The sequence below is a fragment of the Tachypleus tridentatus genome, chromosome 13, assembly GCF_004210375.1.
Source record: "Tachypleus tridentatus isolate NWPU-2018 chromosome 13, ASM421037v1, whole genome shotgun sequence".
NCBI classification, from domain to species: Eukaryota; Metazoa; Arthropoda; class Merostomata; order Xiphosura; family Limulidae; genus Tachypleus; species Tachypleus tridentatus.
In genome coordinates, this window is record NC_134837.1 from 35,269,370 (window position 1) to 35,413,548 (window position 144,179).

At 33.5% G+C, this 144,179-nt stretch overlaps 1 protein-coding gene across 3 annotated transcripts; it reads right to left on the reverse strand.

The window, feature by feature from the left end:
• Positions 1-45,217: 45,217 nt before the first annotated feature.
• On the reverse strand, positions 45,218-115,648 carry LOC143239408 (lachesin-like). 3 transcript variants are annotated; one of them, XM_076480435.1, is made up of 9 exons: positions 115,546-115,648; positions 105,149-105,356; positions 72,674-72,844; positions 62,120-62,248; positions 59,810-60,097; positions 57,856-57,912; positions 52,193-52,270; positions 47,106-47,186; positions 45,218-46,030 (listed from the first exon to the last, which is right to left on the reverse strand). In XM_076480435.1, the coding sequence occupies exons 1-9, from the start codon at positions 115,627-115,629 to the stop codon at positions 45,918-45,920; spliced, it is 1,209 nt and encodes a 402-aa protein (XP_076336550.1). In that variant the 5' UTR covers positions 115,630-115,648; the 3' UTR covers positions 45,218-45,917. The 3 variants fall into 3 exon arrangements, with proteins under 3 accessions (XP_076336550.1, XP_076336552.1, XP_076336551.1); XM_076480437.1 differs by lacking the exon at positions 72,674-72,844; XM_076480436.1 differs by lacking the exon at positions 52,193-52,270.
• Between the last annotated feature and the right edge of the window lie 28,531 nt (positions 115,649-144,179).

The window sequence follows — 144,179 nt, forward strand, 5'->3', positions numbered from 1 at the left end:
AAAACATAAATATATCGTTTTTTAGCTACACGAAAAATTGCTTTTATGTGAAATTATTGTGGATCATGCGCATACTGTTTCATGATTACGTAATAACAGTCAGAAACAGTGTTGTGTACGGGTTTGATTATCGATTATTTACGAATGGTTCAATGAATTATTTGATAACCTACGTGAGCTGTGCTACTTACTAATAATACTATTTATAGACACACGTACTTGAAAGACAATTTGACGTAATGCCATACACTCGTGTACCAGCTCAGTAGTGGATAAACCTTCAAAGCTCTTGTTACTACCGAAATAAAAGAAGTCTGAAATGCACGATGATTATTATAAATTCACAATTGTTTTTACTGATGTGTGTGTACCTGTGTAAAACGAACTCCAATTCTCCCTGCAGGCTTTTTTAAAACGTCCAATGTGCGATCACAGAGATTTCCGAATGTCTTATGTAGATGTGATCTGTGTTTCTTTTCAAGTGGAAATGCGTCTTGATAATGTTGTGTATTGTTGTCATGGAAATTTGGAAAGCTTTTATGACTAATCTTCTTGTTGGAAGATTATCATCTGTTGCAAGACGTTACACTTTCCTTATATTGGCAGGGGCATGACTTGTTACAGGTCTTCTTTTAGGATGGTCCTGTTTCCTTATGTGATCCACATTTCGTCGATTTAAAAGATATATTATCATCTTGAAAGTTCCAAATTTCTAATCTGAATATGTATTTATGATCTAAAAGTATAAATGTTTTGCGTCAAAAAGGGGTGTTACATATCGTTCCCCAAAGCAGTCTGTTTTGAATTATATCACACTACCTAAGTAGGGCCAAACAATATCACAATGTAGTTCTGATATATGCCGTTCAACCAAGGCTTTAGAGCGGTTGTAGTTGTCACGCACCTTATTAATTAATGTATTCAAAATCGTTTTAACATAACGTACTCAATCTTTTGTTCATGTCATTCTAAATTTACCTATTTTTATTTTGTAACAAAAACTACTTTTCCTGTGTCTAAAACTAAAACTCGTGCATTACAAACGTGGATTCGCGAAGTAAGCCTACCGTATTTTTGCTTTTAGTAAAAACAACACGTAAAATACGAGAAATCATTTATTTCAGTATTAATATATTACGCAATTTACTTGTTTCGTAATACTTGGATAGATCTCCAATAATGTGTGATTATACTAATTTCCTACACACACACTCACGAGCTGGGTCATCATCTAACATCTTGATTATGTATGAGACATGGATAGACGACCTATGGAATTTGATGACGCGTTTTATCCTTTTAAACAAGATCGTGTAACACGCTATTAAGTCTCAGCAACTTATCAATCTTTCACGCTAATGTATTCTTCCAAGTTTCCCATTTGCTTGTAGCTAAGCAAGGCTAATTTAACGGATATTCAAGGAATGTTCTAGAACTCTATTTTTTCTAGCTTCTTACTTCAAACTAATGAGGCGGATGAGAATACTTAAATAGTCTATGAAACAACAAGACTTTAAAGTACGTTTTAAAGTTGCTGTAGACCAATTATTTTAACCTTTCGTATACACTGTCTATTTTACTGAAATAAAATACACTGATTCGTGTATTTATTCCAAAATTGCAAAAATAAACAACAAGTCTGACTTATGGTATATAAAATGCAGTCGAATAAACAATCTAACACATCATTCACTTGATTTTCTCGCGGGTTCGAACCCTCGTCACACCAAACATGCTTGCCCTTTCAGCCGTGGGGACGTTATAAAGTGAGGGTCAATCCCACTATTAGTTGGTAAGAGTAGCCCAAGAGTTGGCGGTGAGTGGTGATGACTAGCTACCTTCCCACTAGTCTTGCACTGCTAAATTAGGGACGGCTATCTGCCCTAGCCGTTACTAATTTAGCAGTGTTTTTTTGTGTATTTGCTGATGTTATTCACGAAAGAAACGTTTATTTTATCATTTCGATATGTGTGAACTACTAAAAGAATTTTTTTAAAAAAGCCTGGTTTTATATTGAACATTTTGCAGTAAAACGTGCTGGTGAAAACATACAGCAGTATTTTTTCTTACCTACCTCTCCTAACCTTAACGACATCGAAATTTATGTCTCGTTTGAATTCCGCGCAAAGTTACACAAAGGTTTTTGCGGTAGCTACCCCTAATTTAGCAGCATAAAACTAGAGGAAAGATCATCACATTATAACGTTCTCACGGCTGAAAGGGCGAGCACGTTTGGTGTGACGGGAATTCGAACCCGCGACCATCAAATTATGAGTCGAGAGCCTTTACCCCTGACCTTGCCGGGACTGAAATGTAAGTATCTTTATTATCTTTACTATTAACTGCTTTATGGCGGAATGTTGAAACGTCATACATTTTACGTTACCAACACATTCTGATTGTCTTTTCGTTTTCATTGGCCTATCGAACTTTGTTCACTAGGCAGGTGACATTCAGAAGTTGTAGGCTTGTTCTACACGTGAGAATGCAAAACATTCGACCGTTTTCCTGACTGATGTAACTTAAAAGTGTAATTATGTTAACATTTGTTTGAGCCGGTTTTATAAAGTTGGTTTATATAAGTCCTGATATAAGCCATTAAATTCCATAAAACCCGACTATACAGTAGCTCCATATAGTACTTTTGTTTGAAGTTTACTTCACTCATTTTACTTCTAGATACTTCAACTTCAACGGAAGCTAGCTTTGAGTACTGACACTACAAACAACTTGCGTAGTCACTTTTAAATCGTTAACGGGAAACATGTTACAGAACTCAACAAATAGACCATTTCTCTTTTGTTTTCTTGTGTGACTTTTGTTTTTTTTGCCTGTTTACTTACGTTATTATTTTTACATCACCCTGGTTTTTTGCTTACCTGCTATTCACCTGCCGGCTAAATCATTCGACATTACTAGTATTATGGTGAAAAACCGAATATCACGAAAACGTTGGCTGAATGGTAATATATTTCTTTAAACAAGCTGTTAGGGTTATTAGTTAGGCCTCTCTTTTTAATATTTATTTGTTGATACCCGAAAATACTGCTTGCATATACTCTTGAAATTGAAGCCCGGCATGGCGAGGTGTGATAAGGCGTTCGACTCGTAATCTGAGAGTCGCGGGTTCGAATCCCTCTCACACCAAATACGCTCGCCCTTTCAGCCGTAGTGGCGTTATAATGTGAAGGTCAATCCTACTATTCGTTAGTAAAAGAGAGGCCCAAGAGTCGGTGGTGGGTGGTGATGACTAGTTGCCATTCCTCTAGTCTTACACTACTAAATTAGGGACGATTAGCGCAAATGGCCCTCGAGTAGCTTTGCGCGAAATTCAAAACGAAACAAACACTTTTAAAATTAAACTAATTTAGCGTGTAAAGTTATTAAACGTAAGGAGTAAGACGTTAAAAATGGTATAAATTTAATAAAAATCAATTTTACTAAAGCCTAATTTTATATGTTTCTTCTTACTAAAGTTTTACTCGTTAGCATAACCAATTGTCTTTCGTTTAGACTTTTAATAAACATATGACTGCTTTTTAAACGTCGCTTCTGTTATGCTTATTATTATATTCTGAGATATTTCATGGCGGTATTTGGAACATGTAACATGAGAGGGAGTAACATGTTTCCAAGGTAACCATTACCATAAAATATTAGCAGTCATCGATATTTTAGTAATGTATAAAAAAACAGTATTTAGAACAAGTAAGATTTTACGAACTATTTTATTTAAAACTGAAATTACTTCTGGAAGCATGCTTTGTAGTCTAGTACCAACTGTGTGCGAAATAAACCCCACTATACTACATGGTTCCTTTAATCGTGAAGCATTACTGGCTGGTGAATGATCTTGTTGAAATGAGGTTCTCGAAATACTAAGTATATTTTTATTTACAAAGCTGCTGGATTATCTAGATTTTAGTTCATTTCGTTCACTTAGACCGAGTTTTCACACCCGTAATTATATACGTTTCTACTCTTCCATCACTTTAGCATAAAATTGTCGTACCTAAATGTATAGTGTACATTGATGACAAAGATAACACATATTCTAATAAACGAAAATGATAAAACACGAACGCGATAACTGAAAGAATTTATTAAACGTTTCAGAATTCTCACAATTGCCCCTCAGTGGCAACTGCCTACTGATACTGCTACAAACTGGGTTTCGATAACCGAAGTGAGCAGAGCACACATGTAACTTTGTGCTTAATTCCAAACAAACAAAAAATAAACTTAATAATTCTATCGTCCGTAATTTAGAGACAAAAAACAGACATTTTTTTTGTAATTAGAATAGAAATATATACATAATTAGTAAACAATTTGAAATACAAATATGAAAACCAAAACGTGGCACAATTATACTGGTTGGTTTTGCGTTTTATGGTGCAAAGCAACTAGGCTATGTAAACTTATTTTAACTATTTCTATTGTGTCACACTTTCGTTTTCTTGGCTTGTGTATGTATATTCAAATTGCACTGCACAACATTTTTTTTGAAAAGTTTTGCTTACTGAAAAGTTTTTGCTGATTGTGATAGGTACCTGGTGGGTATGCACAAATATAGTTTTGGTTTTGCTTTATCACATAGGAACTCTGAGAAATAGACAGTTAACTGTTTACCGCAAGTAACGTATTTAATTGCGTTTATGTTTCTAATACACTATTAAGTTCAACATGATTAAAAGTGTTTTGCTCCTGATTTTCGTTTATATTCAATGTCCGGTACATCACGTTGCAGTGTCCAACAGTAGTCAGCAAGCATTAACGGATTCCAGTTGCCCTGATATCGTTTTCCCATTGCAGCAATGTCCTGGTGAAACGTTTCACTGTTTTCGTCACTGACAAAACTGAAATTTGCGGGAAAGAAGTCCAAGTGTGAATGGAGAAAATTAAGCTTGAGTGACATGTTGCACTTCATTGTTTTGTATGCTTTGAGAAGTTTATCTACCAGCTGAATGTAATGTGGGGCTCTGTAATTGCCAAGAAAATTGTCAACAACGTCTTTGAAGGCTTTCCAGGCAATCTTTTCGGGCCCAACTAACAGATTTTTGAACAGCTATCCACTCATAACATGTCTGATCTGAGGGCCAACAAAAATGCTCTCTTTGAACTTGGCCTCAGTTATTCTTGGAAACATCTGTCTAATATAACGAAAACCTTCGCCTTCTGCGTCCATTGCTTTCAATTCTTCATAAGTTCCAATTTTATGTGAAGAGGAAGCAAAAAAAAATCTTTGCCGCGTCGACAAGCGGTTCATGCGCCACATTTTTCTGTCCTGGAACTAACCTTTTACGGAGTGGCGAGCTCTGTCTAGAATAATGTGACTCTTTGGCACGACTGTCCCCATTCACAGATGAAACAGCAGTACTTTATATAGCTGAGCTGCAGTCCCAGTAACAGAGCAACGACTTTCAGATCTCCACAGATATTCCAGTTGTACTTGTTATACTGGATGTGCTTCAGCAACATTTCCATGTTCTCGTAGGTTTCTTTCATGTGTGCTGCATAGCCAACATGTATTGAAGGGTGAACGTTGTATTGTGTAACAGAACAGCTTTGAGACTTAACATTGATGAATCAATAAAGAGACGCCACTCTTGCGGGTCATGATCACAACCCAAAGCAAAGAACAATCCTTCGATGTCAACACAAAAACAAAGACTGTCAACTTGTGCAAAGAATTTGATTATATCATCTTGGCGGTTTCAAAAAACAGAAATTTTTGCACCTGATAACAGCAAATACCATTCCTGCAGTCTAGAATCCAGCAATTCGACTTTTGCTTTTGACAGGCCCAAATATCTGACCAGATTGTTTAATTCTGACTGTGTTATGAAATGTGGATTGCCTGAGGAGCACGATTCAAAATCCGGATCAATGTCACTGCTACTTCCCTGCATTGCAGTTTCTTTATCTGGTTCGTCTGAGGTCCATTCCTCTAGTGGTTTCGGAATTGGAAGACTGTCTTCATGTGGCACGGGTATTATTTCTGAAGGCAGATTAGGATATTCAAGTGACTTCTTGTTTATGTAAGAGAAACCAGAAACATTAGTCAAACAGAAGTAACAGTCCGTCACACGATCTTTCTGTTCTCGCTATATCATCGGGACATCACACAGCATTGTCTTTCGAGTGCCTCTGAGTCAAGCTCTCAGACAAACACCACATGTCGCACAACAAATGTAAAGCGCCCATTCCTGGTCTTGATCACCAATTTTACAGCCGAAGTACAGATGATATGCTTTCTACACAAGAGCAGTCATTGAGCGTCTCTGATGAACAAACATATACTCGTCACAAATATAGCAGAATTCATCGCAACTGTTACAACATTGACGAGACATATTGACCGACACCAATCGTCCTGTAAAACGTCTATAACATCTAACTTACTTGTTACAGTGCTACTGAGGCGATGCTATATTCTGAAACAATACGTACACACTATAAGGTCTATATTAATCCAATGAGCAGCATCTGTGTATGCAAGCCACTTTTATAACCTACTGAGACAGTGTCAAGCTGGCTCTGGCCTACCCAGGCATGTCCGGGCTGCATACTTCCACAGAACAGCTTTCAACCTGGCCTGATTTCATGCCTGGACATGCCTAGACTGCACAAAACATTGTTCATAAATCTCTTACAGAAACGAAAATTTTTGGACACAAATATAAGAAAAAACGTGACAAAACTGAAGATTTCGATAAAACGGTACGTGATGGGCAAATTTGAATGTGATTTTCGTAATCAACAGCCAAAAATCTATAAGGAACACCCAACAGTGTTCAAGAAGCAAAAACTTTGTTGTGCAGTGTTGTTTACTCTCGTGTATATATTTCTGTTTTAAACACAAATACTGTTTGTTTGTTTTGAACCTCTAGACATCTGATCACAGAATTGTAAGGATCCCAAAACGTTTAATAAATGTTTCCTATCATTACGTATTATTGGTGGTCCGGCATGGCCAGGTGGGTTACAGCGTTCGACTCGTAATCTGAGGGTCGCGAGTTCGAATCCCCGTCACACCAAACATGCTCGCCCTTTCAGCCGTGGGAACGTTATAATCCCACTATTCGTTGGTAAAAGAGTAGCCCAAGAGTTAGCGGTGGGTGGTGATGACTAGCTGTCTTCACTCTAGTCTTACACTGCTAAATTATGGACGGCTAGCACTGATAGCCCTCGAGTAGCTTTATGCGAAATTCAAAAAAAATTTTTTGTAAACTTTTAAAACTGGCCATATATCACGAAAACATAAAAGCTAGGATTTCTGGGGTGATTAATCTCCACCTCCACCGAAGGATATCCAGGGATACAATATTCTCTCCATCCACGTATTCACAGCTGAAATTGCGAAATGTGTTTAAGTAGATCCAAGTCTCGAACCCGAGATTCCTCATTTGATTTGTTAAACATTGTGTCACAGTCAAGACAACTTGAAAGAGTTTCTGTTTTCAAAGTTTGATCGAATGGTACATATGAAGAAACTAACTTGGGCAAAGTAGCCTATAGAAATTATAGTTCTAAACACGTGACTGAGAAAAAAAAGTGTACATATCAGAGATCAGATGAATTCTTTGTTGACCTGTTTCATATTTCGTTGACATTCTAAACTGTTTACAGTGCTCAAATTAAACACAATTGAATAGATGCACTGTGTCTAAATATAGTATATTCAAGTGTGTATTATCAAAAAGGCGTTTTCATTGCGACCAGTTCGTACTTCTAAATTTTCTGATTAAAAATACGTAACGTAATCGTTTAGTGCAACACGAAATAAGGATTTTGATTGAAATGGCGTTAGCGTTGTTTGTTTTTTAGCTTGTGCGTGTAAGTTTGTCTTAATATATGTGTTTATTTGTGTGTGTCATAATATGTGTTTATTTGTGTGTGTCATAATATATGTGTTTATTTGTGTGTGTCATAATATATGTGTTTATTTGTGTGTATCATAATATGTGTTTATTTGTGTGTGCCATAATATATGTTTATTTGTGTGTGTCATAATATATGTGTTTATTTGTGTGTATCATAATATATGTGTTTATTTGTGTGTGTCATAATATGTGTTTATTTGTGTGTGTCATAATATATGTGTTTATTTGTGTGTGTCATAATATATGTGTTTATTTGTGTGTGTCATAATATGTGTGTTTATTTGTGTGTGTCATAATATATGTGTTTATTTGTGTGTATCATAATATGTGTTTATTTGTGTGTGCCATAATATATGTTTATTTGTGTGTGTCATAATATATGTGTTTATTTGTGTGTATCATAATATATGTGTTTATTTGTGTGTGTCATAATATGTGTTTATTTGTGTGTGTCATAATATATGTGTTTATTTGTGTGTGTCATAATATGTGTGTTTATTTGTGTGTGTCATAATATATGTGTTTATTTGTGTGTGTCATAATATATGTGTTTATTTGTGTGGTCATAATATATATGTTTATTTGCTTACGTTCACACATACACACATATATATATGTTTATTTGCTTACGTTCACACATACACACATATATATATGTATATTTGTATTGTTAAAATTACCAACGCAGACTTTTACTTATTTAATCTGATTTGTGCAACCAATTTACATAATGACTTAAAGAAGCCTCATTCGGAGTATTTGGAAGTATAAAGTGTCAATTAGGCCACTAACAGTTGTCACATGAAGAAATGTAAACGACTCCTATGTATTATCATTTAATGAAGGTGTTGAGACTATCTTACATTGTTAGTAGAGTCTTTAATTTCCTCACTCTTACGCTAAGTTAAATCTTGTTTTTCTCAATAAGAAATTGACTTGCAAATGAAGCCATGAATTCAGCCGTTAGCGTTGTACACCAAAGACAGTTTGAACTAGCGAAGTTCGTAAATAGGTCTAGGCGGCGTCGTTAATGACTACACTAATCAACTCCAATTTGAAGTTTCAAGTGGTATAAAAATTCAGGTCTTATGGTGTTTCCATTAAGTTCATTATTTGAAAATGAGATAGATTTTTGTTTTTTTTTAAGCTGGTGTGTATGTATATATATTCTAATCTTGTAATGATTGAAAGAAATAAAACTGAAAATATTTTACGTTAAAATAATCATTGCAAATTAAAAGAAATAAAGAGTGTATAGAAATAAATGTACACATCATAATATTTATTATAATATATGTTAAAAATTAGTGTATTTTTCCTCACTACTGATGTTTCTTTCTCTGCAGTTCTGAATGTATAAAACCTTAAATTTATTGTTCATTAATTATGCTACAAACATGTGAACAATAATAAATATAATTAGAAATAAAATTATTTACGTGTCATACAATACATTGTTCATTAAAATCTTGATGTGTTACATTTTAATTTATTTTTAATTACTAATTAAGTACATATTCATTCTTCATCTAATAAAACAATATTATTTACCTATCTAGTGAGATATAAGTCCATAGACTAAAGGAAATGTGTATTCTACATTTGTTAATTTGACAAGTGTTATTAAAGAATATTGAATTGTTTTCAAAATTGAATAGTCTATAATAAATAATGGATTTGAATTTGAAAGATTTGAACGACTAACATTATGTGAGTAATAGTTGTAATTAAGTCTCCCTTGTGGATCATAAGTATGTTTATGTAGTTATAAGGCTAAAATTCACAGTTCAGTCTCCCGAAGTGTACAGCGTGCAGGTTGCGTGCACTGTGACATCGACAATATAAGTGCAAATATGTTTTGTTTCTGAGAAAATGTATTCGCTCCAGTTATTGAAATAAAATATATTTATTTAACGTATGCCAAATATTTTCTTCACAGTTTTAATTCTTAAAAGATAAATATATTTATAGATTTTTTTGTAGGGGGGGGGGAAGGTAGCTCCTTCACAATCAAACCCAACTTCCATATATCAAGATACACAGTAGTGTGTCTTACGGCCAAAAACAACAACCTACTGCGGAACGCACTGGATGTTATTAACAGTTAGTGATAGTTTAGCGATTTTCCATCATCTGTATCTCGAACTCTGTTAATCTAAATTGTCATATAATTTCAGTGGATGTGCTTAACTGGATTCTTACTTAACATGTCAAATATCAAGGCAGTCCACTAAAATAATACATAAGATATACTATCTCCATTTTTTTAGCTTCTTCCTAGTTATTTTTCTTTACACCAAAAGTGTAGATTTTTTTTCACAGATACAACGTTTACAGATTTTTTTTTCAACTTTAGTACTATTAGGAGTTTCATTTGGTGTACATATAGGCCACATGTGTACAGTTATTCAACAAAAACCGCTCAAATACAACGAAACCTTTTTTGCGTATGCCTACGCAAAACGTCTCACGAGATATCCGTCTAAAATTTCTACTACGGTTTCGCCTAAGAATAAAAGTGTTCCGATTTCAGTTTTTATTCAAATTGAAGAGAAGCAGTAAACCTATAACGTGTAAGGACGAACACATACATAAGTATTCGTTAAGCTAAGCAAACTGGATTAGCAATTTCTGGTTCAAGTTTTCAAAATAATTATACGTTTAGACGGTTATTATTGATTATTCACTGTCAACTTTTAAGCACAGATTTATTAAGTTTCGTGAATTAAAGAGCTTTTAGCGTCAGGTGTTATTAGCTTAAGCAATTAACATAAATACTGATGTTTGATACAGCAGTACTGATTGCATGGAGGTGATGACAAGAAACTGTTAATCTAAATTTCATGGCGTTACTATAAAGAAAATGAAGTTATTGATGCAGTTTTAAAGAGAAAAACTACCATCATATATTTAAAGAATGTAGTTGGTGCCGTTAAGTACAGGTTTGTTCTGTGTAATAGGGTTACGATCCTAAAGTTAATGTTGGTTACTGTTGAGTGTCACTTCCTTATATGATGCGGTCTGTTGGTATGAATTGCCAAAACGTCACAATATTTAACGAAAAACAAAAAGATGCGGCCAAAAAGTGATTGATGTTCTGAATTAAAAGAATAAAATCAAAAATGATAGCTACACTTATCACACTGATAAAAATGTTACAACAAATATTCATTCGTCAGTTAGACTGGCCATGTGTTTTATTTTAACCCACCACCACGCCCAGAGTTAAACATAAAATGCGGTTTGGCTAACTAATGAATAAATATTTACTGTAAAATTATTATCAACGTTATGTCTGTAGCTACCAGTCTGGCCGCCATTTTGATTTCAATTGAAATTCAAATGAATACTGTTTTAGGCCGCACTTTTATTCCACACCTGAAGAATGTTTTTTTATTAGATTTAGCTTGTATGAAATATAAACTATACAGAGCAAACTCCGGATATTGTAAACGATAATATATTGATATCCGTATGGAATCAACAATTAGAAATACTACTTTTGTTTTTCGTTTTTGAATGCAGATTGTATTAGTTTGTTCTAAACATTTTGGTTAAATTCACAAAATAGTTTTTCTTAGTTTTGAACTGTATAGCACGTGTCTGTTCGAATAGTTCAAAGTTATAAGTTATAAGCTGTAGAGTTTTCTCTACAGTTCTCTGTAACATTAATTTTTTGCGATGTATTAATTTCTCGTATCCTAACGATGAACACCAACATAAACGTTTTTACCTAGCATCTTAATAATTACATCTTCTCTCTTAATGAATCGTGTATGCGTAACAGCGAGAGTTCTAATTTATAATTTCAATGGAATTTGTAGCACCTTTTCGGCCAGTTTAACACGATTTAAAGCAACAGCCCATAAGAGAAACTGCACATATGACGTAAGAACGTAAAATACATATGAAATGTATGTTATCTGTCTACCTTCTTATCTGTATTCATATGATTCTGAACGATATGAGCTAATTGTACAAATGGTGTAGATTTCAATAAACTGGATAACTCTAGTTTTAAGTTGACAAAACATGGTTCTAAAATAAAAACAGTGTTTGTGGCTAACACGACTCCAACATTTAAAAACATAAAAGTCGTTCTAGATAATGGTGTATTAAGTTTCTCCTGGCCATAATGTCATTCCCTTTGACTTGTACGATTATTTTGAAGATCTGCACCGATACGTTTGAACCTCACGCATCTCGAGTTTGGAAACACGCTCATCCATCATATTCTATTTCCGTTCTGGTCGATGTTTCGATCGATTCGGCTGGGAGTTAGCAAGTGTTTTGATATGACATTGAAAAACTTACAAACTTATCATTTGTCATGTTGAAGTGCCATATTTACTCGTTATTAATCGACGATAAACAGTTTTGCGAGATGCTTCGTTAGATTTGTCTACTATTTTTTATCGCATTTGTTTTGTGAATACCTTGAGCGGCGAGCATACGTCGCGTGGGCAATTTTATGAACTGAATGCTAGTAGTGTTTTAGATGGTTAAAGAAATGCCATCTGGTGTTTTGTGAATGATGTTACAGTAGTTTCGATTGTACAATGTCCCAACAGCTTAAAATGGTTTTATTCATCTGGGTCGACGCTGTTTCATACTTCGAAATAAACGTGTATTTATTTATGTGCATCAGACGTCATAAATACGTTTTTCATTTTCACAGTTACGTTATTTTTCGTGTAATTTACACTTCTTTTATCTGTTCTTTGGCCCGACATGGCCAGGCGGTTAAGATGCTGAGCTCCTACTCTGATGGTTGCGGGTTCGAATTCACCTCCTACCAAACACGCTCGCCTCTCAAGCGTGGGGGCATTATAACTTTCGGTCAATCCCACTATTCGTTGGTAAAAGAGTAGTACAAGAGTTGGCGGTGGGTGGTGATGACTAGCTGCAATCCTTTTTGGTCTAACACTGCTAAATTAGGGACGGTTAGCGCAGTAAGCCCTCGTTTAGCTTTACACAAAATTCAAAAAACAAACAAAGCTACCAACTACAATGTGTACAAATAACTTCTCCAGATCGTTTTCGACTCACACTTTGAGGGTCTAGGGTTCGAATACACTTCACACCAAATCTACTCGCTCTTTCATCCACGGGGACATTCTCACGTGAGGTCAATCCCACTATTCGTTGGTAAAGTCTGAAAAAGGGACGACTAGAGCAGAATAAAACCCTCGTGTAGCTTTGCGCGAAATTCAAAAACAAACAAACATATTTTTTTTAAGAATTGCAGTAGTTGACGAAAAAGCAACTAACTTTACAGAAATACTCGGGATTCTACGAAATGAAGAAAGTGTCTCATGTGCAAAACCTCAGTCGTTTTCTTCAAACGCTAATCAATGGCGCAACGGTAAGTCTGAAGGCGTATAACACTAAAAATCAAGTTTTACATACTCGCCTTAGGTAAAGAACAGAGAGCCCAGTGTTTGGCTTTACGCCTGACAGCAACAAGATCGTTCTTCTTAAAACTTTCACAGTTTTCTGTACCATCTGTAAGAACATGATTTATCAGCTAGTTTTCCTCGCTAGCTAGAGAAGTGTAAAGGAAGGGAAATGTTTTATATTCAGGGTTATCGAAATACTGAAAAGCAATCCAAAGTAAACAGCATTTAACTATACAAAATAAAAAACATCGTAAAATTAAGCTGTGCATAAAATATGTAAATAATGCAAGTTTCTAATTGTTCAATAAAAAATAATAATATTTCAGTAATGATTACTGAATGACACTCAAGACTATGATCATAAAACGGTTTATTTATTCGTATGTGTAGAAATTTTCTCGTAAAGTTACGCAAGGCTTACTAGGCCCGGCAAAGCTAGGTGAGTTGAGGCGTGCGACTCGTAATCTGATGGTCGCGTGTTTGAATCCCCGTGGCAATAAACATGCTCACCCTTTCAGACGTGAGGACGTTATAACGTGACGGTCGATCCCACTTTTCGTTGGTAAACGAGTAGCCCAAGAGTTGGCGGTGGGTGGTGATGACTAGCTGCCTTCCCTCTTGTCTCACACTGCTAAAATAGGGACGGCTAGCGCAGATAGCCCTCGAATAGCTTTGCGTAAAATTCAAAAATAAACAAACAAACAGACTCCGAGGACTTATAATGCTAAAAACATGAAAGAAATTTTTAGCCTGCACAAAGTTCTGATGTGAATAATAATAGGGCTGTATGGACTTATATCAAACCTAAAGTCAAGGATCAACCAGAAACCTTGACTGTTTTTTGTTTTTTAATTTCGCGCAAAGCTACACGAGAGCTATCTGCGCTAGCAGTCTCCAATTTAGCGGTATAAGATTAGAGGGAAGGTGAGCTAGTCATCACCACCCACGCCAACTCTTGGACTACTGTTTTACCAAAGAATAGTGGGATTGACCGTAATATTATAACGCCCTCATGGTTGAAAAGGCGAGCATGTTTTGCGTGACGAGGATTCGAACTTGCAATCCTCAGATTACGAGTCGAGTGCCTTAACCACCTGACCATGCGGACCCAACTTGGCTGACTTAAGAAAAGTAACACCATTGAATTAATCATATTTCAAGTTTTCTTTGTTTCTTTGACATTTTAAATGTTAGGTAATAATCGTAACTGATCGTACAAAACGTTCCTACATACGATTTTGTGCAAGGCTGAAACAATTCTCTTTCCTAGTTGTACGGGCAATGTTCAGTGACCTCGGTCCCACCAATGTGTAACGAGAATGAGTAGTCACGTGGTAGTTCAGTGGTGCACAGTAATTCGATATTTTGGTTTAAATAGAAACTTTAATTTAGTTAGTCTTATTCTGAGTCTAATGCGAGATTGATCTGATCTTGAAAATGAAGAGGCGGCAAAACCAAACAAGCGCACATATTTTGTTATTGTCTTTTCACTATTTTTATTGTTATTGTCTTAATATTTCACTATAGTACACATTGTGTTCAGTCCACTTAAACCTAGACATAAACCAAGCTGGTGTACATTAAGTACTGTTCTCCAATACCTCATCTGGTCGAATCTCCTGTTAACGGACCTATCATTAAAAGCTCAGATTTATAGTTCCGCAACAAGAAACTTTGGTGCCGTGAGTAGGATATTTGCCCGGCGTGGCCAAGTAGTTAAAGCGCTCGACTCGTAATTTCAGGGCCGCGGGTTCGAACCTCTGTCACATCAAACATGCTCGCCCTTTCAGCCGTAGGGGTGTTATAACGTGAGGGTCAATCCCACTATTTGCTGATAAAGTAATAGCCCAAGAGTTGACGGTGGGTGGTGATGATTAGCTGCCTTCCCTTTTGTCTTACACTACTAAATTAAGAACGGCTAACGCAGATAACCCTCGTGTAGCTTTGCGCGAAATTTGAAACAAACCAAACCTTTATATTACCAAGAATCAAGGCGGTTCTGGCTGTCAGTTTTGACCAATGAGACAATAGGTTTCGAAAACATACAAAAATGAATGAATATTGGCTCTCTAATGATGAAGAACTATACGAGTCCATGCCGCATCTGGAATGGGGGAGACTAAAATATAAAATTTGTGCCAAACGCTGTGATGATAATCAGTCTGAATTTTTTTTAATGCGAGGTGGATCTTGGTGTAAGCCTCTTAGCTCACAATTATTGGAATTTCTGATAAATACAGGGACTGCTGAAATACTGGAAGATTATGTGGTATATCAGGTACTCTGATCGTAACCATTACATGTGGAAATTGACAGTAACTTTGTTTTCGAAAATGTAGAGAAGCTGAAGTTTGACATGAATGAATAAAGAGTTCCCAGTCGGACTATATCTAGGGACTCACTCAGATAATCAAGGTAGTTGTTAATAACCACTATATCTAGAAACTCACTCAGATAATCAAGGTAGTTGTTAACCACAATTCCTAAACTGTCATTTTTAAAATGGATGTACCGATAGCTCAACAGACAGTTTTGTATCTGCAACACGTGAATTGAAGTTCTTTGGTCAGAACAACCAATGCTGGTCAAAAGGACTTAAGGAGCAATGAACAGCACAAGTGTATGTGGGAGAAGAAATCACAGCACCCTCCATGTACATAATGGGTGCTTCATGGTTCACTGGAGACAATGTTTAAAGTGTCTAAATTAATGACTGATGTGTTAGAAGAACACGGAATAGCGTAGTTTAGAACATATGAGGAATATTACATCCCAAACAAGTTTCCGATATATTATGTTACGTATGTTGCTTATTGCGATTTCAAATAGCCGGAAATATTAAGTTAGAAGTTAAATGAGTGCTAATATATGTCAAATTTAGGATATTTGCCAACAAAATTGGTAAACAAAATTTTCTTTCTCAACACAAATATAAAAGCGGTTATTACAGATAGTTATAACAAATAATGATTTATATATAACAGTTTTACAAACTTACAAACAATATTGAGTCCATCATGTTTGGAACTGAACAATTTTTTTAGCAATTCCAGAGTGTGTATATGTGTGTGTGTGTGTTTTTTTATAGCAAAGCCCCATCGGGCTATCTTCTGAGTGCAGACGATGAGCAAATTAATTCTGAGTTAATAAGCCATCTAGTGCTCTATTCTTGGCTGGCTCCACGCCGTTTATCATCTGACTTTTTTCTGACGAACATATCTTATGTCATCATAGAAATACTAACATCTAAAGTTAATTCTCTAAATTTAATGGTTTATAACGTTTGAAATCTATAAATGTTCCTGTTCAAATATTTGTAGTTTCAACCTGGCATAGCCATCTTGTTAGGGTGGTCTACTAGTAATTTAAGGGTTGTGGGTTCGAATCTCTGTCACGTCAAATATGCTTGCTCTTTCAGTCATGGGGCGTTATAAAGTGACGAGTTAATTCAACTATTTATCGGTAAAGAGTATCACCTGAAGATAAAAGTTAGGTTTTCGAAAAACAATGTCCAAATAGCTTTATAACTTTCCAAGTTATTGAGTAATTTTTTTAGAAAGTGAAATGTGTACTGTTTAGCAAGAATCTCTCACCTAATCTAGCTGAGTAGCAAGAACTCTATGGAGAATGTCTCTACATTCTTTGACAGATTCCTTATGTCTGCGTTTTTCCCTGAAGTCATTTATGAGTGTTGTATAACGTAAATGATTCAATTACATGATAAACACAGTTAAGTTACTTGATCCTGTTGTTAAAACATAAAGTTATGAAGTTATCTGTGAAACATAACTTGTACAGTATTATTTGAAGATACATATGTTATTTTTATTAATACCCGAGAGACAATGTTTCAATTTTGATGCTAATATATTCCGAAGAGAGGTAAGTAACAGTGAGAATTACGTTACATTTCAGAGAAAATGCAATTTCACCCGTTGTGTTTCAAGCAGTGCAACAGTAGTGTCTGATGGAAGACACAATTTTTAGCTTTTTTTCCAATAAGACTAGCGTATGGTATTTCACTTGCTTAGAATCAAACTATTTGAATAAATGAGCTTATCAATAGTACACGAAAGTCACAAACGGTGGGTTAAATGAAATAACAAACATACAATTGGTGTACTCAGTATTTTATTTTGTTCTGATAAAATATTTTCAGTCATACAGAATGCATTATTAAAAAAAAAAAACATTACTCCTATGAATAGTTTGTTAATATTGTTTCTGCACCAGGGGAAACCATGATTCGAGAAAATGCACGTTATAAGAGTCATAATGGCAAATGAAACTTCGAAAAATTACGCCAGTGTTAGTATAAAAGTTGTAATTAAGATAAGACCCTTAAAAAAGTACAATGAAGTGGTTGTTGGTTCTAACGTCCAAAAGAAAAAAATTAGTTTTATCTTATTTGGGCAAATGTGTGTGTGTGTGTGGGACCCAGTTATCTGAGAGTTTGATGCTCTGTATGATGGGAAATAAATACTTGCATCACAATAAGTTGAATTATAGTAAAATAAAAACATAAAAGTAGGCACTTGGGGATAAATGCATCAAGAGTGTCATATGTAAACGTCAGAGAAGTGTCGCTTGGCCAAATATTCTAAAGGGTTACTCTTCCTTTGAAGGGATTTTTATGGATGAGTAGTGGTCATCACCAACTAGTATAAAAGTTGTAATTAAGATAAGATCCTTACAAAAGACAATGAAGAGGTTGTTGTTTCTAATGTCCAAAAGAAACAAAATTAGTTTTATCTTATTTGGGCAAATGTGTGTGTGTGTAGAACCCAGTTATCTGAGAGTGTGATTTCTCTGTTATGGGAATACCAGTATTTGCACCATAATAAGTTAAATTATGGTCAAATGAGGACACAAAAGTAGGCACTTTGGAATAAATGCACAAAGAGTGTCATATATAAACGTCATAAAAGAGTCGCTTGACCAAATAATCTCTAGAATTACTCCTCTTCTGAAATTTTTTTTTTTTTTTATGGTTGAGTGGTGGTCATCACCACCCAGTTATGGATCAGTCAACCTACACATCTTACTGACTCCTTAACCAAATGGAATTAATTGACCCTACATTTTGAGCTTGCATCTTTATGACATATCAAATTCTGGATATTTCTGGTGACATAGATTTAATTATCCAGTGGTTTATGCTCCTTTTCCAAAATCTTCAGTGGTCATCGAAAGTTGTATCCTGACTGTAAAGTGATGACTAAGAGTTCTAACAACTAAGTGAATTACATCAAACTCAACTATGACTGAAGAGCAGTCATAGAGAAGGAACTATAAATCCAAAAAAACCTCAAAAATGCAAACTTTTCTTGTGGTCATGTTGGTAAGCTACTAAGTGTCATTATTATTATGGTAGCTTCCTAGAAATAAAACTAGACTGAAGAACATGCTCGGTTATTTTTCATACTTCTGTTGGTGTTGCTTGTTATTAAGCACAAATTTACACAAATGTCTATCTGTGCTGTGTCCATCACGAGTATTGAAAGCCAGTTTCTTGCAGTATAATTCCATGGATATATCACAGTCCCACATGGGAGGAGAGATTCTTATTCTTAAAACCAAAAGTAAAAAAAGGAAAAAATTACCATTCTTGATTTATAATATTATTGTACAGCTTTGGGTATATAGTATCGATTGTGAAAGATATTCCCAACCACTAATCGTAATTTTAAGTCGCATAAATTAAATTTATGTCTGAAATTTTAAATGTGGGTATTAAAGGGTTTCTTCTTAACACAAATATATAGGAGGGCTAATACTAAAAGGTTTGATAAAATCTTTACCTATGGATGTTTCGATATATGTATATTGAGTCTTATTTATATATAATTTTATTTTGTAACAAAGGATTTAGTCAATCTCATATCTTTATTTTTGTTAAAAGAGAACTTGTTTGGTTTTGTATTATTTTATTTCTAGAAGTTACACTGTTTCACTTTTATATGAAATTTATATCTGTGTATTTTGTTTCGTTTTTTGTTCTGCCATATTAAGCTACTTCCTTCTAGAGAAGTATCCTCATTCGCACAGAAATATATCTGTGGATATATTATATCTGCGGATATATCGTTAGAAACCGTGTTAAGTGTCAAAGACTGACTTTGTTATTTTCATTGTTAAAATATATTTTGTATTCGGGCATGTACTTGAATTTATGTTAGAGGCTCATTTTTGTTTAGTGTATATATTATTTCCATATTAAAAGGCTTTTTTTAATTATGTATTATTCTTTGTGCAATGCTATATTTTCAAGCTTTTTGTTATATATTGTTTCAGAAAGTTTTTTATTTTACAATGTATTAAGATATGTTGTTAAATCAAGACAACCGATTCGTTACGCAATGTGTTTTTTAGTTAAAAGTTTTATAAGTTTACGTATGTATTCAGTGCTTGAGAATATTCATATATTTCATTGGTTGAGGACTGTGATGTCTGCCAGGCGTACAAATATTTGCAAGCTCCAAATGGCTAAAATAATTCTTGTTCGGCACAGTTTAAAACTTTATTAGTTTTAAAATTCAAATTAATTATCAGCTTGAGACCAGTCAGCTGAGGAAGCTGAAAAATGTCATATAAGAATGTTAAAAAGGTTTCTTCTTTCTATAGAATGAACATTAACTCCCAAATTTATTATTCATTGTCAATATATGTGCAGATTTTGCGTATAACACGCGGTCAAGAAAATTGCTAGCTTGATTTTGTTTGAAGTTTTGTTTTTTTTTCATTCGAAAAGTCGGGTGATCCCTGTAACTGCTTGCCGAGAGCATTGCAACATGTAAAATTGTGTAAGATTACGTTTTACAGGTACTATATAGAGATAATGGCTCACACCAATATGGGATGAGAATGATCAGTGACGTGGTTGCGCAGTCACGTTAAGTAAATACGGGATTTTATTTTAGATTAGGAGTATCATCTGAGATTCAAAGTAAGAAAAAAGTAGGCAACTGAGCACGGTGTAGTTTTGTCTTATAAAATTTTAATAACAATTGTTGTTCGTATTGTATTGTATCACAAGGCTCCTGTTCAGTGGGCCTAACAATTGAAACTAAAATCTATACTCAGTGTATCTGAATATACCACAAAAATGAAAACACAATACTAGTGGATCGGGCAATTTATGTGATTTTATTTTCTCTTTTGTGCTAATGAAAAATTGATGCTCATTGTTTGTGATTTTGTGTGCATCACCTATACCTTTCTATAATTTTTACAATACTGTATAAACGTGTAAAATACTGTACATCAATAAAAATCCACTCAATCATTATTATGTATTTAAAACTCAAAATACAATGAGTCTCCTTCAGTGTAAGTACTTCAGAAACGTGCAGTGTGTGAAGGCACAAGAAATGCATGTAAATCAAAATTAGAACGTTTATAACTGAAGGCAGTGAGAAATACACCCTTCAGACCTTTGGAGATACTTAGTTGGAACTGAGCTACACACAAAAAGCTTCTTTTTTTACCTTGGTTATCATTGTTTTTCTTAGTCAAGATATCGCCCTCCCCCCGATTCACACACAAAATTCTGAGGTCTGGGCTCTTTAGAAGCTATATTATATAACGGTTCGAACTGCTTCTTTTAAATTATTATACTTTTTAGGGTATTTACTGTATGTTTTACATCGCTATCATTCTGGAATAGGAATTTCTCTCTTTAAGAAATGTCCGGGAGAAACAGCATGGTGAATGGATATTTGTTTATAGCTTGAAAAACCACCAAATTCTTTTGCAATTAAGTAATTCTTACTTTAACCTGTTGACACTCAACTATTTTAGCTGCTACAATACAACTCTAATGCTTCTTTATTTTGCAACTTTTTTCGTGACGCCATTTTGGATCGAAAGTGAAACAATTTGTAAGTAGGCCAAATGCATGTGTGGTTCTGACATCTAGCGTTGAAGTTATGTATTATTGAGAACAAATTAACTCGTCCGTGGCACTGTGTTACCGATCGGCTTGGACGAGTTATCTCGTCTACGGCACTGAATAGGTTAATGCTGTCTACACAAATCTAAGGATGTAGACAGGTTTTCTTAGATCTTTCACCACTCCTACGACGAACGTACTGGTGTTTACTGGTTTCAAAAATCTCAAACTTTGGCTTATCAGCTCAAAATATTGTTCTTAGCATATATTTTATCAAATTTTATGTTTGTTTGTTTTTGTAAATTTAATATATATTGTCTTTTTTGTTACTTTCTGCAACGAAAGTTTAATTGCTACAACTCTTTTTTTTTTAAGCCCTTATTGACGTTTCCGCATTGTGACAACTAAACTTCTACACCAGGGTATTCTTGAAATTATGCAGAAAGACATTTGCCAGATTTACTTCTCTAAAAATATATATATACATATATATAGAGAAAGACTACTAAGTTTCTTTGCGTTACAGTTTATGTAGCCACATCCAGTCATGTTTTACCTGACGACCGTGTGTTTTGCTAGTTGTCTTGCAGCATAATTTCCACTGTAAAAAAGCTCCATCTTTAAAGTTAGCCTATTGGTTATGGCAATCGACATGCAATCTGCTGGTAACGAGATCGAAACATGCTTGTTCTTCAGTTGTGAAGGTTGTATTATGTTACGGTCAATCCCATTTTATACATTAGCTTTTACAGACGAAGATCCTTCGTGATGATATTGGTTAATGTTGCCTGGAGTACATGAACGAGTTTTACCACTGATATTTGCAACCTTGGATTCTTTCCTATTGAATTTCCAGAATTCCGTAATTCTGATTTTCGCATTCGTGGATTATCCATCTTACAGAATTCCGTAGTTTTCTTATTACAGCTAGCATATCTCTTTCAGGATGGTCTTCATACCTTAAGATTATTCATATTACGTTATTTTCCAAGATTACTGAGTGTCAGAGATATCCCTTCTTAGAAATTCTGAACTTATCTTTATGATTTGAGTATATGAATACTTTGAGTCGAAAAAGGATTATTATAGACCCTTCACAAAGGTAATTATCTTTCTGTGGCACTACTCTACCGCGAAACGCCAAAGAATGTTTAAAAGTAGTTCTTATACATAGCGCGCCACCTTTATACCTGCAGTGGTTTCCAGACTTTTCATATCTCTTTAGTTAAAATCTTTTAATATAGCTTATTAAACCCGCAGTAAATGCTATATAATCCAGTTGTTGGAAACATAAACTGAAGACAAAAGACGGAAGACTTTCGAAACGACGTTGTGTCTCCACAACAGGCAGTTGCCGTCCATTCTACAAAGTTTCATCATGAATACGCTGCCTAATCAATCTATCAAAAAATAAACAGTTTTAGTTATTATATTCTTACATCTACTTTTTAGAACGGTTTGGTTGGTATTTAGATAAATTTAGATAATCTTTATTAGTATATCATTCTACAAACCTTTAGCACGGAAGAAAATAACGTTTTTGTTTTGTTGTTGCTTGTGTTCGTTTGTTTATTGTTTGCAAAGTTGATCTGTTGTTAATGAACCCAGAGTTGCCGAACTGCCTCTGAAACCCAGACTATCATAGATACTAATAAGTTAGTGTAAACAGCTCATCCAGTCTGGTCTCCATGTTCTGGTTTTGTATTCTATTACAACGCCTCCGATTCTGTACTTTGTAGTGGATTCTCTTGGGGACAAAATGCGTCCAGGTCTCTCAAAACACAGCTCTTAATGGACTCTCAATCCGCGCTCGCAATAATTCTCCTCCTCTCAAAAACCAGATCTCAACGATAGCCAATCAAATACTTTCTTTTCTTTCTCTCGTACCTAACGCCGGGTCTCTGAACAAATTATGGCCATAAAATCCTGTAAGATGTCTGTAGATAAACTGTTTTTAGTTGTTTTTCTTTTGTTTTTCAAATAAGGAAAACACGCTGAGTTAAAACGAAAAAATGTTGTAGAACAGACGACGGAAGAACCAATAGAAATACCCCATTAGTTTTCTTTAAATTATTTATCAATACAGTTGATGTTGTTTAGTACCTGAAGTCCAAATACGTAGACACTTCATTTCATAACATAAAGAGAATTTGGTGTTAAAGCTTTCATTCCACACGTATGTAATGTGTTACAGTATTAATATAGTAACAATGCAAGTATGCTTCATTATTTACGTAAAATCTCGAAAAATTGATTATTTTCTTCGTAAATACCCACACAATGAGTTTTGTGCACTCTGTCTACCTTAGAAAATCTAACCCCGGATTTTAACTTTGTAGGTCCGTAAACTTATCCCTGTCTTATCGAAAGACTTAAGATTTGGATTGTTTTTTTAAACTTATCGAAACTTTTATTATGATCCAGAATATAACATTTCATTATACCAAAATCTTCAAGTAGCCTCATTTTTCGTGCAATTTCACTTTGCAAGATACAACACTTAATTTAAATAAGTTTTAAAATTATTTAATTAATAAAAGTTCAATATTTGTCTGCAGAGTAAATTAAACAGTTTATTGTAAACTTTTAAAAAATTAATTAATGCTTCAGATTTATTAATTGATTAATACTTGTAAGTGTTTGTTGGCGAGGTGTAACCAATTTCTTAACGTGTTCGGTTTGTGAATTCGAGGGTTCACGATTCATGTCTTATTAATGTAAGAAATGGTCAAGCGTATTAAGGCGAAAGTAATCCGAGGGTGGCGTGTTCGAATCCCGGTCGCACCAAATATGCTCGCCCTTTCAGCCGTGGAGGCGTTATAATGTGACAGTCAATCCCACTATTCGTTGGTAAAAGAGTAACCCAAGAGTTCGCGGTGGATGATCATGACTAGCTGCTTTCCCTTTAGTCTTACACTGCTAAATTAGGGACGGCTAGCGCAAATAGCCCTCTGGTAGCTTTGCGCGAAACTCAAAACAAACAAACCAACAATGTAAGAAAATGGCCCTACACTTTGGGGATATATGAGTGGCAATCATATGTCATTTTAGGTTAGATAAAAGTAATTTAATAGATGAATATGGATGTTTTGATTAGCTATTTTTCTATTAGTTTATCAAGTAGAAATTAAGATCAGCTATGCGCAGATAGTTCGTGTGAAGATTTGCTTAAACAGTTAAACCTAAACTAAGTCCAACGCTGTTTTCACGTTGTTTCTATATATCTTCTTCTTATGTTCTAACTACATTCGGATCTTTTTTGTTCCTACTCAAAACATCTTTAGGTCTGTATAAAAACATTTATAAATAAAATGGTGTGTATGCAACTTTTAGAAATTACTATCATATCAGTAAAGTAGCAACGAGCTAATAATTATTATGAAGGTATTAGTTTAAGTTTAACTGCTTGAACATCGAAATAAAGAACAATTAGATACTTATAACTGATGACTAAACAGACGAAGTTTTGGAAATTTATTAAGGTCCAGTTATAGCATATTTTCCAAAACTTTATTCTGTATTATTAAAGCTATTGTTTTCTTCTTAAAACTTGTGTGACGAAGTATTTCGTATTCTCTCATCCAATAATTTCAGCAAAATCAAATTATACATGTGTATATATATATATATATACATATATATTTTAGTGAAATAAAATTATTTATATCTAAATGAAGTTAAATAAATAAACAAAATCATGAGTAAGGATTGCGTTGAAAACAGCAAATCCTAACCTCTGATTAACTATACCTTAACCATAAAATATTAAAACTATAAACCAAAACACATTAACATGAATTTGTAATTGAAAAAAATTAAATACACTACACATTTATTTTTTTTTAATACGCTGCACCTAGGATACATTTTACAATCCCACGTTGTAGCTTGTACCCTAGGATCCTTTTATTTATGTGCAGCATATTTATTTTTTTTAATTTAAAAAAATTCATGTTATTGTGTTTTGGTGCATGGCTTGAATATTTTATTGTTATAATATGTACATATATGTTATGCTGAAAACAGTATTTTTCTTCAGCTAGTATTTTTATATTATAGCTGTGTAGGTTTAAAAGAGACACTTTAACCACTTTACCCTTGATCCTGTCGACATTTTTGACTCCTTGTCACCAAGTTCGGAACATGCTGTTCTTTGATAAAGAATCGAGTGCAAGAGATCGTGTTTGTGACATAAAACAAGAGCTCGTAATGAACAGTATGTGGACACCAAAGCTACGCTATAGTATCGCCTCTGTCTCAAAGCTATGGATTATCTGCTTGGATAATTTGTAGGCTTCAAAACACGTGCCAGCAAGAGAACGTTTATACTTTATTAAACTGTTCCCTGAAACCATTTTTGCCTTGGTAGCGACTTAAGACGTAAGGCTAAAGCATAGTCTACACACAAAGGCGGTCAAGCGTTGCCTGATTTATGAGTAGTGTGGGTTTGCGAGGTTGCGATATAACACAGTTTCTACAGAAAATGTAGTCAGTTTTGTATCCAGAACAAACTAACAAGGATAATCCGAAACATATCATTTTTCTCATATCTAGCTGCAGTAATAATACGTACTTAATGTATTTAATACATCTTACGTTTTTGTATATTAATAATAGTATGTGTTTCATAAGCTGTAAACAATTTATTTTTTTCAATGCCCAGTAGAATGTAAACTATATTTTAAATTGGAATGTTATTATGGATTTAAATTGAATAGAAATTAATTGTATGATCGAAAAAAAATTTCACTGAGATTTCATATTTGTGTACACTGATGTTTCATATTCCAAGTAACACTAGATGGTTCACAATCTTATTTTAAGGTATTAAGTTTCATTGAAATAGAGTGCTTTACCATCCAACATATTTTGCGTGAGTCTTTCCAGAAATAAACATGTGTTTGAACTCCATAAAAGTTTCTAAAGTTAAAGTAAATGATCGAATAATGTTAAATTTATCTTTAGAAACATTATGAACTTAAAGTTCTTATACACTGTTTATGGATGTTCCTCTATAAATCGTTACATTATGTTGAAACTGTTATATATTTTATCCTCTGAAATATGTTTGTTTCATGTAACACCTTGATTTGTTATGTAGTACACTCCGTTCATTTGTATGTCTTGTTTTAGACGACGTTCCAAGCAGAGGTTGAAATTGTCTTTTCTAACAACAAATTCACATACGTCCATTATCGAATACTGGAAGAACTTCTGTAAAAACGTCATTTTGCAGTATTACAACTTGCAATCGCGAATAGAGGGCGCTTTCTTGTTATTTAATTCAGACATAAAAATTTAAATATTTGAATACAGTGTTAACTATCGGGTATTACTTATTCCTACATCTTCAAAAATATAATATATATATATATATTTGCATGCAGCAAACATATGTGGAAAAGTTGTTTTATAAAAATATTTATTGTGAAAGTTTTGTTTTTCACGTAATAAAATAATTTTAAAAAGACATATGAAATTTGGTCAGATTGTATAAAGTTTAAAGAAGCAGGCTAAAGACATTCAGTAGAATTAGATAATTAAACTAGTGTAAACAATATCACATAAAGAAAAATATATAAAAAGAGCATATTTTAACTTGGTTTTAAGGAAATATTTTAAAATGTCATCTTTATATTACATTACAGGATTTAATTTATATTACATTACATTATAGGAATTAAATTCCCCCAAATAAATGTTTAGTGTTTTGACGCTGAATTAAACGTTTTCAACCATTAGCTTACGTAATAAGATTGAGTACAAATCTAAATTCTTAAGCAACGAATGTTTAAAGAAATAAATAACAACTCATACAAATAATTTATCTTCGCTGATGTATTAGCATGTTGCCGCAATAGACGAACATGGTGTCTTAGTTCTTTTCGAGAAAGAATATTTGTAGATTGAAAATCTTAGTGATATTAAGTCACAAAATGCAACACCTCGAATCAGGAAAACTTCAATACAGTATGTATTATATTCTCTGCGGAATCGGGAAGGTCTCGCAAGTCAAAGTGTGTCGAACAACAAAGGGTTCCGAAACCATCCCCCCCAAAACAATCCAAATCAACGCTTTTATTCGCAAAATGAAGTCTGTGGCTTCGAAAGAAAACGCTCTAGTTCAAACAACCGCTGAGATGAAGCTGGCTGCATCTCCTGGTACCGTTAATAAGATAATAAACAAGGACGGGAAGTTCAATAAGGCTTTCTTCGAAATCAACGGCTGTTTTCATGAGAGAGACAACAAAGAAATTGGAATTTTAGAAATCACATTCGATTAAGTACCTGTCGTATCTGCTGAGGCAACTCCACTGGAGATTTTGTTTTCATTGGTTCACTTAAACTTGACCTTTAAAACTGACGTCCTATTAAAGTTTAGGGCCTGTATAAAGTTTATCAGGGAATGCCGTTTAAGATTAATAGATTTGTTTGGGATTGTGGTATCTGGCAATATCTGTAGCCCCAGATATCGTATTAACAAAGAACGATGCGTTAGAAAGCAGTTTCAAAGGGTTTGTTTGCTTGTGTTGAATAATGCGCAAAGATACACGAGGGCTATCTGCACTCATACCCCTAATTTAATACCGAAGGACTAAAGAGAAGACAGCTAGTCATCACCACCCATCGCCAACTTTCCATGAATATTTTAAGCCCTGGTAATAAGTTATACGGTTGATTTATTTGGTATAGGTACGTTCTCGTCAAAACATAAAAAGGCCCAATTTGTGAAATTAACTATCAGTTCATATTTCACTATTTCAAGATGTTTGGCATTATATAAAATGTCTGTAGCTGAATGTAAGTCACAATGTCTTGATTGGCTTATATTACTAAGCATACTGGTGACGTTTTAAAAACATGACAATCAGTCGCTGTGTCCACGTTCATACTGACTCTTTAAAACTGGGAACATATGGTTTGTAAGTGATTGTCCTTTTTTCTGTTTTGTTAAGACAAATACAAGTTACCAAAATTATTAATAAGTTGCAAAATATTTACGTCTAACGAAGACTGAAATCACCATGTATGTATAGTGTTTTGGAAAGAGAACAGATTCGGTAGTTGATAACCATAATAATGTTAAAATATCGTAGTTTGATAGAAGTTGTAAATAGGGAGATTTATATAACGGTTGATAGCTATACCAATGTTAAATATGGTAGCTTTACAGTAGTTTTAAATAGGGTGATTGATTTAATGATTGAAGCCATGCCAATGTTAAAATGTCGTAGTTTGATGAAGGTTTTAAGTAGCTACAACAATTTCATGATTCGTTACCATACCAATGTCAAAACATATTTGGCTATGACTTATCTCATAGAACAGCTTAGAATCTTCTCCAAAGTATAAAATTTCTTTCCTCAGTGGATAACTGGAAAGTCTGTATGCTCATAATGCTAAAAACTGGGTTTTGATTTCCAGAGTTGGCACAGCTGTTGTGTAGTTTTGCGCTTAATAACAAACTAAGACTTCACACCAAATAAAATCCAGTTAGAGGACGTCTTGTTCTACGTTTCACCTGAAACGACATTTTTATATATACATTTCAATCGAATATATTTGAGAGTTAATGGGGGAAAAACAACCTCTGATGTGTGTTATAATATTTATAAAGATTCTATGTTAATGAAGAAATTCTACAGATTAATGAGGTATGCTGGCTCATTAAGCCTCTCTGTTACTTTAGAAATATTTAAGTCTACCTTCTTAAGTCATAGATGTCCTGTTGGACAAGGAATCACGTGTTTTCTACATCTTTGTTTATTTTTTTATTTCTGTCTTTTTGCAGGTGTAAGTATCTATACTATAAAGAAAGGCGTCAAAAGAATGGATATTCAACACGTAGGAATAAATATGGAGCCTTGAAATAGCTTAGATTACTTCTCACTTCCTTAGGTTTACATTTAATGTTCAGTGACTTAAAGCTAATTATCATATAATTATTATCAATAATAATAATAAAAACATAATAACAAAACAAGAGATTGGAAAAATTAGCAAAGGAGAAGGAAAATTAAAAATTTTAAACACTTTTCAAAGGAGAAGAATAAACATACAAGTCTTAGTGTGACATGATATTTACATGTAAAGGTAAGTATAGAAGTCTTAGTGTGCTATGATATTTAAATGTAAAGATAACTATAGAAGTCTTAGTGTGACATGATATTTACATGTAAAAGTAACTATAGAAGTCTTAGTGTGACATGATATTTACATGTAAAGATAACTATAGAAGTCTTAGTGTGCTATGATATTTACATGTAAAGATAACTATAGAAGTCTTAGTGTGCTATGATATTTACATGTAAAGATAACTATAGAAGTCTTAGTGTGCTATGATATTTACATGTAAAGATAACTATAGAAGTCTTAGTGTGCTATGATATTTACCTGTAAAGATAACTATAGAAGTCTTAGTGTGACATGATATTTACATGTAAAGGTAACTATAGAAGTCTTAGTGTGACATGATATTTACATGTAAGGTAACTATAGAAGTCTTAGTGTGACATGATATTTACATGTAAAGGTAACTATAGAAGTCTTAGTGTGACATGAAATTTGCATGTAAAGGTAACTATAGAAGTCTTAGTGTGACATGATATTTACATGTAAAGGTAACTATAGAAGTCTTAGTGTGACATGAAATTTGCATGTAAAGGTAACTATAGAAGTCTTAGTGTGACATGATATTTACATGTAAAGAGTAACTACACAAGTATTAGTGTGACACGGTATTTACATGTAAACAGTAACTACAAAGATATTAGCGTGACACGGTATTTACATGTAAACATTAACTTCAAAGATATTAGCGTGACATGGTATTTACATGTAAACATTAACTACAAAAGTATTAGTGTAACACGGTATTTACATGTAAAGAGTAACTAGATAAGTATTAGCGTGACATGGTATTTACATGTAAAGAGTAACTACACAAGTATTAATATGACATGGTATTTACACATGAAGAGTGATCATACAAATCTTGGCGTGAATTAGTTTTAGCGTGTTTGGCATCATATTAAAAAATCCAGGGATTGAGCCGTGATATGCCTGTTAAAATGCACCAATCTTTCGGCTACATGAGAATTATGACGGTGACATTAAACCCTTGTATTCAGTTGAAATCAGTCTTATAGGTAGCGAGTGCTGTTATCTGATTGTTCTCTCTCTGGTTAACAATTCTAAATCAGGAAAAAATGCTATGTATGAATCTTAGTCTGAACTGACGTAACAGGATGAACAGTGAATACTAAGTTAGCACGTTTTCTTCACCAACCCATTTTGATACATTCATATTAAAACTTCTCTTTGCTTGGTTTGTTTTGTAAAATAACCATAAATTAATTGGTTGGTTTCTATAAGATTAAATCATTTGCTTAACACGTAAGGCTACTAATGCTTTAAATAACAACCTGTTTTATATTTCTTATTTATTTTTTGTCATGAGTGAAAACCTTGAGTGCACAAAATGAAATATACTTTCCAATAGAATGTTTGTCTGCCTTCAACCGGTAACCGTGAGGTGTTAAACTTTCAGTAGTCTTACATAATGAACTATGTCACTTGCATAGCATTTACCAAATTAACCTCGCTTGCACGTGCTTATTGTTGCTAAACAAGTATGTATATATTGTGATAACTAATACACATATCTCAACACTGGCAAGCAATCAGTTCACGCTAATCAGCAGACAAGTGCTCGTGGATATAAAGGGCAACCTTTCTTCTCCGTTACCATGACAACACAATGAAAGCAACCGTATAACATGATTTAATACGTGTTCTAATATTAAATTATATCGAACTTGTAAGAGAGAATACTTTATTTCAGCATTGCACCATTACAGTGGCCTAACGACCCTGCTCATTAAACAATGAATAACAACAGGGTAGTAATCTCAGTACCACTAATTACTCAATGATGTTTCTTGGAGGTCATTATTAGAAAATCTTAACTGTTCTTTCCATTTTACATTATTACTACGTATCGTTATTAATGTTTAAAATACTTCAATAATGATACTTCTTCCTCTTCTATAGAATATTCTATTTAATGAACGAGGCCATTTGAAAGGATTCTTGAACAGTAACAAATGGTTTCCAAGAAACTTCATTTCTTGACAGACTTAATTCGTGTAAATTCATAGATTTGCTTAACAAAACCAAGAAGATTTATATATCCAACGTTGAAAATTGCATACTTGACAAGAATGTCTCAATCAGAAATTATACATAACAAAAGACATGTGTGAAGATAAATCAAGTAGACAGTGGTAACAACTTCCTTATTCTCAGCACAATTAATTTAAGCTGATTTATAGGAGTTTTTGTGCGTATGTATATTTGTTTGTTGTTGTTGTTTTCAAATTGGACACGAAAATCAGTTTATAAAGACGAATTTCGATAGTCTCATTTTAAACCCCTGATCATTTTATGCTAATATGTTGAAAAAGACGAGAGCAGTGCCGTCCACGGACATTTTGATTTTTCTTCAACGAATTAACTTTGACATATGAGTCCCACGGAAACCAGTACTAGGTGAGGCGTCAGCTTTACTATCTGAAGTCCTTGCATTTTAACTGAGTTTTAGTGAAGTAGAATCACTCAGGAGTGGATAACTAACCCACTATATCCTGTTTTCACGAGGCTATACCGCTGAAACACCTTATACAACTAACTACAGATCAATAGACATTTGTGAAGTTAACATGCTAACACGGCAAAGAGAGACCAAATTCTTAAAACATAATTAAATTTCCGAACCAGCACAATGGGAAAGTGCTCCAGGGTGTGATGGTCGTTAGCCTGTTTCGACTCCAAATCCTTTCTTTAGTGAAAAGAAAGGGAAGAAGAAAAAACGATAGATATTTCCTAGTTTTAATATCTCTAACGGTATTTACGATGCCAACATTTTTCCAAATAAAAATGTTTTTGAACGCTAATGTTTAACTTCAATAGAGTTGTTTGAGGAAAGAAAATGTTTTTCAACGCTAATGTTTGACTTCAATAGAGATGTTTAAGGAAAGAAAATGTTTTTAAACACTAATGTTTGACTTCAATAGAGATGTTTAAGGAAAGAAAATGTTTTTAAACGCTAATGTTTGACTTCAATAGAGTTGTTTAAGGAAAGAAAATGTAAGTAGTTTAACAATTCTCTTTATTTAAGACAAGTGGTATACTAACAGAAATGCTAACATAAATCTTATGTTTGTTTATTTTTGACATTAGAGAATTTGTCTTGTTATTTGTATTGCGTTAGTGTTTTTGTTTTTACTTAATGCAAAGCTACCAAATGGGTTTTATTGACCGTTCATCTTCAGGAAGTGAATCCTGGATTTAAGCGTTTTACTACTGACCCACCTGGAGACATTGTGTTATTAAAACAATTTATATTGCAATATATCTTAGCTATGTTTATTTATTGTTAATCACAAAACTACTCGATGGATTGTCTGTGTTGTGACAGTAACATATATTGAAACCCACGTATTTAGCAGTGTAAGCCTTCATACTTACTGCTGAAGCACTGGGAGCTTATTATGTTGGGAACTTACTTTTTAGTGATATGTATAGTAATATAGATATAGAGGTCTATTAGTCTAAAGATTCTTCTACAGAAGATATTTGTGACTGGCTGGCAATAAATTCGACAATAAACGAACAATACGTACTGCAATTGGTTTTATAACAATATATATATATTCAAAACAAGTTAATGCTTAACACTATGGAGATCATAGTTGTATCTTAAACATTATACAATTATCTTCTTCTTGTCAAAAATCCACTTAGGCCATTTCAATTGTTTTAGAAATAAAGTTCGTTTCTTTGTTGCTGTTTTTTAAATTTTACTCTGACCTAACTTCTCTTTTACGTGACTTTACTTTTATTCTATCTCCACTCGTCTCGCAGCAACTATTTATACGTCTTTCACTTTTTAGAAATCTCTATAACCTCGACATCGATGGATTACAAACACAAAGTAAATAAATTAATAATACTACCTGCGCTAAACATTATTTTCTATTCGAAATTCTACATTAACCTGTTTTAATTTTATCTTTACAAATGTTACTAATTACCTGCTTGCGTCTAATTGATTTGTTTCCTTTGTTTTCTTTATCAAATCCTAACTTTCTTGTCTTGGTATTTTTAATATGCAATAATCACCACAATAGATGTTTTCGTTTTGAAGAAAAAATTTAAAGTTTCTGAGTATTAATTTTTCTCTGAAATTTCATAGTAAGCTATTCATTTTCCACATGATTTAATTAAGTCAGAACTGCATTTAAAATTTTGCTACAACATTTTTATTCGGCAACTTCTAAACAGCAATTCTAAATAAGTAAACGCACACATACGTACACCGTTGTGTATAATGCATTGTTAACTATCGTGCTTCGTGTTATTGAATACGAGGAATACTGCTATATCAATAATCAAATTATATTTACACTTCTCTCACGTACACTCAAGTGGCCGAGATATTTCGGTCAAATAAGATTTGTTTGCCAAGTTCGTGTTCTGATCCGGTAATTCAGAGTGATCTACAAAGTTAGTATTGGCTGATTGCACATCGTGTACTTATTCACACTGCCAATAGAATAATATTTTTCTAGTTGTCTGTGAATTACATAATACTATTTTACTGACGTAAATCCATCGTAGATTATGGTGCATCTATAACAAAACTACTAGTTTAGTCATTTATATCCTTAACAGTTACGTCCTAGTGTTCTATTGATCAAATTTGTAGCTCCGAATCTCTTTGTACTTCGAGATTTCCAGAAACTTTCTCTGTTATTTTCAGAGGAGTTATTGTATCCCATTTCCCCTCTTCCCTAAAACAAATGGCTTAGTAGAACTCGTCGTTTGAAGAAGAGAATAAAAGACTTGAAATACGCAACAATAAATAGACCATAGAACTTAGCGTGCCGTTTTCTTGAAGTTGAACTGTAAGAAAGATGCCAAGAATTTTCAGAGATTTGGGTAAAATAAATGGTTTTGGCAGCAATCTTGATACTTCCTTAAAAGGAAATGTGCAACCGTTAACTTACTCGTGATTTCAGACTTTTTGTTTGTTTTGTTGTTTCTACACTAAATTCTGAGTCAGAACAATGCCAATGGTTTTTATTTAATGTTTTTTATTTTTACTAGCACAGTAATGGAAAGCCAAAGGTACTGCTATGTCAATAGGTCACTGCAAAATACAGCTTCAATTCTGTTAGATCTTCTGAGAGGTATTGCTCTGGTGACATTCCTTTAGAGACAGTATGGTGAGTGTGTATTAGCATAATGCTACTGAGCTTGTCATACGGAAGAAAGCTGATCCTTCCAAATGGTACACTAGTTTAGAAAAATATTATTGTTCAGTAAGTCCAAAATTATTTCTAGTTAATGGATAATATTTTCTTATTTCTTTGTGAGTTTGAAGAGATGTTTACTTCTTTTCGGTAATTATGTGAGGGCCTGGCATGGCCAAGCGCGTAAGGCGTGCGACTCGTAATCCGAGGGTCGCGGGTTCGCGCCCGCGTCGCGCTAAACATGCTCGCCCTCCCAGCCGTGGGGGGTGTATAATGTTACGGTCAATCCCACTATTCGTTGGTAAAAGAGTAGCCCAAGAGTTGGCGGTGGGTGGTGATGACTAGCTGCCTTCCCTCTTGTCTTACACTGCTAAATTAGGGACGGCTAGCACAGATAGCCCTCGAGTATCTTCCAAAACAAACCAACAAACAAACAATTACGTGAGTTAAACCGTACTTTCCATACAGAACAGTACCTAATGGTAAAAAATGCATTAAGTTACACCCACATATATATATATATATATATATATTTCAAACAATATGATGAAAAAAAATGAGTCGTTCACATTTTGAATAGACTAATCTCAAAAAGGCGTATTATTGTTTTCTGAAGGGGTTTGAGAGCATATTCAGAAATCTATGCAATTATTTATTACTTTCACGCAGAAACATAAACTAGTTTAACGGGGGTAAGGATTGTAATTTTACTTATTTTTTTCATACTTCCGATACTATTTTTACTATTTCTTTAGGTTATTCAATAGTTGGGAGGCGCTAGAGAAATGTAAGGGGCTTATGTCACTTTTCTTTTCAAAGGAGGTAATAGAAGTTGTCCCAGTATTTATAGGCCTGTTAGTCTTACATCAGTTGTGGGCAAAGTTCTAGAAAGTCAGATAAAAAATGCTTTACAAAGTTTAACATAGAGTATAATTTCATTGGATAGTCAACATGGTTTCACTAAGGTAAACCTTTGCCTTATAAATATTTAACATTCTTTGAGAATGTTACTGCTTATTTAGATTAGAGTAAGAGTGTAGATTTGGTATATCTGAATTATAATAAAGCACTTATTAGGTACTATGCAAAAGGCTTGCAAAAAGTTATCTTTATTTGTATGGGGAGACAAGTAAGCTCATTTGATAACAGAGTGGCTGAATAGAAGAAAACAGTGGTTTGTTATACATGGAGCTTAGTCAAATTGGATTATTTCACAAGTGAGGAACCTTAGGGCTCAGTCTTATGACCTTCGATCTTTTTTTATTTGCATCAATAACATAGGCTGATGGTCAATAAATTACTCAAGTTTGCTTAAGATATTAAGGTCTTGTGCTGCTGATTGTGAGGATACTGCTGCTGATTTACACAAGGATTTAGATCATTTAGTGAGTTGGGCAAATAAATAGCAGATGTGTTTTAATTATAATAAATGCAAGATAATGCATGTGGTTTATCATAATTTGAATGATAAGTATGATTTGGATGAATATCCTTAACAGTGTTATGAACGAAGGGTATCTTGATGCAACGGTTGATCATTCTCTTAAGTCATAAGCAATGTGCTGTTCCTAGTGGTAGGGCAAATAGGATTTTAGATTGTATCTACAAAAGTATTGAATACAAGAGATTATAATTTCACTTTATAGGTGACTGGTTAATTCACATATGTAGCATCGTGTTCAGTTTTGAAGTCCTTACTTTAGAAAATATATTGACTGGTACTTGTGGTGGAGAGGTTGTTATACAAGGAGAGATTAAGATATCTGAAACTTTCTCTTGAAGAAAAAAAGAGTTAAAGTATATGGTTGAAGTGCTTAACATTTTGTTAAGGGAACTGATAATGTTGATGCATCATGTTTTTTGTACTTAATGGTGAGAATGGTTAAGACAGTTTTATTTTTCTAGCAGGATGTTTTGCCTTTGGAAAGGGTTGCCTTCATATGTTCTGGAGATAGAAAATTTAAATGAATTTAAGAAAAAAGCTTAATAACTATGTGAGATATAAGAGCTGGCCTTAAGTGTTTCTGTTTATTTTATTTTTTATTTTAGAGGACGGAACAGCCTAGATGGCACAATAGGTACCTCGTTTTCCTTAAACGTTGTTATGTTAATATTAAACCCACATTTAATCTATATATCAATATACGAAAAGTTTCAAATTCACGCGTATTTAAAATCCATAAACTATATGGAACTGAAGACCCCTTACACTTGAGAATTGTTATTCATGTTAATTGCCAAAGTCTCTTTACTCCTCAAACAGTCGATCAGTAAATAAAGTGTCACATTCCAGGTTAACACATGATAAGAGAAATTGGAATTTCATCTTCGTAGCCATATTCTGTTTCTCGATCCGAGCAGAAGTCATCTTTATAGATGATTTAACAAATCACAATGGATCTAGACGTGATCGAAGTATTAGTATTCCCGGACTGTGAATTTGCGAATCCAAGGTTTGAGTTTTGTTAAGAAAACAAATGCGACCTGTGGGTTATTGCACTATTGGATCAAACAAATATTGACAAGCTGCCTTTCTTATATGTCCATCATCTCAAAATGAGAGTTAGTTATGCGCAAATAATCTTTGTGTGGCTTCGCGTGAAACTCAAATAATCGATTCTAAGGAGGAAAAGCGTATTAATGAAATGCTGGCTCTAATTTTACTTCATCCTTTATTATGTAAGCGACAAGTTCATAAAGTTACAACGGTAAAATCAGACCCTTGATTTAACGTGTTGGGCTGAGCCCAACACTAATAGCCCATTACATAGTTTGAGCTGAAACAACATAAACACTTGCTCAAATTACTCCAATTGCTCAAAAATAGAATTAATTAATTTTTGTATTCTTGGCTTCAGATTCACTTATTCAAAAAGAAATGTATCGGGAAATTATACTACATTGATTCTTTTCTCTGTAATTAGAAATGCTGATGAATTATAACTTTTATTAAATTTTAGGGAAATGTGGAATTCATTACAAATATACGACAAAATTTTATGTACTATGTATTTCTGAAAAAAAAATACAAAACGCACTATCTTAAAGTAATGTTTTACTAATGAAATTTATATAAAGTAAAAATTTTTGTTTTTCTTCATTTTCCAAAACCTCTCCCACTGATGATACCCCAGAGGCGCAGCGGTATATCTGCGGTCTTACAAGCTAGATATTTGTGATGGGCACATCACAGATAGCCCAACATGTAAGTTTGATAAATTTTCAGGTAAAATGTTTATTGCTAACAAGATTCCTTGTTCTTTCGATAATGATAGTTGAAAGATCAACTGTTAATGGACTGAGTAACTAGGAGCGAACTTTAACAAACCTGCTTTTATACTACTAATTAACCAAACAGTAAATTTAAGAATGTTTAGAAAGTCATCTGTACAGAAATCGCATCGTTTCTAGCCTTAAAAGTATGATTCTTTTTCTCTGTTTCGATTTTCTATCTTTTACTCTTTAAATTTAATTTTTTTAATAAATATTTGTTAATATCCTAAATGACTATATACGTTTTTGTAATTAAATCGAGGAAAAATGCAATTTGAATTGTTTTAAATAACTGTTAGTCCAAATATTATGTAAAGAGAACTAGCATTTTTTAAATTTTCTCTGAAGTTCAAAGTGTCACCTAATAGAATTCGCTAAACACATTTTTAAATTAATGTTCGAAGAAACTTTATTGACGTCTGCATTTATTCCCAACTTTTCTACACGCGGTACATTAACGTATCAGTCAAAATGTTTTCTAAATCTTTTAACTGAAAAGGTAAACTATTTTATTGTCATTAGTTAAATCGTGTGGCAGAAGGTTACAACAACAGAATTTGTTTGTTTGGTTTTGAATTTCGCGCAAAGATACACGCGAGCTATCTGCTCTACCCGTCCCTAATTTAGAAGTGTAAGACTAGAAGGAAGTCAGCTAGTCATCACCACCCACCGCCAACTCTTGGGCTACTCTTTTACCAACGAATAGTGGGATTGACCGTCACATTATAACGCCCCCTTGGCTGAAAAGGAGAACATGTTTGGTGCGACGGGGATGCGAACCCGTAACCCTCAGATTACGAGTCATGCGCCTTAACCAACTTAACCATGACGGGCCTAACAACAGAGCTAAATGATATAAAGGTTAGACACTAAAACGTAACACCAAAATGTTTTCCTTAGAAAATTCCATGTTAGAATCCAACGGTTTTTCTGTATATTTTTTATCGGCTCCTAAGACATACTATTGCGCTTCTGTTCAATTTTTTTAAGATTATAAATGATTGTTTAGTATTCCGCTTGAATCTCTATTTAAAGCGCAGAACGGTTTTTTCTCCTTTGCTCAAAGAAACGTCTTCAAGTAACAAAAAATGTTTCAATTAATGTTTAAAAGAAGAAAGGAAACGAAAATAGTTTTGAAGTAACCAACAAATTCTGGCTTTTGAGTCAGCTACCATTTTAACGTGAAATATATCGAAAAAGAAGTATTATCCGGTAATATTTAAGTTTATATAACCACTACGGGGCTCAACGGTTAGTCTTAAGGCTTCTAACTAAAACAATCGGATTACGATATCCGCCAAGGACAGAGCAAAGATATCCCATTGTGTAGCTTAGCACCTTAAAAACTTGTTTGTTCGTTTGTTTGTTTTTGAATCTCGCGCAAAGCTACTCGAGAGCTATCTGCGTAGCCGTCCGTAATTTAGCCGTGAGGGCTAAATAAATCACTTTATTTAGTTTTCTCCCCGTCGCGCCAAACATGCTCGCCCTATAAGCCGTGGGGGCGTTATAAAATAAAGGTAAATCCCACTATTCGTTGGTAAAAGAGTAGCCCAAGAGTTGGCGGTGGGTGATGATGACTAGCTGCCTTCCCTCTAGTCTTACACTGCTAAATTAGGGACGGCTAGCACAGATAGCCCTTGAGTAGCTTTGTGCGAAATTCAAAACAAAGAAACAAAGGAACAAACCATTGGCAAAAAGTTTGTCGGTACGTGTAATCTATCGTCAACCTCACAAAAAATCTTGTTGCGTTGGAAACTGATGTGTCTGTCTGTATATGTAACCCTGGCCATCAGACTAAACACGCTTAACAACAGAGAAAAACTGAATATTGTTCTTAACAAGTAAAAATAATATCTTTAATTTTTCCATTTTATACAATGTAATAAAACCTAACGTTAAACACCCGCGGTACTGCAACTAAAGAATGTTCTTTGAAAAGTTAAAACATATTCGTTAACATAACCTCTAAAATATGTTGTAATTCGAAAATAACCTTCCATCCGGAAATTCAGTAAATAAATAGTTTTTTTTTCTCTAAAGTACCAAGGTCATTCAATAAACATGGAGGCGCGGCATGGCCAGGTGGGTTAAGGTGTTCGACTCATAATCTGAGGGTCGCAGGTTCGAATACCGGTCGCACCAAACATGCTCGCTCTTTTAGCCGTGGGAGCGTTATAATGTGACGGTCAATCCCACTACTCGTTGATAAAAGAGAAGCTCGAGAGTTGGCGGTGGGTGGTGATGACTAGCTGCCTTCCCTCTAGTCTTACACTACTAAATTTGGGACAACAAGGGCAGATAACCCTCGAGTAGCTTTGCGCGAAATTAAAAACAACAACAACAAACAAACAATAAATATGGCATTATGACAAAAGCAAAGATAAATTAATGAGTTGCGATATTTCGAAACTAAGAGCTCATAGAATGAATTTGAGTTACAACCAATAAAGGGATTTTAATTTAAATTATACAAAACTTCAAAGTGATTACACGGCTAGATATATCTAATTTTAAATGTTTTATTAGATTTCCCCTGTTCAGAGCTACTAACAATAACCGTGAGAAATATATGAAAGTACATACAAGTAATCGATTAAAGAAACTCAAAGAGGTGGAATACTGTACATATATAGAACAATATATGTCAGAAAAGCATTTTATTGACTTGTTATATCAAGTATTTGACATCAGATTTGATACAGTCGATTGCTTGTTTGCTATGTTACTAAACGCAAAACTATACAATCGGCTATCTGCTTTGTCCGTCACGCGTATCGAATCCCGGTTTTTAACGTTATAGGCCTTCAGACTAGCAGCTGACTCACTGCTGAGTACTATGGTAAATGTATAAACAACCATTGTTTATTTATGGGATGGAAAGTTTATTACACAGTTAAGTTTGTTATAGAAACACTCACATCTGCGAAAATCGTTCGCTCTAGTTTAACAGCAATAACGTTTGAATTTTAACTTTATGAGTAACTGTAGGATATTTTGGAACATTTCTGTTAATGATTTTATATGTGTCGACCATAGAAATTTATGGAACAGTTTGAAGTTAAAAATTACAAAAAGTGAATACGATTTTTGGATTAGCTCAAGTGGTACTGGGCGTACATTAGTTACAAGTCAGAGGTCCCTGGATCAGATATTACACAAGGACTATCGTACCACCCTTCATAATAAAACTACGTAATGAGGTATAAAATTATACCAATAATACCATGTCGTCTCATGTTAAGAATTAATCCAAGATTGACATCGGACAGAAAATCGAATGTCTGGAAAAGGTTAAAATATAATTAACATAGCGCTTACACAATGGGCTATCTTTGCTCTGCCTACGAGACGTATTGGAACCCGATTCCTCGCGGTGCTAGTCCGCAGACATGCCGCTGTGCCAATGTGGGCGACGTTTTTAATCGTAACAAAAGAATGTAAATTATTAGGATCAGCGACGAGAAGGATCGAAAGTCTTAAAGTTTGTAAATTATAGAATCCAGGAAATGCTCCTTACGTGCGTGTTAAAACACTTGGTCGTGGAAACGCAGCGGCAGGAGACGTCTAGTTGTGAATACATTGCAGAAGGCATAACACCACCAGCAAATATGAAAGTATAATAAACTAGCTGCATCCATAATGAGACCGTCATTATGTAATAACGTATTAATGGAGTAACAATATACAGATATATATATAACAAGGCCTGCTAATACGTTTGGGTCATGGTGGTGCTACAGATGTCCGAATGAACTTGTTATTCAAAAGCCGATTTACATTTCCCCGTTAAACGGTATCAGAAGCTTATGCTGTTGTTATGCCTCGTGCATTTGCTTAATACTGTTTTAATGGCTTATCACTTATCATTTGTTAAAACACATCGTCAGCAATAAATGGGGACAGCTTATAAGATTATTACATCTAGATCAGACATTTACTCTTGCATTTCTAGTCGCCACTGGAGAAAATCAGTTCCAACAGAGACACAGTAATCAATGTTTCGGCTCATAATACCTGTTTCGAACTAACTAAACAATATTCTTTATCTCTTACCGAACGTGAGAAAGGAGTTAAAGTACTTAGCGGGTACACTTCTTATGGACTACTTGAAATACGTGAGAGAAATGACCGTATAAAGAAATGTGCTATGTTATAGTATACACTTTCTTGTAACTTTGACGTATTTAGAAATTTCTGAATACAGTGTGGCCTATCTCTTTCTGAAGTTCACACAAAGCAATACAAAGGTTATCTGCGCTAGTCCACCCTAATTTAACAGCGATAGACTTGCGGAAAGACAGCAAGCTAACACTACCCACAGCCAGCTCTTTGACACGCTTTTAACAACGAGTAGTAAGATTGGTCGCCACATTACAACATCCCCACAGCTGAAAAGGGGCGGGCATGTTCGTCAATAGGAATCGAACCCGCAACTCTCAGATTACTAGTCGAGTGCTCTAACCATTTGGCCATGCCGAACCCAACAAAGTATGTCACTGAAATAGATCTTACTAAAACATAACACAACATATCAAAATAAATACTGTATAACAGGTCAAAAGTACGGGACTAGTAGTTCAGATCGTTGATTCGCAAACATGTTTGCTCTTTCAGCCGTGAAGGCGTTCCAGTGTTACGGTCAATCCCATTATTCGTTGGAAAAAGAGTAGCTCATGAATTGACGATAGGTTGTGATGACTAGCTGCCTTCTCTCTGATCTTTCACTGCTAAATTAGGGACGGCTAGTACAGATAGCTCTCATGTAGGTTTGCGCGAAATTCAAACAACGCCAAACCAAACCAATCTTTTAACTTTGCGCAGAATGCTTTTTTGTATGATTAATGATAATTAGAATTCATCTTTTAAAAGTTTAAGGTAAAGACATACTTTCAGGAAGTTAATGAGCTCATACAATATAGCAACTAACTATATAAACATTAGACAGTTTCTTTTAACAGTGATTAAAATATAAATTTCTTCTTCCATTATTTACTAAAATGTTCACCTTAGAATTAGGTAAAACAAGTAAATTTTTCTGAACTCGAAAATTAAGACATATGTTTGTATATTATACCACGTTGAAATCCATGTGTAACTTTTTAATGACTCGGGTGTCCCCGTAAGTACATCGGTATGTGTACGGATTTACAACGCTAAAATCAGGGGTTTGATTTGCTTCGGCGAGCTCAGCAGGTCGCCCGATGTGGCTTTGCTATAAGAAAACACAAACACAATAACTTAGGCCTTCAGCAAAGTTATAATTACTTATATTTGTAAATAATGTAGCTTCGATAACCAAGCCATTGTCGACTGGTAAAGTCATTGTTATCTTGCTTCAATTTTCACTTTTTATTTACTCTAACGTAAATTGTAACAAAATGCATATAACGGAAATTGTTTTCTCAGTTCAACCGGGGTAGCTTAACATATTTTCGCTCATAAAGACATTATTGGTAGTGCTTCACATAATGTTTGTTAGTAAAGACATTTATTAATACTGCAACACACACTAAAATAAAATTAGTAATAATGGAAAATGAAATAGATATAATGTGTAAGATCAATAAACACTTTATTTATTTATTATTGTTATTTTGAGAAGTTGTGTCGTATATGGTGTGTCGTTATCCCCCACTTTGCATTGTTACCGATTCCAATTCTCATGGATTCTGTGTGACTTTACTATTGGTAATACTGTAATAAATGTTGCTTAGGATACCTTTTCTCTTTTAAATAAAATCCCGGATAGATTATCTAGCTGTCATGAAAAAAATTACTTTTCTGTGGACTTTTAGACATTTCAAACATTGTCTTCTATGCCTGCTTTCACCAACTAGTTGCACATAGGGTGAAAAGCGTGTACGTTAATTATGTACTTGAGCTGGCCTGCGAATGCTTGCGTTTCTTTGAACTCGTGCTTCGCATTTCTAGTCAGTGGCTGTGAAGTAAAAGTGATTGTCAAATCTCATTATTCAATTAAAGTCGCTCAAGAGGTGACGGCGGATGGTGTTCACTAGCTACCTTCCCTCCGAACTAGCAGCTCAGAATTAGAAACATCTAGCTCAATTAGTCTTTACGTGGCTCTGTGCAGAACTTCCCGAACAAACAGACAACGGAGGTACTACGTTTTTAAATAAATGATAATTAAATACAGTTAGCCTTACCTGGCAAGAGAATACGTTTCATCTCTGGATGTTATGCACACGTGTCATGAAAACATGGCTGACAAATACTCATCCTGTGCCCCTTGGAGTTTCCTAATAAAAAACTTAAAAAAAGGTGTCAGCCTCAACTGACACAGCACAAGGACCGGCATGACCAGGTGGGTTAAGGCGTTCGGCTCGTAATCTAAGGGTCGCGAGTTCGAATCCCCGTTGCACCAAACATGCTCGCCCTTTCAGCCGTGGGTACGTTATAATGTTAAGGTCAGTCCCACTATTCGTTGGTAAAAGAGTAGCCCAAGAATTGGCAGTGAGTGGTGATGATTACCTACCTTTCCGCTTGTCTTGCACTGCTAAATTAGGGACGGCTAGCGCAGATAGCCCTCGAGTAGCTTTGCGCGAAATTCTAAACAAACAAAAACATAGTACAAAAGAACAAGGTTGTTGCAAGACGTATTTTTTACCACATCTTTCTGAAGCCAGTAGTATAAGTCTTGCAGTTTCTTAGCCCGTGGTTTGAAGATAACATAAAAAAACAAACTAATTCCAGTGAATTTAACTAGCCGAAATATGAAAGCATGTATAGAAAACGTTAAGCGGCCATTGTGGGGGAGTAAATTAAATCTCACGTGCGCACATCTCTCGGGAAATTATGTCAATGAAACCCGTCATGCCGTTTATACAGAAATTTGCTTTAAACTTATGTCCATCTGTGATAAACATATTTACCAGTTGAGCGAGTTTAAAATATTCAATTATCATGTTTAAACCAAGAAACAGAAGTGTATTTAAAACCTATATAAACCTTATTATCTAAACTGAAGAAATTAATTGTTTTGCTACATTTGTTTATATGATAATCATCGAAACGGGTTTAAGACATTATGCTCTTGACTCTACTGCACTAACAAAATAGAAATAAAAAATGTGCACTTTCTATAGCTTCTGTACGCTTAGCCTGCCCCCTTTTAAAATATATATATTTGAATAATAACTAAATAATTGTAAATATTCATTTACTCTCATGCTGCCCTCTTAACTTTATCGAAGATAACGTTGGCCTTTGTGTTTTTAAACTTTAACCTAAAAGTCCACAGATTTTGAAACCACTACTTACAACTTCTGAATGCTCTCATTTGTTCCTTTTTAGGAGACATCTAAGAGAAGAATGTCATTATAAAAATGTTTATGTTTGTTTTATTTGTTTGTTACAGAAGAGAATATCTCAAAGAGGTAAAAATGAAGCAGGCAACCCGTTTTAAACCATGAAGACAATACAACTCACTGAGCACTATATAACTTCAGACTTTAATGACAACAACTGGCAATTACATCATACATTCTTCAATTGAACATTAAATTATGATAATATTTTACATTAGCAGTGGTTAATGGCATATAATACAAACAAACAATACATCTCAATATCCAAATTACACCCTACTACCTATAAGCTAAAGGTTCGGGGCTTATGTCATTCATGACTTCTAACCCAAATGTATTAACATTTAACTTTCATGTACAATATACGCTTCAATACGACTGATTACCGAGTTTTTTACTCCATGATAATCGTTTCAGAAAGCGTTTTCCTTCACCATATAATTCAATTTATTGTTTTTCTTACAAGCGAAGAAGTGTTATTCTAATAAACAGTTTCAGTAATAGAGTACGTTTCATTAAACAACTTTCCAAAAAAGTCTGAATTTGTAGCAGTGATATCCAAGCGCTTTGCTATTGTTACCCAACGAATATTACCATGAGAATTAACAACTGTCTTTATAAGCTTCAAAAATCGTTCACTTTTCAGACTAAATATAATACGTAGACTGTTTATATTCCCACGACAAGAAACACTACAAGTTTTATTTATTTATTATATTTGGCTCGGATCCACGTATCTCCATATTTAAAGATCAGAGTTCTGAGATCATAAAGGCTACTTTGCCTATAACCAGTTGACACGAGCACCAACAGATTCTTGCCACCCGTCATCTTTTAGTGGGAAGAAACAGTAGACGTTTTATCATAAAGCAGAGCGCGAACCCATAAACGAAGTAACAGGTAAAATCCAGCTTGGGCCTCGGAGAACTGCTCTGTTTATCTGGGACATAAAAAAAAATCAGATGTCATTTATACAAAGGGGGAACGAGGACAATGCGAAACATTTTAAAAGCATTATTTACTGAAACAAATTAATTTGTTAGCATGAGCTATTTAATATTTTATTATTTTGATATCACTCATGATATTCAGAGAAGTGTGAATAAAGCTGAGAATCTGATTATTATGATAACATCTTAAATTAAAATAAAACATAAACTGAGTTAATTTATCATTGTAATTAATATATTTTACTCATATGTTTTCTTCCGAATGCTTCGACTCTCCGGAGAACCTCTTGTACACCAGTTTTTCCAGCCTGATTATTTGACTAGTCAGAAAATCTATTTTACACCAGTGCTTTTTTTTTGATTGTTTGACTCTTCAGAGAACCTGTTTCACACTAGTGCTTTCTTTCTGATTATTTGACTCTTCAGAAAACCTGTTTAACGCTATTGTTTTTTATTCAGATTATTTGACTCTTCAGAGAACCTGTTTTACACTAGTGTTTTCTTTCAGATGATTTGACTCTTCAGAGAACCTGTTTTACTCTATTTTTATTCTGATTATTTGACTCTTCAGAGAACCTGTTTTACATTAGTGCTTTCTTTCTGATTATTTGACTCTTCAGAGAACCTGTTTTACGCTATTGTGTTTTTATTCTGATGAACTGACTCTTCACATATTTCATACACCAGCATATTCCATCATATGGTTTAAACTTTCATATAATCTGTTGTACAGCAGTGTTTTACTACCCGATGGTCTGACTCTTCAGAAAATCTGTTGAACACAAGATATTTTCATCCGTACTGTTTATGGAGACTTTACTGTACACCTGTTTTCCATCCTGGTGGATGACTCTTCGAATAGTCTGTTGTTGTGTTAATCTGGCGGTTTGACTTTTCACACAGTTTGGTGTATATTATTGTTTTCGTACTATCCATTTGACTCATTAGAGTATATGTTGTACACGTGTGATGTTTTTAATAAACTAACTGATACTTACAACATATTTTTGGAACTTTTTTATAGTCATTCCTACCCTGTTGGACAGAAATAGCAATAAAACATACCAGGAAAATTCTGACCAGGAGAACCAGCAAAGGATCCCTGTTCTCTTGTTTCTGATACGTTCGGTGAGTTGAATTTCACACCTAAAATTATATTTAAAAAATCTCATCAATCGATTTTCTTTTTCTTTACATTAGTTTAATGTGGTTTTTTTTTTTACGTTACGTTGTCGTGTTTTCAATAAAATAAGACAAAACTGTTCCAACTGGTCGATATTTTTATTTTTCTTTGCTTTCTACTTTCTGATAACGACCAGTTAACGACTCCCCACCCCAAGAAAAAAAGAAAAAACAGTGAAATAACGAAACTTCTGCAAGTTAAAGATAACTTTTCTTGAAAAAACTGGTTTCACATTAATTAAGCACAGCCCACGAACCATTAAAGATTTTAACATGAAATATTATATAATAAGAACTTGGTAACAAACAGTAAAATTGAAACTAGAATACAATTATTTTCGCTTACAGCAGAGTACCACAGCTTAACCTACGTAACATTTTCGTAAATAAGGAGTAAAAACATTTAGCAAGTAGCCAAGGATACAGTTAGTTTACAAAATAGTTCAGAATCATTACACATAATAAAAAACAAAATTCAATGTTTCGATTCAATTCGAATCCCTGTCCCATTAAACATGCTCGCCATTTCAGCCATAGGGAGGTTATAAATAACGGTCTATCCCACTATTCGTTGGTAAAAGAGTAGCCCAAGAGTTAGCTGTGGGTGGTGATGACTAGCTGCCTTTCCTCTAGTCTAACACTGCTAAATTAAGAACGGCTAGCGCAGATAGCCCTCAAGTAACTTTGCCCGAAATTCAAACCAAACCAATTTATCAAGTAAAAATAATTCACTGAGATGGGTCCTGCAAGGCCAAGCGTGTTAAGGCGTGCGACTCGTAATCTGAGGGTCGCGGGTTCGTATCCCCGTCGCGCCAAACATACTCGCCCTTTCAGGCATGGGGGCGTTATTATGTTACGGCCAATCCCACTATTCGTTGGTAAAAGAGTAGCCCAAGAGTTGGCGGTGGGTGGTGATGACTAGCTGCCTTCACTCTAGTCTTACACTGCTAAATTAGGGACGGGAAGCACAGATAGCCCTCGAGTAGCTTTGTGCGAAATTCCAAAAACAAACAAACAAATTCACTGAGATTTCTCAATCTGGTTTCAAATAATCCTACTTACGAAGGGTGATATAACTGTACCGAGCAGAATTAAAATCGAAAGGATTATTTATTATGTAGATTTGATTTATCGAAATTTTTCCATATAAATTGTCTTAGTCATTACATTTGAATACAACGGTTGCTGTGGGAGGATTATTTTAGTAACTCATGGAAAATAATGTGACATTTTATATCAAAACCTCATTGTTTTACCAGCTTCAATAAACACCAGTTGGGAAACTATAATAATTTACGTGATAAATTAAAACTGATTCAATATTCGAGTGATAAAGAAACAAGTTACTGCCCCAGTTAAACTTTCTCCGTCGTGTATAATAAACTTTTGATATCATTTAGAGACTGATCTTTGTAAAATTGAAATTCCAAGTTAAACTACTGACCTGGAGATGATTACCTGAACAGAAAGATTGTTTGTTTGTTCGTTCACCTGTACGATACTTTATGTACGGAATAAGTTAAATGGTCAGATCAGAGAATCCCATGTTTTAGATACAACTGTCACTAATTTAGAACTGGGAATCGAAGACAATTAAACAGTTGGCAACTGTCGCTGTTGTCTAAAGCGTTTACTCTTAACGAAAGCGCAGGACTGCCTGTCACTCTTGATCAGTGGTACCCAACCTTTTTTATGTCCCGCTCCCCTAAAAAATGTTAATATGTTCTCGCACCACTCACAGTAATTATTTATTGAAGAATAAAGGTGAAGGTGGCCAAAACAAATGTTATCTCGCACCCCTTAGGGTACGAGCACCCCTGTTTGGGAACCACTGCTCTTGATCGTAACAATTGAAAGCGGAAAGCGTGTTTAGTAGCATCGTGTTTCGAACCGAAATCCTTGGATCGTCAGCCCAATACGCTAACCACTGGTCCACGTTTTCGCCGTATAGAAATAGACTACAGGCTCCTGAAGTAAAAATACTGAAGGTGTATCTGTCCCATTGTATCGCATCACGTGTTCTGAAGTGTATATAGTGCACGGTATTGCATAATCTGTAAGAAAAATGCCAAAGCGCATAAATAGTTTAAAAAAGTCATCTTTTATCGTAGTTTATGTTTTTATTTGTTTCTACTTCTTGGAGTAAAAATCTCATTTATCTTATGCGTTTTCATTGCTATCGACAGAGCTTGATTCTGAATTCCATATTCGTTTCCGTAAGCCTCGTTTGAATGGCACGAAGTCGCGAGACCTCAGCTGCTGTGAGGATAGTGACATGTTTTAAATTGCAGATCACGTGCCAAGTGTGAATCTGATCCCAGCGAAATCTGAAACGTTTACGAAAGGATAACTCTGGTCTCGTTACATGGCTACTTTCAACACGGGAGGAACACATTGAGCGCCACAAGGGTGGAGTTACAAAAACATTTGGTTGAAAACGACAGCCAGAATAACAATAATGTTTCTTTCTCATTAATGCAGTAAAGTTTATCATGACACAAGGCATGTCTTATAGTCAGGAGGATATATTACGCCTTCTAAGACATTTATTACCAACGCTCAAGATATTTCTTTTACTGTAAAAATAAAATAAAAATACTGTAAAACAGCAACATATTACATGTCTGATAAATGTCTATAATTATGGGAAGACATTGTTTCTGTGTGTAATAGGGAGTTTGTAATCCCAAAATAATAAAGCGTATTTATTAAAATATCATTTTATAATACAAAATAAGTCTTAAGTAAATGGTCTCGAAAAACCTTTTATTATTAAACCTCAACACGGGTAGGAAATTATTTATTGATTAATGTGCGGACTTCGAATCAGGAGGACCAAGGTTCGAGCCCGCGATATACCACGGAACACGTTCCACATTTTCAGATGTCGGGGAGTTATAAAGTAGACAGTTAGTTAAGACTAATCATGTAAGTAATTGGTGTTGCTTGACTGGTTTCCCTCTCTTTCTGGTCAGCAGTTCGAAGTTGAGGACGGATATGGTTTTATATTTAAGTCACTGAATTCATTTAATTCTTGTATTACGTAAGGTACTGTCCAGTCTGAGTGTAGCAACACTAGATCTAAAGCACAAACATGAAGTATCAAAACTTCACAGCAAATGATGGATTTATTTATTTAATTTTACTTCTTATTTCAGAAGGACAACAAACCATGTCTTTGACGTTATACGAGCGGAGACCCGAAAAACATTTGCAGTAAATTAGTATCTTTAATAAAACAGTACTTTTTTTAATTACAGAATTTCTAGAATCATACGAAATAATTATAATCGCAGACACCGAAATAGGAAAGTTCACTTATCCTAAGCCTGAATAAAAACCCCATAACCAGAGCGCTTTCGAAAGATGGACCTTTCTTCTTCAGGCGCAAATTAGCAAGAAGAAGAAAGATCCACGTTTTGAAAGCGCTTTAATCATAGGATTTCTATTCATTTCTGTCAAGACTTCTTGAACCTATGTATTTTTCTAACTTTATGAATTATTCCAAGCTTAATATTAGTTAAATCTCTATTAAGTACGGCCTATATTCGATAAGTTGTGTTTTTTGTGTTTTTTTTTTTGCTTTAGATTATTTAGGGTTAAACTTTAATGTACTTAACGCCATGAATAGATAAACATATAATGTTATTCTTCGACCTAACGTTAGACCTTTTTTAAAAGTTTCGATCCGGTTTTAATACGTTGTTGTACAAAACGTATACTAAACTATATTTACATATACCTTTTCTTCACATCCGTTGCAAAGTTCACGCGCATGTGCATTTAAATAGAAAGTAATAGGTACATTTTCAGAATAGGCAGAAACTGAGTATTATTATAATATATTCGATTTTTCTTTAAATATTCTTCGAGTTGTCTTATGTATAGAACACAATCTCTTCGTTTCATCACTTGAGTCAAGGGTTAGAATTTAGATGTGTAATTTATATGCTAACTTCTTCAGTATCTATGGTACTATCCTAGAAAAATTATCCGTCATCCCCTAATTTACATGTATGTGTTTGTGTGTGGGTATAAAAATAAAAGTTGCCTACATAATGTGTAGTTTAAAATATTCAAAATATAGTTTCAGAGAAATATTGATTTGTAATTTTCACTTTACCATGAGCGCTTGCCATACTATATTCGTAATTAATTAGATCCATAATATTTACAATATGAATCAAGTGTTACATTAGTGTCAGCTTTATTACACGATACATTACTAGAGTAAGTTTTACCTTATTATCAATATCTTCCTAGCTTGTGATGAGTACAACTTAAGCTTTAGATCTGCTATAAAGAGATTATGCCATAAAAAAAAAATAGAAAGCGAATAATTAATAGATGATTCTAACATTCATGGTTGAATTTTTCGTAAGTGTAATTAAATGTACAAAAATATTAAAAGTAAAGAAATGGTTGTTGTTGTTGTTTTTGAATTAAGCACAAAGCTACACAATGGGCTATCTGTGCTCTGCCCATCACGGGTATCGAAACCCGATTTTTAGAGTTGTAAGTCCACAGACATGTAGCTGTACCACTAGGGGGCGTTAAGAAATGGAACAGTTTAATTCTCACTATGTACCATGACAACAGTAATAACTAAAGATAGAATTGTATTTATCTGTTTAAATAATATTACGTAACACTGTTTAGGGTGGATCAACATATCGCAAGTTCCAGTTCTGCTACCCACTCCCCCAAAAAAAAAATCACTCTGAACTTTGGAGCCGTGTTACTTCATAAGGGTATCGGCCAATTCCATCATCCCGGTCAGACAAGATCAGCCCAAGAGTTGGCGATAGTTGCTGTTGACCAGTAAATTCCCCCTCCCCTAGTCTCGTTACCAGTTCAAAATTACAAACGGCTCGCGCAGACTGTCCTTGTGTAGTTTTGCTCTAATACCCTAAAGAACAAATAAAAAACATCGTTCAGCAAATTGTTTGTTTTTTTTGTTATTCTTTTACCTTGCATTCGCCTTGCCGTTTCCTGAGTGTTGATATCTAGTTTTCTGTCTGCTTGCTTCTTCGACTGTTCTTCGACACCTAGTGAAACAGTGCGATCATTTTAAATGTAAACCCCCAAGCTAAACAGCTATCACATTATTTTAACGTCACACCTGCAAACCTACAAGCTAAACAGTCATACGTGAGTGGACTTAAGTTTTCTGTTTTAACTCCTGAACACGAAGATATAATAAATTTAAGCTTTGGTTTCCACGTAACATTTATATAGCTACGTAAAGATCGAGGTAGTTAGTTTATTCAGATTAGAATATCGCTGTCGCATAGTAGCGCATTTCTTGAAGAGAACACGTGTAAATCAAAGGTTTAATAATCCTGTAACTTGGATGTTATATAATCAGTTTGTTATATAACAAAAGAGAATGATTGAAATACACTAGAATCAGTGAGAATCTTTTAAATAACAGAATGTTTAGTTTTTTGAAAAGAAAAAGTTCTAACAAACCAAATATAAACTTTTTCCACTTTTATGCTTTACGCTCTTATAGTCAGTAAGATCTGAAGGCTTATAACGCTAAAAACCAAGTTTCGATACCCTTGGTAAGAATATTACAAGTGAGACATTGTGCAGCTATGTGGTCAACAACCTCACTTTTAAACAATGCTTGATCATTCATCTGATAACCTTGCTGGGTTCTATGGGTAAAGAAAATCGCTATATACGACTAGTTAAGTTCCATTTGTGCTTGTTTTTGCAACTCCTTGCTGTAAATATAAGTACCATATTACGTTAAGGTACAGACACAAAATCATTGACTTTAAAACTTCCTGCTATAAGTATAATTACCAAGTTGTAGAAGTGTATTGTTTCTATTTATGGAGTGTGTTTTTTTAATACATCTAATGTTAACTTTCACGATATGACAATATTCCTCTTTTGTGATTTATTTAATATATGTATAAAATAATTGCAATGCGATGTCTTAAGGTTGTATGGTGATCCTTCTCTTATGGGGAAATCTTATAGGTTAACAATGACTAAGCTCTGTCAGTAAGTCTCCCTGTGGGTGAGCGATAAGTATCTGGAATTACAATGCTAAAACCCAAATGGTCTACTCTGTAGCTTTGCGTTAAGAAGCAACAACAAGTTATTGGTAAATGAACTATTCTTATCAGGTAAATAATTTTCCAAAATGAATTATACCCATTTTAACATACCGTGATTTACCATTCCAAACGGCTCCATAATTAGAACTTTAAATCGCAACTTCAAAATCGGAGGATTGAAACATGGTACCAGATATGCTCGCCCTTTCAGGAGTGGATTGTTATTGTGTGACGGTAAGTCTCACTATCCGTTGGCAAAATAGCAATTCAAAAGTTGTCAGCGAACAACACTGGTCAATGGCCCCACCATTTTGTCAAAAACAACACACAAAAAAATTGTTACGATTGTGTGACAATTCAAAAGTTGTCAAACAATACTGGTCAATGGTCGCACCAGTTTGTCACAAACAACACAAAAAAAATTGTATCCGTCGGCAAAATAGCAATTCAAAAAAAGTTGTCAGCGAACAATACTGGTCAATGGCCGCACCAGTTTGTCACAAACAACACAAAAAAAAATTGTGTGACGGTAAATATCACTATTTGTTATTGTGTGACGGTAACAAACAACACAAAAAAAAAAAACAATTGTTATTGTGTGACGGTCACTATCCGTCGGCAAAATAGCAATTTAAAAGTTGTCAGCGAACAATACTGGTCAATGGCCGCACCAGTTTGTCACAAACAACACAAAAAAAAAGCGAACAATACTGGTCAATGGCCGCACCAGTTTGTCACAAACAACACAAAAAAAATTGTTATTGTGTGACGGTAAATATCACTATCCGTTGGCAAAATAGCAATTCAAAAGTTGTCAGCGAACAATACTGGTCAATGGCCGCACCACCATTTTGTCAAAAACAACAAAAGTTGTCAGCGAACAATACTGGTCAATGGCCGCACCAAAAAAAAAAAAAATGTTATTGTGTGACGGTAAATCTCACTATCCGTCGGCAAAATAGCAATTCAAAAGTTGTCAGCGAACAATACTGGTCAATGGCCCCACCAGTTTGTCACAAACAACACAAAAAAAAACAATTGTTATTGTGTGACGGTAAATCTCACTATCCGTCGGCAAAATAGCAATTCAAAAGTTGTCAGCGAACAATACTGGTCAATGGCCGCACCAGTTTGTCACAAACAACACAAAAAAAACAACAATTGTTATTGTGTGACGGTAAATCTCACTATCCGTCGGCAAAATAGCAATTCAAAAGTTGTCAGCGAACAATACTGGTCAATGGCCGCACCAGTTTGTCACAAACAACACAAAAAAAAAAAAATTGTTATTGTGTGACGGTAAATCTCACTATCCGTCGGCAAAATAGCAATTCAAAAGTTGTCAGCGAACAATACTGGTCAATGGCCGCACCAGTTTGTCACAAACAACACAAAAAAAAACAATCTTTGCAAATCATATTTCAATTCATTCTAATGCACTTAACTGTAGTAACTTTGCCTAAGCGATACAAACAAATAAGACTTGCAAGTCATTTTTTTTTAAATCAGTGTAATACTGACTGCCTTAATAGTTTGGTAACAAAGAATATAAAGAAACAAGATTTGCAAAAATGGTGTAATGCAGATAGCCTTAGCAGCTTTGTCATAAACAATATAAACAAACAGGATTTGGAAATCATTTTCTTAATTGATGTAATGCAGATAGCCTTAGCAGCTTTGTCATAAACAATATAAACAAACAATATTTGCAAGTCAATTTTAAGTTCGTGTAATGCAGATAGTCTTAGTAGCTTTATTATTAACAATACAAGCAAATATGTTTTACATGTTATGTTTTAAATCAGTGTAATGCAGATAGCCTTAACACCTTTGTTATAAGTGTTATAAAAGTTTTACAAATTCCTTTTTTCAAGTTTAGATGTCGTGAAACAAAACTAATTCACACTATCCGAAAAGAGAAAGAATATTTGAATATCTACAAGCTCAATTTTAGCATGTTATTTTTATTCATTTATCCGTTTATTTATTTATTTTGTCTTTTACAAATATGTTCCACATCAGTCGTGAAAACGAAGGGTAAATAGGCAAGAAAGAAAACTACGGAAACACAGCTTCGAAGCTGTCATCATCTTGCTGTTTTGACCTGCGGCACTCCCTATAACTAACAACATTCTTCCAAAACAATGTTCGGAAAACGCTATAACAAGTTAGAGAAGCATGATAAACCTCGGGAACTGGTTTTCTAGCCAAGCATATCTGAGTTGAAAGATCGATAATATCTGGGTTTGAGACTATTCGTATGAGCTTCCATCTCTGTTGCCACGACTACAAGATATTTTCTTTTCACAATCCATTAGAAAGCAGTAGTGATCTTATAGATTACTCATGACTAGCTTATTAACCAAAACTAAACCACCGATCACTGAACATAAGTTGTTTTTGTTTGTTTGCTTTTGGCTTTTAAAAAGAGTCACCCAAAACTGACGTTAGTAGTTTTCAACAAAGGGCGTTTATAATTTTAATTATTCTTTCCGTTTAAAGACATTAGACGATTTCCATTTATCAGTGTAAAAAACATTGATTGTTGTGGTTATGCATAAACTAACGAAACAGAAAGCACATAATTTAGCGTTTTCGACAGGGCGACTGTTTAAATTTAGCAACAGAATTTCGAAATTAATTTTCTTAACATTGGTGAAACAGCCAAGAATATATTAGTTTTAGTATTTCTATACAGAAATATAAGTAAAATAAAAATATTTGGTGTAATTATAGCCATATATATATATATATATTCATATTTATCTTATCCTTCTGAATTAATTTTCTGCTTTTATAAAAACAAATAATTAAGGTACCGTTTATGAAAGCTAGTATGCCGGAAACCAGACTAGTCCATTTCAGTGCTTAAGCTGAGGTTTTATTTTTGTTTATAGGTCCTTTAATTTTCAAAACCAAAAACAATTAGCATCGTAATCAGATTCATTTCGATTCTTTTTTTCCTTGACATAGGTCTGTTAGTAATTGCTAGTAATTACATCGAGAGCACTTTAGCTCATTATAGTTTAATAAAACTTTTTTTTTTACTCTTACATTGCTCAAACCTTCTTCCTAAAGTTTTGTGATTAGGTGTGCTTACAAAACAACAACAAATTAACTTTCAATGCGATTAAGGGATTCAGCAATGATTAATGTTTCTGTAATGAGAAATTTTCTATCTTTATTAAAGCTAACTAGTTTCCCTCGAATTATAGATCACAAAATGTCTGCTATGTTTCGAAACACTAAGTATAGATTTTCTCTGGTTATTCAGTTTGGCTTCCTGATAGTGTAGAGTGCTTCTAAACATATGTTATTGACTTTAATACAGACTCTCTGGTGTATAGTTTTAACTGATTAAACTAAGATGTTATTTTCAGGTGAGGTATTGCAATATACATTGCAAGGTACCAAATATAGCTTGTTGGTTTCAATGTACGTTCCTTGGCTTATACAGCATTGTATTTAACATGACACGCATACTTTAACATGTTAAACAAGTATAAGTCCTGCAATGAACAGTAAATTTGCGGGCTTACATCGCTCAAAGCCAGGTATTTCGATTCCTCGTTATTGAAACAGCTGATAGCTAATGTAGCTTTTCTCTTATGCAAACAAACAAACAGTTCTTCAGTAGAAGTAATATTATAATGTATTAATTAGGACTGACTGGTCTAAGTACAGGTCTTGTTATGAATATCATGACGTGTTAGATACTTATGACTGACTTCAAAATAGGTCCTCTAGAATATTATATGGCCGGTACAACATTTTAATCTGGTTTCCAGTATGAAGCTATAAGTTTTTCATATTGTTCCAGTTAGGCATGCATTTTATATCTTAACCATAGCTAGCTGTGTTATTTCGTTAGCTTCAATCAGCAAATTTATAGTAGTGTTTTAATCTACAGAAGTTAATTTTTCAACATTTTTACAACATGCTGTTTCATAGCCAGATGTTTAGGGCTCTCAACTCATAATCTGAAGGTCGAGAGTTCGAATCCCCGTCACACTAAACATGCTAGCACTTTCAGCCATAGAGGCATTATAACGTGACGGTCAATCCCACTATTCGTTGGGAAAAGAGTAGCCCAAGAGTTAGTGGTGGGTGATGATGACTAGCTGCCTTCCCTCTAGTCTTTTACTGCGACAGATAGCCCTCGCATAGCTTTGGGCGAAAATCCAGAAACAAACAAATAATGTAGTTTTGACTGCAGTAAACCTAGCTTTTTATGCTTAGTCTTACTCTAACGACCTCGTGCATTAACTTTAAAATTTTGTAACGTAAACATATATAACATTGGTTGTTATCTAATAATTATACTTAACAATGATTGTACTTTTAGCAATACGTCTTTGGTTTAATTACTTCTGTAAGTATGGACGGCTCAGATATACAGGACCTTTAGGTATTGTAACAGGTAACGCCAAACAATATTCTCTCATGACGTCTGTAATCCAACTATTTCATCACATACATGGAATTTTGGATTTAAACTTTCAAATACTTATTCAAACAATCATATAATCGCTCTGATGGTTACTCTAATGGTTACTTACCTCCCACACTTTGTATTCTTGCTGTTGACGCATGTTGAGATGGTGGAAGATGAATTTCTGGAATGAAATAAGAACACATTCTTTTTTTTACAGTTTGAAAACAAAAACGAAATATCTTACTTAGCGTAGTAATTGATACAACGTTTGCAATTAACAAGACGAAAGTAGGAAAAGCATACTGCTCGTCAGAGTTTATCTTTTCTCGCCACATTGTTTGATAAATTATTCAATATGTTCAATTATTACTTTTTGCCACAATATACTTATATTCTTATTAATAGTTATTGTGTTACTGATAAAACTTTAAATCTAAATTACATAGGAGGCATTGCAAAACCTATATTTTACTAACATATTGTTTAAATAGTATGAAAACTTCCAAAACATTTGCTGACACAGTTCATATGTATATATACACGAATGTCTATCAGATTCCACATTTTCAGACCGACACAGTTTATATATATATATGTATGTATCAGATTTTATAAATTATAAAAAGAGTAATTTCATTAAGCGCTGATTTCGTGCGTGTTTACCTTATAGAAAAGCCACAAAGGGCTATCTGCTCAGCCCACCGAGGGGAATCGAACCCCTGATTTTGGCGTTGTATATCCGGAAACATACCGCTGTACTAGCGGGAGCTAAAAACGCTGATTTATAAATTATTTACCAGATTTTTAATTAGGCTTAAGACCCTAGAGAGGAAACAAAAATAATTAAAGTGTTATTACTTTTATTTAAAACAATGGCAAAAAAAATTCAGTGGACATGTACAAAATCTGAAACTATTCTAGATTTTCAGCAGTATTTTAAAATGAAGAGAAATAACAATAAGGGACTTATAAAACCGTTTTGGAGAAGACGGTGAATGTTTGTCCCATTATTACATTCACAGCTAATTTGTGAAATACGGATTAGGCTGGAAGCATCACTCAACTACAGAATTGTTATGAGTTTGAATGTGTTGAATTTCAAACAAAACTTAACACTCGATAAGTTGCAGAAGAAGAGCTAACTAAAATGCTAGATATTCGATATAAATGGATTGTAAAACAAAAATTCCTGGCTTACTCACCAATTCAATACTGAATCGCTATGTGTTCATAATTTTGTAGTCATGCGCATTGAACACATGTGTAAACTAATATACACACTGTTGAATTATTTTTATGGACGATACTCTGCAACACCATAGTCATTTATTTTAAAAAATAAACCGTAGCAAGTATATTTTATTGGGAAATCACCCTCAGCTGATAAGGAGTAGACTTCTTATCTGTTAAACTAGAAACTTAAGAACAAGTTGACACTAGAGCCAGCTGTGTCGTGTTTTAGTCCGAGTCCTTTTATTGGTTTCAGAGAGGTTTTAGAATGACGTTCAAATATCGATCTTGCTACTTCAGCATTTTTAAACAAACAAGCTCTAAATACCACACTTTAGACAAACTATATGAGTTGAGCATTACATTTTTATTCGTTCGAAGTGCTTGGGGACTCTAATATAAATAACAGCTGTAACATTTTATTATGATGAAAATCGTTCAATTATGTAAAGGAAAATGTGGCATTTACCCTACAGTGTAGAGGAAAGGGGGCGCTTTAAGTGTAGATCTCTGACCCAGATAATTTCAACAAAATAGCCATAACTTAAGACTGCCACCTGGTTTCTTAATACCCTTTTATTAAACACTTTTTGGATTCGAGGTGTACTTTGACATCTCCTTTAGGCTTTCATTTGAACAGGAAAGAAAAATTGACTACGCCATAACTGAATATTTATTAAAAATCCAGAGAAAAGCGTTCGATATACAACGTGAAAAACTACATTTCCAGACAGCAAATGTTCATGAATCGACATTAAATAAATGTAACATGCTGAATTTTGTCGAGTTCTTTTAAAAGATGAATGTTTAAAACTTAAACTGAAATAAAAATGTCATAAATACACTACCATACAGCCGAATTAAACCTTGTGTCGAGCCCAGCGAGTTTTTGGCGAAACATCGGAATGCTCCGAAGTCTTCTGATTCTATGGTGTTTATAATCAATATCATGTGAACTTTGTAAGTTTCTTCTTCCTTTTGGACAGTATATTTCTTACTGTCCACTATCATCTCTCCCTCTTGTTTCGTCCAGTAGTTAATGGAGGCTGGATAGGCTTCGGTGTGGCAGTCCATCTTAACGCTGCCCCCTATTGGAGATCCAACTAACTGGTTGGGAATCCAGATCATTGGAGGAACTAAAAATACACATAAATATGAATACTAAATAGATCAATGGAAACAAAAAGGTTCTGATATATCACTGAATTGGTGATAGTTTATTACTTACAAATTAGCCACCGATACAGAAAGACAAGCATACGAAATTAATATTAAGTACACAAAACAAAATATAACCCTCGCCAGCTCTTTGTTCTCTGTAAACGAGACTGAAATTCCTGACAGATTTGTTTTGGTTTTTTTTTTTGACAATTCATATTTAACTTTTTCAGAGTAAAAAACGTAAAGAATGTACGATTTAAAAGATTTTAATGTTTTACAGACTTCTCTATACTATACTAAAACCTGGATAACGATATAAATTTTTTGCTATAACTGTTAGATTATAATAAAGGTTTCCTTTATTCTCACAACTTAAATGTGAAACACCTTATCTACAGTTTTGGAAATTATTATTGAAGGGGTGGGGAAAGGATAAAGGTAAAGATTAGGGGTCATGTCAGTACTTTATTGTATAAAAATAAACTACAGAAACATACAGTCACATGCTGATAACATAAATATTACTGGCTATAATCTAACGATTAAATTCTAACCAATCAGAAAGTTCTACACCTGCGTTAAGCCTATAAAACTATAGGTGGTCTACGCCCAGTAGTGGTGATGTTATCGTTATGGCTCCAGGCGGTGTACGTCTAAGCATGACTCTGTATTAACATGTCACATTTTTCTTGATATATTTGCAAAAGACTGGTGCAATATTCCATGTTTCAGTAGAAGATTTATGTAAATATATAAAGGGTTTAGGTTAAACAGGTTCTGCTAACTCTACAAATGATCAGGATAGAAAACAAAACCTCCGAAAAAAAGATTTTAAGGATATTATCAAATTAATACTACTGTGTTTTTATGCATTCAGGTTGATGTTTGTCAATTACGATTTTAGTGACAGGTGTGTAACAGAGCCACAAAGCCTTATAAGTGTAGTGAGTGTTGATGTGATTTAAATAAATTAATAAATAAGCCTAAAGTGAAAACATAATGTGAGATAACGTAGTCTCGAGTCAAAGGCTTAAAATTTATCCTGAGAGTAAAACTATCATTTCAATTTTAAGTTTAAATTAAGGTTATATTGCCAATATTTTTAATAAAAACAAATCTCTTTAATCAACCGAGACTCTAAGTTAAGAGATCAACAAATATTTTTCCCGTTTTACTATTTAAAACTTTCATTTTATACTTTCAGAATATAGATTAGCAACAATATTAGGTTATACATTAATTAAAAGCTATTGTTTGAACGCATTATTAACCAAAACCCACAGGCTTTTCTATATATTTTGTATTTTGTTTGTAGTTAAACATAAAGCTACACAACGGGCTATCTGTGCTTTGCCCACTAGGGGTATCGAGTGTGTGTGTGTTGTGTTTTCTTATAGCAAAGCCACATCAAGCTATTTGCCTAGTTTACCGAGGGGAATCGAACCCCTGGTTTTAGCGTTAAAAATCCATAGACTTACTGCTTTACCAGCGAGGGACCCATGGGTATCGAAACTCGGTTTTTAGCGTTGTAAGTCCTCAAACATACCGCTGTACCACTGGGGGCTTTTATATATTATAAGTTGTTAACACAACTGATATATTACAGGGTATACTATGGGATGCGCATGCGCAACGCTCATTGATTAGATAAGTTATAATAATACCCAAGTGCACATCCTCAGGGTTCATTTATTATGGATGCAAAATTTTATGTTTCTATGTTCGTTCCTCTTGGAGCTATTTTGGTAGCACACAGACTTGCCCTTCTATTTTTTATATATTTTATGTAATAATGACTTTTACCTTTAATAAATTCACTATCTAGTTGCTAATACCCTTTGTTTTTTGTTTGTTTTTGTGTTTTTTTTTACTTTTGTATAAGTGCTACTTGTTTCAATAAAGATTCCTATTCATTTATATTTATTAGAAAAATAGTATATTTTTATCATTCTGAACTTGGTGTTTTGGATATTTAGAAAATTAGACTATTTTCTTACAGTGAACTTGCAGAAGGATACGCTTGCTTATCGATGGTTGCACTCCGTTGGAAGCGACACACAAGTAGGCCCCCATGTGAAGTCGACTCACTTTGGTAATAGTCAGGTCCATCCCTTCATATGTCTTTTCTGAAAGAAACGTTAACAAAATGATAGTTTTTAATGAAACGTTCTGTTCGGCAAATACACGGTGTTCCTTTTTCTCCCTTAGTTTCTACAATAACTTACTGTTCAACAACAACAATAAAAAGTTTATTACTATTGCGAAAACCAAAATGTCGTTTTCTAACACAATATTGTTTCAATAATGTGTGACGAATGTCTGTTTCACTTTAAAAAATAAACTCAATTTTCGTTATCGCGTGTTTCTTCCTTAAAAAATTCATATATTCATGACATTTGAAAAGTAAGACGAACAATTGTCACACTGAAGAATGAACAAGGAAGAAAGGATATAAATTATAAAGGGAAAATTACATTAAAATACGGTTGAATTTTTATAAAAAAGTGATGGAAAATTAAAACAGAGGAAAAACATCTATAAATAAAAATGGTTGTATGTTGTTCTGAGCAAAACACCTTTAACTGTGGCTATTTATTAATACTGTATTTTTTTTAATTTCCATACCTTCAATTTTTCCGTTTCTAAATGTTTGTTCTTCGAAGTTTATTTTCTCTCATTTTTCATGTATTCAGTTTAGTAATAACTACATTTATATCGTGAAATTCTTTCCAATAACCTTTATTCAGCATCGTTTCAAGAAAGCGATTTTTATGAAACTGTTGACTCATGTAATTACATATCTGTTATGTACTTACAGAACTAGCAACGTCTCTGTAATGAGGACCGGCATGACCCAGTGTGTTAAAGCGTTCGACTCGTAATCCGAAGGTCGCGATTTCGAATCCCCATCACACCAAACATGCTCACCATTTCAGCCGTGGAGGCGTTATAAAGTTACGGTCAATCCCACTATTCGTTGGTAAAAGAGTAGCCCAAGAGTTGGCGGTGGGTGGTCATAACTAGCTGCCTTCCCTCTAGTCTTACACTACTAAATTAGAGACGGCTAGTTCAGATAGCCCTCGAGTAGCTTTACGCGAAATTTAAAAACAACAACATACGTCTCTGTAATTTCTCCTGTAATTTAAGACCAACGCTGAAAGTTTACAACGTATATTTAAGGCTGATAATTTTAGTAATGTTTAAACTACAAGTTCCACCTTTAGAAAGACTGAAGTAGAAGTCCTGAGGTAGGTATTAATTAAAATAAAAAATAAACTAGATATATAGGATTAATCTCGTTAATCACAGTTAAAATGGAAATACTTTACAGTTAACACGTTAAATACTATCATTAAACCCCATGATTCAATGTTATTATTCTCAAGTCAAATCGAAGGACATTTTAACTCAGTATTTTCAAATAGTTAATCATTGTGCACGTAATATTTTTCGACTTGCCATTATTATTATTATTATACAAAAAAATTCTGCGTTTGATTAATTAATGCATGTAAGTTTTATCTTTACCAGCTTTTAATATACGTGACATTTCAATCATCTTATAGTTATTATATTTAAACAACTTTAACTACGCAAAATGGCCATTAAATGTATCTTTCCGATTGTTTTCTTCATTATAATGCTTAAAATCGACTAAGTAATTACTAAGTAACGAATGCACTATTAATAGATACACCATTTCCGCTTGAACTTCCCATTTCCAATCATCATTTAACGTGCAGCTTCCGCTTTCAATTCGTCATTGTAAGCAGACAATTCCACTTTAATCAGTATAACATCAAACTAAACATCAAATCATATTATGAACTAATATTCTCTCGTATGTTAGCTGTCAGTATATTGAAATTCATGGACCATTGTTTAGTAGTTACGTACTTGAACGTATAGGTTGAATTAGTAACACATGTAATTAAATATAAAATCAAAAACATAATAAGTTAATAAAATTACGTTAAAAAAGAGAATTTAATTTTATAGAATTTATCATGATGTACAAAATAATTACATTATTTTATATTTATATACAAACATTCCGTATTAGAGCATTATATTATATTCTCTAATCTTTGCTTTTTATGTGTACATATAACGCTGTTATATCAGTACAAGGCAATACTGAAAAATTTGAAAAACATATATGATCCTTAGAAGTCCGAAAAACCCTCTTTATTGTATAACATTAAACTATCCGTCTTATTCAATCATATCCGCCAACAGATTCCTTGGTATTTTTATTTTATGGTTTAACATTGTTTAGTTTTTGATAGCTTTGTACAATATACAACAATATGGTATTTAACACATATATAGTAATTTATGCTTGTTTTGTTGACCTTTGTGACTTCACAAGAACTGTAACAACTGACAGAAAATACCCATTGAATATCCACTGCATTTAAAACATTTTATTTGTCTTATAATATTAAAAACAAATGAAAACAGACGTTGAAATATATTAAATTATTAAACGATTGTTTTTAATTTTGAAATATTCTTGAAATGATGATAAAGAATTATCCTGTCAAAAGTACTGAAAAATGTTCCATCTTAGAACCTGCTAGAAACTTCTGAAAAAGTACTAGCTATTAACTTGGACAATCGCTTTGGAAGAAGGCACTCATGTTTCACAAGGTACGTTTTACTTTCAAAATTCAGTAGAAGTGATATGATTTATCATTCTAACTATCTTATTTTACTTTATAAAATGGAAAACCAAAAAAAATCTATCATAAAAGCTGGTTGATGAATACACAAAAAACCAGGATATTTTAGCTTTGGTAGAGTTTATATCTTACATTAAGAGGATCAAGTCGGAACAGATACATACTGCTCGAGATACTAGATCTAGCAAATACATACTGATGCCATTACTGGGTGTCACCATATTACTTCTTTCAAGGGCAGAGGAAAGAAACCTGTCTGGGATACTTCGTCTCACTTGAATTTTAAGATCTTCCCCATCAAATAAGAATAGTTCTGGCATAATGCGTGACTTTTAAAAAGCTCCGTCATTTTAATTTATAACAGAACTAGTGATCATGTTACAACGGATCGCGTCCAGAAATCTGTTTTCACACGGACAGGACAGTCAACTAATTTAACTCCTTCTACAAAAACAGTAATAGTGTTTCAAGCTGGGTGTAATTGGGGCCAGTCTTTAATAATATGATGTGTTCGCACAGTTGAAACTATAAAATGATAGATAAACAGACTTAGAAACCGTTATGGCCATTGAACCGAAAAGTAGCCATATCTCGTCTCGAGAGTCTGAAATATGGATGCAAAGTAGAAAACGGATCTAGCAGAAGTTGTAATGCTGAAATGTGGTATACCACATTATGTAAATATTGTGATTAAGAAAATTAAAAAGTACAATTTTCAGATATGATTTTAAATTGGAAAAGGTCTATGATTTCATTAAATATTGTTTTTTTATTAAATAAATTTAAGTGACTATTTTTAAATGAACATTACGAATATTTACAAATAATTATCATAATTATTATACCATATGTAATAAACATCATACTACGAAACTTAGAGTTCAGAGTTGTTATTCTTACCGGTTTCATCACCCCATAGTTACAATAAATTAAAAAATGTATGTAATACCAGATTTATATAAAGGGTCTAAAAATAAATAAAGAATATTGAAATGTTTAATTAATTAACTTAAAACAATATACAATATGTATACATATTGAACAAAATCGGAATGCCTTCTGAAAAGATTTATTCGAGTGAAATACAGTACCACTACAACTTGCGCTTTCTAAGATCTAAAACTATATAAACCAATCCTCTAATTAAATGCTTTAAACGCATGTATAGCATGTCACACTACCAATAGAATGTGTTATTATAGCTGTGTAAATCCGTCTTGTATATTTAAAAATTCATCTGAAGGATATCAACGTGACGATAACGTGTATTATTATATTTATAACAAATCGTTTTACTCCGAAAGTACTTAAACATATCTGGAAAATATTAGCCAGAGAAAGGCTTTAATATACAAACAATATACGAATCTGCCAAAAACACGATCTCATGGATAGGAAGGTTTGAGTAGTGGCAGAAAAACTGTTGTTTTGATTTATAATGGCATTTTTTTTTTTTTTTAGATTTTATACAGCTATGCTCAGTTTAGCAGTGTAGAGAGATTTATTTCAGGCAGCACTTCTTTAATAATAACTAAATGATCTCTCTTACTAACAGCCCATATAGAAAACGAAATATACGAACTTTCTTTCGTAATTTTATTCCAAAAAAGAACACAGAAACGACCACTTATCTTTTCTGAAACGACGTAAAAGGCACTTGCTCTGACTAATCAGAATAGGCCATGACAGAAGAGTTATCTGTTTCAGGCAATATTTATACGATGACATATAATATTTGTGGTAGTAAGAAGAACTGAAGAAACTCCTACGAGGTGTGTGTGATATAAATAAAATAGTTCGTCTTATTCGGGATTGAGTACGCTATATTTAAGCGATTTTAAATTTCCAAATTAACAGATCATGTGAAAACTATAACCGATATAAAGTCACTGTCGAACGACATGTACCAGTCGTACGTTTTGATATTATTTGACGTTTATTGGGCAGTGTACTGACACCGTAAATTGATTGTTTTTGGTAAGAGAATGTAACAACCTTTCCAGTGTAGTATATTTATACACTCAGATCTTAAATATATATTCAGACGGGGAGTTTAGAATTTTCAAGCCTGAAATAGCCCTTGTTATTAATGGCATTGACAAACGAAAGAATGTGGATGATCATCATGGGGTACCTGGACCATCAAAAAGAAAACAGCTTAAAATTCATTAGCAAAAGCCATATGTGTGACCGACACAACAAAGAACAACATAAGCAAGAATATTTTTTTTCTGGAAACAAAATCAACAAAACATAGGCTAAGGAAGTTATGACTTCCGGCCATATCCTCTGTTCAAAAGTAACATATTCTAAAGAATCTAGAGAATGAAAGGGGCATTCATTTTATTCTATACAAAGACATACGCAGTGTTTGTTGATTTTAGAGCACTAGGAAACTGTCATTCTTAAACACTAGATGGACTATGGCAGGGCTGTAGAGAGTAATAGTTTACTTTGTACGTGAAAATCTTTCCACGTAATGTTTTGCAGTGGAAACTCTTTTGCAGGACTATTTTCAAGAGCATGATCATTAAATACAGCATGACCGGACGTAGCGACACGGACTTCAATGACGTGGTGAGACGTCAAAATAATTTATATTATATTGTACTCAATCTTTTATAAGCTGTTTTATCATTATTGCTTTTCCAAAAACAGTAACAAGACGAGTGTTACATACCTCATTAAGCTGAAAAATAGAGAGCTTTATGTTGCTCGCGAGTTCTGTCAGAACCTATAAAGCGAAATAAAGTGTAAGGTATAGGGGGTGTATTTTAGGCAAAGACTAAGCCAAAATTCGGCGAAAAGGCTGTAGCCAAAAGCAAAATGAAAAATTAATTGTTTTCTCTGTGTTCGATTCTTAGAGGACACTAATAAAGAAAGCAGAGGAAAACCTCCAGTACTACAAAATACAAGATTGTACTTGTGAGCCTTGAATAACAATTATCGCAGGTTAAACAACAAATAATAGCATGTTGTATTGTAATTTTACTATTAAATTCTGTTTAATTACAATTGCGTATTGTTGTATTTTCCAAAATTAGACGTGCTGAGTGTTATTCATTAATTTAATGTGTTCATTATTGTTCAACAGCAATAGGTCACAAAATAGGGACAGAATACAATTTTAGCAACAGGGTATGAGACCTCAAGTTCCAAAATCACATTTTTTAACTTTTTTGTTACATCTAAGTATGAAAAAAAAATCCACTACTCATTAATCTTAAATTTCGATGCTTAAATTAACAGAATAACTTTTGTTTTCCATGCACTTGAAGGAAAATTAGGATAAGTTGATTTAATTAATAATTTTTATTTTTAGGCTTTTGTGACATTTTGTCTGGGTATATTTCTCTTTAAAATGTCAAGTAAATATTGTTATTGAAAAAAAAAACTTATTATCGGCCTCCATTGGTTCAACAATAAGTCTCTGTGCTTACAATACTAAAATTCAGGTTTCGTGGTAAGCACAGTGCAAATAGTCAATTGTGTTGTTTGTCGTTTATCGACATCTTACTTGCTAATTAAGACGAGGAATTGTGTTAGTGATCAGAGAATGAAGTTTACGAGTAGTATAAGAACACAGCAACTTGCTGTTTGTTACACATGTGTCAGAAGCTGATTTATGGAGAACACATCTTAACGACTCTTTGCTTGAAGAAAAATAGATTAGAAACAACATAGCAATACTTAAAATTTATTGAGGATCTAATAAAACTATATATTTGTAAGTTTTTGGAATAATTAAGTTGTAAGTTTTTTATATATATGTTTATAATTTTATGAGCACTGGCGACTGTTCTTAAGGAATAAGCTTCCTTATGGTTTGGTATGGCTTACTTTGAATTTCACGCAATGCTACTCAATGGCTATCTACGCTAGTTGTACCTAATTTAGAAGTGTGAGACTAGAGGGAATGCAACTAGTCATCACCACCCACCGCCAACTTTTGGGCTATTCTTTTACCAACAAATAGTGAGATTGACCGTCACATTATAACGTCCTCACGGCTGAAAGGGCGAGCATATTCGATGTGACGGGGATTCGAACCCGTAACCTCAGATTACGAGTCCAGTGCCTTAACCACCTGGCCATGTCGGGCCCTTCCTTGTGGAACGTAATATAAAATAGAAAATTTAATATTTATATATAATATACATCTTAGTAAGGTCCCCTCTTCAAGGGTACAGCGTTAAATTCACGGTCTTATGACGCTACAAATTTGGTTTCAATACCCTTTACGATCAGGGCACATGTAGTCTATAGTGTAGCTTGGTGCTTTAACAGAAAACACATAAGCTGAAATCTTTAAAGTCTATGCTGCCATCTGTATTTTATTTTATATTTTATATTTCATTACATCAAGTTGAAAACATAAACTTTCATACTTATCGTTTTATTTTACTGAATTATTTAAGGAAAAACAATAACACAATAAAAACGCGTGTTTTAGGTTTTACGTTTAGGAACGATGTGGTATATTACACAACGTTGGTTATAGCGGTATGCACGTGATTAATTATCCTAAGATTTTCATTTTTATTGTATAAGTATTCTGTGTATGTCACTATGTGAGATGTTTGGTTTATATTGTACAAGTCTTCTGTGTAGGCCAGTATGTGAGATGTTTGGTTTATATTGTACAAGTCTTCTGTGTATGTCACTATTTGAGATGCGTGGTTTATATTGTACAAGTCTTCTGTGTATGTCACTATGTGAAATGCGTGGTTTATATTGTACAAGTCTTTTGTGTAGGCCAGTATGTGAGATGTTTGGTTTATATTGTACAAGTCTTCTGTGTATGTCACTATGTGAGATGCGTGGATTATATTGTACAAGTCTTCTGTGTATGTCACTATGTGAGATGCGTGGTTTATATTGTACAAGTCTTCTGTGTATGTCACTATGTGAGATGTTTGGTTTATATTGTACAAGTCTTCTGTGTAGGCCAGTATGTGAGATGTTTGGTTTATATTGTACAAGTCTTCTGTGTATGTCACTATGTGAGATGCGTGGTTTCACCGAAAGGCATAACCTTGTTTACTAATTAACTGTTATTTAATTCAAAGATAAGTTTGCGCAACAAAACCTTTAGTGTTTTTTTTCCCCTAAACGCGCCTCGTTATTATTACCTCTGTAAGAAAAAATTATACATTCGAAAAAATATATAAGAGCTAGACTTCCATATTGATATTTATGCAAACTTGTAAATAATAAAAAGATTTTTGTATTGATTTCATATAAGCATATGAGAATAAGAGTTTCAAAGAACTTGCAGAAATAGGCGTGTCGACAAAACAGTGCCGACAGTATTCGTACGTGATACCTAACACACAAAGCTTTCAGGACTAATATGATAGGCAATAGAGAGTGAAGTATTGAAGTTTTGGAAGCCTGATTTCCTTCTCTGCATCTGGTGAAGAACTGATGAAGTAACACAAGAAAAACCCATCTGGCTGTACTTTAAGAACAAATACTGGCGTGTGACCGACCACTAACAGCATGTAACTATTTCTAAACGCATAATCGTTCATCTCAAAATGAGAGAACAATATAATAATAACGATTACAATGACTTATCTAAGGTAATAAAGAAACTTCAAAAAGACACGCTTCAACTTAGCCTTTGTAATTACGCCACAAAATTTTATTTCACATTTCTTGTGTTTTATCGATTTCTATTAGGGTTAAAGTAGTCTACTAAGTACATTTTAAATAAGTTGATTATTTCTTTTATAATAGATGTATTTCTTTTTCATATTTCCTGCTATATAAAGCAAAGATATCGAGCACGCTATAGACAAAGTCTGAGAAAAAATATTTCAGTTGTTTGTAACCAAATTTTCACGTTCATAGCATTCCTAAAGTTATTTAAGTTTGCATCCAAAACGACGTCAAGATATTGAAAAATACACATGTCGAGATTTCAATAGTTTAAAATGACATAAAAGGATATAGAAATCCTCTAAAATAATGTGTTTCGCGAATGCTTCGCGAAAGATGAATGAAACGTGAATTATTTCGTTATCTTATTTCTCAGCCGCTATATCATACTCTACATGAGTAACTGTGACGTCAAGGACACAACGTGGACACTGATATTATATTGTTTGTTTTTTTATCTATTAGTCGTGAGACGTCAAAATCAAATGGGGATTTTCAGAACTTTTCTTTTTCAACCACTGTGTTGTATTATACACTGTGAATTCAAGGACACTATGTGAGCTCTAGTTATCTTGTAAGGCAAAATTACCCTATTTTGATAAAGATTTATATAAAAGCTACGTAGATCAGATTTTGATAAAATTTAAAGAAGCTGCATCGACCAGATTTTGATAAAGGTTTAAAAAAGCTACATCCAACCTATTTTGATAAAGGTTTAGAGAAGCTATATCGATCAGTTTTAGATAAAGGTTTATATGGAAACTACATCGATCAGATTTTTACAAAGATTTATATAGAAGCTACATCACCAAATTTTGATAAAGGTTTATAGTTTAGCCTTTACTTTATTGCGAATAATCCCTTTCATATAATAAAATGTAAAAACAGCCTTTACAATACATAATATGTAGGTAAATAAGTGTTATTATTTATAATTATTGTTAAACAAACAAATACAATACCTTACTCTTAGCAAGAACAAGAAAGAAAGAGGCAATATAACAAGAAATAATTTGTTGCTACCCTGGTGAGAAAATGCAACATAAGAATGAGGCACAATTTACATGTCCGGTGACTTATAAAAAATGTATAACTCATTTACAGATGCTAAATTTAGATTAATTATTGGTCTTAGCTTCTCTGTATTCCATTTGTTTAATGTTATATCGTTTTACTGACCACCAAACTTTAATTCAAACATTGATTTTTTTTATTATTGTTTCAACGAGATTAATTTATTCGACTATTAAAGCCATTTAGTTTACAAAAAAATATAAAATTATGTCTTTAACTCATTTTATAATTACTTTATAAGTGACTCTTTTACATTTCTTCATGAGAAACATTCTTTCTTATTAATTTAATGGAAATTGAGCATAAAAAGTTTGCAAAGGTAATTAGATTACATTTCAGCTCCTTCTGCCTAATTACCAAATGTGTCATTTAGTTAGCGTGGATTTGGTTTAACTTTTACCAGTTGGTGTGCTGTTCTCTTGTCGAAATAAAGCCATCAGGCGTTTATATAATGAACATTATAAAACAAGTTTGCGAAACATCCCTAAATAAATACTTTATATAAAAATTGTATATTTTCTACGATAATTACCTATAGCGCACCATATATTTCTCAAATTTTCAGTTCAAGGATTGGTTTGTTAGTTTTAAATGTTAATATTAGTTATTTTGCAAAATTTCGAGTTTATCAATGCGCGAACTCGAGGGCTATCTGCGCTAGCCGTCCCTAAGTTAGCAGTGTAAGACTAGTGGGAAGGCAGCTAGTCATCACCACCCACCGCCAACTCTTGGGCTACTCTTTTACCAACGAATAGTGGGATTGCTTATAACATTATAACGCCTCTATGGCTGAAAGGGCGAGCATGTTTGGTATGACGGGGATTCGAACACGCGATCCTCAGCTTACCAGTCGAATGCCTTAACCCTCTGGCCATGTCAGGCCGGGATGAAAGGAAACGTATATATTTATAATTCTTTACTATATATATATGTATAACATGAACCATAAATGTTGGAATAATTCTTGTATTTAATTAGAAGTTAACAGTTTTATATTTACATTGATCACTAGATTAGTAAAAACTATATTTTAGTAGAAAATACTTATTCTGAACGAATATCAAAATTCAGGATAAAAAAATTGATAATTCTAAAATCAAACGATGATAGAGGTTTGTTTTAACTTACTCTGTTTCTTCTTATTTTGCCAGTTTCCAGCGGCAATTGGTTGTCCGTCCTCTCTCCTCCACGTAACTGTTGGAGTAGGGTAGCCTTTAGCTCGGCATGATAAGGTAATGTTAAACCCTTCTCTAACCAGCTCGTCTGAACTACTCTCGCCATCAACAATTACCGGTGGGACTAGAAAAAAAAGAAGAAGAAAATTGCGTTGTCAGCACGAGAGTAATGTTGAGCTGAATAAGCAGTGCCATAGACTTAATTACTTGATACCGAGAGTAATCGTTATCTACAAATGTGAAGTTACATTTAGGGTTAGTGTTCCACTTAGAATCTCACAACACAAGTCTACTAAAGCGAGAAGCGCGTTTCTGTTTCGACAGTGGTCAGCAAACCTTGAATCCTCGGATTCACAGCTCGAGCAAATTAATCGAATGTGAAGTGTGAATATGGACAAGGTAAACCTGATGGACAAATCTAACTATACAGTATTAAAACAAGTGTGAAATGTCTCAAAACTAAATTCACTCCAAAGCTAAAAATACATCAGATTTTTTCTCCTAACCCCCATCCGCTATAAAACAATCAACAAGTGTTGCAGAGAGAAATATACTACGTCTGTTTGTCTGCTTTGAATTTCACGCAAAACTACACGAGGGATAACTGCGTTAGTCGTTCCTAGTTTGACATTGTAAGTCTAGAGCAGTGGTTTCCAACCAGAGGTGCTCGCATCCCTTGGAGTGCGAGATAACATTTTTTTTGTAGGCCATGTGGGGTTTATTCAACTTTTAGATTGTTGCAATATTTTTCTTTTCCAAATGTTTCGTTTTTGTTTATATATCATTAAAAACTAATTATAAAAATTTGTTTTGGCCACCTTTACCTTTATTCTTAAATAAATAATTACTGTGAGGGGTGCGAGAACATATTCAAATTTTTTAGGGGTGCGGGGCATAAAAAAGGTTGGGAACCACTGGTCTAGAGCGAAGGCAGCTAGTCATCACCACCCACCGACAACTCTTGGGCTATTCGTTTTTCCCAATGAATAGTGAAATTGAACGTAATATAATGACGCTCACATGGTTGAAAGGATGAGCATTTTTGGTGTGACGGAAATTCGAATCCGCGACCCTTAAATTACGAGTCGAACTCCCTAATCATCTCGCCATGCCGGACCAGAATTGAACTAATCAAAGCAAAAAACAGTGGGCTGATAGCAGTATTACAGCCCATATTCTAAACAGTTTGAAGATACAATCGATAGATTTTTTTTTTCACTTGTTTAGTGTGCTATAATCCTTGATTTGGCAAATATCCAACCAGAATAAAGGAATAAGAAGTTAAAAATATAGTTTAATATCGTTTTCTGTTTACAACTGTGGAAAATAAGAAAAGTAATGGAAGTATTGTTAATATATTTTCCGAGATACATGATAGGATTTACTGATTAAATACATTTGAAAAAACCATCATTCACCCAGAATTTGCAGTAAGAGCTTTTATCATCTATTTTCCAGCTCTGGACAGGATAGTCATTCAAGACAAAAAAAGAAAAGAGAAACATCTCGTAAAATGGGCTTGCATTAGATCCTAATATCTTATCGTTACAAGTAAAATAACTGATAAAATAGGATCTTGATATATTATCGTCACGTTAAATAATTGAGGAAATAGGATCCTGGTATCTTATTGTCACACGTAAAATAAGTGTTTATTTGTTTATTGTTAAATTTCGTGCTAATGTACACGAGGGCTATTTGCATTAGCCGTCTTTAATTTAGCAGTGTAAGACGAGGGAAGGTAACTAGACATCACTACCCACCGTCAACTCTTGGATTACTCTTTTACCAACGAATAATGGGATTGACTGTAACATTATAACGTCCCGACGACTGAAAGGGCGAGCATGTTTGGTGTGATGGGGATTCAAACACGCAACACTCAGGTTACGAGTCGAGCACCTTAACCACCTGGCTACGCCTAGCTAAAATATGTGAGAAAATATGAATAGTTCGATGAAAGACACAACAAATGAAGGTTGATGGCAAAATTAATATAAGCACTGAAAATTTATTATTTACAATAGTATTGAAATAAAGGGCGTTGTTATTATTAAACATAGACATCTGAGTAATTTGAAAATATTAGGTATTTCAATATAAACCATTTGAAACAAGTTGGCAGAAAATGCTACTTTATTTATGTTAGTTCCCATTGTTCGTTTTGTTTTGATAATCTTCTGCCTTAGAGAGATTTTTTAAAACATTACAATGTCTTCTCGAGTCTATCTCTCTTCAGTCATGTGACTATAAATTCATGGATAGGAGGAGGATGTCATCTTTAAATATCAATACACAAGGTTAGCTAACACCATTGTCTGAGACGGTGGTGCAAAATTTCAGCTGTCAAATATGGCACTCATTTCTACTGTCCGATTAAGTGTATTCGGTGGGTGTAGTTGACAGATATTATCCTCTGTAGTCAGTAATTCTAAATCAGAGACAGCTATTCCTGAACTATGGAGTCATGAACCTTAACAGTTTGGTGCACATATCGTTTAAGGTTGAAAATACCAAATTTCACTACATACCATAAAAATAAACAACTTATATTCTAATGAAGATGTTTCCATTCAAATGTATCACATTGTTAATTACACGATAGGTCCGGCATGGCCAGGTGGTTAACGCGATCGACTTTTAATCCGAGGGTCGCGATTTCGAATCCCCATCACACCAAACATGCTCACCATTTCAGCCGTAAGGGCGTTATAATGTGACGGTAAATCCCACTATTCGTTGATAAAAGAGTAGCCCAAGAGTTGGCGGTGGGTGGTGACGACTAGCTGCCTTCCCTCTAGTCTTACGCAGCAAAATTAGGGATGGCTAGCGCAGATAGCCTTCGTGTATCTTTGCTCAAAATTCCAAAACCAACGTACTGGAAGCTGACCCTGATAGTAACGTTAAAAGGTTAACATGCTCGGAAACAGTAATTCTAACCCACAGGTTGCAAGTCGAGCACTCTAACCACCAGCCCAGACACAGTATAAAGTTAAACTATCGCTCTCCTTAAAGCTTCTTGGATTTTCAACACTTCTGTTAGATTTTGATTTACTGTTGCTTGAAAGGAAAACATCAATATAGTTTCTGTGCCTTAAACCCTAAGATTTACAGGTCAATTTCTGACAGTTCACGACCTCTCATTCTATGAACTCAGGAACCATTAATTCCAGCCACCGAGTTTACACTCAACTTTGTAACTGCAAACCATAGGACATATTTACAAAACTATTGAATTAATCTATTGTCTTTACCTAATTTATACTCATTTCATATTCCTTATATCTCCAAGTTTTAATTAGGGGAGATAAATTATTATCAAGTGTTTAATTGTGTTCCTTACATGCAAGATGTTGACTCTGGTGGCTAATTGCTCCGAAAATTGAATTATGACTTTCTTAATAATAAATTCATATTTTCAACTGTTGCACTCGTGCCAATATCTTTTGATTACAAACATGTAAAGGTGTTTCACACTAGATTTACTACAACTTCATGTTTTACCATTCTTACTACTGTTGTCAGTTAATTGCCATGAAACCTTCACTTTGGTGTCTATTGCTAACTAAGTCTCCCGAGGTCTTAATAAGATATTACTACTGCCTAAAAGAACGAGAAGTTATTCGTTCTACTTCTAGAGAAGATGTCAGGTTTTATTACAGCTGTAATAATCTCATTTAGAATTGTATAAGTATCAAGTAAATTCTCCTAAATGTTCAGACTGTATATAAGAAAACAGCTGAGGATAAGTAAGTAGAAAACTGTTCTGGTGATGAAAGTGATCCGAATAAATCTTTACCTTTTTTTATTATTTTAGTGGTAGTCTTTATTGATTACAAAGTAAGATATATTAAATATATTATTAATAAAGATAAATTAATAAGCAACTTGGGAAAAAAAACATATTCTTAGCAGACAGAGTTTTGATAATTTGATACCTAAATAACTGATAATTATAATAAGTGACTGAAAAAATTTCAAACTTTTAAAATTTACATAATAATACATAAAATAAAATAGTTCAAAACATTTAACTTGTACAATACGTGGGTTGCTGTTTTCTTAATTATACATTTTAAGATAAGTGAACTCATGGAAAATGTTAATTTTGTAATATTTTATTCGCTCTTAAGGACTTGGCAAATAGCTGGACACGAATGTATTAACGGTTGATATTTTTCTGTGGTATTTTTTAAGTGTTTATTTAGAAATGTAACTAGTGTAGCTGTTTAGAGTCATATTATAACAACAATTATTTTTAATGAAATTACATTTTGCGTACAGTAGTTACTTTGAGAAAAATAGATACACACTGATGTCTAATTAATATTTTCTGTATAAAAACAGAACTAAATACAAAAACATAAATAAACTATACATTCGTGTTCTATCTATTGTTGGGCCTGGCATGGCCAGGTGGGTTAAGGCGTTCGACTCATAATCCTAGGGTCGCGGGTTTGAATCATCATCACACTGAACATTCTCACAATTTCAGCTATGGGGGCGTTATAAAGTGACGGTCAATCCCACTATTCATTGGTAAAAGAGTAGCCCAAGAGTTGGCGGTGGGTGATGATGACTAGCTGCGTTTCTTCTAGTTTTATACTGCTAAATTAGGGGCGGCTAGCGCAGATAGCCCTCATGTAGCTTTGCGCGAAATTAGAAAGAACAAAACAAAATATATCTATTGTTATTCTATGAAGTTTTACAATTCCTTTGGTTTCAGTAACTAATCTACATTATCTGACAATGACTATAACGTTTCAAGAAGAAGTTAACCCACGAATATACGTTTTTCAGGTGCAAACCACGTACATAAAATATCTAAGGCTATATTTACTACGAGCCTCATTTTCTAGCTATTAAAAAAGCAAGAAACACGTTAACACAGAGAGGTCGGTAAAAGAAACTTCGCTAAAGTGAAAAGTTTTTGAACAGTTGTATCGTCTATACTGCTCAGGTTAAAGTAAAAATATGGTTATTGAGGTTGTTTTTCAGACCAATATTAAATGAAATTAGCAATCAAATAACAATCCAATGGACTTAAGTCTTTGATTTGACTTCTTTTTAATGTATATTTTTCTAAATACACTTAATTATTTTTATTCTTATCACATTAACATTAAGTTTTTGTTTACTCTGTTAATTCTCACAATTTAATTTGGAATTTTTATTGTACATATCTATGAAACTTTGAACAATATTATTAACAATGTAGATACATTGCATTATCAAAACTATGTATGCATACACTGCTGGCCAAAATCTTAAGGCCAATGAACATAAAAAAATATGCATTTTGCGTTGTTAAACTCAACCACTTATTTGAGTGAAGCTTCAAAAGATGAAAATAAGAAAAGGGAAAATAAAAATAAAAAACTTTTTTAGCATTTAATGGGGAAAATGTAAACACTATGAAATTAGCCTGAATAGTAGCTGGTCAAAAGTTAAAGACCATACCAAAAAGAAGTCCTAAACAGGGTAGGAAATGCCCAACAAGAGGTTACAGTAGTGAGTTGCACAGCCGTCATTGCCAATAACTTCAAACATTCGCTTTGGCATAGTCGATATAAGTGTTTGCAGAAGGCTGGCTAGAATATTATTCCAAGTCATGAAGATGGCTTCACGAAGATCATGCACTGTTTGTAATTGACGTCCATTTCTATAGGCTTCCCTTGCCATCCACCCCCAAACATTTTTAATGGGGTTCAGTTCGGGCGAACACGCTGGATGGTAAAAACGAATCACGTTATTCGCCATGAAAAAGTCCTTTTTCCTGCGGGCATTGTGGATTGCAGCGTTGTCCTACTGAAAGATCCAGTCATTTCCACACAAGCAAGGGTCTTCAGTCAATAAGGATGCTCTCTCCAATACGCCAATGTAGCCAGCTGCTGTTTGACGCCCCTGTATAACCTAAAGCTCCATTGTTCATTGGAAGGAAAAAGCGCCCCAGATCATGATGGAACCTTCTCCACTGTGTCGTATAGAAAATGTCTCCGGTGGAATATCCTTATCGTACCAGTAACATTGAATTCCATCTGGACCATCCAGGTTAAATATTTTCTCATCAGAGAACAAAACCTTTTTCTACTCTTCTACGTCCCATGTTTCTCAGCAAAGTTTAACCGAGCTGTTTCGTGGTGTGAAAGGAAGCGTGGCCTTTGAAAACGTTTACGGTTTTTAAAGCCTTTCTCTCGTAGATGCCGTAAATTACTGAAATATCAGATTTTCTTTTCCCTTTTTTATTAATTTTTTGTTTCGGTTTTGTGACTTCAAGGCCCGGCATGACCAGGTGGTTAATGCGCTCAACTCGTAATCCGAGAGTCGAGGGTTCGAATCCTCGTCACATCAAACATGCTTGTCCTTTCAACCGTGGAGGTGTTATAATGTGACGGTCAATCCCACTATTCGTTAGTAAAAGAATAGCTCAAGAGTTGGCGGTGGGTGGCGATGACTAGCTGCCCTCCCTCTAGTCTTACACTGCAAAATTAGGGACGTCTAGCGCAGGTAGCCCTCGTGTAGCTCTGCGCGAAATTCAAAACAAACCAAACCAATCGTGACCTCAAGTGTCACTTTTCGAGGAAAAACTTTAGTGAGAAAATTCCAAAAGAACCATATTTTCGTGTTCCCTTTATGGGGAATGTAATGCAACACATAAAATATTATTTTTCAAAAAATATACATTTTTAGCGCAATTTTAAGTAGATAGTAGTAAAAGGGCAAAAGTAATTGGTGACACTGTAAAACCACGTAAACAGTTACTTAGACTTACAGAAAAGAAAAAAAAATAGGAAAAGTTCGAAATTTTAAAATAAATAAAATAATAATAAATAATAATAATTAAAATAAGATCTTAATTTAAAAAGTAAAGTGTATTTTGTTTGTATTTGAACATTTATAATGTACCTAATTTATACATGGACTGTATGTTCCTACAGTTGGAAAATATATGTATTTAATTTAGATTATTTATGTTTAGTTTAAAAGCGGTTTTTGCATGTTTATTGTTATAGTTTCTTAGTTAAACGATAGGGCTCTCCAGAAATAAATGTCATTTTTGAAATGCAAAGTTTGGAAAAGTATAAACCAGTGTTGTGAAACATGTTTCAATCAAAGTCAGCACTAAATGCTTCAACAAACTTCTGCCAACGTGTTACGATGCTGTTTATGCCTCTATTGTAGAAATCATAGTTTATATGCCCCTGAAAGCTTTTTCTGCAGCTTCCTGAATTTGTTCAAAAAATTGTCATAGTGCTTGAAGAAATGAAAATACGTAGAGGAAAAAGGTGGATGAGGCAGGACCTCTATTCATAATTCGTTCAAATTTTGGAGCATCATCCTTGACAGGTCTAATGACGCTGATTTCGTTGATCTTCAGTCAGCTCATGTGGAATCCACTTATCCAATTTTTTAATCTTTCTAACTGCACTCAGATGGTTGGCAATACTTGATTTGCTTGTGCCTAGCTTTTCTACAAGCTCACGTGCTGTTGTGCGAGGGTCTCTATCAACTGCTTCTCTTAATGTGTTTTTATCTAAGGATGGCTTTCTTCCACGACCTTCGTGGTCTTCAAAAATTTTATCTCCATGTCGAAACCTTTGGAACCAACACTGAATTATACGTTCAGTAACAGATCCATGGCCAAATGCTTGGTTGACGTTCCACGTAGTTTCGGTAGCTTTTCGTCTAAGCCTGAAGTTGTAACGAAAAATTCAGAATTAAGTCCTTCTTGTCCATACTGCCTTGGGCGTTGCGAAACTTACTCTGAATAGAGTTGAAACAGCAAACAATTAAAATACTTTGTAAGCGACAAACGTTGAATTAAATCAACCAACCAACGATCAGTTACTCAATATTCAGCTTCTAAATGTCATCGTGAGAATTCCGACATTTATTTCTGGACAACCTTATATTTCCAAAAGATTAACCCTTAAAGTCACGAAACTGGAAACCATTAGAAAAAAGTAATAAAAGAAAAAAGAAAAAGTGTGATATTCCAGTGCGTTCTTATTCATATTTACAGGTGAATCTTACGGGTTATGTAAATATATATGAGTTTATATTAATGAACTTTACTCGCTAGATATATATTAACATCTTTATAAACACTTCTGTTCCAGGTCTTTGTTGTATAACAACTTCTTTTCGATGTCTTTATTTAATCAAATTTTTCACTTTTTTAACTTTTTACAACATATAGCAAATCATTTGGTTAATAATCGCTACAGGACTTTTAAATCCTTAGGAAACACGTGCAACAGTTTGAAGAATTAATGTTGAAACTTGACAGGGATATAAATCGACAGCAAGCGTTTTATCACACATTATTAAACTACATTTAGTTTGTTTGAACAATTTACTATATAACAGCAAGATTGGCTCTCTGTTGTGTTTTCAAAAGCAATAGGCAATTTTTTTAAACAAAAGACAGTGAAAGTTCCTCATCGTCGATTTGGTTTGAATTTCGCGCAAAGCTGCACGAGGGCTATCTGCGTTAGCCATCCCTAATTTAACAGTGTAAGACTAGAGGGAAGGACTACTATTTTACCAACAAATAATGGGATTGACGATTACATTATAAAGTCCCCATGGCTAAATGGACGAGTATGTTTGGTGTGATGGGGGTTCGAACCTGCGACCCTCGAATTACTATTCGAGTGCCTTATCCACCTGGCCATGGCGGGTTCATCACCGTCGGATATTCGTGGTTTAGTGAAAATTTATTTATTGTGTACTGTGTAATTAGTGAGAGAGAATACTTAAACCGGAATTTTTGGATTGTTTGTGTCTCGATGTTATTTAAATTGGAATTTTTGGATAGTTAGTGGTTCGATGTTATTCATCACAAAAATGTCAGTAAATTAACCTGTTTCTTTCTTCTCTATTTTAATTCACTCTAAATTCAGGGGGTACACAAGAAATGAAAGAATTGCTGCCTTACAAATGGGTGTTTCGGTCCTCGACCAGCTTTCTGTTCACGATATGATACACATACATTTATACAGAAACTATTTCTGTCTACAAATATTCACTAAGAATGCTTTTATTTTCTAGGTTTAAAGTAAACAGCCCAAATCCGATTAAGTATTTGTTATTAAGTCATTATATGCCTAAAATTATCGCAAATATAATATAGATAGAGGAAAACATATTTTGAAACTTTAAGCCAAAAACATGGCAACTGTGAATACGTTGTTAGAGTTCCTAAGCTCTTAGAAAATCTCTGGCTAAAAGTACATTTTCTATGTACGATCGTTAGCTGACATTTATGCGTAATTTAATATGTAATTTTATGAAGAACAATAAATCTTCAAAAGGCAAACGTTTATAAAGACCTTAAATAGCTCCATGTGTAATTAGCTTATGGCAATTTGTCAGTATGCAGTAGACAACGTTAAGAAATGCCAATAGCAACATAACCTGTTTGTACAAAAAAACAACGAAGTAAAATATCCCATGAATTACTGATGATGGTTTTAGTTTTGAAAGTCTGTCTAAACTAAAAGGTTTCTTCTATAATTGTTGTTTTTTTGCATTAAAGAATCTATCATTGTAATATCTTTCTTGTTTGAACTGTTGATTGTCTCAATAAATAATTCTTAGAGCCTAGATTAAAGAAAAGAACAATTCTGATAAAGTAATTATTCACCAAGAAAACAATGACAATGTGTTTTATTATTTACTTTTTCATTGCATTAGAGGAGTGAAATATTGCACTGCACATGGGAAAAGAAGTGAAACACGATAGTTGTGCATATTTTCTGCATTTTCATTCTCTATATAAAAATGTTTTACAAAATATCATATTTAAAAATTTACTAGATGTCTTCATATACATACTCTGTAAGTTTCAAATAAATAATAAAAAATATAGTTTGGTCATGTACTCAGCGTTTTAATAAAAGTCACACAAAGGCGCTCTACATGAACCACGAGTGAACTCGTGACCCGTCCGCAATGTATTAAGTACGGATATTCGATAAATAAAAATATTAGCGCTGTAATTTGTGTATATTTATTTGCTTTAGTGTATTTAGGGATAAATTTTAATATATTTAATACTATCAATAAATAAATTTATAATGTGATTCTACGACCTAACGTTATTTTTTTTAATACTTTGATAAGTTTTTAATATGTTGTTGTACAGAATGTCTACCAAAGTATATTTATATCCGCCTTTTGTTTACATCCGTTGAAATGAAGTGCGCTCCCACGCGCCGTTAAATAGTAAGATGCGCACGAATTATCAGGTTTGTTTGTTTTGAATTTCGCGCAAAGCTGCACGAGGGCTATCTGTGCTAACCATCCCTAATTTACTAATGTAAGACTAGAGGGAAGGCAGCAAGTCATCACCACCCACCACCAACTCTTGGGCTACTCTTTTACCAACGAATAGTGGGATTGACCGTCACATCATAACGCCCCACAGCTGAAATGAAAGGGCGATCATGTTTGGTGTGACGAGGATTCGAACCCGCAACCCTCGAAGTACGAATCGAGAACCTTAACCACTTGCCCATGCCGGGCCTCGAATTATCATGAACAACAAAAATGGAATATTTAATATAATAGATTCCAGACTGAATACACCTGCTCGTGAAAGACCTTAAAACAATGTTTACAGTTCCATTCAGAACCAGTAGAATATATTTTAATAAAATATCTTAACAGACTTGCAGTTATATCGGTGACAACTTAAACGCACTTACTGAAGAGTGCTTCGTTAAATAAACCGAAACATTGTCAATAATGATTCATTTCAAGAAAACCGTAAAAAAGACTCGGAATTTTAACGTCACTCACTTTTGTGAGTCACTCTATTAGAGCAGTATATAACTCGAGAAATTATTAAGAGAGTGCTTTAAAATTATTTGTTTTTACTCCTGACAATTAGAACAGCTGGGAATGTTTTTACTTCTTCGTTATTTCAACAAGGTTCGTAAAGCAATAAAAACTTCTGTAAACGCTTGGATGCGCTTTTCAAAAACTTGTTTTTAATCGTACACGATAGATACGACAGCTCCAAAAATAATAAATGAGAAAAGCCCAAAGCAATAGATTCTTTTTAAAACATATCTTCAATATCTTGAACATATTGGTCATGTACAAGCCACTGTGTTATCGCTGTACTTTTATTTGTATCATGTTTCAAAAGATAAATACTTTATGTATTGTGGGCATACAGAGCCACTTTTACAAACCAATTTATTGAGACTTGTATAGAATGATTCAAAACAAAAGTACAAATCCTACCCACCTCTAATCGTTCTGTATTTCTTCTTTTCATCTACGAATAGCCTACAGATCTTTATCTAGGAATCTGAAGGTCGTAGTGTAGGCTGAACTAATGTTTGTGTTGTGAACTTTGATCGGATCGCACTGGATCCGACGCACAATGTTTCACATAAATCTAATGTTATCAAACCACAGTTTACGTCGCGAGTGATGGAGGTCGCGCTTCTGTTTAAATCTTCACTCGAGATAAAATGGTTTTCTGTGCTATTTACATCAACAATAAAGTGTTCTTTGGTTTTGCCAGTATTAATGTTACATTATTCTTAGAAATCTCGAAACAAAAGGTCTCGTGTAATGAAAACTCAGCCATAAGTAACCCAGGCTGGCTTCACTGCAAAACGGTGACACAAAATTCGATGGCATGTGAGTTTGATGACTGATAAAAACAAAGACATAGCTTCATTTATGCACATGCTACTGACTCTAAGATCAACTTTAGATATTTTCACGTTTAAATCTCTTCTTTTCCCCAGGAACAAATGTCCAAAATAAATATTTGATGAATTAGTTTATGTTTAATGCTACTAAAATTCATTCATGATAATCGATTGATTGACGTACCGTTTGTTTGTTTGTTTTTTTAATTTCGCACAAAGCTACTCGAGCGCTATCTGTGCTAACCGTCCCTAATTTAGCAGTGTAAGACTAGAGGGAAGGCAGCTAGTCATCACCCCCCACTGCCAACTCTTAGGCTACTCTTTTACCAACGAATAGTGTGATTGACCATCACATTATAACGTCCCCACGGCTGAAAGGGCGAGCATGTTTGGTGAGGCCGGGATTCGAGCCCGCGACCCTCAGATTACGAGTCGTACTCCTTAACTCACCTGGCCATGCAGGGCTTAACGTACCGTAGAAACTGTATTTGTTTAGTATATAAGTGAATTAATGTGGAAGTATCAAATAAGAAATGAAATGAACTTTGGGCTTTGTTTTCCGAACATACGACCTTCACATGAAGGTAGAAAGATGTTCACATTCCATTGACTGGAAGCTAATAAGAGAGAGAGTAACCTTTTAAACAAAGTCCAGTTACAGCTATAATACAGTTAATTCATCAACTCTAGAAAATGTAACTTACAATTAAGAATGACAGAGAACGGAAAAGATACTTTGAGAATTTATTGACCATTTGATCAACTTACTTACACATGATCTTTGGACATCGGTCGGAATTACTTTCCTCATGTGGAAATGTTGCATAAAATTAGACCTTTCATGAACTACCTCATTTTCTATATGCACTAAAACGCTAAAGAGAAATTGATTTTACATCTAATTCAACGGCTATTTTCACTCGTTATTCCCAGCTAGTCTTATGAAGAGTTTTAAAAGAGCAATCTACTGGCTTCAAATCATATTTAGCACAATTTAGCACAACCATTTCTCTAATGTTGACCTATCTAGTGTTGAGACGCATTGCTGATCAAAAAAAGACGTCTTAACTGTTAAAATGCTTATATCAACACTACAACTTTCATCGCTTGAGAAATTACGTGTTTGTTTTTATAACACGTTGGCTCTCAAGCCTATTTTGCCGATAAGGTACCATTTGTAATATACTTACAATTACTTTTTTTTTAGAAAAAGTGTATATGTAGCCGTTGTGTTCCAGCCAATAAGTAGTCCTTTAAAAAGAAAATACAGCACGACTCACCTGTGGGTCATATGAATCTTACTGGAAGACTACCTCAACCCACTGGTGGGTCGTGTAGGATCCAACGTGTTAAATAGTCCTGTTACTATTTACTGAGCATGTTTGACGTTGCTTTCGATGATTGTACATTGAACATTCTTCTGCTACTTGTAAGACATATTTGATCTTATGTCGTATATCGCTTCTAACTGACATTCGTTTGTTTGTTTTTGTTTCAAAATGCTCATAAAGCATATATAAGGAATTAATCAAACTTTATATTTAAAATTGGGAGATTCTAGTGTACTAGTAAACTGTGTTTCTGTGCGACATGCGCAACACAGCAGAAAATTTAAGACAGCAATAATATCTGAAATCAGTTCTCAAGCCAATCCGAAATAAAACGAAGGCTCCACTCACGAAAGAGACCCTTCCAACCTCAAAAACCGCTACGATGAACTAAGTATGATTCAGTATAGTTAAAAAAGCAATGAGAATTTGGAATTTTCGAAATACCAAAAGTAATAAACTAGGTGTGGACACAATTCTCCTTTTTCTACAGGGGCAGTGGAGATATAGTTTTACTATAAAATGGGATAAATAATGATTTCAGATAATTTTGTTTTTAGTATAGACTCAGTTTTTTTTTCTTAATACTCATAAGCTGTTTTATTATCAGATGATATGTAAAATAAAAAAAATGTTTTTAGTAAAAGCTGACTGAACACAAAAAAGTAATTCAAAACAACAGAAAAGTTTCATAAAAATTCAAATTTAATTAATTTTGATGTAAAATATAACAACTAAATATAAAATATTCCATGGATCTTGTATTCCACACCCAAATCTACTTCTCCTATCATTTACCATAAAAAATAGACAGACTAGCAATAAGAATACAAAATGTCTGGATAAAACATGTTACGTTGATTTTTGCATCAAAGACGAAAAACAGAACTTCAGTGTTGTCCCTAATTATTTTCTTTATAAAAGTTATTTTGAGTTATATTAAAACTGTTAGTCTTTTTCTTTTTTTCTTATTTGTTGCATGCACGAACCACAAAGTAGCTTTTACGTAACCCAGGTTTCCAAAATTGTAAGGAAGAATATATATTTAGTGATCTTTTTAAGAAGAAACAATTACTTTGAGGCTTATGTCATTTATCAATTTTTTTGCAGCTGTCATATCCATCTTCCATAAGTAAGAATTTGGAGTTTCAAGAGCACGTGCAGGCTTTTAGAGCAACCCTTTGTATTACATGGAATTTGTTGAAACAACAGCAAACTTCATCTAAACAAGTGCAAACATTTTAGTTATTCTGGTTGTCCTTAACTGAAAAATTATTTTCTAGTTTATTACAAACTTGTTTTTCACTCCAACAAAGCGATCCAATAGGAGTTCTAGATGTGAACAAAATGAAGACTTCTATACAATTATAAGCAGCTTCGTTAAACACAGTGAACGTTATGACACTAAATCACCTCGTGCAACTTTTCTCTTTGCTGTATTTAACTTGAAAATAGTCTTGATTCATTTCTTATTCGACGTGTTAACCTGTTTTCGAAATGGTTTTGTGTTACTCTAACAATTAAAGCAAACAACAAATTTAAAAGAGAAATAGGCATTATCCAAATCTGACTGAATTCTAAATTATTTCAGTTGGTGTTTATTGTTGAATCTATTGTTTGTCCTACAGGAAGATCAATCTAGAATTATAAATTTATTATTCTCTCTGTAATTTGTAGGTGTTCATAACGTTATCAACGCCAATTGAGAATTATTTACAAATATTGATTTAAATATACATTATCAAAATATTCCTTGATTTTTTTTACCCTTACTTACTACACCCTTGTGCAAATTAATTGAAACAAGATGGAAAAATTACTATTTTTCAATTTTTGCGTTTTATTTCTGAGAATTCATAAATTATTCACAAATTAATACATGATATGACCGCCTTTATTTTTCAGAAGATTATTAATCCGCTTTGGCATCGAGTCCACGAGTTGACTGCAATCTTTACTCATTTTTGGATCACGGTACCATACCTCAATTATATCCTCAATTAGCTTACCTTTCATAGTACAGTCTTTTCCCCGAAGTCTTTTTTTACAAATCGCCCAAAGATTTTCAGTAGGATTTAAGTCCGGAGAGTTTCCAGGCCAGTCCAGCACCTTTATTTGCGTTGTAGTCATAAAATTCTTCACAAGTTTCGATGTTTGACACGGAGCCAGATATTGATGAAAAATGCCAGATCCATCTGAAAATCTCTTTTTCAATTCTGAAACGACTCTTCTCTGCAAAACTTCGATGTACTGTGGTCCTCGCATCATACCTTCTACAATATGTAAGCCTCCGACGCCATAGTAGCTGAAAAAGCCCCAAAACATCTTCTTCAAGGGATGTTTTACGAACTGATTGATGTGAGATTCTCGAAGTTTCTCACCTGGAGATCTGCAAACAGGCAGACTTCTTTGACCCTGTACGAAAAAATGAGTCTCGTCACTGAATAACACCTTCTTCCATTGTTCTTGTGCCCAGTTCTTGTATTTCCGACCCCATTGATACCGTTTTTTTCATTGGGTTGGTAAGAAGTTGTTTTTTGACTGGTTTCCTTGCCCTTCTAACGCAATTTCGAATGACGTAATATTGCTCAAAATTTCGTCATATATCCCAAAAATAGATCGACCGTACAGCAAAACACAACTAGTGACGCCGTCTGTGTGAAAAAAATGACTATTAAAAGAAATCAGCGGGTCTGGCCTCCATGCTGAAAATATTGTAAAATATCCATTTGTTTCAATTAATTTGCACAAGGGTGTAATTACAACTCATTTCGTCATGACTTGTAACCCACCTGAGTTACGATCATATGATTGTTATAGATTAAGAAGTATATCATAGTGATGTTTTTATTGTTGTTTTCATATAAAACTATAAACACTAAGAAAGTGTTTAACGAGTGTAAATTGTCCTGCTTTTAAATATACAAGTTAAAGCTGTGATGTCACAACCATTCCCCACTCTTCGAACTGTGGATGAATTATTATAATAAAGACAATGTATACCTTAAAATGGACTATTGGTAGTAGTATGTAACTCAATATAGCTGCTTTCTCTCTGGTTAGTAGTTTAAACCAAGAAACGAATGCAGATAGACTTAATAACCTTACCATAAATACGAGTTTGAAATATCTTATTCTCAACTTATCTACCGACTCATTTGATATTCACTATAAATCATAGTTTTGTCTACAACAGGTTCAATTTTATCAACACAGAAAAAATAAAATCATGAAAATAATAATAAAAATCATGGGTTATCTATTAATATTTTTTTAAATAATTATTATTAATTACTTAATTAATTAATTTTATTGATAATAAAATCATGGGTTATCTATTAATATTCCTTTTAATAATAATAATAAATTAATTTATTAATTAATGTTATTAATAATAAAAATCATGAGCTATCTATTAATATTGTTGTTAATAATTATTATTATTATCTAATTAATGTTATTAATAATAAAAGTCATGGATCATCTGTTAATATTCTTTTTAATTTCTTAAATAACTTTTTCCTAACGTTTAAAATAAATGTAAAGTGAGTATAAACTTACTAAAACAATTAGTTTCAAGGCTATAGTTTAATAAAATTAACCTTTTATTAGAATGTATTTTATAAGAAAATAACATCTGTTTTCTTTATGATGTTTTGTTTTCAATGGTAACACTTACCGTCGCAAAACTAAAATATCTACATTCAATTCACATACTGTATCAATCACACGTGCTTAAAAAAAAAGAAAACAAAGAGGAAAGAGCACCAGACAAGACAAAAGTCACTAAACTTATTTACCGGTTTGTTAAACTGTTTTGGAATATAATTAATGTGTTTACAATTATAAAAATTTAACCATTTTTAGTTTGTTCAAAATTTGTTTCTTGACAAGACCTATTTTTTTTATTTACTTAGATAAACTGATGGAAAAAACAAACTATATCATGTGGTTTGGTTTGTTTTGAACTTCGCGCAAAGCTACATGAGGGCTGTCTGCGCTACCCGTCCCTAATTTAGCAGTATAAGACTGGAAGGAAAGCAGCTAGTCATCACCACCCACCGCCAACTTTTGGGCTACACTTTTACCAACGAATAGTGGGATTTACTGTCACATTATAACGCCCCCATAGCTGAAAGTGCGAGTATGTGTGGTGTGACGGGAATATGCCATGTGAAAAGCAAAAGGTAAAATATATATTACACCTCATGCAGGAAGGATATTAATTTTAGTCATATTTCTGTGCACACAAAAATACTTTAAAGTTACGTTACACTGACGACTCTAATAATATATTTTGACAACTTTAAAAAGAATGATTTAATGTATTATATTTCCATACAGCTGTCCAGTTCTCTGTGAGGGGAATCTTTTATATTTTTGTGGAAAGAACAAAACTAAATATTGCATACAATTCTGTTGTTTTTTCTTTAATTAGTTTATCGTTTTCAGCACAAATCAACGCAATAAACTACGTCACTCTGTCCTCCACAGAGGATCTAACATGGATTTAAGCGTCGTTGATCCGTAGACTTACTGTTTACCCGCTAAGGTACCATTAATTACTTGTTCAGTGTTTGATGAACATTTAATAAACAAACATTAAATCCAATCATTTCATTATGTACTGCTAGAGTTAGGAGATAATGAATTAGTAAACTATTGGTTTCAGATATAATGAATGAGCAAACTGCTGGTTTCAAATATAATGAATTAGTAAACTGCTGGTTTGAGATATAATAAATTAGTAAACTGCTGGTTTCAAGCATAATGAATGAGTAAACTACTGGTTTCAGATATAATGAATGATCAAACTGCTGGTTTCAAACTTAATGAATTAGTAAACTGCTGGTTTCAGACATAATGAATTAGTAAACTGCTGGTTTCAAATATATTGAATGAGTAAACTACTCGATTGAGACGTAATGAATGAGTAAAATGCTGGTTTCAAACATAATGAATAAGTAAACTGCTGGTTTCACACATAATGAATTAGTAAACTGCTGGTTTCAGACATAATGAATTAGTAAACTGCTGGTTTCAGACATAATGAATGAGTAAACTGCTGGTTTCAGACATAATGAATTAGTAAACTGCTGGTTTCAAACATAATGAATGAGTAAACTACCGGATTCAGACGTAATGAATGAGTAAACTGCTGGTTTTACACATAATGAATCAGTAAACTGATTGTTTCAGACATAATGAATGAGTAAACTGCTGGTTTCAGACATAATGAATTAGTAAAATGCTGGTTTCAGACATAATGAATGAGTAAACTACTGGTTTCGTGTCATCATTTCTAAGAACTCAAAAGTTTGCAGCAAGAAACACATATTAGCTGATTTTTTTCAACAACATTAATAGAGTCGAGAATATACTTATCGTAATAGTAGTGTCACTGTTTTACTGAGATACTATGTTACAAGGATACAAATGGATTGAATAAGTTCAGGTGGAAAGAGTGCCTGAACCTTGAATTCAAACTCAAAGTTTCGTAGTTAGTTGCCATAACAAAGAGAAACCCCGTGAAATCAACGAGTTAATAACAACAACCACCAGTTTTTGGGAAAGTCATCTCTAACTGGGTAGCGGAATTTGACCACTACTCATATAGCGCGCCCACAACCCCAAAGTACTAAACACTCTTTATGAGTCAATAGGGCGCGAATCTTGAATCCTTGGATTGACAGGCCGGACGGACACTTTTACCATTAGGTCATGCCGCGCCTAGAAATATAATACAAATTTTTCATACTTTGTATGGACTAAAATGTTAATACAAAATAATAATAGTGCTATTGTTGTTGTTTTCAATTAAGCACAAAGCAACTTAAATGGGCTATCTGTGCTCTGCCCATCGCAGGTATCGAAAACCGGTTTTTAGCGTTGTAAGTCCGCAGACATACCGCTGAGCCACTGAGAAACAATAGTGATATAAACTACACTATTATGGTTAAATACGGCTAGGTAATTATTTTGTATGGTGTGACAGTCTGAATTCATTTCATAGTATTTAAAATTATAACTAAAATAGCTAAAGTTACCTAACTACGTGATAAACTCATATTGTTCTTTATTCATACATAAATCAGGTTTATCGAGAATAAATTTTATTTTTCACATAGCAATTGATAATGGAATTTTAAATGCTGGTTTAGACACCCACGGTACGTGTGTTACTTACCATGTGTTTGAATTTTCATAAAACTATTGCTAACATAATGTCTGATCACCCATTCATCAACATGCTTTCATCTTTCATTTGCTGTTTCTTATATAAAACCTCATAATAATAATCACAAGTAAGTTTAAAACGTAACTTCAGTGTTATTGTCCGTTCGCTTATTTTCATGTCCTAACAGATTTAAGTCGACCGATTATCTCTCATGTTTTGTCGTTGTCACACGACTTCTAACAAGCTCTAATTTCCGCTTTAGTGCCTAATCTCGCTGCAAAAGCTTTAAACTGTTTCGTCGTCAACATGTGAAGAAACAAAGGAAAGGACAAAAACTTGTGTCAACGTTAGTCACGTGACCAGAAGTGTTTGAGATGCAGTGTAACAGCTCATGAATGGAATAGACGTTTAGCACAGTACGATTGTTTGTTTTGAATTTCGCGCAAAACTACACGAGGGCTATTTGCGCTAGCCGTCCCTAATTTAGCAGTGTAAGACCACAGGGAAGGCAGGTAGTCATCACCACTCACCGCCAACTCTTGGGCTATTCTTTTACCAACGAAGGGTGGGGTTGTCCGTTACATTATAACGCTCCCACAGCTGAAAGGGCGATCATGTTTGGTGCGACAGGGATTCGAACCTACGACCTTCAGATTACGAGTCGGGCGTCTTAACCATCTGGCCATGACGGGCCAGCAGAGTACGAACTGAACCAATGAAACAAAAGTCGAGCCACATTTATTATTTATTTTACCAGAAATATTGTGGTAATATTTTTCACATGGTTAATCATACTAAGTGTTAAAGTGTCATACTACTCGCATCTATAAAAAACTACATTTGTTTGCATTACACTGTAACTGTTTCAAATCGTTTTAGTTTTTTTACTTATAGTATAGAAGTGATTGAACGTAAGGATTTTACTTTAATTTTTTTGTAGTCAAACACTACAAGTAAATAAGATAACTTCTAACTGATTGTACTGTTTTTGTTAAATTCCTACCTTTAATGATTTAGAAGAAAGGCTATAAGACACAAAAACTGTCCGTTATACCCATTGTCTAGTTACCGTGTTATATTATCCTAGCCTAATATTCATGCGATCTACATAATTAACTTTCTCAATAGGCTGCTTAGATTTATCGTTGCACACAAGCTGCATGACTATTGCATGACTGACGAGTAGTACACATTTATTGTCCTCTTAACCATATGCGCCACCATGCACTGATAAACTGACGTCCTATACGTATATAGTAACTTGATAATCTAATCGTTTCAAATCTCATTTTCATGACACAGACATATTGCATTATTAATATGTAAGTCTTTACGTCGAGAGAGAAACCAATTCTCAATATATAGACATCAAAATTTTTGAAAGAAGTATCTGCCAGCTTGTAATTATTCCAATAGTCCGCCTATAGTGCGCGTGCAATGAGTTCGTTAATCTTAAGAAATGTCAGTCGTTAATTATGTGTTTTCCCTACAGCTCAGCGTTTGAATTATTGTGGGCATTTTTTTTATATTTGGCAAACACCAGAAATTCCCACCCACCCCGTTTTTTTTGTTACCTTAACACCTAAAGAAAGAACAATATTTTTTTTGTTATAGAAAAAAAAAACTATTAACTCTTCATAAACGGATGTTCTAACCTAAAATTTATGCAATAATTATCTTTGCAAATCATCAGTCTCAACCACCTTTAGCTTCTATATGCATAAAAATATTAAAACACAGTTCTTCTAGTGTAAATTTCAGCCAATAGGAAACATAATGTTTTTTTTTCGTCACCAAAATCCTGAAAAATTCTTCGAGAAAGAAACGCAAAATCCTATTTACGATTTGCTTCCCTTATTTTGAATAAACGAGAATGGGGGAATTCCGTCCATTCTCAATAAACTCAGATAAGGACGAAGTTATAAATGCAACGCATTTGCTTTTTTATTCATTTATATCTCACAACATATATATACATATATATACACTACTTAAAAGTATCATAACTTTTATCGATTAAAATATGTTAGTAAAGGAACTTTACTCGTGAAGCTCGCTGTTGATCGTTTTTACTAATTTATCACTTTAATTTGTTTTGTACAGTAACACTTGGTTCAGAAAATTCTTATCAAAACGTGTCGAGTGTAAAGATTGCGACAATTTTAAGGTCAATATCACAGAAGCTTTGCTGCTTATCAATAAATCACCGACTGATTTACAGAACCCTCGAAGTTGATGTTTGAATGCTGTATAAATATACAACTCTTCTATCATAATAAGTTTAATTTCGCAAAGAGACACGATTAATAAATCAAAATTGAGTTGAACACTTCTACTCATGCTCATAACAAACTACTGCGATGCCTTTGCATGAATAATGATGATTGTAATAGTCCTAGATTAATTTTCCACGAATGATAAATATTTTCTTCAGTGTTCATCGTTTCGTTATGCTGCTGAAGATGTGCTAATTCAAGTGTTACATTTCAAGGAGTAATGAAGTTCAACTAATACTGGTTTAAAGCAAAATCTTGAACTTCGTTTTAAAAAAAACAGAACCAAAGTAAAGCAAAAAAACAAACACTACTGTGCTTTAAGCGATTAGAAACTTTCTAATGTTCATAGCAAAGGACAATACTTACAAACACACGGCTGGACTAGTATAATTCACGCACAGCTACGGTGCACTGAAAAAAGTAGTTACATAAATTGTGTCAGACGAAACTGACACAACAGGGCAGTAGGTCATAAGTATTGCTAACTCGTTACCTTGTGACACAGTTTTTACACACACTCACACAGAAATAAATTAATATCAACTTCTGCTCAGAGCAAGCTACCTATATTTTAATCAATACTAAAAATCAACTCGCTAATGACTATATCTGAATAAGCATAATTTCCTTATGTTGTCATAGGATTACAATGCATTGGTTCATTGGTTGGAAACTCTCTATGTGAATGACGTTTTCGGCCGTAAACCCAAACATATGCAACGAGGTTTGATCAACTGAGAAGATCCAAGTTAGACTTCAATCCGTATACCAAGATAACAATAAAAAATGATCTCTGTAATCTAGGAATAATGATATATTTCAAAATAATAAAACTAGAAATACTATACATTCTAAGCTATACTTTTAATGAAAGTGAAATTAAGAAAAGGAAGGAAGAGTATCTCCACCTGAAGAAACACAGAAACACTAGCTGTTAGTCTCAAGTACTGTTATAAATTTAACATTTGCTGAACAACATAAATAACCGGGCTTAACAAAAGATTTAAAATATTTCCTATAAAAGTTTCGTGACCAATAAAATTTCATTAAACGATTCTACCAATGTAACGGGAGAAACTTGACATTTCAGATTAATTACTACGAAACTGTTTAGGTTTAGAATTAAATAGCAGATAATACAACAGTACAGCCCAAACTAATGTTTATAAAGATACAAAAACCATAAAAAATTGAGCAAATTTCTGAATCACAAAATAATTAGCTGGAATACTGGTACTCTAATTAAACCATCACCATCTTAAATGTAATAAAAGAAAAAAAACCAATTAAACATCCATAAAATATGAAATTTTCCATGTTAATGTACCAAAAACTATCATCAAATGAGAGTTAAACCATAAATATAATTCTTTTTATTGCGATGTTACTGGTTTTTGCATCTAGGAAGAAAATTTTAAGATAAAAAAAATATGTTGGATATATAGCGTACTAATTAGAGACGGCACAATGATAGATTAAAATTTAAATTGAAGTTTCTCTACACATCTCCATAAATTCTGAAAATATTTTGCATTATCAAATCATCGCGTTAAACCATCGCAGATTTCATGTGTATCTATCGCATTTTTAACAATAATTGCACGAGCATAATTTTTCATTATCTGAATAAGAACAAGCTGTGGACAACATTACGCAAAATATCATTCGCTGAAAGTTAATATACTGAAATGAGTCGCTAGAAATTATCCAGCGAATGCCTGTGAACATAATTAAACGCAGAATAGATTTTCGGTAGAAAGACTAAATTAATATTATGTAGCGAGATGCCTTCTTCGTAGAGAAGTTAGGCCCGGAATGGTCAGATGGTTAAGGCACTCGACTCGTAATCCGAGGGTCGTAGGTTCGAAACCCCGTCTCATCAAACATGCTCGCCCTTTCAGCCGTGGGGGCGTTATAATGTGACGGTCAATACCACTATTTGTTGGTAAAAGAGTAATCCAAGAGATGGCGGTGAGTGGTGATGACTAGTCGCCTTCCCTCTAGTCTTACACTGCTAAATTAAGAACGGCTAGTGCAAATAGCCTTCGTGTTGCTCTGCGCGGAATTCAAAACAAACCAAATCAATCGTAGAGATACAAAAGTTTTCGCAGAAAATCTAACTTAATATTAAAGTCGCGAGATACTATCTTTATGGAGAAGCTAAATTATTATTTTGTCACGAGATAGTCTCCGTAGAAAACTAATGTCAATGTTGAATTGCGAGATACATTCTTAATAAAAAAAAACTAAATTACTGTTACGTCTTGAGATATAACCTTCGTAAAAAGACTCATCAATATTAAGTTACTTTAAGTCACAAAACAACCCCTCTGAAAGACTAAACTTGTCATAGTTAACAACATAAGTTATCGTAGGAAAGTTAAATCGGTGTTAACTCAACTTATAACTTTTATACAGAAAGACTAAATTACTATTATGAAAAGATGTGCGTTCTTCCTCTGAAGGTTACACTTGAATTACGTCACAAAATACTTTCTAGACAGAAAAACTAATTCTTTGCTAAGTTATGGTAAAAACCCAAATTAGTGTTAAGTCAGAATATGATTGTTTTTTTACAGAAATAGGACGTTAGTTTTAAGATACGATATACAATATTCATGGAAAGCAGTGCGATATAAGGCTACAGGTGGGGAACATGTTTAAAGAATCTCTTATATGCAAACTATTATATGCATACACACACACACATATATATATAAGGTTAAAACCTTTGGGAAAAATTAGAATATATACGAAACATCTCATTGTTGCACGTTTTACACTTCTGTGAGAGTGACATAATTTATAACTAAACATGATTTAGATTACTGCCTCTATATTTTACAATTTTTAAGCAATCAAAAGGCAGTAATATTAAGATATTGACTCTTCACTGACGTAGACTCTTAAGACTTTATTTCTGATTTCTTAGGCTGGTGATTAAAACTTTAATAAATTAAAAAAGTGTAAGATGGGGAAATTCTTATTAGTAAAACAAACTTAGGTAGTCAAACGTTATGTTTAATCACTGTTCCTGCTTCTAGAATATTCTATACCCTGATGGTTTTTGAAGACTGCATTTGCTTCAAATATTAGAGAAAAAAACAACAACACACACACACACATATATATATATATATCAAAGAGAGGCTGCGGCAATATATTCGAGCACTTCAAAATCTAAAGGAAGAAAACAAGTACTTTATGAGTCATAACGTTATTGAGAAAAACTGCACACTTTTATGGATTTTTTTATTAATGTAATTTTATATCTGAAATGGAAATCTGAGATAGTCCAAACAATTTTTTTTTACCAGAAAAGCATAGGGAATATATTTTTTAAAGGGATAAAAGTAAAAAAAAATATTTTGGACGAATTTGCTCTTCATTAGTTTATAGTTTCATTTCTTTTATAAATTCTGGTTTCAGAAAAATTGCTGACAATGGTTCTCCTTCTTTTTTCATTCTGTTATTTTTTGTCTTCTTTTATCTTTTTCAGAAATTTCAATAACGGGCTTTAAAAGGAGAAAAATTAGCATTTCGTTTATATTAAATCAATTTGTAAGTGAAAGGAAAGAAGCAAATTCGGAAAATTCGTATATAACATTACTGTTTGAGGGGTTTAAATGCATTATCTGATGACATAATACCAAGTTTCAGCTCTTTGTCTAATTTGAGTTAACATAACTGTAGAGTTTTATGTGAATCAAGCATCACTGTACTTTCTAACTCTTCGAATATTTTACAAATTGTTCACAAGAGATATAAAAATATACTTCGAACAAATATATTTTTTAAGTATGCAGAACCTTATTTCTTAAATACGTTAACTTTAAGAGCCAGAAAATGTACAGAGTTGCGACTAAATGTCAACACCAGATGGGGTAAGTTGATTAATTATCTTGTTTGTACAATCTTTATAAGCTTATTAATATAATATTTATCTATATGTGCATTTTATTCCCCTAGATGGGGTAAGATAATTAATTATGTCTCGTTTGTACAATGCTCATAAATATAGTCTCATTAATATAGTATATTGCTTAAAATGTGTATTTTATTCACTTAATCTATAAACTGAATCTTTCTTCTATTAAAAAATAAAACGTGAGAGCTACATGTTTTCATAAAATTACTGTGAAGTACATCAGAGGCTAAACAGACATTGACAAAGCATGTTTATTAAGTGTAGTCAACGCAAGCAATTACATTTCTCTCACGTGCAGATTGTTCTATCTTAATGAATATATAATGCAGCATAAGCCTGAAATAGCTTCAACATACTGTGTAGAACTGCGAACATAAGCCAAAGCTCACAGTAAATAATTCAGCTTTGGATAGTTTTACACGTTCTCTGAAGTATCATTTAGTATCAAAATAGAAATAGTTAACAGCGAGTTAACAATACAACTATAAAGACAAATTACACGAATTTGTTTAATTACAGGTGTTATAAGCGTATGATAGTTTTGACAATAAAACCTAACGTTTTATAAACTTTATAAGTTTACCTTCATAATACGTAATACTCACATATATTTCTAGGTTTGGCGTATCTAGATCACTCCACTATTAATCCCCAAATAGTGGCGTTTTGCGATATATGTCCGCCAACTGTATGTACACTGTAGACTGTTTCGGCGTTTTTATTGGATTGTTTACGACAGTAACTTAGAAGTTGCCTTTTAAAGCTGCTGGACCGATATTAAGAAAACACCCTTTGACGATGTTCCACATTATTGTGACTTTTATTTTGTCTTGAGAAAGTTTAAACTCAATTTTCATCCAGAACAATTTTATTTATTTTCTAACTTTAGTGACAACAGTTTGGTTGAATGGTCTTCAAGTTGTCTTTATTCGACAGTAAGGAGAAAAACTTTGAACAAATCAGGTCCAGTGTTTGTTAACAGCAGTGGCAAGCAGGTTCCTTACAGTCCTGTTAAATTATTTATGTATACGTGAGTGTGTAGTCCATCAGTATCTTTCGTAACAAGTATTGTTACTTCAGTTTTCACTGACCATCACAATCACTACCGCCTTTATCACCTGTCAGCTTTAGTTCTAAGAACCCTCTAGTGGTTCAACGATAAATCTGACAGCTTAGAACGCTAAAAATAGAGCTTCGATACTATTGGTAGGCACAACACAAATAGGTCATTGTATAGCTTTGTGCTTAAAATAACATACAAAACTAAACAAAATAATAATTCGATCTTCTCAATATTTTGGTGTTAGCTCTTTCTTACGAACTCATTTCTTATAAAAACTTATAAAGTAAATGCAACTAAAAGAGCTCAAGGTTATTGCAGCATTTTGTACTGCCAATAACTATTTCCACGTTTTTTGTTACTGCCAATAACTATTTCCACGTTTTTGTTATTGCAGCATTTTGTACTGCCAATAACTATTTCCACGTTTTTTGTTATTGCAGCATTTTGTACTGCCAATAACTATTTCCACGTTTTCTGTTATTGCAGCATTTTGTACTGCCAATAACTATTTCCACGTTTTTTGTTATGTGCATACCTAAACTGTTTTTTTTTCTTAAGACTTGATGCATAAGAGAGGACAGATGTTTAATATAGAAAACGGATAGTGTCTGCATCTTAACTCAATCGTGCAACATCCATCAAGCTCTGGTATTCTAATTTTACAAAGATATTAGCTAATCAGTTCGATCTTGCCGACGAACGATCGAAAGAATGGTGGGTAGAAAAGAAAAAATGCCATGCTTTAAAAGGAAAAGAAAACAGTTATTTCCACAAAGAAAACATTTACATTACTGTGAAAAAGTGCCAGAACAAAGTCAAAACTTAGATTTCAGATCACTTGCGAAGAACAATGTAAGGTAAATTACAGGTGAAGCATCAAAATGTTTTTAATCTTCATATATAGTAGAATAGAAACTCAGTGAAAGTGTTTGTCTTCACTAAACAGTTAATATTTATTGTGTCCCTCTTTTGCTTTAATAATTGCAGACAGTCTTTCAGGCATCGTTGCAACATATTAATCAAAGTATTCTTTGGTATGTTACTTTAGATGTCTCTAATACAATTCCATAAAGTTTCTTCGGGAGTAACTTTTGATTTGTTAAGTTTTTGATCTATCACATTCCAGATCTGTTCAGTTGGGTTGAGATCGGGGCTCTGTGAAGGCCAATGAATCATTTAAATGACTCCAGCAGCTTCTTCCTTAGCTACACCCTTGTGCAAATTAATTGAAACAAATGGTCATTTTACAATATTTTCAGCATGGCGGCCGGTGTAGGCTCGCTGGACCCGCTGATTTCCTTTAATAGTCATTTTTTTCACACAGACGGCGTCATTAGCTGTGTTTTGCAGTAAGGTCAATCTATATTTGGGATATATGACAAAATTTTGAGGAATATTACGTCATTCGAAATTGCGTTAGAAGGGCAAGGAGACCAGTCAAAAAACAACTTCTTACCAACTCAATGAAGAAAAAACGGTATCAATGGGGTTTGAAATACAAGAACTGGATGCAAAAACAATGGAGGAAGGTGTTATTCAATGACGAGACTCATTTCTTCGTACAGGGTAAAAGAAATCTGCATATTCGCATATCTCCAGGTGAGAAACTTCGAGAATCTCACATCAATCAGTTTGTAAGACATCCCTTGAAGAAGATGTTTTGGGGCTTTTTCAGCTACTATGGCTACGGAGGCTTACATATCGTAGAAGGTATGATGCGAGGACCACAGTACATCGAAGTTTTACAGAGAAGAGTCGTTCCAGAATTGAAAAAGAGATTTCCAGATGGATCTGGCATTTTTCATCAATATCTGGCTTCGTGCCATACATCGAAACTTGTGAAGAATTTTATGACTACAACGCAAATAAAAGTACTGGAATGGCCTGGAAACTCTGCGGACTTAAATCAAATTGAAAATCTTTGGGCGATTTGTAAAGAAACACTTCGGGGGAAAAAACTGCACTACGGAAGATAAGCTAATTGAGGCCATAATTGAGGTGTTGTACCGTGATCCAAAAATTAGTAAAGATTGCATTCAACTCATGGACTCGATGCCAAAGCGGATTAATGATCTTCTGAAAAATAAAGGCGGTCATATCGTGTATTAATTTGTGAGTAATTTATGGATTCAAAGAAATAAAATGCAAAAAATTGAAAAAATTGTAATTTTCCATCTTGTTTCAATTAATTTGCACAAGGGTGTAAGTAATTTCTGCACAAATAGTACACAAGTCACTGGGTACACCATGATGGATCTGTATCTGATGGTAATCGCGCTGGTCCATTATTTCATCTATTTTGAAAAGATCTCATATCATCTCAGCAGAAAAACACCCTTAAGACATCACACTGCCTCCTCCATGCTTTAGGGTAGGTGTATTGGCGTAAGCATCTTTCACGTGACATACAACTTACGCCTTGAACCAAATAGCCGTCCATAACACTCTTTCCTAATCATCAGCAGTCCAGTTTTTGTACATTTTAGCAAATTTTTGTCTCTTTGAAATATATGGAAATCAAAGTAAAGGTTTCCTCTTGCTATACCACCAAATATTCCATTCTCACTGAGTCTTTTTGATACTGTAGATTTGGAAACTTTCCTGTCATTTATCTCATGCTTGAGATCAGTGGCAGTTTTCCTTCTGTTCCAAAGGTTACATAAATGATGATCCTTAACATCAGTATCATTGAGTTTAGGTGTTCTGCCTCTTACTTTCATATTTTTAAATTTACCTGTCTTGGTCTCACGATCTAGGGTGTACTTGACATTGTTTGGAAAGCATTTCAAGTCTGCAGCAATGTGTCATGGAGTCCAATCAGCATCATGTAGAGTCCAATCAATGTCATGTAGAGTTTAATCAGTATCACAGAAAGTTTTATGTGAACTCTCTGCACTACCAATAATTTTCTACGCTTTTTGGGACGTGGCATGACAACGAAACTTAATACATAGCATTAAATACTGTTTTTTTTTCAAGGTTTATTTGTGGAGTGCTGTTACATTGATTTTTTCAAGCATTTCTGGTACCATATGCTAGCTCCTTTCGATATAGTTGAGACACCTCGTGGGGTACCATGACAATTATCTCAGACCCTAAATTTTATCAGTACGTTCATTCAAGCAGAACCATGATGATACACCCTTGGTACAAGTATATAGAAATTCTAAAAAATGATATGTATTTTCACCCTGGCTCATTCAGTTGTCAATAGAGATCAGTGAAAACATTACCACAGTGTAAAAATTTACATTATTTAATGGCATGGCATAATTAGCCCAATATAATGGAAACAATGTGGAAATATTCTCTTGTTCTAACCATTTTGTACAGTATAGTGTGTAGCATTGGCTTCCTTTTTTTTTAAGTGTACCCTTGACTTTGAAAGTGTAGTATGCATACATACAATGAGTTTTCTACCTTCTTATTGCAATGTACACATTTTCAAAACCTTCATTGATTCTAAATATATGTAAAGTAAGCATATCAGATGGTCCGCAACACAATTAAATTAACTTTGTTTTGAAGACTGGTGGTCCTCTTCTGTCTTCTATGTAAGATATATTGCCTTTACGTTGCCCTTTGTGCAAGAACGTCTGTAGAACCAGAGTCTTTCATTTGTAGGGTACATAATATCTCGGCCTTCCTCTTTGTTAAATGAGAGAGACCAGTCAAGTTGTATCGCTAGTTCTCATATGTAATCCAACATTTTCTGTTAAGTGAAAAACTTTAGACTTAAACTGCATCATACATGATCTCAAGTGAGTTGGTTGACAGGAAGACGTGTTAGTAGACTTCACGTGTCCTAAATTAAGTATGCATATTGTAATTTTGTTCTTCATTTGAGTGAATATTGTTACAGGCTGTTCATTTCTTTGCTTGAACGTAGGTGATTAAGCTAAACTTATATTTACTTTATAATTTATCCTGTCGATCCTCCAGTTATAAAGAAGGCTTACCTAATGCTTTGTTCTTCGAGGAATACTTTAAAAGTCACCGCAAAAATTAGACATTTATCTTGTTGTGTGATAGTCATTAAGTTACATTTTCGAGCCGTAACAAAAACTCTCATTAGTCCATTGATGTACATGGCAAAAATGTTACGTAATAAAAATTTAAATCACAGGCGTTAGGTAATGGTACTTCGTGTAACACTGCAGATGACTGTCACCTCTTTGTACTAGTTTTGTTTTCTGTACTATGATATTTTAAAGACTGTAAAATGATACCAAGTTAATGACAGGCTGTATCAGTTCTCACGATTAAGGACTAAGAATTTCAAATAAAATTCAACCCTATAATAAGTATAATTAATTGAATATATTGTTATAATGTTTAGAAAGTATTGTTGTATCATTTTGGAATCCTCTTTGTTAACGATATCTTCGGCCATAAACCAAATAGTATCTCTTCAGGTTCGGTAAACTTAAGAGATTTGGGTTTTGTTAACGGTGCAAAATTATCTACAGAAGAGTAATAGTAATAAATTAAAAATAATTATAAACATTGTTAATCAAAGTAACAACACAGAAATAATATGGTGTACCTTACTTATGAAACACACAAACACGAGATGTTAGTTCCTGAAACTGTCATAAAGTTAGAGTTCGTTAAATAGTTTATACCTGCATATAAGTAAACTTTCCACAATCCTTCCAAAATGTCTTGTGATCAATAGAAAAATATTAAACGACTTCGATAGTGTTCTATTGTCATTAGTATAAGTTTATCATAAACTCTCTTAAAAATTTATATATATTTATAGATTTAATAGCAGATAGCTCAATCTGTTCTTTTTGGTGTGTTTGTTTGTGATTAGAAAAGGTTAAGACAGTAATTATTTTTTCGGTCTTGTATTTCATGTAACTTTCATAATATTCAATTTTTTTTTATTTTAGTTTCAGATATTGCATTGATCCATATCGGGAAACTTACAATGGATTTGTACCTTGTTTGTTTTACTTTTTCTAAATGTTGCTAGTTTAATTACTGACAAAGTACCTTCAGCAAAACAATGTTCTAGTGTTGTTCTATATATATATCTATATATTAACACTGACATTCAACAGTCAAGTAAAATATATTGAAAGCAAGGATTGCGTTAAAAACAGCAAATTCAAACCTATGACTAACGATATTTTCTAAAAAACAAAAATGAGCCCAAACACAAATCCACAAACGCTGTACAAATTAAAAGGATTCTCCAACTAGAGGCAATAATATGGGATATAAAATGCATAGATAACATTAAGTGCAAATATAAGGATCAATTTGTTTAAATTATTGTGTGTTTATGTTGTAGTTTACGTTTTTTCTTCATAACTGAAAGTGAAGTAAACTTAATAGAACTTTTCAGCTTTAGTGATAACTTGTGTCACATAAGGTCTAAAGACCAATTGGGAACGACTGACAACCTGCAGGGTAGCCAGCCACCAGTGCCAGACGCACCAAGGACTTTGCCCGATTCCATGAATCACATATGAAGATATATTGCCACATTTTACACATGAAAGCGCAGAACGTTCTAGAAAATCCCAACTCGAACACTGAGCCCTCCGACCCTAAAACCCAGAACTGTAACCAGTAGTTCATACCTGGCCCATGATTAAAGAAAACTGAGTTAACTGGACCTGGAATAAAATTTTAAATATAAACAGTGGGTTTCATTATTATGTGCAACATTGACTTGATTTAACATTGTACCATAATATTATTAATAACACCTGAGAGACAAGATATGATTTATCAATGAATTTCAACATTTTCGTTGCATATGGCTTGAAACCACATATTACTGCTTGTAAAAAAACCCACAAAAACTTACTAAACATATATAAGTGATAATCTACAATAACATTAAACAATAAATTTATAAACAGCAAACCAATTACTTCGCAAAATTTCAATGCTTTTCAATGGCATATTTTACTTCGTTTATGAATGGTGTCCATGTGAAACATAAATAGCTAATTTTACATACCAACTACATCCAAGTATCCAATTTGACTTTTCATGGGGACAGTGTTGATCTGACACATGTAGAGACCTCGATCAGATTCCTGTGCGTTTTTAATATGAAGGATCCACTTCTTATGGTCGGTATAACTCAGGTTAACTCTGTAGTTTCTCGTGATGACATTGTGGTGAATTGTCAAAATAGTTTTGCTCTCAACCCTCAACCATGCAACCTATTGAAAAGCAATACATAGTATTGGTTTGAAAGTTTACAAAAAAATTACAAAAAGTAAGTGTTCTATGTTATCTCTGAGGCTCAGTTTTGTGTTGTCGATTTTTAGTGAAGAATGAATGTAAATATTTATAATTGAATCAACTGCTTTAGGTAGGTGTGTATTATTTAGATAGGTGTGTATTATTTTTAAGTTTATGGGCCGGAGTTTAAATTATATTATCAAAATAAGCACAGAAAACTTAATTTTTTTTCTCTTAGAACACCACAAAAGATTTAGGGAGAGGAGTGTAATATTGATAAACACGAAGTCATTGTGGTGACAGTTAAAAGAAAAGAGAAGACCACAATTCTAGTACAAGCTATGTTCTATTAGACTGTACGGACACACGAATGTGTCAAATCTAAATTCCTGTACGTCTGTTTTGACAGATATAATACGAATATGTCGAAATTAATATTCCTGTTCATACATTTCTATGGAATATAATTTGTTCTAAAAATGTGTTTTTTTTAACAACAATAGTCAGCTCTTGACGCCCAGAGAAAGCTATTTTATTGTGAATTGTCATGTGAGAAAGATCAAACAATCTGGCCAGAAGTTTGCGCAGTATGCAAATTGTGCCGACAACTAAGAGTTATATAACTCTTACGTAATAAAGAGCAGATGGAGCATTGTTAAGAGCCATAGTTCCATAAAGTGGTATCACAGGGCTTGTTGCTTGAGAATGCATAGTATGATGAGGTCATCAGAGGAGATAAATCACGAGCGAACCGACAAATTAGAAATGTAGATCAACAAGTCTCAAACATGTCATCAACTTTATAACAACATTCTATGTCTTAAAATTAGTGTTTTCTCTAAATTGCATTGTGTTCTTTTTGCAGATATTAGTTCTAAAACGTTTTTAATCTCTGTGACAAGTATAGTTACTCTTTATCAGTAAAACGTATATCAAATGTGCTATTTTAACCTGTAGTTCTAATCATTATGGTGTCCTTTATAGTTTTACTTTTATATATATTTAATTGCCTTGGATACATTTTACAAAGGTGAATATTATTTTAACAGCCGGACAGAGTCACTATACTTCCATAGGACTGCATACCGATGTGAACTTGTCTTGACTTATGTTTATAGTATTCATTTATATATATTTTTGTACTATATACTTTTTTACTATCAAATCATATGTGTATTACTAGTGCTTAATAGGATTTCTAAATAAAGAAACATTCAATGATGATATTAGCTCGAATCACTTTAGTAAATAGTCCTGATACTTATTTTACGGTGACGTATTCTATTTACTGAGGCACATGGTAGAACAAATATATACCCTAGATATAATTACACTGAGATGTAAATCAGTGAGTTATAAACTAAAATGTTTGTAGTCTCCGTAAATAGTATATTAATATATCTGATTCTTGAAGTTTTGTTAATAAGTGTTTCAATATATGTTATACTCATTAAGTGTGTGATTTTACTTACATATATTACTTAGAGCATATTGAAGTATTATGAATCATGAATATTATATACCAAATATAAATGGGGACTTGTACTGGTTATTCAAACATTGTTAGAAACAATGGTTTTTAAACGATCCTCAAAACAAATATTCAGGGAGTGTAATTTATCATAAAAGACCCTACTAGATACATAATTACCTGAGATTTCATATTTAGTCTAAATTGAGTAGAACTGAACTAATATTTATACGTGAATTATCAAAGCAAGATGAGTGTAAGCTATATTTCTGAGTATCTGGAGACTAACCCGAGCTGAACCAAATGCTTTATGTTATCAACAGTTTAATTGTATTGAAATATATATGTAAAAACAGCTCGTTTGGGTTGAGAAAAATTTTTATGTGAACCTGACGATGACCGAAGAAGGTCGAAACGTTGTTCGCTCTTCTATGTAAAATATTTTCTCAACCCAAACGAGCCGTTTTACATATATATTCTCTACAATGGGTTTTCTCGACATCACCGATTAGTTTAATTGTATTGTATACTGAAATTAAATTTTTTTGTTGTAAATCATAATACACTTAGTGAAATACAAGAATTATAAACTCACTTTGTTTATAAACTGTATTAAATTCTTACATAATGAACTGAAAGAACAAGTTTAGAAAAATGGCAGGAAAGTTAATTTAAATAATACAATAATTATATGGTAACTCAGATGTACATACTGAAGTTGATTGACCAGACAAAACTTGAGAAATAGAATAACATGAACACACATTAATTTTTGTATCTTTATGTAAAGTGAAAGAATCAGTAAAATATGTTTACTGACTTGCAAATTCAATGACATATGAAAGCTCAAGAAATTGCGATGTGTCATTAGTCTGTATTGTTTGAAGATTGTTCAGACCATTTACGTTCAATGTTAAAGACCTTCGGGTAGAAACAGAGAGAAAGCTTATATGCTTTTAGTCTTCAAGAAACAAGATGTCCACAAAGGTTTGTAAAAATAGCTAGAGAAAGACAAGATTGTAATTTCCTACAGTAGGAAGTCCTTTAAAACCTAACTTTTAACAAAACACGTCAATTTATAAAAACAAACATGAAATTATTGTGTATTATTTAGAGATTTAAATAAGTGTTTTCAGGATGAATAAATGTTATATAATATATTGATTATAGAAATGAATAAGCAATAAGTGCTTTACACATTAAATACCAGAAAATGCAAAAATTACGTCAGACAAATTAAACATAAAAGCAAAACTATAATTTGATACATTAAATGTATACTAAATCAAAACTTAAATAATAAAAACACAATTGGCTATGCTAACTGCAGCGATTCATAAAATGATACATTAAATGTAATAAAAGTTTTCAAGTGTGTGTTAAATGTGATAATATCCAATCTGCATACAGTCCTGTAAAATACATTAACACTATCCGCCTACAGAAACAAAATTCTCCTTCGCAAAACTTGTTTCAACTTATGTTTATATAAAACTTGTGTAGCAATTAAATATATGAATGAAAATTGTACACATAAGTTCAGACAAGCTAAAATGTTTATACTGTCCTATATTATCAGAATTCGCCTTTGTAAAACGTACGTACATAAGGCAATTAATTATGTAAAAGGAAACTTATAACATTAACCATAATGACAAAAACTAGAGATTAAAATAATTTATTTAATACACGTTTTACTTATAAAGCGAAACCATAATGGTAACAGAGATTAAAAACTTTTCAGGACTGATAATTGTAAAGAGAACCTTATGCAAGTTACACAGAATCTGAGGTTTAAGACTGTGAAGTTGATGACGTGTTGAGACACGTTGATCTACATCACCATTTAGTGGTTGCTCACGTATTATCTCCACTGACATCCAACATCGCCCACCAGTGGCACAACGGCATATCTGTGAACTCACACTGTTAAAATCCGAGTTTCAATACCCGTGGTGGGCAAAGCACAGATAGCCCATTGTATAGCTTTGTGCTTAATTCTAAAAATAAATCCGACGTCTACTCTTGGAACTGTGGCTCAGAGCAACGCGCTCTCTGGTCCTTTGCATATTACATAACAGTTGTTGATATCCTTTGTAAAGTATATAACAGTTATGTAACCATCGGGGTTTTGGCATAATTTGCACATAACATAAATAGTTACGTAACACTGAAACGATATTATTTGATTTCTACTCACATGACAAACCCCGCTGAGAGGGCATTCTTCAGGCGTTGCTATAAATCTAAGAACTTCGTAATAAATACAACTATGCATGTGCTTGTTTAATATACATAGGGTGATTCGTAATGATTTTCATTAATTTTCTTCAAGTACCAACAATTACATTGTACAGAACAGCATTTTATTATGATACCTTAAAAATTAAAAACTTCTAGGAGCAAGTTAAAAACATATAATAGTCTTCAAAAATGTATATAGATATATACACATGTAGCACAGAATAACAGAAATCTTTTAATAGTTTACTTAAAACTTCTAGTTTGTTAAGTAATACTATAGAATTCAAAGAACTTATGGGAAACTTATCATTACAATTCTAGATACTTCTGAAACCAAACTACGGTTTTCTAAAACAAGAGAGCATCAGTGGACTCATGATTTAATTTCTTCTACAAACAAAATAAAATTAGTATTTTAAATGCTTTTGTTTGAAGGCCATGCAATTAAAAAAAAAACCGGTGAAAAACTAAACTATTTATGTGTTAATGCATATAATTAATTTATTTTAGGATTAGTGATAGCAATAGACGTCGAAACATATTTTATTTCAATATAGCAAATGACCAAACACGCAATCAATACGTCTCTTGATAATAATAAAAAAAGTGCATCTAGGATATTTTAAAATAACCAAGTTATTCGATCGAATTGTTTTTTTCTTAAACTCTTATTTTCAATGGAACATTCAATGTGCAGTGAAGTGTAAATTAATTTCGAGAGCTTAGCATGAAAGATTCGCACAGCCCGTATCATTCATTGTACAACTATTTATGTGCGATCCACGAAGATTCGCAACATAGGAAACCAATTTCCTTGGATGACGTCAGCAACGTATCAGTATAGACGAACACTATTACGAAACGTTCACATTCCAATCAGTCTTTCGTCTTCTTTAAATCTTGCCACCTCTTCTATTCTCGGTTTTTGACAGTCTTTGGAACGTCCTACTACTTTAGACAAGATTAAAAAAGTTGGTCAAAACTGAATAGTCTCTCAAAGATAGTCAAAAGAACGTGCTCCCCCTACTGGAATAAAATATATCACTGGTTGAAATCTGCCGATAATGAAACTGGCTGAATAAACAAGAGAACCTTTCCAGGAAAAAGAGATGAAGGAAAGAAAAAGAGAGAGTGAAAAGGAAGGAAAGAATTACAAAAAGAGACTTCATATCGGGGAACAAAATGCGGACAATCCACTGAGAGGAAAGGCTTCAGTAACCATTGATGGTGTTTCGACTGTCTCTAAGAAAAATTCTTCTTTTATCCAAAGCACTTCCAAGTTTGTTTAACAGAATTATTGCTCTCTTTCCACTTCCACTGCAACACCTAGAACAGCTGAGAAGCAAAGTAAATAGTGTGTTTTCTTATTGAATATCTCAAACTTACTATTGTATTGATCCCAATCTAGAACGTAAGTATAGTAAGCTGATCCGTAGATCGAAAGAATTGAGCTGAAATACGAGGCTTTGTTTTAGTAAGCCTTAGTAAGTCAAACATGATAGTTACAATGAAGTATATTTTATTGAGCTTATGGATGTGTTAACTTGAAACATCGTGAGATAAATGGCACGTGATGTTATATTCCTTAGAAGCCAAGAAAATTAAACATACAAACAAAACATTATATTTTATTAAAATAATACCGGGGCTTTCATATCTAAAATAACTAAAACGTCATTTTTAATTGCTCAAGTCTTGAATCTTAATTTTAAATCACGTTTCTTTCATCTTTGTATGTATTTAGTATTATCATTCGAGAATCTTGAATAAACTTCTGATGATGTTAATACAAATTTGACTTAAGTTTTCGGGTTAGTTTCCCGTTTATCCTTCAAAGAAACATTAAACTTTGGGTTGGATCAAACCAATAAATTTTTCCAGTTTCTAAAACTAAAAATAGCAGTAAAGCAATATTTTAAATCAAATGCTAATACTTTTATTTTTCAGGAATACTGTTATAATATATATACATAAAGACGCTTTTACAAAAAAAACGTCTTTACGACGAGTTTCAAATACATAGATAATTATCCTTTCTTGTTTAACCTCACCAGATTATGTTTTATTATCTTTAATTTAAATGAATTTCAAAAAGGAAATATTTTGTATACATTCGTGTTATTAAGACATTACATCCTGAAATCCACACAACACAATTAACACAACTACTACAGAAATTAGAGAGTTTTTTTAATTTAAAATAAGTGTTAGCTCTGTATAAGAATAAAAACAAACAAGACGTATTTGAACGTTCCAGGTTTAATTTAGTCCTACTTAAAATGTTGAACAGTTCTATTAATAATAAAACAAATAAAGTTAATTCAGTTTTTAAAATTACCTACAAATAAACACTCGCTTAGTTTCAAGTCAGTTGTCATTGTAGAACTGGCTTTAATCGTAATAAAGTTTGAAGTAGTTAGTTTAATATTTGGTAAAAGTCACATGACATGCCCCAATAAGATTGATAATACTTTAATTCGCACCTTTCTTTACTAAGTTAATACGAGTTTCCAGTAAGAAGAGTATACCTGGTACTCTATCACTTGTACATTGTTATCGAAGTGGTTTTACATATAATATCAGAGCACATCAGGCCAGCTGGGTCAACGTAAACAAAATTTCAATTGAAGCAGTATTGAGATTACTCATTTATGAGAGGTCAATTTTTTATTTAAAATGCCTAGAGTGTATTTTTTGTCTTATACGCGGTTCATCTAAATAGTGTTTCAACTAAGATCCAGTCACCTGATCTGTTTTTGTTCCAGCGAATTTTCTTGTTGCCAGCGGCGTAATATGGAATTCTATTATTCACTCTTCTTACTGAAATCTATATTGGATCAGAAAACACAGAAGTAGCTAAAATCATTATCAGCTTTACTGTGATTTAAAATCGCATTAATTATCAAACTAACAGATAATTCGTTCACAGTTTAGACATTTTACTGTGAAAGTAAAACTTGATAACGGATCATGCATCACCAGTTTGTGTTCTACTTTATCGGAAAGTGAGCTGGCACTCTCTAGATAGGAATGGCGGACATCCGTAAAACAAAACAAAAAAACAATACAAAAGTAATTTAGGTTTTCTTATTTATAAGTCGTCAGAAGCTAGATATGAAAAGCTACCTGGTATAATCACTCTATCGACTGTGTATATGCCGCTTTCCAGCTATCCAAAGCGTCCCAAAGTCAAAAACCGGCGAATAACGTAAAACTAAGATTTCTTATTTCTTTTATTACCATCTTTCTTTAACAGACCTAGCACCTACCTACTTATAATCATTTAACAGAGCAAAACAGTATTCACGACCTTTGACCACCTGTTTTGTTGTTATTATACGTGAAATTTTAAAAAGAAAAATTATTCTGGTGTAAGAAAAATCTGGAGTTCCATTAAAAATGTCAAGTACGTGGAGAAAAAGGAATTAAAAATAATAGATGAAAATAAAACGACCATAACAGCTTTTGTACATCACACAGTTGTTGTCTTCAGAAAACCAACCATTATATTATGTATAAAATAAAGAAACAAAATCAGATTGATTCACATACAAGTTGTTAGAAACTAGTTATGAAGAGTTACTTGAAATAGTCTCAAAGTCAAAAATCGGCGAATAGCCAAAAACCTAGATTTTTTTATTTTCTGGAAACCAGTAATGTACGGATTTTATTTGCCCTATAAAGTCCAGACGGCTCAATCTTATATGTGATCATGAGCCGGATTAAGCGATCTCTTCACTTCCATCCATGTGTTATTTGGTTCCTTTTTTAAGTTCAGTAGCGAACTCTACATTTTTTTTATTTAGCGATATTTCTTTCCTAATGCTTGCAGCTAGAAACTTGATAATGTACCATATGTTGCATGTGTAGAGTTCTAATTTATAGGTAAAATATTGATAACGTATCATTTTTTTACCAGTTTGTACGTTCCTACACTTTCTTCACCATGAGGAATCAGACCCTTGGTTTTAGTGTTGTAAGTTTCTAACTTTAATGCTCACTGACCGAAGAATGAAATTGATGTTATGATTCAGTGGTTCAGGTATTAGACACTCGAAATCTCTAAAAATAGTAGTGTTTAATGATGTCCTGGAAGGCAAGTAATATTTCTTTTAATAAGTATGTTTTTTATAGCAAAACCACATCGGGCTATCTGCTGTATTCACCAAGGAGAATCAAAACCTTAATTTTAGCTTATTAACATCCATTTATCTAATTAAAACAAGACTTTTAATAAAATTGGTGTAATTGTTTTACGTACTTTATGTAAAACTATTATGTATTTCAGTTCGACAGGCCCGGCGTCGCTAAGTGGTTAAAGCTGAGGGTCGCAATTTCGAATCCCTGTTGCACCTAACATGCTCGCCCTTTCAGCCCTGGGGGCATTATAATGTAACAGTCAATACCACTTTTCGTTGGTAAAAGAGTTGTCCAAGAGGCGGCATTGGATGGTAATGACTAGCTGTCTTCCTTTTAGTCTTACATTGCTAAATTACAGTCATGTGAAAAAGTTAGGACACCTTATGAAAGCCTATGTATTTTTGTAACATTTTTGGATATAGATATTTATTTTCAATTTCAATAATACTGAGACATTACAGGAATATAGCTAAACAATTAAAACTGAAAAAAGATTTTCATGATCTTCTGTAAATGTAATTCTACAAAATGTATATTCTAACTGAGGAAAAAGTTAGGACACCCTATCCCCTAATAGCTAGTGTTACCCCCTTTGGCTGAAATAGCTGGACGCTTCTTGTAGCCATCTACCAGTCTCTGACATTGGTCTGAAGAAAGTTTGCCCCACTTCTCAATGCAGAATTCTTTCAGCTGTGAGATGTTTGAGGTGGTTTCTTGCACGTACAGCTCGTTTCAAGTCACTTCACAGCATCTCAATGGAATTAAGATCTGGGCTTTGATTTGGCCATTCCAGGACTCCCCATTTCTTAGTTTTCAGCCAGTCCTTGGTGGATTTACTGGTATATTTTGGGTCATTGTCATGTTGCAGGGTCCAGTTCCGCCTCAGCTTTAATTTTCTTACAGATGGTCTTCCATGATCCTCAAGCACCCTTTGATACACAGTAGAATTCATGGTGGATTCTATGATTGTGAGCTGTCCAGGTCCTGAGCAGCTTCCACCTCCATGCTTCACAGTTGGTATGAGGTTCTTTTCCTGGAATGCTGTATTTGGTTTACGCTAAACATGTCCTCTGTTCTTGTGTTCAAATAATTCAATTTTGGACTCATCTGTCCAAAGAACATTAATCCAGAAGTCCTGGTCTTTGTCTACATTCTCTCTGGCAAACTTCAGTCTGACCTTGATGTTTCTCTTAGAGAGCAAAGGTTTCCTCCTTGCACACCTCTCATGCAAGTTAAACTTGTGCAGTTTCTTTCTGATTGTAGAGGCATGCACTTTCACATCAACAGTAGCCAGAGTCTGCTGTAGGTCCCGTGATGACATGTTAGGGTGTTTGGAGACCTCTTTTAGCATCTTGCGGTCTGCTCTCGGGGTGAACTTGCTTGGACGACCAGACCTGGGTATGTTGGCAGTTGTTTTGAAAGCCCTCCACTTGTCGACTATTTTCTGGACAGTGAAATGGCTGATTTCAAAATCTTTTAAGATATTTTTAAATCCCTTACCAGACTCATAAGCTGCTATAATTTTCTTTCTGAAGGCTTCAGACAGCTCTTTTGCTCTCACCATGGTACTCACTTTCACTTCAACAGTCAGGAGCACACCAAACTAAATGTCTGAGGTTTAAATAGGGCAAGCCTCATTCAAAATGCTGAGTAACGATCTTCTAATCATGTGCACCTGGTGTGATACACCTGTGCGTGAGTTGAGCCATTATAAGTGGGAATAAATGTGGGGTGTCCTAACTTTTTCCTCAGTTAGAATATGCATTTTGGTAGAATTACATTTACAGAAGATCTTGAAAAGTCTTTTCTTCAGTTTTAATTGTTTAGTTATATTCCTATAATCTCTCAGTATTGTTAAAATTGAGATTAAATATCTATATATCCAAAAATGTTACAAAAATACACAGGCTTTCATAGGGTGTCCTCACTTTTTTACATGACTGTAGATACGGCTAGCTCAGATAGCCCTCGTGTAGCTTTGCTCGAAATTTCAAAACAAACAAACAATCTTACTAAACTTCTCGTCGCACGAAAAACGGGTTAATTAGACGAAAGTAACAAACAAATGACAACAGAAAGTATAAATGGTCAAATAATTTCCAAATATATACATTTGTTATCTAGGCCAAAAATATACTAAAGCTGGGTAAGGCTTGTGAAGAGAACACTAAAAACAAGTATAAAAAAGAAAGACAACATCTGGTTGGAAAGTAGATGTGACGTATCAATATCTCTGTTTCCATAGAAATCTAAGGGTACTCTTATTCTGAGGCTAAAGTAAAGTACGTGACGGACGTAATTAATAACGTTACCCGGTAAAAACCCAAGTTTTCCACGGTGCAGGGAATGGCTGCGTCATGTCCAACGGTGACTGTCACATTCGGAATTGGATCCATGAAATCGGGTGATAGATCCCTATCTGAAAAGAAAAATAGAAGTGGTAAGATTGTATGAAGCGAAATGTTATCTTTCTTAGAAGGTGGAATCATAATACTGGAATCGTAAAGAACTTCCAGAAAAAAACGTAATGTATTTGAGAATAGGATGTTACATAATATTTTTAAGCATATAGCAAGATATTTTTTGGTAAAACCGGCAATGTTTGATATAAACTAAAAATATTTGGAAAAATGAGAAAATATGTAAGTCTTTGATTTATTTCGAGAAAATAGGAGCGACTTGAAGGTTTGCTTGTTTATATGTTCTTTTGTTTGTTTGTTTTTAATTTCACGCGAAGCTACACGAGGACTATCTGCGCTAGCCGTACCTAATTTAGCAGTGTAATACTAGAGGGAAAAGCAACTAGTTATCACCACCCACCGCCATCTCTCGAGCTACTCGCTTTTACCAACGAATAATGGGATTGATCGTTACGCTATAACACCCCCACGGTTGAAAGGGCAAGCATGTTTGGCGTGACGGAGTTTTCAACTCGCGACTCTCAGATTAAGAGTTGAGAGCCATATTCACCTGGCCATGCTGGACCATTGTATATTAGAAAGCACAAGGTTACATAATTATTAAGACACTGTGCTGTTCTGACGCAGGAATCATACCCCCTAAATTTATAAACCCTCAAATTTACTGCTGACCCAAAGAAAAGCAAGGTTTAACTGTAAAATATAGTTAACATAATTGTATCTTATACTAATTTATTTTTGTTACAAATATAACTATTTGATTAGATATAGCATCACTACCCTACCACTCTATGTAGTTAGCGTGCTCTGACAGTGCATCAAGAAATTTGTGGTTCACAGCCCTTTGCGGAAATACCACTATTAGATTACTATAGCCCAAGAGTTGGTGATAGCTACTGTTGAATATCTGTCTTCCCTCTAGTCTATCGCTTCAAAATTAGAGTCGGCTAGCACAAACAGTCCTTGAGTAGCTTTGCGCGAAAATTCAGCAAACAAACAATTTAATGGGTATGTAAATCCCACTATTCAGTTAGACAAGAGTTGAAAGTGAACGCTATTGACTAGCAGCCTTCCCTCCAGTCCTTTGGTTTAAAATTACGGACGTCTATGCACAACAACCCATTTGTCCTGTGCGACACTTCTCAAACAAATAAATACTGCTTACATCACGACACAATTACAGATGAGCCTTTTATAACTACGAGCTTTCTTCATGTGGAGGGAAATTCGTATTCAAATCTTAAAAATATCCCTGCACATATAATTTCTTTGAAAATAACCTATAACACACCCTGCATAAAATACACGGCAATGATAATATTTTAAGCCTGACTGAAAAGAGGAAACGACTTTGTTTTTCTAATATATCATTATATATATGCAGCGATCAGCAAGTATAATTTAAAAACAAAGGAACATTTAAGTTTCGGTATGCACTTTACTATTAAAAGTACGTAGAAGGATACTTTCAAACAGCAATGGGAAATATCCCACAAAACATGCAAGATAATCAACTTATTAAAAGAATCTTTTGACATTTATAATTCTGCAAACAAATTACTCACGTATTCTATTGAATATGAATGAAAGTAACTAAATGATTTTGATAAACGTGTTACATCCTTAAATGTCAATGTTCTGATATTACTACTTATAATTTTAGATGCTTTTTTCTAAATTATTATTGGGATTTCATCTCATATGTACTCATAAGACACACATAGTTTAAGAACTAATTAATGATTAAATAGCTATATTAAGGGTAACTTAAATGTTTTTCTTCTAGTATGCGGGGCCCGGCATGGCCAGGCGTGTTAAGGCGTGTGACTCGTAACCCGAGGGTCGCAGGTTCGCATCCCCGTCGCACCAAACATGCTCACCATTTCAGCAGAGGGGGCGTTATAATGTGACGGTCAATCCCACTATTCGTTGGTAAAAGAGTGGCCCAAGATTTGGCGATGGGTGGTGATAACTAGCTGCCTTCTCTCTAGTCTTACACTGCTAAATTAGGGACGGCTAGCTCAGACAGCCCTCGAGAAGCTTTGTGCGAAATTCAAAACAAACAAACTAGTATATGATCTCTCTTCACACTAGCTAGAATTAGCATTTTGAATAGTAACTAGAGTAGCTCAAAAACTAATATATAATAGAGTTTGTAAATATGTGACTTAGAGTCCCACTTTCAAATATGGTAAGTTATATTTTCCCCAATTTGCTTGAACGGAAAACATTGAGTGTTTGCAGTACCGGTTCAGTTTCTTAAAAGGTACGAAAAGGAAACAAAGCCAGCCTTTTTAAATTTTACTTTTAATTATTTTTCTGTACTTTACGAAATGTTTAAATTTATTTGTAACTTTGAATACATACTAAAACAATGATGTATAGAAGAAACAATCATATAAAAACCAAGATTAGTTGAAAACAAACTATTGTTTCTTTGAAATAATTCTGTTAGATGTAAAAGACTGTTTATTGTAGTATTATTATTAGTATTTTTTAATTTATTGGTGTCGAAGCTATAGACACTTTTAGAAGACCTAAGTAATAAATATATAACTAGCTGCGACAAGACGAGCGGAAATGGAGAGTAAACGTAAAGTTACGTGAAAGACAGTTCAGTCAGACAAAAGTAGAAAGTGTAAAGTTAACCGTCGTTGAAGTGAAAAGCCTAGCGGTTAATATGTTAGAGTTAAATTAACACTTTGGAAAAGATAAGGAAAATCATTTGTCTCATCGAATGCTACTCTAAAATAATTGTATTCACCTGTGTGGACTTTGACGGAAAACAGACAATAATTGGAAGTTCAGTGTACAACTGCGGTAACTCGTGCGATAGCGTAAGTGAATGATACACGAAGAGTAATGCGATAAAAATAAATAAACACATATGGACTTGTTATCTGAATTTTAAAGCAACTCTATTCGCGTAAATGGACTTTTAACAACAAGAAAAGAACTGTGTAGTGATTTAGGATACAGCTATGATCTCAATAGTGTAAATACTTTGTATACGTATTTTATATTTATATTATTTTTAAAACAAGTGGAATGTGTGGTGTTCTTTTTTTGTCGAATTTATCGCCAACAAGTCACAGACATCTATGTAGAACAATCCTTAGCCCAACACACCAATATATTTACATTAGTGTATATACTACAAAACATTGGCGTGTGATACTGTGTCTAAATCTAATAACACTTCACAAAGCGTCATATTTATAATCTACACTTGTTCTAGATATCTTTAGGACGTGCTTGATCGTGCACCCTTTAGCATTCTAGCTAATACCTATACAAAAAAAATTATAGCAGAAAAATACAACTTATAATAAAACGTTATCAGCTTCAGAGGCATTTATCAAACTTGATAAAACGTGAGTAAAATCAACTAAATGAAAGTTTTTTTATCTAAAACAAAATCTCTCATTTACCAATTAGGACTGTACTATGATATCACTGGTCTTTCTTATTCCATCCTGGTAAGACGGTGTTATCTAGATATTATTCATACAGCCAAGGAAGTGCATTGTCCTAACCTTAAAATAGAGTTGCATGTAGCAGTATTCTCCATGAGCAGTATCAGGTATTACCTAACTTTGAAAATTACATGAAAACAAAGGTAATATGAAAGAAGCTTGATTTAACAGTGTTTCTTGACCACGTGGTATGTGGAAAAACTGCACATATTCTAACAAAGAATAAATTTAGAGTAACTGTTAATGCTAAAGAAAGGGATAACCTATGATATATTCTTATACTACGTGTGCATATACATTTTAATGTATTTAATATTATATATTTATTTTGATATCTGTTTGTATCAGTTTAAAATATATATATTTAGAAATGCATGTAACTTATAATATTAAATGTGTTTTGCAAAAGTCCTGACTGTTCTCTGACTTTGTAGAAGATTTTCGGGTGTGAGAATCAACAATCTGTTTTACATTGGTGCCACTAGAACTTTCGAGAACCTCGCCTTATAGCTTATAAAATATAATCAAGATAATTTTATATTGTTTGTTTGCTGTAGTTAATATACTATAAACCTTGAAAGCTATAACTGTGATAAACGCTTATCAATTGGGAAACTACAGATAACTGACCAGAAACGTTTATAGATTTTAAACATTATAAACCGTTTAACTTTGGAAATTATTATTTCTACAAAGACAGTAAATATCTTCATCGGAGAAAAGGCATCTTGTAAACGGTAAAACCAGCTAAGAATAGAGAACTTGTTAGTTTATCAATTCAGAATTGATACTTTCAACGTTAACCGTCAGTAAAATATTTAATTCCAGAACGGATGGACAACTCAGTACTGTTGGTGAGTTTATAAAGTATTTATACATAAATCATTATTTGTAAACCGTTATTATAAATTGTATTTTTCTTTGTATATTAAAATATATTTGCGTTAAGAAAGAAAATTCTGTGCATCACTCTTCTTGGCAAATATCATGAATTTGATACATATCGACATTCAGTTAACTTAAAATTAAAATATCGGGCTACCTGTAATGGTAATATATATAATAAAAGCACTATGTCCCCAGTAGCACAGTGGTATGTCTGCAGGCATCTTCTGCTAGCAACCGGGTTTCGATACTCGTGGTGGGCAGAGTACTGCTAACCCTTCATATAACTTTTTGCTTAAAATACAAACAAACAAGTAAAAACAACAAAACTTGATAGTTAACACCTAATGAAAGAAATATTGATAATAGAAAATTATTCAACGTAAAATCTATTGCAAAACTGGTAGACGCAAAAATCTGGTAATAGGATACAGAAGAAAATTGTCTTAATTATCAGCTTTATCCAATAGAATATTAAGTTTTATTACACTTAACCTGGTTTCATATTCAAATTGTAATCAAACAAATTTAATAACCTCAGTCTCTTGTTTTGTCTTGTTATTTTTGCACATTTTATCTACATTATTCTTAATTTTGAAATGGTAAACAGAAGGGAGAACAGCTAGATACCAGTTAAGGCTGAATATTCTTTTCTTTTGTGTGTCTATCAATAAAATCATTGGTCCGGCATCGCCATATGGTGAGGACGCTCGACTCGTAATTTAAGGATCACGGGTTCGAATCCCTTCACACCAAACATACTCACTCGTTGGGAGTATAATGTGACAGTCAATCCCACTATTCGTTGGTAAAAGAGTAGCCCAAGAATTGGCGGTGGGTTGTGATGATTAGCTGCCTTTCCTCTGGTCTTAAACTGCTAAATTAGAAACGGCTAGCGCAGATAGCCCTCGTGTAGCTTTGCGCGAAATTTAAGCCAAATCAATATTATAAAAAGATACAGAATTTAATTGTACAAAACAAAAGCGCAAATATATACCTCCCTTTTTGTAGAAAGTAAGCGTGAGCAGACAAAACGCAACTGGCCCTATTAACACAATAATCTCAAACATTTTAAAAACTATAATTCAGTAAGTAGTCCAATAATAACAAGCACTTACTTAAACACACTGACGGTATTCACATGCCAAGGTTGGGCACTTAGAGAATTGAGAATGTATTTGTTATGTTAACTCTGTAAGCTTAATCACAGTATTTACATATGTTTTTTTTTATGTTAATGCCGTGCAGTATGTACACTTTAAAATGTGGATTTACATTGTAATGGAATTCAGATTTGCCTTGTGACACATTTACTGATCAAAGCTCTTGTTATTCTGTGGAATTTACCTGATCACTCTTAGAGGAAATCAAGGCGCTTGAGAATATCGCTTTGAATTATTCTAATCTGACAGAATGTTGGGATTCAACACCAATATTCGTTATAGAACACTATATGATAATACCTATAGTTATAAAGTACATAACGGGATTTTGCAGTACCAGGCCATTCATACTAATCACTAGGCCAGACCAGGCTCTACGAACTGGTAATGTGTATGTTTCCTAATACAATGATCCTAATTATATAAGAAATAAGTTATCAGGGAAATATAAGCCTACTACACTCCATGTCCATTACAAGACTTGCTCTTAGCGACTATTAAGCAACTTGTAACTTGCGCAGAACATGGCTCGTACCATCTCGCGTGCTGTGCACTCCTGTTGCAACAAATGAAATTACAAAATCCTTTATTGTTTCCAGTTCAGTTTTCTTTCGTTTTTGCTACCAGCAACAACAAAAAGAAAATCATCATGGCAGATGTTTGTAGGTAACTGTGACTGTTTGTTCAAATCTTACTAGACAGATAATCCACTGAGTGTGTTTGTATGTTAGCATCAATCACCCAGCCTTGGCTGCATCGTTTGTCACTGATAATTTTTTTGCTTTAAAGATCTAATCAAAACACCTTAGGTGTGAAAAAGGAATTCAACGTGCAACTAAAAGAATAGAATAAATTTGATAGTCAAACTGTAGTACACTTAAAGCATTGATAAAAAAAATTACAGCAAATATTCATTTGTTAATTAGTGATGCTGTTTTTTATTTAGCTCGGAGCACGATGATGGGTGAAACAAAATAGATGTCTTAACCATAAACTCTAAGAGACCCGTTATCTTCTGATTTTTATACATCCTCTTTCGGGCACTTTTCAATTCGGCTGCTAATTTTGGTTTAGTTCCTTTAAGTCGCACGCCTAATCTTTTTTGATATATGATACCTATATGATACTTCTGAAAATTTAAGCTAGAAACTGATAATCTAGTTTTCTTAGCCTAACCAACACTTATGCTCCCGCACGTTCTTTCACCTATAGTGTTGCTGCTCTAAATCAGCTGTTTTAGTCCGAATGATAAAACCAGAAACGGTCCACTTTTACTCTTAGACGAAACTGTAGCGATACTTTGAAACTAATATGCTAGATAATTTTCTGCGAAGGCGTGCACAAAACATTTAATTCAATTTGAATTTTTGTTGAATAACTTTGTACCTGTGGCTTATGTTTAGATTAGATTCGACACGTTATTGTAGGTTGTAAAGATCGATAAATGCATCATATTTGAAAATATATATATATAAATGTTAGATATATTTTCTATCAAATAAAGTTTCCGGTTTGCTTGATTAAGCAATAGTTATTTATCTGTAAATCTTTTCAACTACAGTTTTGCTGCTCAGAATCAGTTATCTTTAATCCGAATGACAAAACTACGGACTGTCCACTTCTCTTAGCTGAAGCTGTAGCAAAATTGAAGACCATAGGTCACGTGATTTTTCGTTTAGACGTGCCTAAATTTTTAATCAACTTTGGCAGTTTTATTGAATACCTTTGCACTTGTAGCTAATAGTTAGACTAAAATAGACACCTAATTGTAAATTTTAAAGGTGTGTTTGTGCACCAACTTTGAAAAGTCCATAAAAAGTAAGTATTTTTTCGATAAAATAGTTTCCGTACTTTCGATACGTAGGAAAAAAATAGGGAAAAATTCAATCAAAATTGGATATTTTATATCTCGTGTATTTCTTAATATATTACCTTGAAATTCGTATGTTAAATAATGGTCCAGTACAGCACATCCACTAGAAATATGTTTTAGTTCAAATACCACAGTCCGAGATAGAAAAAATTAGAATATCGCTAAACTCTCATTCTTGTTTATAACACACAGTGTATCCTGCACGTTGTTTTGGACACAGGACACACTACCATGTCTCTTGAAACAGCAATGCAAATTGAAAATAAATCGGACATGTTGCTGAATTACTTTCATCATTTCTATAATTCTCTGTCGACCATATTCTCTCCTCCAAAATTAATGTTCATTGTTCAATTACGATTATTAAAAATGTAACAAACACAAAAAAAATCTGAACCAGAGACATTCTAAATTACATACCTTCGTCATTTCCATAGATCTTATCTTCTTCGAAACTAAAATACATTGTTCGGTTAAGATGATCAAAACTGTAATAAAAGTAGTCTTACTGACTGAAAGAATTCTATTTAGTGTTGTGTTTGAGGTTCTCAGTTTTAAGTATAAACCTTTGTAAGAAAGAAAATATGTGCTCAGTATCCGTAGACTTACAGTTCAAGTGACTGAAGGCAAGTCCAAAGGTACCTTTTAATCTACGATAGCCCTTCCTGTCTATAATCTGCCAACTAAATCACCATTGTTTGTTTCAGATAGTGTGTTGGGATTTATTTGTCGCTGAACACGTGCTACACTGATAACATACATTTTCTATTTTCAAGCACGATCTGCGTTGTTATTATTCTATCTGCAATTTTCCAATATAAATAGTTTATCTGCAGAAACACTATTTTCAAGCACGATCTGCGTTGTTATTATTCTATCTGCAATTTTCCAATATAAATAGTTTATCTGCAGAAACACTATTTTCAAGCACGATCTGCGTTGTTATTATTCTATCTGCAATTTTCCAATATAAATAGTTTATCTGCAGAAACACTTTATAAATAAATATCGACAATTTCTGGAAGGTATAATTCAAGAGCATGGCTGATGTGGAAGTTTGGCGAACGATCACCACTGTACTTTAACAACTTTAAAAGACTCGTTATTTTCTGATTTTTTTTATAATAAATTCCCGAATTTCATGTAAGCCATTTAAATTTTTGTGTAAAATAAAGTAACCAAAAGTGTTGGAGAAAGATCCTTCTTTAACACTGTTGTGCTGTTTATGTCCCTGTGACTATTACATCACACTAAATGTTGATTAAACAATCTAACTTGAAAGGAATAACAGAAGAACAATGGTTTGCCACATACAAACACGTTTGATTATGCCTTCATTGAATTTACAACATTGTTTCAATGTCATTACTAATTAACTAACCAAACTTTTTGGCCAAGGTTATAAGTCGTTGATCAGTCGCTACTCACCAATCAGTTCACATAAAAACTTTTTTCATAAATTAATTGATTATAAGTAACATTTCAAAACTGTATAAACTTTATTGAAATGTAAAGAACATTTTTGTAACAGTACCACATGAACATAAATTATATTATACTGATCATGTTATCCGTTTAAGGAATAACATTTTTAATACATCCTTTTCAGTCACTTGCAAATAATGTTTATGCAAGTAGAAAACATGCCCTATAATCTGTTTTATTTCCGACACATGTAGTATCTTTGTGTGTAATTTTACTTGTCCAAAGTACTTAAAATATCCACGACAGGTCTAGCCGGACTTTAAACTTCTTTGTTTGCTAAGAAAATACAGCGCCACTTTATTTTAATATAACCAAAAGTGTCACACCTCTTCAAATTTTTCTTTAAAGTGAAAAACTGAAAAAAGTTATACTTCATTTATTGTTTTTGGTATGATATAATAACCTAAATTATTGAAAATTGGGATTTTTTTACGAAAACTGTTAATTTTATAATCAAAAGATTATAGAAAGATTATAGAAAATCAAAAGAAACATTTAACAAAATAAAGTATATTTATCTTAGCTTTACCAATAAAGAACAAATGGGTAGAACTGCACAAATTACTTGTGAGCTAAGTAAAGTGATTTCCTTCAAATGGTATATCTGAAACACTAGATAGCATATAGAGGTTACCTCAGTTCGCAAACCTCACATGTGAAAATGAACAAGTGCTATAACAGAGCCATAAAGTTAGAAGTGGATAATGGCACTGGACCCGCAACGACACGTATCAAAACAGCTACTCACCACCTACTACTTTTGTCATAAAATTCTACTTGTTTTATCAAATATAATAAAAGACTATATAAAAAATTAAATTAGAATAAGAACAAGTTGCTTAACAATAATTATAACAATAAAAAACACTTGAAGTGATTAATAAAACTATTCTGTTGAACATAGTATTCCAATGTCCAAAACAGTCATATAGTTTTATAAACAGTACAATTATTTTAGACGGGATATCCTTTGGCACTGCAGGAAGTGTAAATACTTATAACGCATAAAACCGAGTTTCGATACACATTGTGGGCGTAAAATAAACAAATTTGTAGCTTTGCGCTAAAACTACAAACAACACTTCAAACGTGCGTATATGTTTTATACAGAAAAGGCACATCGGACATGCGGTTATTTACAGTGTCTACCGACGGGAATCTATGCCTAATTTTAGCGTTGTAAATCCATAGACTTACCACTATCCCACTAGAGGAGTGTACCCCAAAAGGACTGGACCTATACTTTAAAAGAAAATAAGTGCAGTGTAAAATTTTATTACTACTAATGTTTTAAAATTACATGAAAGTTTAGAAAAATATAAAATTTATTTTTATGACAGTGCAATATGCAAATACTTTTTATTATATTTGTTACGTCATCCATTCTCAGTTTAGGAGTTTTTCATTTATCCTTTCTCAACAGATGTACAGAAATTTCACTTAGAATTAAAATGAGTACCTCAATATCTACCTTATTAAAGCAAAATGACTGAACAGAATATGTCTATACTGTTGGACCATACTTTAATAGTAAAATAAGTTATATAATGCGATTATCTCCAAATTGGAAAGTTAAACGCTTGATGTTTCAGTATTTTCATTTTGACAGATTAATTTATAATGTGGATAATTTGTTCAACACAAATATATATGGTTAAGTGAACATAATCAATAATGCACGACTCGATAATATAAATCATTATTAATAAAATTACAATTAAAGACAAAATTATCAACCCTTGTTACCTCTGTAAAATTTCTAGAGTTGAATATGCTTACTAACATACTTATACTTGGTATCGGTAAGCCCTTTGTCCCTTAGTCGTGGTTAGTGATGTTTTCTAATCTGACATTATGATGCTAGTGCCATCTACTAGCGCTGAGCCGCGGTACTACTGCTTTACGTTTATGTTGGTGGTAGATGTTTCAGTTATCACCCTTCTCTTCAGTGTCATTTCCTATTAGATCACTTATTTACTTCTGAAAATAAACACATCTAACAAAATACACATACTTATTTTGTAATTAATCAGGAGAATTCGTGTATACGCGAACATTTACATGTACAAGATGTCCTGACAGTTGAACACTTTATCATAAAATAACGAATGTTCATATAATTTTCTTATCACCAGTATAAGTTTTCACTCTGTAGAGGGCTTGCTCCACGGCGTAAGAAATCTGTAAAGTTGGATAGGGGCTACATAGAAGTGTATCTCTGTAGTGAGATGAAAACAGTGTGATTTTCTGATTGATAAATTTGACAATACAAGTGGCCTGGCATGGCCAAGCGCGTAAGGCGTGCGACTCGTAATCCGAGGGTCGCGGGTTCGCGCCCGCGTCGCGCTAAACATGCTCGTCCTCCCAGCCGTGGGGGCGTATAATGTGATGGTCAATCCCACTTTTCGTTGCTAAAGTGTAGCCCAAGAGTTGGCGTGGGTGGTGATGACTAGTTGCCTTCCCTCTAGTCTTACACTGCTAAATTAGGGACGGCTAGCACAGATAGCCTTTGAGTAGCTTTGTGCGAAAGTTCAAAACAAACAAACAGACAATACAAGCAGTCGAGACCAAAGAGAATCATGCGACATTTATAGTGTATCATCATTGTTGAAATAATGCAAATACTAATACTTCATTTTTACAATTGCATACGCCATTAGAAATCTGATCATGAAATTTCATTTTTTACAACTCGCGTACCATTAATATCGAAAATAAATTTTCTATGCCATTTAATTATTTCAATATTATAACTTTTCTTTACTTCACATGAAATTTCATCATTTCCTGTGCTTGTACTCTTACGAAAGATAAAGATATGTATTGATTAGATCAACGTTAAATACTTATATTAGCTAAGACTTTTTATTTTTCAAAACCCTCTCAAAACAATTTCTGTAGTTTCTTAATATCCTATTATTATTTCGGTTTAGTTTTTATTGTTTTGTTTTTACTAAAAGCTAATTAATGAAGAATCAACATGAAAGTGGATGTCAGAAAAAAAAAAAGGCTCAAAAGTGAAAAGGAAAAAAATAAAATAAAGCGTCTACAAATTATCACTCAACAAAGTTATATAACTTAAGCGAAGACAATGGGTCAGAAGGAGTATTTTTACTTTTGCCACATCCGAACGGATAACTGCAGCTGTAATGTAAATATTTATTGGCATTAATGCTGACGAACCAGAACCAATAGCTGCAGCTGAAATGTAAGACTATGTTGACGTATCTGCTGTAAAAATTGAGTCAATGTTAAACATGTATACATATTTAAACTTTTTAACTTCCAAAATCAATCAAAATAAGTTCAATAGTTTCTCATTATCCCAAAAAAGATTGGGGATCCAAAATCAATCAAAATAAGTTCAATAGTTTTCATTATCCCAAAAAAGATTGCTTTCGTTTATTTTTATCTTTCTTTCACTTAAAGAAAGGAAGTAAAAGCAAAAATATCGGTAGAAAAGTGTGGCGCTGGTTGTTTGTCTTTTTTCTGGTCAGTAGTATCAAATGAGAGATGCCTGTACCTGAATTATAAGGGCGTCTGATCCGGCCGTCTAGTCCCCGTGCACATAAGGTGTCATTCAGGTTGAAATTTCGAATTATTTCCTATTCGCCTTTAATTCGTGATGACGAGAAACCCACTTGTAGGGAAATATATATATATATATACATAAACAACTGGTATGAGTTGAGAAATCTTTTTATGTAGAGGAGCGAACAACGTTTCGACCTTATTCGGTCATCGTCAGGTTCACAAAGAAAGAAAGAGGTAACTTACCGATAGCTGACCACATGTTTGAAGGGGTTGTGTAATTGAGTGTAGGAATGTAGAGAGCGTGCTTAGATGTTTGATTTTAAAACCACAGCCGAAATATCTATGTGTGCGTGTCTTTATCCTGCCCCTTCACAAAAAATGATTTAAATCGAATTATTTTGGCAACAACCAATCTTCAGACATTAAAAATGTATATAATATTTATAGCTTTTATTTTTATATTGTGAGCAAATTTAATCATCTTGGGTTAAATTTAAATTGCTTTATCTACAAAGTTTTATATTATAAAAAATTATCCTTTTGATGAAAAATTCAATTGAACCCTCTATTTAACAGGCTTCAACAAATCCCAGGCGCCAGGTGACCAGGACGACCAACAGTTTCATCATAACGCCAAGTATTTTCTCCCATTTTATTCGTGCATAGGATTATACTAACTAGAAATCGGATCTAGAACAGTTCTGAACTCTTAAAAGTCCGGAACTATCTTCGTGTTCTTTGAGTTCCCAAATCCAACTTTGTTTCTAGGAGTTTAATAGTAGATTCAGCACTTCATGTTTCTTCAGGAATGAAGTGCTTCGGTTGCACAACACGTTACTAATTTCATGATATTTTTTCTTCTTTCTTTCAATTCAACTAATCATTAGGCATATTTAGACTCATATGGGACCAAAGGCAGTTAGTTTGGACAATACTATCAAGCGATTGTTGATATCATGTGATCGTTAACATGGACTGGTCACTGTATAAGTAAATAAATATACACCGGTTCCTCGGTTATCCGCACTGGTCGGGAGAAAGTAAAAAAATTGCAGATAACAGAGGATAATCGAGAAGCTAGTGTACCTTACTAGTTAGCTCATTGTATAATCTAACTTAAAATTTGCAATATACGTATGTTCCTTGAATTAAATTAATAGCTTCTTACTGTCATTTAATAACATTATCATGAAAAATTACAAAAGTCGTCCCAATCATAATCATAAAAGCCAAATGTCAGTCGGCCACATTCAATTTCTTCGAATTTCGTGAGTTACACGAGTCCAATTCTACTTTTCTCATATAATACTTGTCCTGTGACACAGCGATATATCTGCGGACTTACAAAATTTGAACTGAGTTTCGATACCCGTGGTGGGCAGAGCAGAGTTAGCCCATTGCACAGCTTTGTGTTTAATTACAAACAGGGCAAACAACATAAAGACCTAAAAAAAATTTGGATGAATGTAAAATATTAGACTATTGTGAAACCCGAAGATTATTAAATTTTCTGAAGCTAATAGCGTTGGCGTAACTAGGTCTGAAACGACCATGGGGCAAAAGATATTGTCCCCTTCTCATATTTCTAAATATTTTCCCTCAATAACAAAAGTTAAAATAAAAAATTTTGAGGTCAACCTCTACATCCCTACAGTTTCTCCACCTATTGCTGTGCCACTGCATAATATTGAGCCATAATAGATTTAAATTGTTGGCACAACATTAGCTACCAGCTTGAGATCAAATTAATTTTGTTCACGAGGCCTATAATATGCATTTGTTTTGTCCATCGTCACTTTTTCCATCAATGCACCTACCCATATATATATATATGACACACATACAAAAAACACAATAATTCAGAGTTTTGAAATGTTTTTTTTTCCTTTTTATTGTATCTAAAATAAAGTTGAAATTCACTTTGAACATTTGATTTTCTGGTAAATGTTAAATGACAGATCTTAAGTGGCTGATAAATAAATATTACTACTTCTGTTGGTTGATGGTTTAAAGTATATGAGCTTGTAAAGATATCAGACCGATTTAAATTTAATCCGTTACTTAAATGCGTAAAAGACTAGATCATTATCTGATGTTTCATACTAGAAACAAATATAAGCGTCTGAACTGGATGTGCTTGGTGGAGGATGCTACAGTACCCCTACTTTTACGTATTTGGCTTATATACCAACCGCAAATTAGATTATTATATTAATTCTTTAGGGACATGTCCCTAGACTGCCCTAGATCAAACTGCCTTTGGTAGCATAGAAGCTGCTTCTAACAGTTCCTTAAAAATATCTAGCCAAGCATCTGCACTTTGCAGTTATTTTGTACATCAATATTTATATCCATACTAAAATGTAAAATAACAACAGCATTGATATAACACTACGTTTGAAAACTTTTAAATTGAGCTATGCTGATCAATTTTTATAGGTATAATATTTCACCAAAAAGGGATTACACCAGTTGCCTCTTCACAAAACTAAGTGTTATTAAGTTCCAAGACATGACTAATATAAAAATAATTCATAGCTAATTTGAGTAAGATCCTCTTTTCTACCTATCTCAGATTATTATTTCTTCCTCTAAATTTTTATATTGAGCTCAGACACCAGCCGCAGAAGTTTTATTTAGAATACAGAGGGCCATAAATATTATCAATTCCATAATGACCACTGTCTTGTTTGTGATTGAGATTAATAAAGAATATATTTGATTTTTAAAGAAGGTGACTCATTAAGCATATTGCTGTTACTCTAAACATATGAATATTGCACTATATTGGATTACTTACAATATATTTGTCCTAAATATGCATATTTTTAAGATTATCAGTGATGTCGAGAAACCCATTTGTTGAGAAATTTATATGCAAAACAGCTTTTTGAGAAAATATTTTACATAGAAGAGCGAACAACGTTTCGACCTTCTATGTAAAATATTTTCTCAACCCAAACGAGCTGTTTTTATATAAATTTTAAGATTACTTAAAAAAAAATAATATAGTACTTGGCAAAAATAAAGATTTCATTTTTTTTATTAATTTAACACTACAAGACTGTAAAGGGTATATTTGACAGCCAGTATCGTCTGGATACTCAGTGTTAGCTCACAGTCATATAAAGTGGTGTTTAAAGAATATTAAGTTGTTCGAAAAATAATGACTGGTTTTAAATTTCAACTTTAAGAAATAAAAAAGATCAAAAGCAACTTTATTAATCAACATAGAAACCTAGTGAATCTACACAATTTTTCCAACGGGAAATAAGATTATTTATGCCATGACAATAAAACTCTGAAGTCCTAGATCTCAAAAAATTATTTAAAGCTATTCTCTGCTGCTGCTTTGTTGTTCAATCTTTTGTCCTGGAAAAGTTGTCTAAGTGCTTGAAAAAGTGGTAGTCAGTGGGCGACAGGTCTGGGAAGTAAAGAAATTGAGGCAATGTTTCATATCCCAATTCGTTGAGCTTCTGGAGCATCATTTGAGCAACAAATGGCGGAGCATTATCATGAAGCGAGATTGGTCCTCTTCGATTGACTAATGCTAGCACGTTGTTCACGCAACTTTCTATGCATTCCTTCCAATTCTTGACAGTAAATCTCCACAGTTATATTCTGGCCTTGGTTGAGTAAGCTGTAATGGATAATACCAGCCGCAGACCACTATATAGTGACCATAATCTTCTGTTTGTGCAACATTGACTTTGGGAAGTTTTCTCGAGCCTTGTTATGGTTGAGCCACTGTGCAGACCGTTTTCCGTTGTCGTAAAGGATCCATTTTCATCACAGATGACAATTCGAAATTTTGTTGCACGAAATCAGCATGGAGCAAAATTCAAAACGACGATTCTTCTGTTTTTCACCAAGTTCGTGTGGAATCCAGTTGTCGAGCTTTTTCACTTTTCCAATTTGCTCGAGATGGTCTGATATTGTGGAAATGCCAACACCCAATAATTCTGTGCCATTTCTCGAACAGTTTTGCGCAGGTTTCCTTCCGCTAATATTCTCAGTTGGTCGATTTCAACAGCAGGGGACGTCCTCTGCCTTTTATCTTCAAGATTCACCTATCCATTACGAAACTCTTGGAACTAACTCTGTACTGTACATTTGAAGGTTGATATTGTGAGCTGTTTGCATTATGACCAGGTTTGAATTCATGCAAAAAATGATGCGCAACGTTTTCCATAGTTAATTGTAAGGGCCTGAAATACTGAAAATAAAGTTTTAGAGAAGAATAAAAATACTAATGAATAGAAGAAGGGATTCGTTTCTCAAAGATATATATGAAGTCATAAAAGGAGAGGTTTCTTATCTCTACAAATGACTAAAATTTTGATATAAAATCCACCATTATTTTTCGAACAACCTAATATTCATATACATTTATGAAATCACGCATACATGAAATTATTCAATATTTTAAAATTTATATTAAGTCTTAACAACTACTACAAAATAACGCTGGATATATATATAAAACCAGAGCACAGGCTTTCTATTTTGTAGTTATTGATTTAGTTATTGAAGCTTGTTTTGATAATTTAAATAACTTTTCATCACAGGTTTAATCTTGCTGTTTTTAACGTTCTTTCCTTTTGATGTTAACATTTATCTAACTGTTGAAATAATATTTCGATACACACACACACGCACACGTATGTCTGTATGTATCACAAACAGATATGGTTTGTGTGAAAATAATGTCACTGAGAGTCATGGAGGTAATAACAGATCATTCAGAACAGACGTCCGTAAGATAATGTTAGTAGCTATTAGTAAAAGAATGTCAAATATTTGGTATTCTTTCACACTTCTAATAACCCTTTCCACGTTAACGCACAGCCTGGCGATTTTTTTTTTGTTACCTCCACATCTTTTGTGAATTGGCCTTTTTAGACAAATAATGAATAATTTTTAACTTAACCCATTTATTAAGTCTTCAATGAAAACCCTTTCCCGCCATAACGATGCCGCCAGTTTATAGAAAATTAATAATTGCAGACTGTTTTGTAATCTTTGTCAGAAATGGATCAGGCAAAATGCAAAGAAACAATTGTTATGCGTTCTGATAGTGAAATGATGGAAAGCGTTTTTAAAAGTTGTTGTATACTTGTAGTTTGAATAAAATTGAGAGTTTAGTTTGAGTGCTATGGGTTTCTGAATTCTAAGTTCTGTTTAACCTTGAATTACCCATTTTGGCGAATACAACTCTTTGAAACATTCGAGCATGTGATTATCCACCTTCTTGCGACTAGAAGAAATAGGAAGTGAAATTAACTGGAAATAAAGAAAGTTACTCAACGTTATCATAATCCTGCTGACAGTATATTGAAAACATTGACTCAACAGCCAAGTCCTCCTGAAACATGCCTCGTTTGATATTTACAAGAAAAAGAAAGAACTGGTTAACTAATGGAAGGTTTTCTTCTCTAAATTTTAAACCTGTACTAATGTTTTCCTAAGGTCCAAGTCTTCGTCTTTAAATCGGAGACCACCTTGTCATTTTCTCTGCTTTTCGTTTCAGTAAGTGAAACACATTCATAAGTAACGCAAATGGTGTAAATCCTGTGTAATATGGTATTATATTCGTATCACTTGAAAACCTCTACAGGCCAAATCTGTACAGAATCAGTTTTCCCACTTACTTCTTGAACTGTTCAACATACTTGGTAGTTTCATTTAATTGCTTCTTAGGTATTTTCTCTCATGCTGGATTAAGATAGCCATAAGTCACTAAAGTTGTATTACTACTTCTTTCAACATGTGAGTTTATTCTTTCTTTCACAAAACTGAAATTGAAGAATAAATCATTTTAAATTTAATTATCTGTAAATTGCTTTAAACAGTATAGAAATATTTTCTAAAGTTTCAGTTTTAAACATTATTAACACTTTTACACATCTTGCAAAACAACATGACTTTTGACTGAACAAATTTCCAAAAGCTATTAATTATTTCTAAAAGCATAATAGATTTGACACAGAACCTTTACAAATTGTCTAAATTTATGAAAACAAGAAATTTCTTTTTTTTTTTCAATTAAAGCATAGGATGTTTGCTGCTGGATGTACTATTATCTATTCAGGGGAATACAGATGGAACAGCATCTCTGGCCAAACAAGACATGCCAATCAGAATTTGAGCTTAAAATGTGCCTGATGTGAGTCTTCAGCTAAAATAGTTTAAAACGAATATTATATACAAAGCTATATGTATTGCAGTCTCCATATTTCAACTGTGTGACTTACCATGGTCAACGATCGGGATGAAGATTATTGGAGCTGTAACTCAAAAAAAAGTCAATTATGAATAAAAATATGGAGACTCGACTTCATTTTTAAAGGAAAATGTTCAATAAAACTCATTCAACCAAATCCACGTACTTATGAAGACAGCGAGAGTTTGTGTGTGACGTGAGCAGACTTCTTGTGCGAAATAGACTGCCTCCGAATAGTGTAACTAGGTTTAACCCCATTTGGACCTAGCATACTTGCATACAATTTGCAGTGCAAATATGCTAGGTGTAAGTGAACCAATCCCTCGTCATGCGAATCGAATGATTGACTTCAGCCATTCAACATCTCTTCACTTGACATTTTCATGATGGTGTCGGTCAGGTTCTATTACCGTTTCTACCATATGATCGAGCAGTAGGCCTAAGAATTTGACTACATTTGCTAGACTACGTTAAAGATATCGTCATTTTCGATTCTTCACTCTCAAATGATTCAGGTTTTGTTTAAGAAAAGACTTCAGTCATCGTTGACAAGGTAAGTAACAGTATTTTAGCTTTCAAAATATATTGTATCAATTGATTTTGTTTTTTTTTAACAGAAGTTGCAAACTATTATGTTAAAAAAATCCATAATTACTTGTGGGTCCACGTCGGCCTACTGTTCAGCTGTAAATAATTTGTTGAAACTTGACAAATGTCATTAATGGAAGAATATAGAATCCAAGTCGTCCAAGTACAAAATTGAATTTGTTTAGCTAAGTACACAAAATTGCATGCAATAATTTGCTAAAAACTATTAAGTAGCTCGTTCAGTCATCCCTTTCTCACATACATACACACACAAGTAAGTTTGTACATACATATAATTCAGGGGTTCAGGTCTTACACTGCTAAATTAGGGACGGCTAACGCAGATAGCCCTCGAGTAGCATTGCGCAAAGTTCAAAAAACAAAACAAACAATAAACGACTATATAAAGTCGAAAGATCAAGGAAAAGAAATACTGATGTATATATATATTTAATTATGGTTGAATTTGAATTTAGGTCAAATTTTGTCTTTGATTCAATTCCCAACGAGTCTCCAATTTATTATGTTGCGTATTAAAATTTATCTTGGACATGTCTTTAATTTATAATGCTATGTATTGCAATTTGAAATAGCCTGAAACCGAGTTAAATTGTAATTTGGATTTAGATGTTAATTAAATTTCAACATGTATCAAATTTATGATATTTGCCAACAAAATTCATACTCACAGTTTTCTTTCTTAATTCAAGTACATTTTAATATAGAAACAATAATACAATTTATAATAGCGATTATTAAAAATCATGATTTTTTTACAAAAGTTTTAGAAACTTGCAAATAATATTAAGTCTTCTATATCGTCTGGAATGCCCTTGATACCCCAACGAGAGTACACAATGAGCAAATTAAGTTCATGTTCATATAGGTACAATTCACCAAACGAGAAGGTAACTAACTCTTCACTAATCACATATACGTTCTTCACCTCTGAAGGTATATAATGTTTGGTGTTTACCTGCGTAAAACCTATCAGTGGAATCACGCCAAATTCTAGAGAATGGCCACATGTAGTAAAAAAAACAACAACTGAAGAAACCACACATACGACAAAAATAGTGGGTGATGAACATACTGGAAATGGTCTACTTTCTGGTTTGCAGAATCTTTCCATTGGCCAATGAAAATGAGAAGCAAGGGAAAGAGTGAGGTGTCAGATCTGATAGAAAACAACTATATCAAGGCTAGGAGGATGAAGATAGCGAAGGCCAAACCAATTAAACCACAAGGCAGACCCTAGTGATAAGGGTAAAAAGTGAAAGATCATGACAGAAGGAAACTTGCCATGGGATAAAGTCTTAAATGTATACATCAAAAGTAAGCAATACAGGTTATATGAGAAGAAAGAGCCCTCATCAAACATAGAAGCCTCTTTGATCTGGTCAAGAGCAAAGATAAGAAATAGAAATAAAAGAAATAGAAAAGGAGGAACATCCATCCAGAGCTGCCAAGGTCTTTGGAAAAAAAGAACGGTCTCGATAAAAGAGAAGACGGGTAGGGTGATAATATGAAACATCAATAGCAAAAAATCCCACCTTCAATGCCCACAGGCTTAAAAAAAGGAAATATATTTTAAGAGAATTATGAAACATGGACATGAGGGAGAAGTTTAAACAGAGGTAAAACCCAAAGAATGTTAAACTACACAAATAACCCAATCCAGGAAAGTAGGATTTCAGAGTGGTAACATATCTGGAAATAGTAACACAAGGAAGGAAAAGCACATTGGAAGCAATATCCTGTGTTATTAGAAACGAAAAATACTGGATAAAAGCCGTCCAATATCAAGGATGTAAGGAGACCAGAGACCCACAGTTGAAGAGCCGTGTGATAAATTTACACTACACAAGCCATGTTTAACTTATCAGTAGGAATTTATATGGTAGTAGACTAACTTCAGAACAGATTCCACTACGTAGGTACATCTCCATGGGAAATAGGTAGATGAAACTAATTAATAAGGAACTGACTCTCCATTTGAAACTGTCTTGTCTCACCAAGGTCTGGATAAAGGCCAGGTGTGAAGAAGCAGATTGTGAAGGTTGGGATGTAGGACATGTAATCACTGTGGACAAAGAAGGGAGAGAAGTGTACAAGGGAGAGGAAAAGGAGTATTCATTCTAACTATAAAACTCAAGGCTGAATTAGCCAAGAGGGAGGCAGTCAGGCAGACTAGACAAGAAATAGAGTGTACAAGAGAAATCGCTCAACTAAGTAGTTGGATGGATGGATACACATAAAGATACTTGTGTGACCAATCCTCCCAGAGCCAGTGGATGAGGTACAGGTAACCACAACAGAATTAAATTGGTGTTGATGCCTATAGCAAATGCATCTTCGTTGAGAGAATTCCAACAATGGTAACGATCACTAAAAATGAGTGTATTTAATGGCCAGTACATGGGGTCACAAAAGATGATTGAAAGACGAGGACAAAACTTGGGTGATAACGGTATATAAGAGTGTAAGAATTAAGGATATCTATTTATGCCATCTACAACCCTAAGAAAACACCTACTTAAGAATAAGAAAAGACTCCATGGTAAACTTGAATAGTGATATGAAGGAGGGTGGGGAGAGATAAATCGATTATCGGTTGCCAGCCCTCGGTTTTCTTGGAGACAATAAAAAGTAGGGATAAAAAAACTCAAAATATGGGGAACAAGTTTGATTTCACGCTGCAAAAGAAATCCATGCAATGCTTTTAACTGATACTGATTATTCATGTAATCTTCAGGAGGAGGGGAGAAGAAAACAGAGACGGGTGAAAGAATGGAATTGGAGACATACGAGGTTCCAACAGAGACAAAAGGCTACAATATTTATGAGGGTGGAATGTTGTCACTCGAGGCTCTATAATATATGGACTGTATCAAATACGTAATTTCATAGAAATGGGGGTAATACATAATCCGTAAGAGAAGGTGAGAGTAAACAGACCCGAGCTCATACAGCATAATACCCATAAAGTCCAAACGACAAAAACCGTGTATTTAATGCGAGACAAAGATGAGATGTGGACTAAAGTATAGGACAGAAGGACAAAACTATATTCAGAAAACTCCACAGGATTTACATGGAAAGTCTCAGAGAGGAGATGGATTGTAAGAAGGATACCTTAAGAGATTTCTTGAGGTAAGAATTAAGCAAGGATATTGGGCATGTGTAAAACATACGATTCGGGAGCCGGCCCCAAAATGGGACAAGTAGCTTAGCAGCTGCTGATCTTAAAATGGTCAGGGTAAATTATGGTAGAAAAAGGTAAAATAATCAGTCCTCAGTGGGCACGACATGCAAAACAAATTCCCTTGCATATCTGGGAGGCCAGTGGATCAGCAAGAACCCGAATATCAGAGGAAAGAGAAAAAACAAAAAGATTGGAAAGATTGTTCATGTAAGAAGGAAGGATGAAGTGAATGAGAAATAGGTGTAATTCTAATTTAAGGAGTCTTCTAGGCATAACTTGGGCTTCATATATTTTATGTCTCGGGGAGACCAGTTATGCCTAGGAAACTCCCTAAGTTCGGAATAGAAATGATCTGTAAATACTGGAAGTATAAAATACGATTAAAGTTCCAGCCAACAAGCAAAGGCTCAGCAATTTTTGTAGGAGCCTTAGCGATGTCCAGTAATAAAGGTAGAACAATGTAAAGTTCAATCTCCTGAAGTATAAAAGCTGACAGATTCATCGTCGTGTCGGCCTTACCCGAGAAAAAACGTTAGTCGCTAGTGTAATTCCGGAAATGGTAAATTTCGGAATTTATTGCAAAGAAAGGTTTTACCAAACTCGAGTCCAGAAATAAAGCGACTTAAACGAATTGGTAAATTTGAGTATAAGAATCGAATTGAATAAACCAAATTAAGGCGCAAAATAATTACTTCGTGCTGAAAACAAAGTCGAACATGCAGTAATAAACAAACAAAAGAGCAAGTTCAATTCAAATTCTGCCAAACAAGAAGTGATAGTTCGGTAGAAGTGCATAAAGGATGCCACATGCATCAACTGAGTGTACTGTGTTCCTATTGATGGAGAAGTGGCACATGACGATTTATATGACAGGCACGTGATTCCAAATGTGGGAGCAGAAGTCTTATGGTATGCGTAAAGCGAGTGTGTGTGCTTTCTTATAGCAAAGCCACATCAGACTAACTGTTGAGCCCACGGAGGGGAATCGAACCCCTGATTTTAGCGTTGTAAATCTGTAGATTTACCGCTGTACTAGCGGGGGGAGGCAAATATGCATAAAGAAAAGGTTCCCATATAAAGGGCAACATTGAAGAAGAATAGCTAATCTTGTGCGGTGAGGGAAGTGTCGTATCGGAATTTTGATTTCTTTAATAATCGAAAGTGGAAACATACAAAGTTCATGCTACATTGAACTTCAATGTACACCCAATCCTCATGTACATTAATATAATGTCACATACTAAATAGTTGTAACTGCTGGCGTACCTTTCACAAAATTAAGATCTCTTATAAATGATTTAATAATTTTCATATTTCTTACTCAAAGTAGTAATGTTGCTTATAAAACCAATATTTCACAATATATTTGTGTAAATTCATATGTGTATTGTCTATACATATATACACACACATTTTTTAATTTTAATAACACTATCAAATCATTTCTAATTTCCCATTTATATAACATTTAAAATCAGTGTAAATGCACATTTTTACGTTTAAGTAATTAAATTTAATACAGAATTCACGTCATTGTAAATAACAGGTGATACGTGTATTTGACACGCCCTTCTCAATCTCCAGCTGTGAAAATCACCGTTAAAGAAGCGGTGTAGTCTAGCATCAACTGCGTAAAGAAATGGAACGTTATGGCTAATTTAGGCATAGGTCACATAATTAAGCTTTCATTATTTCATATTAAGAGTAAAATATATTTAGTTTGAGTTACTGTCTTTTATATTTCTTAGGTATTTATTCATTATCATCAAGCATAATTAATTACAAACGTTGTACTGTTGGTGAGAGAAGTATTAATGAAGATGCAAAGGAAAATGTGTTATACAACTACACTAGTGTTTTTGTTCCTCATCAACTTATATTTTCAAAACTTAAACTAACAAAATATTAATTATTGCTTAAGCTACTTTTTATATTACTACTACTATACATTAATTTAGCCATTAAAAGTTACCAAACAGTACTTTTCAACTTCCAAATCTTCCTAAAGCTAAACATATTTTGTAATTGTTTGGAAGTCAACCATTTTCCGGCCTGGCATAGCCTAGTGGTTACAGCACTCTACTCGTAAGGCGACGGTCGCGCGTTTGAATCCCCGTCACACCAAATATACTTGCCCATTCAACCATGGAGACGTTATAATGTGACGGTCAATCCCATTATTCGTTGGTAAAAAGAGTAGCCCAAGAGTTGGTGGTGATGACTAACTGCCTTCCCTCGTGTAGCTTTGTGCGAAAATTAAAATCAAACAATTTTCCCTTTTCAACTGTTAAAAGTCTGTTTAGTCCTATTTGCCAACATAACCTGACAAAGAAGTGTTACCAATCAAATCATTAATATATATTTAATTATACAACCCAATGAAACTTTTATGTTATGGCTTTCAGTCTCCTTTGTTATATGAAAACCAAATTCCCCAAAATACAGTTGTTATTAACTTATAATTACTGCATTACATTTCTACCATTAAAGAAAATAAATTGTTGATCTGACTCAATATTTGTCTATGAGTTTGGTTGACTAATAATGACGAGGCTTTAATTGATGAATTGCTTTAGCAATGATCTGTAAGGTCTTCAAACATATTTTAGGGATGTTATATATCCATCTTGTGCCATTTTCTAGTTGTTTAAAGCTTTGATGCACACATTTAATATATATATGGCAGAAAGGTGAAAGGAAGTAAAATCACAGGAAAAAAAAAGTCATTTTATTTAAATACCAAAAATAATTAAAGTAATAAAACAAAAAATTTTAGATCAGTATTAACTGACAATACACGACTTCTACACATTGACAACACAAATTAAGTGTGATGGCATCACACATAAACTAGTGTCCAAAAAAAGATGGAACATTTTAGAAAACATGTTTTTAATTATAAATGATTTGTTTGAATAATATTGAAAATATTTTATCACCACAACTTCAACAGTATTATGTGTTTTTTTTCTAAATACATCATTAGTTAGCAGTCATTGTAGATTAATTTATAAATTTTAGGTATACAAAAAAAGGAAAAAAAATTAATTATAATCATGTTTTCACAAAATTACCTGCCTTTTTTTTTAAAATATACCTGTGACTTGCTTTCTTGTAACTGTTTTTCCTGGATTTGGAAAAACACCCTTGCCATTACACTTAACCTTCATTACAGTTGAGAACACTAAGTGCCCCTTTTGCAAGGCAGATCCTCTTAGATGTATTTTATTTTCTCAAACAACTGTATTTATCATTAGCTTGTAAATTTTTTTCTTCTATTTTCCATAGAACTTTTAGCCTTATCAATTAAAATGGTTTTAAAATACCACTTAATTCTTTTGTGTCTGTGGAAAATACAGTGCTTTTCTCACAAGAGTATTAAAGAAAAAAAGGAATTATTAAAATGCAAACCAAAAAAACTAAATTTTGAAACTCAAAAAAGTTATTTCAATTGATTGTTATTATACTTAATTAAATTTTTAAATGGCAAGTCATATGGAATGAAATGTGATTTACTATCATGCAGTTACAGATATATTGTTTTACTGATTTAATGTGAATAATTTTAATTTTTTTCATGTCCAGTATCTTTTTGTTTCAGAAGTATTTTAAAAAAATCAAGTCTATAATCACATTTGTGTGTTCTAATATGTTAATTTTCAATTTAAATATTTTATATTAATTTTAAATGAGCTTTTCCTTTTAAGATTGTTTAGTGGAAAAGTTAACTTAGATGGCTTGGTATTATTTTAAATAACTGAAATATTAAATGTAATGAACATTAATGGTTATGCAAATTTTTTACTTTATTTTTCCAATTTTTAGCCTATTTCAAACAACTCTAGTATACTTCTGTACATTATTTACATAATTTGTTTCAATAGACATAAAGCAAATTTCTTACTGGTCATCTTCAATTACTTAATTCATAAATTTATCATCTTTTCTTTGCTCTTGGGTTGAGTGCCACCAGTTCATCAGCTTGCTGTACTATAAAGCTGAGGTGCCTTGTTTTGAGTCTTGTTACTGCAAAATAAAATCATTCTCTGTATTTTGGGGCCATGAGTGCATTATAACAGTAGCCAAATACAACTACTCAGGCTGACAAGTGTAATTTAAGAATTGTTTGTGGTGATGTTGACTAGCTCTCTTCTCTTTTGCCACTTCTGAATTTAGGATGACTGGCACAGATAGCCACCTCATGCAGCTTTGTGCAAAATCCAACAACAAAACCTTATATTTCTGCTGATTGTCTAGCTCAAACTTTCTAATGTTGTTCTGTTGTTTTGTTTTTTTTGGTCCCTCCCCATACAATCAAATAGCTAGTTTACAGCAGCTTAGTGTTGCTAGCCAGTTGCCATCCCTCTAAATCAGTACTCCAAGGAAAAAATAAGTTACTGGTTTGTATGCTGCCAGTCAGTGCTTTTCGTATAGTTGGTGGATCAAAATCAGCAACAGTGGCACATAGCCTTAGTAGTTTTACCAAAAACAGAGTGAGCAAGTAAGGTGGTGAAGAAAGTTGAGTTTGAAAGACAATCACAAGCCAGGCTGATCATCTCCAAAATTGAAGAATTGCAAAGTAAAAACAATTATAAGTCTAAAACTTGGCAGAGCACAGATAGCCCTTTACGTAGCATTGCGCTTAACAAAAAGCCAACATAGCAGCAATAAATGCAATTCCTCTTAAATATAGTATAGTAATAATTGGAGACTTTAATTTCTGTTATTCAGTTTCTAATTATCCAATTGTTAGAATAATTGGAAATACAGATTTTGGTTAATCTAGTATACATGACAATAACCAATTATTAATACTCACAGTTAACTGATTAAATCACCCAGCTCTAGTGCTTAACATCTTTCAGTATGTGTGTTGTAATTCTTCATCATTTAATATTTTTATTTTAATTAGTTGTAAATACCTGTCAGATGGCATTTAACTAGAAGTGGATTATCATAAATTAAACTGTTTGTGTGAATATCCTTTTATTTATGTGGATGAAGAACTGTTTTATTGCTGTTAGTAAGGTTATCTGACTTTTAGGTTGTATGCACAGAAACTCTTCAAGAGGCCATAATTTTGTTGTGAACTTCATTAGTTAGGCCTCATCTTGAGTAATGTGTGCATTTTGGTTCTCTTGGATCAAGAAGGATGTTGGGTTGTTCCAAAGTACAGAAAAAGGTTACTTCAATGATTCTGCTCATAAATGTATGTTGAATGAAGGATAAATCTGTATGTGTGTTACAGATGTTTAAACTAATTAAAGAGAGCTCATGCACAACAAAATGAGTTAATAATGCTTAATACATTTAAGTAAAATAATGAAAAATGATTAACATGTGCCCTCTATTCATGTCTGCTAGTGGCAGTTTCATAAGCTTGCTTAGAACTTTTCACAGGTAAAATGCATATCATTCACAGACTGTACTGCCACAAAATATATTAATTGTGGATGTGTGCTAAATAAATCTCTATTGATGTCATCCTGTGTAAACACTAAAACTACAATAATTAAGAGTTAATAAGTTTATTTTTCAGTTGATAACTTTGCACCACTTTTAGTAGTGTATATCGTAATCATTCTTGAATCAAAAAGCCAAGGCCCTTTTTTTATATATATAAAAGTAGAGTACTCCAGTTCAATTCCAGTTAGTTTTATTGTTCTGCACCTTTTATAATTCATTCATTCTGCTGTCTAAGAGTAAAAATCACACCAAAATAAAAAGTTGCTATGCTCAGTTGTAGCCTTTGGTGCATAGGAATCTACCAAATAATTACACTGAGGGCTTCAGTATCACTTATATTACGTGAAATCTGTTATATATTTTGACAGTCATTATAACAAGCTCCAAAACTTTGTGACTTACTTAGTTTTCCATATTTGTGTTTCTTGGGAAAGAAAATCAGTTAAGAAATTACAGTAACTTTGATTTTATAATGAGCTATATTTTGAAAGCTGTAATTTGTTAAAGGCATGCAAGCTTTCCTGGTAACATTAAATATCACTAAAAAATTCTAAGTTCCCATCAAGTTTTTCTTGTACATTAGAAGCTAGATTATAAGCACAGGGTAACTGTGAAGTGTGTGGTTGTT

Coding starts and splice junctions, on each gene's coding strand:
- LOC143239408 (XM_076480435.1), bottom strand. CDS start 115,629: ATGGATCCAATTCCGAATGTGACAGTCACCGTTGGACATGACGCAGCC. Junction 62,249..72,673: donor GCAAAATAAGAAGAAACAGA/GTAAGTTAAAAC, acceptor CGTTTCTTTCAG/AAAAGACATATGAAGGGATG. Junction 60,098..62,119: donor TATCCTTCTGCAAGTTCACT/GTAAGAAAATAG, acceptor GTGTATTTTTAG/TTCCTCCAATGATCTGGATT.